The sequence below is a fragment of the Liolophura sinensis genome, chromosome 1, assembly GCF_032854445.1.
Source record: "Liolophura sinensis isolate JHLJ2023 chromosome 1, CUHK_Ljap_v2, whole genome shotgun sequence".
Lineage (NCBI taxonomy): Eukaryota > Metazoa > Mollusca > Polyplacophora > Chitonida > Chitonidae > Liolophura > Liolophura sinensis.
The window spans coordinates 63,979,946-64,096,485 of NC_088295.1; the positions used below are offsets into that span (position 1 = coordinate 63,979,946).

At 38.7% G+C, this 116,540-nt stretch overlaps 3 protein-coding genes across 3 annotated transcripts; 1 reads left to right on the top strand and 2 right to left on the bottom strand.

Moving 5' to 3' along the window:
• Nucleotides 1-429: 429 nt before the first annotated feature.
• Nucleotides 430-23,455, top strand: LOC135463212 (uncharacterized). Its single transcript, XM_064740525.1, has 12 exons — nucleotides 430-2,049; nucleotides 3,210-3,299; nucleotides 3,747-3,793; nucleotides 4,099-4,169; nucleotides 5,002-5,080; nucleotides 6,280-6,379; nucleotides 7,289-7,420; nucleotides 8,268-8,390; nucleotides 9,512-9,626; nucleotides 11,445-11,607; nucleotides 20,876-21,026; nucleotides 22,831-23,455. The coding sequence occupies exons 1-12, from the start codon at nucleotides 430-432 to the stop codon at nucleotides 22,972-22,974; spliced, it is 2,835 nt and encodes a 944-aa protein (XP_064596595.1). The 3' UTR covers nucleotides 22,975-23,455.
• Nucleotides 23,456-25,259: 1,804 nt separating this feature from the next.
• Nucleotides 25,260-49,257, bottom strand: LOC135472786 (tyrosine 3-monooxygenase-like). The gene is made up of 11 exons (XM_064752457.1): nucleotides 49,119-49,257; nucleotides 40,476-40,724; nucleotides 37,979-38,159; nucleotides 36,491-36,579; nucleotides 35,447-35,514; nucleotides 35,013-35,063; nucleotides 34,588-34,733; nucleotides 32,165-32,300; nucleotides 30,805-30,931; nucleotides 27,573-27,802; nucleotides 25,260-27,087 (listed from the first exon to the last, which is right to left on the bottom strand). The coding sequence occupies exons 1-11, from the start codon at nucleotides 49,182-49,184 to the stop codon at nucleotides 26,910-26,912; spliced, it is 1,521 nt and encodes a 506-aa protein (XP_064608527.1). The 5' UTR covers nucleotides 49,185-49,257; the 3' UTR covers nucleotides 25,260-26,909.
• Nucleotides 49,258-59,122: 9,865 nt separating this feature from the next.
• Nucleotides 59,123-111,202, bottom strand: LOC135463222 (neuropilin-1-like). The gene is made up of 9 exons (XM_064740531.1): nucleotides 111,049-111,202; nucleotides 75,828-75,978; nucleotides 73,344-73,521; nucleotides 67,363-67,553; nucleotides 65,956-66,144; nucleotides 64,373-64,511; nucleotides 63,277-63,353; nucleotides 62,325-62,480; nucleotides 59,123-61,565 (listed from the first exon to the last, which is right to left on the bottom strand). The coding sequence occupies exons 2-9, from the start codon at nucleotides 75,889-75,891 to the stop codon at nucleotides 61,054-61,056; spliced, it is 1,506 nt and encodes a 501-aa protein (XP_064596601.1). The 5' UTR covers nucleotides 75,892-75,978; nucleotides 111,049-111,202; the 3' UTR covers nucleotides 59,123-61,053.
• Between the last annotated feature and the right edge of the window lie 5,338 nt (nucleotides 111,203-116,540).

The window sequence follows — 116,540 nt, forward strand, 5'->3', positions numbered from 1 at the left end:
CTCGCCACAAGAAGCTGAAGTATCCATCAAAATTTCCTATATGACACAATTAGTGCAGAGGACGCACGGAAAATAGGTGCTATTGTAATTTTTAAAAATTATATCGATATTAATAAACTGCCTTCCTTCTTGGAGTTTCAGGGTATAGGGTAAACAACGATGAAATAAATATATAATTATATGATGATATAAAATGCGAATTTATATGGACATATTGTTGAACTGCTACTTACATGCATCCTTCTTTCATTTGAACTCTCACAGGCTGCCAACTGAATATATCAGGCTTTGTATATTATGTTACCTGTCTGAAACCTCTGTTTCGCAAGAGCGTAGCATTTATGCGAACGTCCAAGAATTCAGTGCTTCGATAAAGCAATAAATGATTCTGATTTCTGTTGATTTCTTCTTGACCAGTAAAAGATCATAATGGAAAAAGCTGAGGAGTACAAAAACGTATTGCAAGATCTGGCAGAATCCTGTTACTGGCACAAACTTTCCGCCAGCTGTCAGCAAGCTGAGTCACTTTATGTTTTAAAGAACAGTTCCGGCTTAGACGATTATTTGGACTTACTGGCAGAGAAGGATGAGATTTTGCTTGATCATAGTGGAGACCATGGACCATGGTGTGGTGATGAACGTTTATATAGTACAATGCCTGCCTGCATCGATGAAATCCCCGTAAGTTCCACACCAGGGGCAATTCCAAATTTGACCCTGGTGGAAGACACTGCGAAGGTTCAAACCCAGTTTGCTGAGGATAGTCGAAAACCAGAAAGTCTTACTTTTTCTGCTCGTGATTTAGAAAGTTTTCTGCAAGACGACAGTCAAGAAGAGATGACCTCGTCTAGTATTGAGGCGTCATTGAAAGATTCTTCTCCCATGTCTGAAGCACAAGAAATCGAAGTCGATATGATCAACGAAGAAATCCGAAAAGAAAGTCATATCGAGGAAAATCTTCCAGCTGTTCCTGTGGACGGCAGTGGGAGCTGTGTCCCAAAAGGCGTATCAAATCCTTCCGTCGTGATGGAGGACAGCCAAGTTTACTCTGAAAACTTTCAAGCTTTAGAAGAGAACTACAATCTTTTGAACTGGTCCATGTCTTGTTCTGAAGCCGAAACTTTGTATCATGAGCACGAAGCATCATCAGTGCTGTCATCATTTCAGACGTCAGTCGGAACGAATGGTTTTGATCATACTACCGACATTCTTCTCAATTCTGACAGAGAGGAAACAGCCGTGTTATTAGCTTTAAAAGCAGATTACTCTCTGATAAAGGTGACTTTGCTTAACGTTCCTGTTCAACTTGATGGTATCGTACACAACAACTACGCGGGTCATTTGGAGTGTGTCAAAGATTTACTATCAGAACAGATAGGAGCTGACCAGAAGGCAGATGTAACTGCGTTGACATTTGAAACTGAAGACGCTTTTGAAAATATGTCCGAGGCACCAGGACCGGATACTGTTGAAGTATCAGTAGGTGTCTCAGAGAGTGCCCACGGGTGTACGTCTTCACGGCTCAGTGACCTGAGAGATGACGCCAGTTCAAACGGATCAGCGGGGTTCCTTTGGACGGCTGAGGATCAAGACGATTGGGAGTCATGGTCGTCTGATGCCAGCGTAAAATCCTTTGATGTCCCTTTGCCGCTGGGCGGCTTCGTTGGCGTCACTGGCATGCGTGGCGCGCGCAAAAAGAAAAACGGACAATGTGCAGACAAAGAATTGCAAACAGAAAATGAAACAGTTCACGAAGAAACTCAAACGGAATTTTTCACTGCTGACGAGGTGATTCAAACGGAAAATGAAACCTTGCACCAAGATGTGCAAACAGAAGGCGAAATCGTCCAATGTTGCCAATGTGGCGTTTACTCATTTCTTCCTCTTGGCGAACAGTTTGTGATTCGTCTGAAGGAAGAAATGAGTCAGAGGTTGAGTCTAGAGAACCTGATTCGAATTGTGGAGAAAGATGCCTGGAATGTGCGACAAGAACTGATGGACGAGCGGGAAGGCGTTGTCAGCCTGCAGGCCGAGGCAGCGGATCTCAAGGTTAGCTCCCCTTGATCACTGTATACAATTACATGTTCAGGATACTAAACTGATACCCGCTCTCTGAAAGTGGGCCTAATGATGATTAAAACTTTGAAGTAAATCATGAAAGTAATGTACTTTTGATAATGCGGGTATAACTACGATTTATGCATTTACATGGACAGTCAGCATAAAACCCTCACTGAGGTAAATTAACTAGAGGTCGTATTTCACCGGCTTCGTGTAACAATTTGCCAGCTATCATGCTGTTGTCACTGCTCTGGTTATATTGTCTATGTTGTACGTCTTTGAATGTATTTAGGCACCGAACATTTGTAATTTATTTATCACTTAACACCATACTCAATAATTTTCACTGAAATATATATACTGTGACGGCTAGTTTTATGAATAGAGAAATTGGCCATGTGGAACAGTGCTGTTTAGTATGTAGAGCCAGGGTCAGCTATGTATGTGGTCGAGAAGGTAGATTTCACTTATCTGTCCAACTCCAGCCTGTCCTAATATTTGGTATGCGTCAGGGCCACTTTCACAAAGATGTCGTACTCGTGCGATATGACACATATAGGACAATGGTACGATAATGATGATGTACAAAATATTGTACGACTAATATATGATAAATTAATGTCGTACGCCGCTTTGTGAAACTGAGCCTAGGCCATCCGGCCTGTAGAAATATCTAACACCGCATCGGTAAAGCATATTTTACCACTAATCCATCCAAGTCCTCAACGAAAAGTCCAGTTGGAAGAAATTTACCTTGCCGGAGGTTCAAATGGAGTCCATGGACTAAACCGGTACCTTTGGCAAGTTAGTGGCCAACTTCCCCACCTGTGACATACACATGTGCTTATCATATTTGTGGAAGACAAATGATCTTCAGGGAAAAAAACATAATAACAACGGAGAAATCCACAAATACCCAGTCTTAAAAATCTCGCGTCGTGCTTTCTAGTGATTGTAAGACAAGACTCTTAGTCAATCTGCCACCACCCGACAATTTAAGTTGGACAACTATAGATGTTATTCCTCGTCCACGTCATTAGTTTGTTCCCTCGCGCATGCTACAGTTGTTCACTGAATTTGCTTCTTTTATTAGCATATATGTAGATAACGCGTCCTGAATGATGTTATGCACGTTTTATATGAAACAGGGAAAGGTATCTCACGCCGAACATGTGAGTGCCGAACTGAAGAGTAGAAACGACGAGTTGGAAACAAGTTTGGAAGGCGCAAGGAACATGGTAAGGGGAGCCTGATGACCTCTGTTATTAGCAAGGTCAAGAACATCGTATGAAGAGAAAGTTCCCTTGTTAATTGATATTTGCATTGCATGTGGGGATTTGTTTATTCGCCTTAAAGAAGCTATACTGGGAATTTGGTCACATTAATTTTTTTTCTATTTACCAAGAATAGCTCAAATTATTTCTTTTCAGAAAATATCAGACTCGTACCTGTCCATATCTAGGGTTAAAATGATGATGAAGTTTGAAAAAGTTACAAAGCCACTCGCTTTATAAACTTGGCGAAGTTTATTAAGAACGGTAAAACTTACGCAGTCCAGGTTGATATTTTGTGAACCATAACTAGCTACTGAAAATTATCCAGTAACGCTTTTTAAATTAAACCTTGATGGACATTTTAAACATTATATTGGCTATAGTTACACTAACACTCTGTCATGTTCACAGATTAATAGATTGGAACAGCAGATGTCAAACACTTCGTATTTTAACAGGTAAGGTGCATATTAATAACGTCCATGTGCGTAAACTTTAGCAGCCGTGAGAATTTCTTTGTCCTCTAACTGCATTGGTATAATACAAATTAACTTACACATAGCAATAATTGTTTAATAACATTAATTGTACCTTTGCAGTGACGTTGTTTGTTGTAGTTAGCTTCAAAACGAAGGTATGCTTATAATTTCAAAGCGTATTGTTTTGACAGTACGCTTTGAAATTGGCAGTTATTATTCCAATGTGCTACAGATTTTTTTTTTACCTTGCATTCATACCTTGTTTTTTTTTCTTCATACTTTAGCGGTATAGATTATATGCTAGAGGCAAAGCTGTCACAAGGCCGTGCCGTGGAAGCGTTGGCGAAAGTAAAAGGTAAATGCACACATAGTTTTGCAAAAGGTTATCCGACACATCCATTGCAAGAAGTTATTCATTAACAAACTTAAGCCAGGAAAGATACTCTGGATTCATCTTTTGTCGTTCTAATTCTTCTTAGAAACACTATATAGAGACCCGAATTGTATTCAAGCATAATACAAAACCCACAGACGATTCTTCCCAAACCCATTCAACGATTGAATGAATTATTATGGGCCAGTGCTTGGCGTTGTCTTACACGTTGGCACCAGATGCATATTCTTCAGCGTCTATTTTGAGTGATGCGTATTTAAAAGTTAAGTTGCGACGGACTTCTATCCTACCCCCATTCTATTTTATGTTTCTCCCCTACCCACACACACGGTGCGTCATTGAAATGGTTTTTCAACCTAGTGTTTCGTAGACTCATAATGGGAAACTTTTCGTGACCTTATGTCATCTCATGTCGTTATACCCCGTAAGCTGATGCATGAAACGTACATACTGGGAACAGATCTATTCACGTGATGTAGAAGGTTTAATCAATCAAAATATCAATCAGAGCCTGCCATTTTGTTTCCGTTTTGTCCCATGCTCTTTTAGTCTCGCTTTCAAGATCGGAAATTTGACGCCGTTTTATTTTGGACCTTGTCTGGTTGCGATTTAACCATTCTGTTTTCGGAGGTATTCGAACCTTCCAGATTTGATTGAAGAAATTTTCGGCAAGCAAATGGTCTGTACCCTTTGGATGGATTTAGCTATTTCGATGGCTCTTTCACTTCCGGTCTTCCTGGTAGTCTTCCACAAAGCCTAATTAACTTCAATAATCTATTTATTTATTTTCCAGTGCTACAGAACGAACTACTCCATTCCCAGTCAGAAGTCAACAAATTGCTAGAACATATCAGCGCCCTGACCAAAGAAAAGTTAGTTACTTTCTTAGTAAGATTTCTGTTTTTGTTTAATTCCAATTCTATAGATATATACTCCAAGAGAAATGTGGAAACAAAAAACAAAAAAACGATCCGCTTCAGGGAAACGTCACAAAGTGGCTTCGTCTAATGCCATAAAATGTCTCCGTTAAATGCCACAATTTACCTCGGTGGCGAATATACGTCTGTTTCCAAAATAGCACTCCAGGAAGATAATGATCCTAAGGAACGTCTCCGTGACTACATCCGCGCAAGTTGTCTGGGCAGCGAGACGAGCCACTTAACTCTGCGGTAAGCAATTCAAACACGGCAAGCCTACAACACAGGCACGGTAACTCACCGGACTCTTCCTTGAAGTAATATGTATATATTTCGTCTATTGGTCGAAAGTAATTTGCTTATTTTTACTCCGAGCCAGAACTTTATTGGCAGATTATTCATTTCAGATCATGACGTAACGAAGATTGTGCTCATGGTAAATAACTGATTGTCAGTGAAATTATTAAAGGCAACTGCGCATGCACATGACTTGATTAAGAATACGCCTGTTTTTGTTTTTAAACGAAACAGATTATCACCTTAGGAAAGATTATTGACACATGAATAAACCAGAGTGGTGGTGTTTTCGTAGTTGGATTGACGTGTTTCCGTAAACTAGACCTCACAACTCGGAAATCTCGCTTGATTTTCTCTCTCTGGGCATGCCCGACAGCTGCAGACATATGTATAATGTGAACAGTTGAGTCATCTCCTGTCGAAGGGGTCCACAACATATTCTGGTTTAAGGGGTTCGTGGTCAAACAATGGCCCTTTCGAGACACATTTAAGTTTTCATTTTTAGTAGTGGAACCACGGTCGAGATTACTGAACATCTTGCGCTCTTTGGAATTGGAGCCATTCCTTTCACATATGGCGTGATCAGACGACTTCGAGAACGTATGACTAAAATTATTCTTGCGTAGATTTTATGAATTTTACTCTAAGGAGTCGCATACTGTGTAAAGGTCACGGTATGAAAACACGAAATGAGCACTAACTCTCGCATGATTATATAAAATGGAACCGTATTTACTGAATTAAATATCGCATTCTTAATTTTTCAAAGCGAGCCTTTTTGTCTTAAAAGAATTATGGCACAAGATGGCGATTAACCACACTACAGTGTATATCTCGGATTTCTTTTCTTTGCCTAGGAATGAAATGGTCTCTAACTCCGTCCATCAAGAGCTACAGCAGATAGCGGATGAAAGAGTCAAGGACGCTGAACTCAGAGCTTTGCAGTTGGAAAATGAGGTGATATAATAATTTCACGTTTGATTGTGATTTTCGGTCAGATAGTGATAGAACCGAATGAACCATAGTGTGTCTGCTTTTATATGAACCTTTTCCATACTGATGTCTATTTGGAATCACATATGGTCAGTCTTTTAAAAGGTAAAGGCGCTATGACATGTAGTGGATTTTCAGTCTTTAGCTCCATAAGTTTATATATATATTTGTGTGGGGTACACAACTTATATAACAGCGGTCGGGTTTATAGATGGAGGAAGCCGGAGTGTTTAGAGTGCGCCACCGCCCATCATCATGTACCTGACAAACCTTCTGATTTAAAGCCCAAGTTGAGTCAACCAAAGCTGGATTCAAACTATGGCCGTATTGACCAGCAACCGATTTGCTGCGAGGAGAGCAATGCTTTAACCGAATTAAATAGCAAGCTCCCCTTTATATTATTCAGTTGTAAATTCTAACTCTTAAGCTGCATGAATCACGAAGATAACGACTGAATTTATCTTATGGTAGTTATTGGCGTTATTTACCGCAACCGTAATTTCATGCGCTTGAGAATATTTCCCTATGTACAAAGCTCATGACCAATAGGGTTAGGAGATATACAGTATATATGTATTGGTGGGTAGCAACTTCACATAAATGCCCCCTGAGAATGCGAGGTTCTCTGTTGACGTTATAGCAACTGAAGTAAAAAAGCTGTTACTTGCATCCCGCGGGAGAGTAAAACGTCAGAAAACGTGTGAATGATCTGGCGGCTTTATGGTTCTTGTTAGTAGAACCAGTCGTACAACTCATGTTCTTTTGTCTTTGAAATCTAGAAAAGGCTTCTGAAAATCGCGAAGTGCCCACTTCTTTCACGGCTTCCTGGCTTTTAGATTGGGAATTAAAGGCTATCATCTCTTAACTTTACAGGTGTTTGCACTGAAGGAAGAAAACAAACAACTTAAGTCTTTGTCCTCATCGACTGAAAAGACGGCTTCTCTGATGTCCTCTACAACGCCATACAAGTTCATGTTTAATGAACAAATGGACCCTTATAAAGAGGTACTTCAATCACTTCATCTGTGATCACTTGGTCGATTCCGATCCATTACATAAAACGTTACCACAAGGATCAACCGGCCGATGAAAGATATATACCTTAATATTGTGTAGATAGGTCTGCCCTTGTCTGCTACGTGAATTGGAACCAATTAAACCAAATCCGTCTTCATTATTCCCTTGTTTTGTCTGGAGGCTACATATGGTCAGTGCAAAAGTTATTGGCCGAAATAGTAAAGGTAGGCTACATTGCGTGCTTATTCACTTTGAATAAGTCGTGTTACAGTTCGGAGAGGTCCAGAATTTCTACAATGGAGATATGAAAGGTCACTTTATTGTTTACCTTTTCAGTTCACTGTTGTATCACTTTCAGACTTTTTGTTGGTGGTGGTTGGGGGGGGGGAGGGAGGGGGGAATGTATATAGTTGCATTGCATGAGAGGAATTTGCCAATTGTACATGCTATTCGTGAATTTGTTATTCCCAGTTTCAGAAAATACGTAAACTGATACGTTGGTCCATTGAGATAAGTGATTTGGAAGTTGTTGAACAGAAGCTAGCTTTTCTTCCTCCCTGTAGAAAGAGAACGATCCCTCGAGCCTGAGTATGCACTTTTGTTGACGGTTAGGGTTACTGGTCGTGTTAATCTACCCTAAAAGGAAAGAAAAAATGTCACCACTGATCGACGTTCCGCAAAACTGCAGTCTTGCTATCTGTCTGATTTCACATGAGGTATAAGGATCTTCATGGTTTCATTGTCACTTAATGAAAATTTAGGCCTTATTTATTCACTCATCGTAGTTTTCATTCCATTTATGTGTCTGATTAAGGTGTTCTTGTTTCACCTGTAGATTCTGGCACTCAGAGAGGAAATGCTTCATCTGAAAACCAAATCCTTGGCGTATTCTTCTTATCCTGCCTTAGATTTTACGTACGGATCTGCATATCAAGCGGGTGGAGACTATACATTGAACGTAAGTTTTTGTTAAATATCCTTTTTATGATTTATTTATATATTTATTTGATTGGGGTCAAGAATTTTGGATTTATTCAGTTTGTGGGCGGAGGAAAACGAAGTGCTCGAACTAAACGACGCTCTTCGCCAGTCATCTGACAAACCTGTTGATTTAAAACCGCAGCCAAACAAGGGAAAGCTGGATTCGACCTTGAATCCTCGGAGAAACCTTCTTTGTGTGTTCTTGTTGGTATGACCGCCGTTGTCCATCGCTCGGACCAATCTGTTCGGAATCCCTAGAACTATTCGGCCGAACTTTACCAAATTAGATTTGAATCCAAATTGCATGGGCCTCTATACAGCAAGTGATCTCTGTTAAGGGTATATCAGTCCTTGTAGTTGAACGTACGCCCATATTAGCACACCAACCCTGTCCAGAACCACTGAGCCAAATTTAATCGAACTTTTCTGGAATGAGTCTTAACAAATTACTTGTTATGTTTGTCAGCGAGTGTGTTTACATATCAGGCTTTGCTTGAAGGTTATGTACATGACGCTACAGAAATTATTTGGCATGTTTGTTAACGAGTGCGTTTACATATCATTACTATTAAGCTGTTGCAATATAAGTGAAATCACAAGACTAATGTTCTAAGAATAACAGGATTAAGAACATAACAAAAGTAGGAGTTTGTGTTTTGGCTCACATTGTTTACTAGCATTGACGGTTCTCTCCCCACATATGCTCTCCCAATGTAATGATAGCTGTGTTTAGCAGAATGCGTCAAATACGTTTTTATTGCATTTATTTAATTCAAGGTCGTATATAAGAATATTTTACATATGCGAATGTGGTCAAGTTGGAGGGGAGTAGAAACCAAGGCCATTCGTTTTGTAACTGACAAATCTCCCAACTTAAACCGCAGCCAATACAGCGAGAACTGGACTCCAACAAGAGACCGCATTGGTCAAGGGTTTGTAGCGAGACTGGCCTTTCAAATATTTTTTCAAGTGGCTTTCAAGCCTTATAGTTCGAACCCGTGAGAGCACATTTGTGGTGATGAAAAAGGTATCGAAACCCGTTAACGTGTAGAAAATTGTTCAAAATTCCTTAATATTTCATGTTTTTGTTTTCATCAGTCTCCAGCTGATCCAGTACTCCCGGAAGTGGGCTCAGTTGGGACTCCTGACACTGTTCAATGGGAGAGAGCTGCTTACTTGTCACCAGAAAAGTTCACAGGAGGACCACTCATCGGTAAGAAGCCAGATTTGCAAACATTTACCGTCTTTCAGTGTACTGAACAAGGCAGTTTTGCCACTTTCTTCAGACACTGGTGTTTTTGGTGTATGTTGAGGGTTTATTCGTTGTGTGCTGAAACGTGGAGGGAAAAGGTCTCTGTATCGTGTGTAGAGGTTGCGGGAGCTTACTGGCCAACGGGCTAAGTATCATTTCTCAGGTCATACACGGCCTTGGACAAGGAATTTGTACATTTCCAGGTCTCACTGTTTGCGGGGCATTAGTGACCAGTAACCCAGCTCGTATGGCCGTGTTGTTCGTGGAAGATCACTTGTCTTCCACCGTTATGGTGTGCATATCTGTTCGTCTCACGTGGGGAAGTTTGGTAGTAATTTGCCTAAGGTAGGTGGTTTACCCCGAGCACTCATTTTTTTGTGGCGTTTTAAATCTGTAGGCTTGTCCGATATCGTTCACCTATGTATGTATAAATCGTCGTGAAGTATAGCTGATGTTTATTGTAAGCCAGTTTGGTGCTTTACACTGATTATGACTTTTTGAATCACTTTTAACAACCATTGAAGAATTTGGTTAAATCTCACGTGCTATTTTGGATGGGGACCTGCTCTTTGAAAATGATCCGTGTTTTTCTGCTTTGTTGAACCACTTTATTTGTTTATTGAATCAGGTAAAGCTGGTAAACAATAAATTACTGGTAATTGGTTGTTTAAAGATGACTATATAGACTTTTTGAATCACTTTTAACATCCCTTGATGAATTTGGTTAAATCTCACGTGCTATTTTGGACGGGGACCATATAATTAGGCATTTACGATAAAGTCGCCTGTTCTTTGAAAATGATCCGTGTTTTTCTGCTTTGTTGAACCACTTTATTTGTTTATTGAATCAGGTTAAGCTGGTAAACAATAAATCCCTGGTGATTGGTTGTTTAAAAATGACTGGTGTCTGACCCACACGGAAGCCCATTTAATGCTTGCGGATCAGCGAAATATACAGTTGCCACAACACTATACTTAACCTACTTGGGCTTCAAAAGGCATCATGTCAATCATTTGGACAAATAAAAGTACAAAGATAAATCACAAGTCTGTAAGCGATGACTTAAAATGAGCATGTTTGATGATCGGTTTACGCTAATTTACGTTTACCTTTACACACCGTATACACAACCTGCCACTTGGGAGGTTTCGAGCTGGATCTTTTTTTATCGCTAACGGTAAAACGGTTTTACTATATCTTGTGATCTAGCTGTTAGGCAACCATTTTTTAATTAATTTACTATAATATGGCTGGGCGTGTGAAGAAAAGTTTTCACAAGAAGTGATTTAGAGTAGACGAACGATGGAGGAAATTGAACAGTTGAATGTTTTAGATGCAAATCGACATTATACCTTAACTTCATTAAATGAATGAATGTTAATGAAACCCGCTACAAATGTCATATTTTTCTTTACCGCCTTATTTTAATGCGTGAAACACCAATTGATGCTCGTCCATAGTAATGTCCACAAAATGTCATACGTAAACAAATTAGTCAAAAACCTCCAAAAGTAAACGAAGCCTAGAAGCTATAAAATTGCCTGACTACAACCTTCAGGATCGGAAATAAATTGAGATTTACACTTCCCGCGATCGGGTTCTTGCTCGAAGACAATTAGCGTCGAGTGATACAATGACTTGCAAGTACCCCATTCACTCTCTGAATTGATGAATATTTTCAGATGGTTTATATGGTGTAGTCCGGAAAGCAAACATTGCTGTCACTGAAACAAATTACCAGTGTTTTCTTACATTACACCTGAGGTCCTATTTTGCAGCGACGGGTTCAGATTCAGGGGACAGTGATTGGAGTGATGAAGACGAAGACAGCGTGATGTCAACTGACGTCATAAGAAACCAATCGGACATGACGTCTACCCTTTTTCACACTTCCGCAGAAGGTGATTTGTATTCTGGACTGACAACCCACGCAGGAGATCGGTATGTTGGTCAGTATGTTGATCGGTTAACTATTGCAGAGGTTGTTATTATAGATGGTAAACCGACACGGTCCTTTATTTCCTGGGAGAATAATAATCACTAAATGACCCAGGGAAGTGCAATGATATATGTTAAGATTGTTTGCTTTGGGCATACGAGTAAGATAGTAGTGTAGCGATACTACCGTCCCTTCAGCTGGTGGTGTAGATGACTGTGTGAACAGTGTACAACAGCTCTGATCGGATCACCACATGGAATAGGTCGATCTAGTTGGCATTCCCCTGAGGCGTCCCTTAAATGGTTTCTCTTATTGACACTCTAATAGACGAGATAGACAATACCTAATAGACGAAACCTCTCTCATAGCCCTCGCTGGACGAAGGATCTTAGGGACCGATCAGTATTTATTAAGAGAAGGTGGGGTATTACCCAGTTTTTCCCTTCCTCAACAGAAAGTCAAGACGTTTTCTTTATAGACTTTTTACATAGTACTAGATTGTTTCATCACCATAAAAGGGAGTTCATGTTACACTTTTCAATGATAATCAAATGAAATAATAATATTCATAAACAGGAATTGTCAAAGATGAGTACGTGTTTGTTGTCTTCAAACGCATGTATTAACTGGTTGCTGTAGAACAGTTTTTTGTCCAATACTCCAATTGTACTCCCGGTAATGACGTCCCTGCCATGTAGTGGAGACGGAGAGAGGGTAGGGAGAGAGGGCTGCGGGGAAATATTTCTGTTTATGTGTGTCCCCTCCCCTTGATAAACATTGCTCGATCCATTAGGGTCTTGCCGTTAAGGGCTCTAGCCGTTGACTAATAAGTCAGCGTTATAAGTGCCAAAGTTTGGGAGGTGCGAAGTCGTATGTTTTTTTCCCCCGAGTTTTGTCCTGGTTTCAGACTACCAGAAAAAATATCGTTCGAGTCAATTATTCTTGCGTATGACCTAAAACATCAACCAAATAAAAAGAAACTTTCCTCTCCATGGAATGACAAGGATTACATTTTTTTCCCCCACACTTCGGTTTCATTAATCCACTTGCAATGTTTGAGAAGGATTTTTTATGTAGGGAAAAAACAGTCGTTGCGTTACATTTGGCACTTTGGGAATAAGGCTAATACCATATGGTCAAAAGCAGTTCGATTTTCCTTGGTCCTGAAAGTGGTAAAGAAACCATTACAATTCCTCCAACCCTTTGAAAAAAAAAGAAAGTTGTAATCAAATTCGAACAGTGACGATATTGCTGATATCTGACATTTTCTGGTCCTTAACTTCAAAAGCACCGGCATGCGACCGCTTTTTCCGTGAATGCCCTGACAGTCCTCAATCTAGTGCATTGTAACAACAACGACAAACAACATTAAGAGCAGTCGTTAAATAATCTACTGAAAGCTGTTTCCCAGGTTGTAACGATAAAAACCTGTAAAACAACAGTCGTGAAATGTTCTGTTTAACACTGGTTATCACGATAATAGCTTGTAAGTAGGATTGTTAAATGTTGTGTTCAAAACTGATACCCTGCTTGTAGGAAATAAATTGTGTATCCACACAGTTTCCAAATACCATAGAAATGATTCTCCCAAAACGCATGTAACGTGCATGGTTAGCTGTTTTCTTCAGCGTGTAATTGTGTGGGAACTTGGCTTCGTACTTGAGTCATCGTGCGATCTAGCTAGCTGTTTATTGATTTAATGCATGTATATCGATGGGTATTTCCTTGGGTACTACTTTTGGTCTATTAATGTAACAAACTTAACTTTTATGACCATTCTAGCGTTATTAAGTAGTACTTGTGGAAGTAGGGACATCAGCCGTGGAAAATTAAAATGGAAATGCAAAAAAAAAAATGCAGTAATTTATGACGTTAATATTGTCCAGTGGTGAGTCACGCCCAAGTACACTGATGAATGAACTTGGGGGTCTGCTACAAAAACTGTAACAGCCTAAGGGCGTACGCGGGCCAAGGATGTCAGAAGGCGGAGTAACCGGAGCATTAGGATAAAGACTGTCACATTCTCTAAAGTAGTTCGTTATGAGGTATTTAAGTTTCGTAATACATTCCTCAGGAATGAACTAAATGCGTTTGGATGATCATACCAATGGGTTTTGGTAGGTCTGCGCTTGTACATACTCCCTAAAACAGTTCTTTTACACGGTTTTAGAGTTTGATATATCCTTCCACGGGAAGGAAGCAATGCGGTTTGAGTGTTCCACGCTTCTGGTCGTACATAATCCCTAAAGCAATTCTTTATACGGTTTTAAAGTTTCATGTGGCTGTCATTGGAATGTTGTTTCGTACCAGTGGGCCTTACCAATGGACTTCTGCTCTGATACAGTCTGCTAAAGTATTTGTTTGTATGTTCCTTGTGTCCCTTTTCAGGAATGAATATGCTGTATCAGAGGATCTTGGCGATTACACGATTATTCTTCATCAGGAGCTAAAATCAGCTGTGTCGAATGATCTTTAGATATGTCTATATTGCATGAGTTCAAGTCTGTGCATGTTAGCATATCTTCAGTAAAGCAAAAGTATTAGTGATATTAACTAGAAATCAGTGCGATATAAAGACAAGCTTTAACGGATTTCTCAGCTGTAATGTTTCATAGTACATCTTCACTAAAGTTGTACAGGATAACCTCATTTACAGTTATACATAAAAGCTAGTGTATCTTCTCCGAATGTAACGTCACACCAAACAACATATGTGAAAAACCACGAAAAAGTACGAGTATGTGTTTTGTCTGCGATTTGTTTTTGTCTGACCACATAGTTACAAAAAGCTACGTCCTTGTCATGGTTATTCAGATATTTGCCGACGTACCCTCAAGGGACTTGGCTTGATGGTTGGACGATTATTTCAATATGTTCCCACAGACGCTGGGGCAGGCCAGTGGCGTGAGTAAACATGTTTGACTCTTATGCGGTTATTGGTTGGCGTTGTTCGATTCTCCTGTAAACGGTTATGTACTGTCGGTGTATTCCCGTGAGAATGCCAAGCCACGGTCGTTGTCGTCCACAATTTTACAACTTATAAACCATGGAATTCCGTGGCACAAGTTAAGGTTTTACTATAGCCCATTGCATGGACGTTTTTCCCCTGGAGACTCGTTGCTTGCTTGCACTGTAAGGGGCAGCGTTATCACGGCGAAAATAAATTGCCTACGGCGTTTTGATCGGTAAGAGCAAATGCTCTCTAAAATTACCGATTTAAGTTAAACAAACGCTCTAATGTGGATTTATCAGTCTGAAATTGACAATAAACGGTATGTTGTATAGAATTCATGTAGTATGTTAATGGTACATTACTAAAATGCTTACTCTCAGTATCTGTAAGAGATTTGTGTGGCCTGAAAACAAAATTGTAGCCATCAGTTCTAATACTAGCATACGAAACTTTTTCTGGGTCAAGATAACCCTGCATTTTCTGCCCATGAAGATATTCCATATGAACATGGAATGGTAGGAATCTAGTATACAGCACTCAGACCTTCCCCAAATTGCTTTGCTGAAATGACAAGAGAGTTTGTCACCGGAAGTACTATTCAGACAAACTCTATATAATCAGCCTCTGAAGAAAATCCCGTTATACAGTTAGCGATTTGGCTTATACGTGTATATACAAGTTGTGTCTGGTGTTTCAAAAGGAATGAGGCGTGGAATGGATCATTTCCACATTTTGCTGTCGGTTTTGAAATTGGATTTCTGTTTTTGACACTGGAGAACTATGTTTTATTGTAAACGTCAGACAAACCGCCACTTACCCCTCTAGTCACGTTAGGACGTTTTGTTGACTTCAGGCGTCTATTGACACCTCCTTAGAAAACATATGTGATTTTCACTGATAAGCATCACTAGGGATGGGACAGAGTAAAGGGGGATCTGTATTTACCTCACAGTCCACGCAACGGAAAAGCAAATTGTAACTGCAGTAAATATTCAGTTGGGGGCGATCATCTTTAGTGACAAAACACAAGAGTACCGGTGGATTTATATTCCTCGAATGCTCGCGACATTCGGGCATACTCATTACCGGTATCACAGTCGTAACTGTAGTGCAGGAGAAATATAATCTCACTTCGACGCCAGAGTCAACATTACTCACAACATCTCATTACGACTTCAGAGTCAATATTACTCATAACATCCCACTACGACACAGGAGTCGACATTACTCACAACATCCCACTACGACACAAGAGTCGACATTACTCACAACATCTGACTCTGACACCAAGGTAAAGAGTACTCACAACATTTCACCACGACACCACAGTCGACATTACTCACGACATCTCACTACGACACCAGAGTCGACATTACTCACAACATCTCTCAACGAAGCCAGCGTCAACATTATTCACAACGACGCCAGAGTGAACATCACTCGCAACATTTCACTACATCAGGATCAAAATCATTCACAACATCTCACCTCGACTTCAGATTACACATTCCACACCCCACCTTTGTCACCAGGGTTAACATTACTAACAACATCTCACTAGGACACGAGTCGACGTTACTAACAACATCTCTCAACGACGCTAGAGTCAACATCACTCACAACATCCCATTACGAGGCCAGTGTCAACATTACTCACAACGACGCCAGTCAACATCACTCACATAATCTCACTACGACGCCAGAGTAACATTACTCACAACATCCCACTGCGTCGCCAGTCAACATTACTCACAACATTTGACTACGAGCCCAGTCGACATTCCCACATCACAGTACGCGCTAGAGTCGACATCACTCTCAACATCTCACTACGACATCAGAATCAACATCTTTCACAACATTTAACTACGACGCCAGAGTTAATATTACTCACAGTATCTCATTGCGACATCAGTCAACATTATTCACAACATCTCACTACATCTCACTACATCAAAGTCAGCATTATTCACATTTCACCACAACACCAGAGTCAACATTACTCACAACATCTCACTACGACGCCAGAGTCAACATTATTCACAACATCTCACCACAGCGTCAGAGTCAGCATTATTTACAACATCTCGCTACATCAGAGAGCATTATTCACATTTCACCACAACACCAGAGTCAACATTACTCACAACACCCTCATTACGACGCCAGAGTCCTAAATACCTAAAGAAGAGTGAAGACTGGGAAGTATCACCAACATGAAAAGGGTCTGCACATTTTGAGACTTGATAGCTTTAGTTGCAATACAAATTATGTACTCTATAATCCGTTGACGGTCAGCATTAATCAGATATTAATCAGAATACAGCCGGAAAATCATGCAATTTCCACATATTATTGGGCTCTTGATTTCGATCCACGCAATCTATGGAGTCGGCTAAGGTAATAACGCAAGGCAATTTCAGTTGACCGTTACAATTTTTTTTGTGATGACTGCTATAGTCCCCGGCTGTGATGATTACTTCTGCGCATGCACCGGACTGTTTAGATAATCCCTGGCTGGGATTAATACGTATAAATGGTCGACAATAAATGCGCAGTGTTTGCTCAATTATCGACTCCTGATTGACTGCTAAAAAGTAAATTGATACAGCAAATAGTTGGTGTAATCGCTTTGTGGACCTCTCTCTTTAAGAGTGATTAATGTTGGTGGTATTGGAGGGCTTACTTCATAGGATGCAAGGCAAAGCCCATTCCCAGCCTGATGATATTTGATTAATTGATTAAATTCCGACTGGTGCTGAAATATTTAAGCAGCTACATGTTGACCAAAAGTGAAATAAGTGATCAGTGAATTTTGAAATTTAAGTGTATATACCAAAGCGTTCTATATCCATTGTTTCGTTTTATTTTACCACGTTTTGTGGTGTTGTTGGATCCCGTTAGTAATGGTGAAAGAGGTGTGAGTGCTTGAATTTTACCAAAATCAGTATCTGGTTAAGTGGTCCGTGCTTAAGAGGCCCATGTTGGAAAATAGGAAGTCTGGGGTAAAAGATAGGATGTCCGACCGACCAGTCGACAGCCAGGCAGAATTATAAGGCTTCTTAATCGCTGCTGAAAAAGTCTGACTAGTCTTTGTTACGCATGTAAAATATCACCAGTATTTGCTTCCTGTGTTCTCTTGATCCAGCGACCATCTTATATAGAGTAACCAAACTGGACTGGGAATCCAGACACTTTCTCCGTTAGTTGAAGTCGACGCCGGTAGCTTGAAGCTTATATGTATGTTAACTCCATATCAGCCTATACCCCAGGCTGTTAGTTATATAAACACAACTGATCACATTAATTACGAAAGACAATTGCCAGTAAAGTTTCTTATCCGACATGGTAAACCCAATGGTAAACAATTGATGGTTACATTGATCATTTAGCTGGAATCAGATAAGTGCATTAGTGCCAATATATGAGTAACAATGGACAATTTCTGTGCAGCCTTATTTCTGTAGTATTTCCAGCACCGGTGTTTCCTATCCCCGGGCTAAGGCATGTGTATGGTGAGGGTAACAAAGAACACGTCACACGACAATCAATATACACTGCAGTCACCAGCCCGCTGCTGAGCTTTACTGCAGTACGCTCCCGCAGAGCGTGAAAGAATCATAAAATTAAACAGACATAAATAGCCCTTTTCGCTGCAGTTGCTCTCATCACTTGGCCATAAACCACAACTGCTATTAAGCTTGATGCGAATCTCATTGGGCGCTTTACAGTTAATAAAATGGCCGTTTCTTTGATCTGTTTATGTCGATATGTTTCGTCTTTATAGTGGAAGTGGCGTTGGGTCTGAATACTGGGGCAGCTGGCAAAGTGTTGGACGGAATGCGCTCGTTGGTAATTCGTAACCTTGTGAGACTATGTTTTGACCACTTTACTAGTCCAAACGCTTGACACGATTGAGTAATTTTATACACACATTTCTTTGTCAAGCATATATTGCACGAGACCATTTACCTTAAAATGTGGCAGTTTCATGTGGATACTATCTAGAACATAAGTTAAATCAATTTAAGACTGTTTTAAGTTATTTTTGACTTGTTAGCTTTATTTTTCGATAAAAGTTAGAAATATTTTCCCTTAGAAATTTGTGTGAAGGTTGGTTTTTGGAAACTGTTATTCTACATCTCAAATGATTCTTAAGCTGTCAGTCGTCCTGTCTAGTCATCTGAGTAGCCAAAAAGATCAAATTCTGTGTCCGGTCGCTTTGAATGATGACATTCCACCAGCAGTTTTATGGTATCGTTATATTTATTCTACTCAAAGTGTAGTAGGAAAACCACACCACGATACAAGCTGAGAAGAACGTCCGCTACTCCAAAACTTGTCATGGCGTCTTTCAGAAAACAGGTCGTCATGCTTGAGTTCAAACGTTTAACCGGATATAAAGGCATATGGAGGTTTATCTTGAGCATAAAAGGCGTTTATATCCCGAAAGCATTAATCTTTAATTTGCCTAAGAGCACCGCATTTTTGGTGAACAATGGAGATGTGGTATGTGCTCTGAAGAGACATGAATTAGCTGGGAAGCAAGCTTGTTTACACTGATAAGTAACGATGCCAATACGCACTACTGCTGGAATCCTAGGAGCCTTTCAATCTTTAAATATGTTTAGCAGACTTAGGCTTTCATATTATGCCACCCGAAGATGTCAATAAATAAGTGAGCTCTAATACAGAATAAAAAAGTCACTGGATTGTCGACCTCCTTATGGACAAAATACATGACTTGTGCTGACTTTTAACAAAAAACTTTTAAAAGGACCCAAATTGTTCAATACATTTAACTCTCGAATTGTTTTTGTTGGACGGCGACAACTACATTATAGAGGCGCGTAACTGTAGAGTGGTGAAGTTGTGTTTTTAAAATTTGGACGAGTGAAACGCTTCACGGAAATGAATCTGGATTCGCTTTCATCCCGATTTACTTAACCTAGACCTGAATGTCTCAGTTAATTCTTCAGGCGTCCTCAGCCGTTCTCGAAACGTCCTGTCATCCGGGACGAGACAGGTCCTTGATCAACGACCTTTAACGTCCAACCTTTCCGAGCCACCCACGATTCCAGCCAAAAGCCTTTCAGTGTTGTCCTGGAGCCTTGTATTGATTGTGTGCGGCGGGTCCGTCCACTGCTAATGAGGTCCTATCTTTAGCAAACACGGCTAACCGTTGGTACACATTACAGCGACCGTGTTACTCGTGTGTAGTTATTAAACACTAGAAAGTACTGGAGGGCACTGACTGGTTCCGATGACCGTACCAAAACTCATGGGACATGATATACCCTGTGATAATTAGTAACTGTTAACGGGGTTGTAATAGCTGGCTTTAAATAAATCACAAACGGTCAACGTTTCTTATGCTCCACATTCATGGCCGAAAGTGCTGTTTTATAGAGAACGTTAAAAAGTATGCCAGTCCCATGTATTTTGATTTATTTGAGGCGTTATAGCCAGTGCAGAGTTATTAATTGGTAACTTTGCACTTAAACCTGTCATGGAAGTCATCCCTGTTTCCTCTGTCTTTGTATGGGAATTGTTCCGTCCCAGGTGCACATTTATTTGTTGTATATGATCAAATTGATATCGCAGACAAAAGGTTTCGGAAGAGTAGTTGTGCAGTTCTGTAGGCTAATAAATATCAAAGACTCCAAAGGACTTACTTTTTTTTGGGTCTGGAGAATTTATGGATTGTCGTGCTTAAGTTTTTTGTGTGTTGCCATCAGTGAATGTAGTGCTTTGACCGTACTGATAAAGGAATCAAGCCTGATAAAGAATAAGCGATTTTTTAATATGAAAGAAAGGAATATGTCTTTTGTGTGCCATTGATTGTTTTTGTATTAAATTTTGATCGGAAATTTAAATCAGGTTGTTAAAATGTTAGACAAGATATTCTGGAAATTTCTTGTATGATATCCTTCTAAATCAGAAGGAAACATTGACACACCTGTATGTTTATGAACACAATTGTGATCCCAGTGCCAGTTCACCTTATAGTAAACACAATAATTGCATGTCATACGGGAACGCGCTGTGGGGATGTGTAGCCTTCATAGTTTGATTGATCGATTGATCAGTTGGTAAGTGTTTTACATCGAAGTCAAGAATATTCCACTTATATGACACGGGAGAAACCGCCATAAACAACGACCCTTCGTTATGTTTTCTGCCAACCCCCTAACTGACTTAATGTCGCAGCAAAAGTAGCGAGAACTTTGGCCATTGATCAGCCAGTCGTCTGTATAGAGATTGTATGTTGACGTAAGCTCACCTCTTTTTTTTTTTTTTTTTGACTTTTACTGCAGGTTAAAACCAAGCCTTCCTCCGAAACCACGGGTTCCACCCAAACCGAAACCTATCGCAACCAGTGATAGAGAGTCTATAAGTCACGGCGTGTCTACAGGAATGGCGTTCTTAATGCTGTCGGAGCCGGAAGAAGGCATTTCTTTTGAAGAGGTAAGATGTTTTACCAGATTTTACCAGAAGCACACTAAGATCAAAAAGGCAAAAAGAAGAAAAAATAGTGTACCGAAAGGAATTTTATATGAAGAAATGGTATATGTAAGGGTTGCAACAAAATAAAAACGCTGTGTTACTTTCATGAAACGGCGAAGTATTAAAATGGACGAATACGAAATGATGGTAATTCATGAAACCGTCAATTATTAAAATGTACAAATACGAAATGGTAATTAATGAAACCGCAAATTATTGAAATGGGCGACTACAATTCGAAATGGTGGTAATTCTTACCTTTAAGTGGATGGTTTTGCTAACCATTTCATTTGTGAATGCTATTCACGGTCATTCCTGAAACTAGCAGGTCAAGAGGGATCAGAACGATTGTATATGACTGTAAGCCGAAGAACAACTCTCATTTATAGACACCGAGTTATATTTTTTCATTCTTATAATTAAGCCTATGTCCTTATCCCAAACAAGCTGTAAAGGCGAGATATAAGTGTCGTGGTTTGCAGTTATTATTTTAATCAGGCGCATTCATATTTCCAAGGGGTGAAGAGATTAGACACTCAGCCGTAAAAGGTTGCCTTATCGATTTCTATTATCGACGCATTTCCGATATTTGCTCAGTTTATAGCTTACATATGTCAGGAAATATTGTACGGAATTACATCTAATTTGATGACAATTACAGCTATAACCATTGCAAACATCACCATAGTTAACGTCAGTCTCTCGGAAGCAGACCGTTTACCCAATTCTAATGCTGCTGGCTGTGCAGTATGGTTGCTAGGTTTTGTCAGCCGCACGGGCTGGTCGTCACACCCAGCACATGTGTCTCATCAGGGGTCGGGTTAGTTAAGGCCTGACAACACGACCGAACTATGTGGTCGGATTTCATCCGTCTATCGGTGTTAGCGGGTTCTGCACTATACAGACGTGTGAGGATAATGTGTTCAAGATTTGAGTAGACTGGTATGGTTATACAAGTGTAGGTGTCAGTGTCTGTAACTTAATTCCGCGTAGGTTAATTAGCTCTGTAGGTGACTCAGTACAGACGAAGTTTGTTTTCCGGTGCACAGTTGACAGTATTGAATGCCATGATTTTTAGAATAATATATGTCCAATGCTCACTCATCTTCGTTACATAGAAGTTAGCCAAAATTCACCATCTGGTTTTATGTAGACCAAAACAGGTGTTGAAATTTGGAGTGCATATAATCTTTGGTTAATAAGCTGCGGGAAACTGTGTCAGTTTACATTCATGGTTATGTCAAAATTTAAAATTTCATAAAAAAACACTCTGTTTAAACTTGTGATCTCAAATTAAAGCCTTATGAGTAAGCAAGTTACATGTAACCATCTCCCCTCCAAACGGCGAATGAATTTTGTAAATTTGACTGACGTGTTAACTCTAGATTTACCTATCTGAAAGCATCTGATGTCTATCTGATATACCATATTTGTGTAACAGTAAAACACACCCTACATTCCAAATGGCTTTCCTTGACAGCATGTTATAACAATTGTATTAAATTTGCGGTGTGTAAAATGTGTTAATTTGAACGGATTTCCTTATTTCCAAACTCAAGATGTTTTATTTATAATTCCGTGGTTATGTGAATGGGTGGATCAAGGTTTGCAGATTCCTAGATGAAACCCGGCACATCACCTGACGAGAATCATGACAAACCGCCTGATTCAACCAACGCGATCTGGATTCGACATTCTGGTATAGAATTCAATTGAACTTTACTTCAAATATAGTATTTAATTGAACGTTTGCTCGGTGTTTCAGTCTCCGGTTGCCCCTCAGCTTGGAGTGATCAAGAACCACGTGGTCCTTCAGGCCGTCAACGGCCGGCCAAGTATAGCTCTGTCTACTAATCAGTACACCAATAGATCAACAATCTTTGCTGTGGACTTATTGTGTTCCTATTGAAACTTTTAACGATTGAAATGATCAAATGACCCATTGAAGACGACTGAAGTCCGTGGGTTCCGGTATATTTTAGATTATGGATCATGCATGGTGTGGAAACAAGAATGTATATCTTCTTAATAACAACAGCGTGGTGTTCATATCATTTCTGTAATTCTGTTGGAAAGCAGTATTGGTCGAGCACATTAAGTTTACGTCTATATACAACAGTGTTGTTTATTTTTGTGTAAAAGTGCTGAGCAGGCAGTATTCCCCTCCATTTGTATTGTTATTTCATTAGATTATAGAGATACTTGATAAGTTGTATGTGCAAAACACAAGTAAAAAATTAACTCGTAATATCTCGTATACATTCGTTACACTGTGTATTTATTCCACGCAAATTTGGCAGACCATTGTTGTTAAAAGGTAATGGCAGTATTGTGTATGCGAATAAACAAATGTGTTTATTCGCATGTTTTTTTTCTGTGATAAACAAATAAACCTCAAATGAAAGCTGAATTTTTTATGAAGTCTATCACTAAATCACATGCGGTAGATTGTTCAGGATTGTAGATGTAGTTATCATATCATTTCCCTGTATTGCCTTGTGAGGTTTTTTTTTTTTAGTTCGCAATTTTCACTGACTTGTAATAATTTTTACATTAATTTGACACGTCACACCAAAAATAAATAAATGTGTAATTGAAACTAATGCTAAATGAAAAAATATTTAACTAAAGGTGTCCGCTCTTCAAACATGGAATTCCACTTGGCAGTTTCAGAGAAGCTTGCTAATGAAAAGGCCATTGTCAGTTGGGAACTCGCAAAACGCTTTCAAACTTTCAGCATAGCGGCCCAAAGTTATGCTCTCTTTTCCTCTTACTTGTAGCACGTCACACTTCTGGATGTAGGTGTGCTCTTAAAACACAGGTATAGGACACAAGCACTGTAGAAAACGATGTGCTTTGTGGCTATTTAGTCCTCTTTATGTAGCCCGCCAGTCCTTCATTTTTATAGTAGACGGAAGTTCACCTGACAGATTACGATTGCTTTAAAACAGGTTAAACAAAGCCGCTGATGATTAGATCCATTCAGGTGGCACTTGAAAAGCAGAATCCAGATACTATATTTAGGCGCCCAGGTAAAAGGCTAAGCCAGATGAAAACCTGTGGGCCATTTAACCCTTCCAGTGGCTACATTCCCAAGACTGTGATGTGTCACAAATAAATCTGCGCCTGTCAAACTCGGGTAATCAGGCTTAGTTTGTGGGTGTTAACCGCCCATCTTTCTCCAGCCTTCAACATTATTTTACCATTAAGGTAAACTTACGTCGGACGGTTGACCGATCCAATGCGGGTGATTAAGACAATTCACTAAGCATGAAAGTCTCACAATGTGTATATGAAGTAGCCTTGGACCAATTATCGAGTTTCACATCACCTGAACTGCCAAATCTCACGTCATCTTCTGATGGTTTATGGGCTAAAGTTATGGAAGCCTATAGTCTCCACACGCGACTGATACAGTTTGTGCGCAAACGGTGCATGGAAGACTAGTCCGAACATACACCTGACAATTTTATATTGTGTATATGCCACGAAACTATATTGTGCCAATACGGGAGGAAACTGACGTGAAATTTGAAGCACACAAACCCTTTAATGACAAAAAGATTTAGGTATTTTTTAGTCAATGGGAATGAAAAAAAGGTATTTTGAGAGATACTCCGTTTGCTGCATTGAACGGTTTGTCAGCTCATAGACACTTTAGAATCTTTTTCTGGATCTTGTGTTTGAAGTCGATAACTTACTTTCACAACGACATGGAGTTCATACCGTTTCCAGTAAAATATAGGATGGATGGATTCAACTGGGATGACCTCAAGCTTTTTACATGTGTTGGTTTAACAGTCTTTTCAAAGCAAATGAGTATAATATTTCTCCAACTCCAATTTCTATGCTATAGCTCACCATTGCTATCACATTTGGTAATTTATTGTCCATACCTTGTTTTATCAATGTTTTCATGAAGCGAAGGTTGTCATTCATGCGCTAATTCACTATTGCCTCCATGTCAGAGCGGTTATCGTTCACACACTGTCACGAATGCGTTCATGTCGGAAAATGAAACCGGAAGTTGGGTGCAGTTGTCACTAATTCCTTGCGCTTCGGTGGTATTGTCATTGACGTGTGGTGCAAGCAGATGGGATTTAGTTTCCTTTACGATGAGTACTAAAGATCTTTGAGATCTCCAGGGTTCATTTTCAGTACAATCACACAACAAGATGTTCAGTCACTCACCTGCTTTTATTGCTATTATATGTACACTAAAATCGGTCTTGTTCTGAAGGGAATCACATAGCTTTAACGTACAACCCAATAGGTCTGGTTCATTTGTTCTCATGGCTAATATCATATGATAAGATTGAACAATGAAAACAATAACTGTTTAGAAAACATCTTTAACCCGATAGTCAACAAACTTGTCTCAATCACAAAGTCTTATAGATCTTGAACAAATAACCCTCTCTAATCGATACAGTATAAACAAAACGACTCTTATATTAATGTAAGGGACGAGAACACTTTCATTTCACAAATATACCGCCTGCATTGTGTATAGGTGTTAACTGATGGTGTTTGTCATAAAGTCGACCATCAAAAACCAGGGGGAAACCACCTCTATTTGCCGTATTCCACAAAGACCTCGTGTGTCTCCAGTGAATGCTTAGTAAAGAACCGCATTGTAATAAATGCCGTTCATCAATACCGTATGCCTTTCTCCGCGGAATAGCGCCTCGAGTTCACGCTGGATTGACCATCAGGCAATATGCTACTATTGCGCATTGTAAGAGCAGAAATGAACAGGCACCACAGCCTGGTCTCGAATTACCCAGTGGGATGCCAAGGTTTGTCTTCAAGTTTAATACAAGATTTAAGGGTGACCTTCAGTTTAAATTTGTTCAGAATATCTTTCGGGTCTCAGTCTTTTGGCTCCTATCCGGCTTCAGAATAAATGCATCTAAACGAAGAATCAAAAACGGCACAGACACCTGGGATAACTTTCAATTCATTGTACCGAAGCGCTGGTGCCACCTTCATAAACCTTCTTTGTATTCTTTCTTTATATTCAGTACCCCACGAGGTTTAAAATCATGTGCTCAATCAAGCGCATCCATACTTCCAAAATTGTTAAATGAATACCCCATGGAAGATAAAAGGAACACGTAACAACTACCAGAAACTGTCCATATACACAACAAATGCATATCTATTAGCTTAGCCCGAAAACATCTGATTTTTCCATTTTATTGCTATACATCCCTGCTCTAATTAGCACTAATACAATGCTTCCTTAATCTTTGCAACATTCACAACATATCAGTTACATTTAACTTTGTCATTTCCTTAAAAATACCACTTTACATTTCAGTATAGCACTTTGGAAGTGTTCCTCCAAGATTCTGCCGAATACTGAAAGTCGAGTTAAAGTAGTGAATCGCGTGTGTAAATAAATATAAGAGACAAACGTCCTACACGTATTTCAATGGAGCCTTTTAGGAAAAAGATTTAGACTCGTAAAGAAGATGGGAGACACCTGGGAAACTGTTGGTAACTTTTTACGAAGGGGGTATTCTTTTTTAATGCCGTATGTTTTTTTCTGCGACATTTTTGGAACTATGAGAGTTAAAGTGGAACAGGTATAGGAATTATTTCACACATTATTCATTAAATCTGTGGCACGTATAATTATATTTTAGACTGCCTCCTCTTTAATTATCTCTCGCTTTGTATCTAGTCAAACCGTTCTTTCATCAAACTCCACAATGGAATGATTAAATTCCCAAAACGAGTGCTACACCGATAAAAACCCTTTAAGTCAAAAATAAGAAACCTTAAAGTCAAGAGCAAAAACTAAAGTTTGGCCAGTATACAGTTATCCAAACAGTTCGTTCAAGATTTTACAGATATGGATGTAATCTTTTCCATAGCGCAGCGGAGGTTGTTTAATTCCTGCGTAATGTTATCTGCTACGGACGAGATGACATCCTTGGTTTTCTTGGGCTCTATAGTCTCGGTATACGGATCATAGACAACTTCGTAAGGTCGCTTGATTTTAGCAGCGTATTGCCTGCAAAAACCAAACCATTTCTTTGACACGTAGTCCAAAGCACACCACTTGAATCGAACCAAAGATTTCTGAATTGTTAGTCTAATCAAACAAAAATCGTCTGAAGTATGTGTGGCTCTGCACTAAGAATTTATAAAAATAAAACCTTTGATGAGAATAAAGAAAAAAAAGCTTACCCAAAGATATAAGTGAACAGAGATAATAGTTCACCGCTCTCGTTTTTTGTAACAAAACAAATAGTAACCGACTTTCACAGCAGAGATTCAAACATGAGTAAATTTTTATCAGTTAATTTGCATATTTGGAAACTAAAGTTAACCAAAGTGAAATCTTCTTTGCCTTGCACTAGTAATACTTTGATTCAGATAAACCAGAAAGGGTTTACCCAGCTCTAGCTACATGAATTTTATTGTTATTTATTAGGGCTTAGCACAACTTTGGCAATAATGGGTCTATACCCTGGTGATCTAACCTTCAAAACTTACCTCATCTTAGTTTGCATATCATCGAAAGATTCCACAACGAAGTATATGGGCTGGAAGTCATCATCCGTATATTCCTGAACGGCCGTGGTCTCGGGATCAAAGGGAAGTTTCTTAGGACCATCCCCCAAGGCATGCAGTAGCTCTCCATATGACGACAAGGCTCCGGCCCCATATGCTCTCAAGCCGCCATCTTGTTTCAAGAGCCCGAATTCAACAGTAAACCAATACAACTGCAACAGAACGAAGATAAAGTGGTATACAATCAGAGAATAGTAAACAAGGGGCGAATTCACTAACGAGGAAGTCTTGTCAACAAATTAAACTCACGTTGAAGTTGCTTGGATCTATTCCCTGTGGTTCATATGTACATGAAGCTGAACATCACGTCTTCAGTGACGTATTCCTATTACGTCAAAAATATGTATTGTGGCGTCAATCACGAGACCAATGCAAGAGACAAGCTTGATCCCCATGTTGTCAGTGGACAGGTAATCGTACATCACGCATTTGTGAATTATGAATAGTCTATGGTCTATTTCGTTTAGAGAGTCGCCTATTTTCAGCTGTCTGCAAAATCAGTCATACTCGCTACCAAAACTGCCTTTAATCAGTGACACGTAACAACACAAGCTCTACACATTGATATGTTTGAAGTTCACATTATTGCACGGAAAATAAGGTTAGAGCGCTATTTTCTAATGCATAATGTTAAAGTCCATAAGCTCGATTTCAACGGCAAGAACCCATCGCCCGGAATGACGTCATAATTATTTTAAAAACCAGTGGATTGCTGGCTATTGGGCGGAGTTCAACATGTTTTGACGGAGGGCGACACCAGTGACCTAAACTCCTATCGATTTTACTGTAAGCCCTGTTTCTGACACTACTATGTTTGAAATTGTTTTCACGTTTTAGTATAAAACTAAATACCCTTTCACCTTAATAAATGAATTTAATTTAATTTTAATTTTATCTGTTGTATATTATCTCACGGCACTATGGTTTTAAAGCTAGATGTTAGGAAATTTTGTTATAAAATACAATGTAGTCTATTCGCTGTGTAAGTGTAAATGTGTTACTGCGTGGAGTTACTGCCCACTCCCCAGCATGCTACTTGTTTTTAAATAATTATGACGTCACCCGAGGCAATGAGTGACGTCATCGTTGGTTGGGAGTCGAACTGATTTAACAGACAGCTGCATATAGGTGATTCTCTAAAAGAAATAGACTATAGTCTTTTCTTTGCTCTATGCAGAATACATGTACTTAAATGTATTTTAAAAAATGTAAATTTAGATCTGGTGTTATAACCTAACCTATTTGTTCTTTGTAGATCTGCATTATATATGTGTACTCGCGTAAGTTATCAACGGTGGTTGTTACAGTCTTGTTACGGCAAGTTTTTCCTCACCTGGAATCCCGCTGATGCGACATAATATCTTACACTGATAAGCCGGAACACCTGGGTGTTCAGAAGACTGCGATGTGGATTATTACGTGTCGTGAAGTGCACAAGGAACTTTTAATCGACTCTACCAAAAACATCGCCAAGCTTTCCCGTCAATGTGAAAGAGGTGTCTGTATACGAGCTGTTTAACGCTTGCGATAAAAAAATAAGCCTACTGGGGAGCTCTCAAGAAATAACAACAAAAAAAAAAACTTCGTTTCGAACAATATGTTGCATGATTTCATTATTACGAATCTCAGACGTCTCACTGCCTTGACACCCTCTATCACAGCGCTGTAACCACTCACAATACAATCACGCGATAAGGACGACATATATATCGTGCACCATGCGAGGTACCTTACTGTTTTAAGACACGTTCTTAAGGACACTCAGAATCTTCAGAAAGGAATGTACGAATAAAGCCTACAAGTTATTGTCTCGAAGAAGGCTAATGACTCAGCGGGGAAGGTGAGTAAATTGTTAACGGTATCTTTGATAGATTGCCTGGGTACAGGTACTTTCGCAAGCCTCTCGAACCGATGGGGACATTCTCATTAATTTGATATACCTATGTGGAAACACAAACTGGTCGGGTTCGGCCACGAGTGGTTGGTTACCAGCATCAACAGCCGAACATTTCCATACGGTCAGAGAGTTATAGAGTGTACTCATTACTTAACGGTATGCCTTTGTATCCGCGTGGCATTCTCCAAGGCATGTACACAGCGTGTGGAGCCATTTACATGCTATTAGCTGTCGGAAGTTGCCGATTGATGGAGAGGCTGGTTAATGAATTACGACATCAAGGCATGTCAATGCAGGAAGTGCTCTCCTGGACTCGACCTTGTATTCTGTTATGGACTTCCGGCCGTGGAGATCTCGGTCTTCAATTACCTTTCCACAGTTCCAAAGAGGCTTTTTGTGTACGTCTCGCTACGTCTCCAGCTTTGGTCCATAAAGGACCTGGCCAAAACTATTACATTTTGCCAAACTGAATCGCGTTTGGAAGACATGGGATCTTTAGTCCATTTAATTCCAACCAAGAGCCTCAAACACTTTAAGAAATATTAAGAAAAAAATTTTGATGCTTAGAGTTTTTCTAAGGCTGATTACTATTACGGAATTAAACCTGCCGTTTATTTACACCCCGGCTGTGAACTACATGATTGATTTAGCAGGGTTTCTTTGAAGGCAATGGACTAACACCAACGCATTGTGATTATTAGCTCGACCATTCTTTGCGGTTTGGTTAATAATACATCTTAACACATTTCATTTGTACTGGAAACTGTGAGTGTTTGCGAGAACTTTGTTCTTGTTTTGCACTTTGCTAGTTTTGTTCAAAAACATTCAGCCCCTTCAAACCAAGCCATCCGCTCAAACACCCACGTATAGCATGCACCGCAGAAGGCTTTTTCCTTTAATAGTATTTTTCAGGTCAGCATGTGACGATAAGTCCGATGGAAGACCCTTCACAGACGAGGTCGCAGACTCGAATCCTGCTTTCGCTGGTTCGGTTGTGGCTTTTAGTCGGGATGTTTGATCGATATCTGGTTTACGGTCGATGTTTTATTTCGAGCAGCCCCCCAGTTTATGTTTATACAAGCTTAACCACCCTCGCATAATTAAAAAAATCGTCAGTAACCTATATATATATATATATATATATATATATATATATATATATATATATATATATATATATATATATATATATATATATATATATATATATAGGTAAATTAATGAAGAAGGGTGTTTCAATGAAGGGCGAGTACTCACGGTAGCAATCTTTTCTATATCTTCGTCTGCAGCTCCGAGTGAGGCTAAGCCAATCTCCTGAGAGAACTGCGCAAAGCGGCGGTCAGCTAGCATCGGTACATGTCCCAACAGCTCGTGTATGCAGTCCCTGGGATAGAGACAAGGGTTATCGTTATTCCCAGAACATAATGTATAACAGTTAATTGTCGATTGATTGCTGGTCAGGAATAGTTGACATGAAAGCAGGATAAAAATTATTCTTCATGAACGCTGGAGATTGGTTAAATCTCCATGTATCTTGGTTAACCAATATATGACTCATTTCATTGTTGATCGATTGCCGATGAACTGACTATTGATCAGCAAAGAAGAAGACATTTAAAAAGTATCCGTTCGCAAGCAAACATCCGTGCGCCAGGTCCACTAGGATTAAGTGTTCAGTGATAATACCTTTGGTGAGTTTTGAATACTGCTTCACTGGGATAACGGTAGAAATCCAAATTTAAATACTGAATACAGGCCCTAATACCCAAATGTTGTGAGCACAAAACTGACACATTCACTGAAGTATGTTCCAACTGACATAATATCTCACATCCTTGTTCCTTTCGGGTACATCTGAGTCAGTCAATCAATCATTCAGTCAGTATTATACCGTACACATGACACCGAACCCAGTCACATTGTACTGGCGCCGTGAGAACCACTCTTGCTTCCTTGCTCTAACGTCTCAGTGCTGAGTGACAAACGAGGCAACAAGAAGTACCATTTGTGGTCTGGTTTGTGCATACTTACCATTATAGGCTGTGGTCTGGGTAGTGTATACTTACAGTACTGGGCTGTGGTCTGGTTAGTGTATACTTACGGTTCTAAGCTGTGGTCCTATGGCATCATGTATCATGAGGTAAATTGGCGGGAATTTCGCGACATGCTTACGACAGTCACGAACAAGTTGCGAAACGTTCGGGAAGATTCGCAAATGATTCGTAACTAGTTCATGAAAAGGGCGAATAAGTTAAAAAAAATAGAAATTATTTTTAACTTTATCGTAAGTGCTTTGTAGGTCTATCGTAAATTCGTAACCATGCACAAGTATCTATTCTGTCTTAATGAGCTAATTTTGAGAACCATTACGCCATCATGAGCCTTACTTCCGAAATAATTACGTTTCCTTTACGATTGCAACCGACAGCTTCTCGAATATTTACGAAGCTTTTACGAATGATTACGAACTATTACGAACTATTACGAACTTTTGTCCATTTGGGAAATTTTTGAACTTTTTGAAATTGTCGCCAACACGATTACATTACGACGTCAATTCATCACGGTTCGGCAAAATATTCGTCTACGTGTGAACGGGGCTTTAATCTGTACTTACGGTTCTGGGCTGTGGTCTGGTTTGGAACCGTGGCGAACATATTGTGTACACTGGAACACGCGGAATGCCAGGCTGGCCAGAAAGTCTCGTGCAGAAAGCAACCCTGACACCGGCCGAAGCTGAAACCCTGTCCGCTCTGCAAAAACACAAATCATTCGTATATAGAATTGATGCAAAACCATGCTAGACTTTGAATTCACCAATGTTTACTGTTTAGGTTTACCTTAAGCCACATGCAGAAGGAAATTACCATAGTTGACATAGTGGGTTGCCTAAAATATAAAGTCCAACATTCGCATATCATAACAGGCGTTCCAAGACCCTTTTCAGTACAACACAACACCAGTACCCAAAGCAATGTGTAGGAAATGATGCAAAACTAGCAGATAAAGCTTGTCATCAGTGTTCAATGATGGACGGAAAAGACAGTCGATATTCTAGGCATGCCAACCAGTAGGGGAGTTTCGAGTTCGAACTCTTTTATTGAAGGTAGAAAAAGTCTAACTCTGTCATGCGACCTGTCAGAAATGTCACGCTTCGTCCAGACTACCCAACATCACTCAACTTTTGTTGACTCAACTTGAAGTTCAGCCATATTGAGTAGTCCGTTCAACATCACCCAACACCATCTAGCTTAAATCAAAAATGTGCAAGTGTATTTTTTGTCAACAAGTTGAGTCAGGTTCAGTGAATGTAGCCAGTCAGCGGGCGTGTAGAAATAACGTGTCTGTCTTAAGGCAGGTGATGTGGGCAAAATGGCGGCGCCAAAGCTGAAAGAGAAAAAGTGGTCTCACAATGAGACAGTTTCGTTGATATAGGTATAGGGCAATAAGCGCAGCCGATGAACCCACGATACGATTCTTCCGGCTGCTCGTCATTGTGTCTCAAGCACAGCTCAACACGATTCAGCACACGACAAGAGTGTTGGACAATGTTGATATATATCACTTGTAGTATGGACGGGACACTCAAATTACCTTCACAGCATTCAACTTGCTGTTGAGGCAACAAAAGTTGAACGATGTTAGATAGTCTGGACGGGATTTTAGGCAACTATTTTTGATCACATTCACTATAACATGGGCGTTTAAAAAAGTGGCATGAAAAGTAATTTATGGTGGAGGAATTATAGAGAAGATTGAGAATCTGAATGTTTGTGAACTTGAGAAGTTCCTTAAGGAAAGAGGTGTCATTTGTGCATCTGGAAAAGGCGAGATGGGTGAGCAGTAAATTAATGTCAACAACGGTTGCCTGACACAAAGCCTATCAACTAAGGCTCTGGCTAACATTTTTGACCATTCACCATTGTCAGACACCCTGAAGACTCTGTCCATATTTGCCAACAAGAGTGTTATACTCACTGTACATTTTAAGAAAAAAATGGAACTGCCCGGCATGTCCTACAACTTGACAAAGCACTGCATTTTCTTTGTGCCTGTAGCCGTTGTTATTCATACAATTTTTTTTAATGGCTGCACTCTGTGGGGTGATACATATCAGTGAACATATAATCCAAACTCACTTTTAATTAAAAAACTATTTCTTGAAATGGTTCGCCCCTGTAACATCCGAGGATAAGCAAGGTCAAACGATGAAAATAGCCGTTTTCAGTAAAAAGGAGACGTTTCGTCGCATCATTTACCTAATTATGTATTTTTCCTTACTGAGTCGTTTTTTCTAAATGTTTCAGTTATGCACGTCGGTTTGTATGAAGTTTTCTCATCAATGCACTTAGGTGATTCTTTCAGTTTGTAATCAGGTTATCATCAAATCTAGTTTCTTCAGAACTGTATCTGTTATAACAGATTGGAAATTCAAAGATTTGTGTTTATATATGTAGAGCTGTAATCGTGAAGTAAGGCAACTATCCCCGTAGTATTATCTGGTCCAGAAATAATCCGACAGATGAGCCTTTTGAATACTTCCAGCATATACAAGTCGAAAAGGCAACATTTAATTTCGATTTGATATTATATATATCAATTGAATTTGTTTGTGTGCGATAACTCAGTTATGAAAACAACATATAAAAGGAATTCCGCATGGTACTTTAATATTTAGTATGCGTGATTCAAGAATTGTCTATTCTATGACGACTGTAAGACTAATAGATGGATGAAACAGGCCGCTTACAATTTTGCTCACTTAAAAACCTGGACAGAAGGAATGTTCAAGGATTATAGTAGACTTCAACATAATCCAGGGAACCTTTTTCCACCAAAAAGGTAATTTTGTTCAAAGCAGTGTAGTTTTTTTCATTCCTGCCTTTGGGATGGCGATCTCTGGGCAAACTGGTGACATATGTCTGTTCTGTTATAAGAGAACAATGACTAATCTGGAGTCATCTTTCCGCGGGATATACTACTCAGACCTGCTCAGACCAACGAGGGACTCGATGTCAGATAAGGTAAATATATTCTTACTTCTCATGAAATTGGAGACATCTTGAAGCTGTGGAATACGGTTCTCGCAGTAGCCACATTCTCGTTCTAGAATGTCAAATACGTGCAGATATTCCCTGCACGCATGCGTGGGCAGCAGACGCTTAAGTTGGCTATATACATGACCCCTAAAACGAAAAACAGTTGAATGATAAACGAATTTATAGTTTCCATAGGCAAAAATTAATAACCACTGCTTATAATGTTGTCTGTCTTCAAAAAGAAGAAACTTGGTTCACCATGAATAGGACCAACAGAGGATATGTGCCAGCGTCCCTATTAGCGGTTTAATGTATTACGCAAAGTCACGTACTCATCATTGATTCTCAATTGGCTCTTTTCTTTAATTCACTTCTGAACAAAAAAAAGGTTTGGAGCTGATCTTCTATTAGTTTATAATATCTTACCATGTTTTAATTTCGTCCTCAACATATTCCACTCTTGGAATTTCCTGGCCACTGTATAAGAAAAATAAGCTCGTGTAATCAGATGCCTTGTGAATGACATACCCTGAGGAATCATTTACATGATAAACGGGTCCAGCTCATTTTTTGTGGAAGTAATTTAGTTCTGCTTTGTTATCTCGGTCATTCATTCAGGATGTGATAATATGGGGAGCAATATTAACCATAAACATCGGAAATAATCAAGGATACAATTAAAATATCAGAGCCTGAAATGGTTAGTGTAAATAGTATTTAATTCCCCAGACGAGCTCTGCTTGCCAAGGTACTTAATTTTATAGCCATGCTGACATTCGGTGGAGGTTTATCGGAGATTTTCACTGATTAATGGGTTTTTAAAATGTTTATTCTCAAAAGTTAAGACCGAAAACACTTACTGTCGGTAGTTAAACGCAATGTCGGCGATCTTCTGTCGGCGCTGTCGGTAAACTTTGTCGGCAAATCCCTGGTGAGAGGCGAATGAAGAAAACAATGCGTGAGTAAATAGGCAGAAATATCAGTGCGCTAAAAGCATTGTCAGTAAACATTGGCAAACTGAAAAAATGTCACGATTTGTCGGCATAACCATGTCCGGAAAATGAAGGCAAACCGAGGGCACAGCACGCTATAAGCGTCGGTAAGGATTTCTGTAATAGTTATTGAGGCATATTCTCCAACTCGCATCGATTCCACTAGCAGATATATTGTTTAAAAGGCACTCGTAATAGATCCCATTTATACCACCCATATAACGTATTTTACGATGAATCGCTTGTGGCTGTTGAGCTTTGTTACCATCGTATAAACTGACCACAACCCATAATGTATATATAACAGGCTTTTACGATTCAGGATACTTACACCTACATATATATACTATAGGCCGACGAAGAGAACATTGACGTATACTTGTCACCGCTGCTATTTCAGTTCAAAACAGTTTCCAGCAATGACAATGTGATAGATGGAGTGACGGCTTACCGCCCACGATATATGCAAAACACGCTTTTACGAAAGGTCTGAGAATACTGAGTGACATTATTTACTTTTGCTTCAATGTCATATTTATTCAGTTTCTTCTGCTTTTTCATGGGTTTCGCGTTATTCTAATTTACAACAGAATTAATTAATTGCCGGAATTGAATTTATTCTTGAAAGAAAGTGTGGTTCCTGGGAAATTTTCGCCTCGCTGGGGACGGGATCTCATATAGACTCAAAAATGTCATTGTTCCAGATATTAAGACATTCCGTTTTACATTAAGCTAGTAACTACTAGAATTCTGCATTGTTTAATGGCGTATGTTACCTGGATTATTGGGTTAGGTTTTAAAGTTGAACTCCCAGGATGAGGGATCTCCATTTCATGCCTGGCAGGTTTCTCGGAGGGTCTTATGGAGGAGATTTTATTCTATTATTATTTTATTAGATTAGCGTATACATACCGGGTGGTCATAATCCAGATCAGGTTCAAACTTTGTCACCAAATGGTTACATTTGTCAAGGTCAGCAATGTGTCGGGGAAACCACACGTCTGCAAAGTAAAAAAATGGCCAGGATGACAAAATGTTAAAATAACATGTAACACGACTTGCAACAGAAAATGTACAGCAGATTCACGAGCCTCGCTTCTATCAATAGAGTGAGTGCTTGGGGTTTAACGTCGTACTCAACTTTTTTTTCAGTCATATGACGACGAGCTTCTATCAATATGTATATTTTTTACAAGATATAGTTCTATACCAAGGTATTAGTATTAACTGCTTGAAATATCCCACCCTTATATCTGACTCTCCACTGTCACTGTTCGCGAGGAGACAGTAAGCCTCATGGCACTGGAGGGTTCGTTTGCACAGGCTTACATTTGTTGAAGGCAAGTCGTCTTCCACCATTATGGGGTATACATTTGTACGTCTCATGCACAAGTTATTCGGTAACTAGGAACCCGGTTTTCTCCATACACTAATAGAAATGACTGTCATCGTATGAGTGACCATTAGTCAAATCAAAAAGTACAAATGAACCTAGGATCGATCGGTAAAATTTCTCTTGTAACATATGTGTATGGCACAAATAAGTTCAACCGAGATGTGATAACATAAAGAAAAGAGAATGAAAATTATACTGCACTGCTTGGGCCCGAATTGTATGCAGCGGGAAAGGGTCCCCGTTCATAAAGTACAACTGTGCGTATCGCTGGGAACCAGACGTATGTTTGACATGTGCAATACATCATGCAGCCGTTGCTATCTGGTATGCGGTTACCTCACAGATTCACCGTTATCTGTGTAATGGTTGCGTTTACATCCACAGACGTGTTGCCACATACTTGCAGCGTCGTTGGCTGTTACAGATATTATCATGTCCAAGGACTACAGAGTAGGCGATATCGCTGAGTAAATAACAAGCTCGACAGCCAATACCATAAACACGAAGTCTCCAACAGACTGTTTTGATTATACATGCCCTTGTTTGCCTCTAGGGATTTCTCCGACAAAAGAAGCAGGGGACTGGATGACTGGTCGTGGCTTATCTCACTTATTATGCAATATAAAAAAACAGACCGGTTCATGTTTGCGTAACATATTTATGATTCTTGGCCAATCTCTGATTTAAATCGATGTCTAAAATTTGTTACTTTTGGTACCGGTATCTGAACTTGGGCCTTCGATCCTGAACTTCGGCTTTCGATATAGGATTTACGGGGTAGAATATTTATATGTTTTAGTACGTCACCGTAAGATAGCCTCATTCCACTCTCGCACCAATAGTGCAGTGTGTGAAAACATTGCACATCTTTGAAGCATTATCGTACTATAAACTAAAAGAGCCAGCAGGGTGCTGAGAGGCGTGTTTTTCAAATGCAGTAGTGGGGTTGGCAACGTGAAGATGGCTCAACCATTCTACTGGCACATGCAATGTCTTACACCCACCTTTAGATTCTTCGTCGTTGGCGGTCACCGTAAGGTCCAGTATAGAGGAGCTCTGCTTGAGGGTGTTGGTCAGAACTGTGATGGCATTTTTCTGACCATTACACCGAAGGTATATCTCAAACGCAGCCTCGGACCTAAGAGATGGCCTCGACTCAATGTGACTGATATCTACTTTGGAATTCTGTAATACATAAATTTAGGAATGTGCTGTTCAAGGGTATTCCGATTATTTGTGTATATATACTGGACTTACCATTGCTCTCTTGCAAAAAAAAATGTGCATTTAAAGGATCCATGAAAGTGTACTATCAAAGGAAAAGTATAATTTTACGGAAAATGAAGAAAGATATGCCAAAAAAAAAAAATACAAAAAAGATATTCTTTTTCACTTTTCAGGCATTTTTTATGTAAACTTTCGTCAGTGAACGGGAATATTCCCCATACAAAAAAATAAAAACCAAGCGATTCGTGTATCATTTAGTTAACACGTTTACCAAGCAAACTTCACGAGAAGGCAGGAATAGACTTCACAGCTTGGAATCAAGTCAGTTTGGGCTGGAAAGCTTCCCCATTAATGTAAACTTGACCGAGTTTTGAAAAATACAGCTTGATGCTGTGAACAACCTTTGTTTTTGGATGTGTTTAATATATACTAACTGTAGTTAATCATGCAAATTTAACACTAAATGCAGGTAATATCGAATAAATGAACAGCAGACTAATGCTCGGAATGGTACAAGCAAGAAAAATTACTGACTGTCACGAAGCTGTTAGTAAGCTACATGTGCTTCAATTTAATTTTTTCCCCATCCAATTTGTTTACTTTGGATCGTTTGATTAAAATAAAAGGATGACCGATTAACTTACGAATCTTGAACATCTCCAGAAGTAGTTTATTTGTTTTCTGTTTTGTACTTTATGGTACAAACGATAATTACAAGAACCCACGTGACACCTGTAACTCCATTGTTCACAAACATCGCATTGTCATTCACTCTAACTTTTCAAGAGTTACGCGACCTTTTGTTTCACATTAAACTTTGATAGTGTCAAGTCTGTGAGTTCTGTAGTATTTGCAGGAATGTGACGCGGAGAAAAAGCGTTGAGCAATGATCTGGCGTGACTTAATGGGGCAAAAAGTGAAGCTTTAAGAAGTAATGGAGCGGTGTCAGGGATACATTTATTCCTCGCGAATTGACGGAACCGAGGCTCGAGCCGCAAGCTCGCTGAATAGTTTATCCTTCAAGCCTTTCACAGATAGCAAGAACCGGAAGCTGGTAATGGAGAAAAAATTGATCCACGACTCGGACACGCTACTTTTCGCTTTAAATTCCTCACTAGATTTATCCCAAAATTCCTTTGCAATAGCCACTTTTGATGACTGGGTAGGGTCTCATTAAATACAGTTGCCAGTATTCGGAGAATAAAGCTGAGCGTTTAGAAGACATGCCACGGCACGCCAGCTACAGCGGAGAGGCCCGAAATTCCCCAGCAGACTCAATGGCATTCACTTATTTCAATTGATCGCTAACATAAAAGAAAATTAGCCTGAGTGTCCCTTGTAAACGCGGACAATTTGGCTTCTCTGTACAGGAAATAGAATTCTATTTATCTAAGTAGACTTCCATGTTGTTGACGTAGTGTGGGTAAATCGAAAGTGTTCGCCCTGATGCATATACCTTTGGTTTTTTGGAGTCCGTTAAGCTCTCCAGATTGGCATAACCTGAATCAAAACCACTGCCGAGGCTCATACATGATTTAGTCCATTTCTTGCCTTTGCATAAAAAAATATGGGCAAATAAAAGCTTTTGGAGATTAATTACCGCATTTGTGCTCTCGCTGCAAATTTCGGATGGCAGTTACACTCCAAGAAGGAAAAACAACCGTTTCACTGACTTGGAAGACATTTCGGCATGTCCACTAGCATGAAGCCTTTCCCGAGGCATGTTTCTTTTCTTTTCAGCCAAAGCCCATAAATACAAGATGACTTTGTCGATTCTCTTGTAAATCTCTTAATTATGGCCCATTCAGTCTGAACAAATTATTCCTTCCACAGTCCGTGGAGCGAAACCTCATTGAGAAGGAGTTGCTGCATAGTGGAGTGCTTCGATCGCTTTTTACGGATACTCTAAAAGATCAATGCATCCGTCCGTGTAACAAGTTACCCTATTCGTGAGCGTTTTAAATGTACGCTATATTTTTGTTACATTACTTAAGAAAAAATTATATAAGCTCATTTAACATTCTAAAATTGAAAACATTACGCAAAATGTTTACGAACTACTCCTTTCTTGAACAAAAGCTTTTGTGTATGTCGAATTTCAGTCTTTCAACAACATACGATGTCGTATTTTTTTGTAAGATTTAGCCTGGCGTCAGCCCTCTATATAGAAACTTGTCATGCTAACATCATGTTTGGGAGAGTGCTTTGTAAACGACTGTACATCATTTGAGATTTTTGTAAGGGTAGCAAATCGCACATAAAATATATAATTACCTCAAAAGTCTTCAGTATACGAGATAACGATCCCAAGCCATCACGGAGAACCAAAACGAGGCAGATCTTCTGAGCCGCTTCCTTGTCCGGTACAGAGTGAGCCTCGCCATTGGACGAGAACACTTCATCCTCTTCTGTGATGGAGTCTCCTCGACTCAGAGTCTTCTCTCGTTTCTCGAACTCCGCGTTCGTCACCGTATCAAACTTGGCGTCTTCGATTAAACTCTTACGTCGCCAAGAGCTTTTTGTCTGAAATAAGAAAGTATCACAAGTTCAGACAAAAGTTAAAGATGAGAATCTTACAAAACTGAAACCAGAACAAAGTAAACGGATCTGTGACCTGATGTCTCCACGTAAAGAGCACAGACGGACTCAAGAACATGGCCTTATACCAGGGTGAATAGCTGAAGAATAGCGAAGAATCCTCTGTCTGACATCAGATATACATAAGAAGGATCAGTGAAGCTTATCAAGGGTTCAACTCACGCTCAATTGCCATCTTTTTCAATAACGATGTTTGAGCTCCAAGACTGGTATATACAAAAGCGCGTATAATATGAAAGATTACAAATGCAGGACAGTAAAACCAGAGCAGAGGCGACAATACAATATAGTGGGTAAATGGTAACGCTCAAAACAGGTGAAATCCGAACACTTGTTAGTTTACTTCAGTTACAGTTTTATTCTGACTGTTTATGTAAATATTTAAATAGTGGCAACTTATACGCCCCCTTGCACCATGGCTTAAGGTAAGATTAGGGAAAATGTGATGCTAATTGCATTTTATTAGACGTCATTGGTCCAGCATTTCATAATATGCTGCGTTGTCATGTTTATTAAACAATCCCACGAAAACAATACAAAGGGCCAGTATGAACTAAACTAATAAAACACTGAAATATCTTCACATTTTAGTAGTATCTTCACAGGCAATGGTCAGCTATCGTTACGGAAATTTTGAATAGATACATTGTAGCAGGCACAATAACTGGTTATATACGGACACCATTGTCATGGATTTTCTCTGTACATATATGTGGACTTCTTCGGGTGACCTAATGGTTAAAGCGTCCGCCTCGAAGTCGAGGTTCTAACTCGGGTCGGGCTATACTTCGCTTGGCCCTTAGCACTGAGAGGTTAGAGCAAGGAAACAGGACTTGTTGGTCCGATGTGAAAATAATGTGACAAGGTAGGATGTCATGTCTAATGTCTTCGGCAAGATACACACACGTGATGGACAATCTGGAATGGTGACTATTCTGTCAGTCTGTCAGAAACGCCTGAAGAGCTTACCTGAAAATAGTAACGGTTCTGAACTAACAGTGTAGAAATTTATTTTTGGTTTTCAAACCAATACGTTTACAGTAAAGTCTTTTCGAGAGCTCCTTCATACTCTGTTCAACATCCTATAGATCATTATAGAAAATGAAATGGTGTGACTTTCGATTCACGGTTAAGAGACTAAACCTTTCGACAGGTGTGTACAATAAATTGTATCGAATTCAAATGGCTCTGAACTTGGTCCGCTTGGTTAGTGTTGTTGTGTTTTTTTTTTTGTTTTTTTTTTTGTTGTTTTTTTACAATCATTTTGGAACAACTATTGTGCAATTGCAGAAAATTCAGGTGTCAACTGTGTGTGGATACTTAAAACTCTAAACGTCTCACTGAAGAACTAGACGCTCTAATACACTTGGGATTTCTCCACTCTCTACACTATTATTCCTCACACGAATTAAATAAATAGAATTTTATCACTAAGTACTTTGGTGTTTAATTAAACCTCTCACTGCTATTTTGACGCCAGAGGCACCAAAGTCTTCTTCAGTTCCACTACATACAAGGGTTACCATTCATGGGATGTTTCGATGTTCATTGAGTTGCATGAATTTCTCATAAATAACACCTGTGAAAATGGGAGAAACCATATATCAACAGTCTATAGGTATTCCGATGGGTACAAATTGTGGAACCCTTTTGGCCGACCTATACCTGTTCTCATATGAATACGACGATATGCAGAAACTATACAGGAATAATCATCACCAAGCCCAATCTTTCTCATTCACTAAGCTGTATATTGACGATGTGCTAGCTTTAAACTCACACACTCTCCAGGTGGTGCATCTTATCTGAACCTATATTTGTACAAATCTGTGTTCGTAAACAGACATTCGTATATCAGCCGTCAACAAATAAGGACGTCACGGGTCAATGATCGCAAGGCCAATTCCCAATACAATGTTTAACACAAACTACGAAAGAACGCAGAATACCTGATTTCACCGAGTCGCCTAGAACATACCATGCGTCTTTCCCACATCAATGAAAACTGTTGACTTTTTTTCTTTGCAAGGTTCTGCTCTAGTTTCGTACTTAGTTATTTGGTGGTTTGTGTTATACGCCGTTTTGGGAATTGGCCTTGGGATTATTGACCTGGAACGTCCTTATTGGTTGACGGCTCGTATACGAATGTTTGGACGCATAGGTCCAGTTAATTTGTACAATTGCCCGCCGTCATCATTTGCCTGCCGTCAGCATGTAAGGATCCATTATTACTCTAAGCTCACGGTGCATAAACCTGACAAGATAAATGAAAAGTTTCCTCGCAAACTAAAGGCCTGGTACTCCCAGACATTAATAATGAAGTGCGGGCGGTTGATCAGTGAGATAGAAGTAGGCCTTCATGATCTCTTCTCAACATCTATCAAAATATTCAACTGCAGGAATTAGGAGATATCGATGCTCAACTTTTTCATATTGGCTTTACTCTGCCACATATGTATATGTACACAAGTTATTTATCTTTTAATTACTTCGACAGATGGCCGACCATTTTTAAACAGCCTATATATCTAAGCACACTGTATTGATTATTTCAACTAGCACACTCCGGTCAACATCATTAAGTAGACAATAATTTTTATGGAAAAAAAAGACGACGCAATTTTCTCTTTTATTCTGTAGCCTGTGTTTTCGTATTTATATATACTTGTAATTCATTGAATTACACGTATAAACAGAGCTCGGAGTAAAACGAAAACTCGTGCGAGATTGTCATCATGAGATTGTACATGATAAACCATATATCATCAAAAAATCATTTTATTTATTTATTTGATAGGTTTTTACGCCGTACTCAAGAATATTTCACTTATGGTGGGAGGAAGCCGGGCAGAGCCCTGAGGAAACCCACGACCATCCGCAGGTTGCTGTCAGACCTTACCACTTACCGCGGAGAGGAAAATTCATTTTAATTACCGTTTTGATTACCTAGTGTGATTTTCTCACAACTAAACGTACACTGGATTGTTGATTGGGACTAAAACATGTCTAACAAACATGGGATATTTGGGGTGTGAAACATGGACGGATTTATGGCGAACTCATTTGTTGGCCCCGGCATATGCATAATGCGGGATTGATAGCAAACAAAGATGACAGCCTGTGCTCTCGGAATGTCAGCACAGGCTACATTGGTGTTGGCATAGCGTGGTGCAGAGGATAAAACTCAACCTGAAAACAGGTGGTGTAAATTAGGATGCCGTAATTTATATGTGAGAACGGTTATGAGCAGGTTGCGAAACACAAGGTGTGACCAAACTGTTAGACTATACTGGTAAGAAAGCTGTTTTGGCTCCGGCAGAAGGCTAACATGAGGCATGTAACACCTCAACACAGTCATCAGCATGGCGAATTCTGTCAATAAGTTAAGGTGGCAGAAAATGTTAGGCACTGTAATCTCCAATCTCTGATCATACTGTGATTACTGTGACGCTAAGAGAGTAGTAACTCTTCTGATGGACTCCCCCATTCTCGTGAGAGTACAATATATATATATATATATATAGTGTAAAGGTCTGTTATATGGGCGAATATACACTTATTGTTTCTTTTCTCATTCATGGGAATTTGCAGTGTACATGTGTCCGCATCAGCATTTTGGACGAATAAATATCCCCTATTACCTTATAGTTCGTTTAGCAGACGTTATCCGGGAGCTAAAAAGCATGCACCATCAATGGCATCACTTTTGATCATTATCAAGAGATCATTATCAAATGAACGAATGAATGGTAATGGCTGAACGGCACATCTGCAATGTTTCAGACATATACTGGCGAAAATTATTAGTTCGGATATTTATTTATTTGATTGATACTCCTGAAATTTTCACTGATACCACAGTGGTCATAAATAAGGGTCAATGAAAATGAGGTGCCCAGAGATAACCACAGGTATCTGGTGAGTAAATTATGAACATTTTGAAGTTCATGACACACTTAACTCTATGTAAGTTCACTGTAACGGTCACAATGGCACTGTTGGTGGCTCATTACTATCATGGCCGGAGGACACTTAGTAGGGGCGGGTAGTAGTTCTAACAGTATATGCACCTGCACCATATAATTTCATACTCGGTGAAAACAGAAGGAACATTTGGCAGCTGAATATCCAAACTTTTCTGTTAAGATTAGGATTATGTCTATATAAGCTAATCTGAATTTGTGTACTGTCGTCTAAAATTATGAATGTCATGGTCTTTAGCATTAAATCTCCTATCACCATGCACTGCATGGAAGTCAGTTGTTTCCGTTAAAACATTCCACTTGTGCCTCCACTGATCAAGTTTTATGATACTCATTTGGTGTAACACCAAATATCAACTGCTTCATTTTGACTCAATATACACTGCTTTACTAGGCAACAACATTAAATTTGTAAGATGTTTAATTGATAACAGTGTATGAACGACACTTATATTTTATACGAGGATCAATTGTACAGATGATAATAGACAGCGGAACACGAAGTTGTGGAATATTCTGTAGCAGCCAGGCTTCGTGATGCAGATCTTTTGATGATAGGGATGGGCTATGCGGTCAGGGAGCGGTCTGATTGCTCTTCTGTTGCCCCAAGGCGTGAACTCATGCAGTAAAATCACACCTTGCTTTAACTGGTGGGAACCGCACAGAGAATAACCTGCAGGAATCTTCGTCATGTTGCATGTCTATGACACGTTAACCATGGGCGTTAAACCACGGAATCGCGCATACAAAGGCAATCCTATAAACGACGTGGCGCTGTAAGACAATTATGTATATTTTGTAAAGTTTTTGGAGGTGCGTGATATTACAAGTATCGATAAATCGCTATCAGTTATAGCTTCCATTCGTGTCCTGAATCATACAGGCGATACGATACGCTGGAGAATTGTTTTAAAGCTCCACAAGGAAACAGTAGGAATCAAAGAGAGATATTGTTTCCGATTCTCTTCCTGAAGTGGGTGTATTATGTCACCTCTGTTTTATCTGCTGCACAATGCTGTTAACACATCTGTGATTTATGAACTCTGAAAAGCTATCGTTGCCGCAGAGGTATTGGATTTGCTCTCATGCACGCTTTTCAAAGAGAAAATGAGGCCAAGGGCATGTTATAAAAAGATGAATTGATAGCTCACAGTTTACTGTCATTCAGCTATCTACACAAGTATGGCACATGTAAGTGCAATGACTGAGTAGTTCAAGCCGCAATGACGAAAACATCAGAGTTTTATAAGAGTTAGATATCAAGCGGATATCTCCCAGATGAACTGTTATTGTTATCTATATTGCAAATTATGCCATATACATGGCTCTTGTCGAACATTTACTGTTTTTGCACATTTATTCCTTTTGTTACCATTCGTTCAAACACTTTAAGATCATGCGACTATTCACTGATTCCTTTTCAATCCTATTTCAAACTGTTCTCCTTAAAAGAGTACATGAATTCTTTCCTTGTCTGGTTGGCCTTTAGGGTATATATATAGTTACACTATACCCAGTGCGGAAGAGGTCTGTTTCATACGGCGTTACCTGTGGTGTCTTTGCATAATTCACTGGATCTGTAAATATGACTTCTGCTATTTAAGGTGTCATCGAGGTGTTGTGAAAGAAGCATGCCTCAGTTATCTTTGAAATGAATACTAAACCAGAGAATTAAAGTGAAATTGGGTTTCTTTTTTTAAAAAACTAGATGAAATTATGCATTCTGCACAGAAAACACCCAGTCCGCTGTTTATGTATATCGTCTAACTTGTGTTGGCCTAAAAGCAATGGTTTCAGTGACTGACACTGAAAATTTAGCGACAACCGTATCCGCATCGCTTTGAAACATATGCTTCTGTTTCACCCCTTAAATGCACTCTCCGTGGCTTATGAGCTCTTTTCTTGGCTATGCTAAACAAATGCTCGTTCCTGTATGAAAGGAAAGCGATGTCTGAATGCAGAGTGGGTTGTAGAAGATATTACGCTTTACTGCCATACGGAAAGTATTTGCTGTATATCACCCCACAACCTGTCTAATTTCACTTGTCACAATTCGGTTAGAGATTTAACTGCTCTATACTATATATGGGCTACCACGCATGCGTGCTTCGTTTTCTCACTTGATTCAGTCTAGAGTTCGTAATCCCAATCAGGAATGGAGAAATTTTCGTCAACCTTTTCATAAAACTGCTAATGTATATAACATTTGCTTGTATATCGTTCTGGTATATACATCTATACATTTACCAGTTTCAACCGTTATTATGTGTGGAATCGTAATTAAAGGACACAATTGCCTAACCGGACAGCCACTAAAATTTGCATGTCTGCATTGCAAACACAGCTTGGCATGCAGTTGCTGTTTGGCTGAAGGGATGTGTTATTATGATGTCTTATGTTTAGCTGTGTAGCTAGCATATGTTCTTTTCCTTATGTTAATGGGGGTATAGATCTAATGTCACCGTATCACAAGATGAGATGGTAACTACTGAAATAGGAGTGACGACAATGTGCGGTGGATTTAACACATTTTATGTTTTCCGCATGTCGGAACGTCTGTCATCAACCTGCGGATGGTCGCGGGATTTCCCCCCGACTCTGCCCAGTTTCCTCCCAAGCTAATACTGACCGCCGTCGTATATGTGAAATATTTTTGAGGAGACCAATTCACAAAACAACGTTCAACACAAATCACAAAAGAACTATACGAAAGTATATAAAGTGAGAAATTACTACAGGTTCTTACAAACAGAACCAGTCAACAGCTTTCAATGACGATGGAAAGACGCCAGAAAAGTTCCAGGCGATTGAATGAAATCAGTATCCAAATCGTGTACCGATCACAAATCTGGACTCTGGATATCTGCAGCGGTTTCATTCACGCCAATCTATTTAAGTCTTTAAGTAGTTCTGGGAGAGCAGGTGAGGGATGACTGCGTGGGCAGGGGTGGGACATGTTTAGGTTTAACACTCATCTTATGACGCGCTTTTCAACCATTAATTGTGGAACCATTGATTCGCTTCATTAACTAGTGAATCATTACGAATACTTCATTGATCAGGGTAAGGGCAAAACCGTGTTTGTTCTGCCATTTTAACACTTTGGTAATTTGGTGGTCGATGCGGCCATTCAGACGCAGTCCCGCCCTGATCACCTGTAGAGAATGGGGAAGAAAGGAGGGAGTGGGGTGGTTCGTTACGTAACGAAAGTGATGGTTGCTATTGCACGATGCTCTAAGTGTGCACGTTGAGTAAACCTCTCTTAGAAACTTTTCTTGGAAACTTCTGCTTCATTTATAAAGATTCTTATAAATTTCTTCCTTCTGGATGTTTTAATGCTCTTTTCTGTATCGTAGAATGTGCTTAGAATGATTCGTCGGCCGAAATTTTGAAAGAGGATACACTGAGAACTATGCAGGGTGCTTTTGGCGTGGGAGCAACGTCATATCACCACCGGGAATTTGCCCGATTGGCTTTTTTTGTTTTTTGTTCTATAAAAACTTAATTCATGATTATTACAATTCATAACTTCATCAAAATAATATCAGGAAGGTATATACGAATTCTCTCTTAAGATATGAAAACTAGTTTTGGAATGGCTATAACACCATGAAAGAGGTGCGGTCCTTACAAATGACTTCAGATGCATGCTCTCGATTAACAAGAATTAATTTCTTCCGTATTTGCTTTTTAATTCAGTATGCATGCCTAATTAAAGATAACATAATCACAATATAGAATTCAATGCTTTAAAATGGTATAGTTTTTTTATTGTCTTGTCGTCTTTATGTTCTTCTTTAAGATAAAGTATATAAATTCATGCAATCATACAAAAGATGACGGTGATTAAAGATTACCAACATAATTGTATAATTCAAGCAAGATTAACAACAATAAAGATTCAGATAAAGTACTGGATAAATGATTCATTTGAAGATGGTGGGCAAAATGGTTTCCAATTAAAAACAGCAGTCCAGTCATTATGAAGCGTACAAGCGTACAATTTTCGATAAAGCTGATTGCTTCGTTGAGACTGTGTCTAGAGTTGTTTTTGGAATGGAACATGACGACCAGCTGTTTGAGTCTTTTATAGCTAATTACTTCTAGCAAAAACATTAGGTGCAAAAGAAAAAAAAACGTTAAGTTCATCAGCTTAATCGAGCTGTTGGACAATTAAAATTAATTAGGATCAGCGATTGTTTTGTTGAAGTGATCAAATGACTCACAGCTTTAAAGTAATCAACTTAACCAGAAACTGGCAAACTTTTTTAGGGCCTTTGTACCGTTGACATTTGCACTTCAAAGGAGTCGTAATGAGATTTAATACTTTTCTTACCTCCAAACTGTAACTCTTCTGGAAGGCCAGACGCCTCTTGGCGCTCTCCGTATCAGTGGTCATCATTCACCAGAACAAACTAGCCCAGCCAGCAAATGTAATCCAAAGTGTTGGAAAACCGTCCAGGTAATCGCTCTCAAAATCACCTGATAAAGTTATCTGAGATTAGAGAAGCGAATCCACCCTGAGGCCTCTAATGATGTCTGCACGCGAGCCAATGAAAACCTCTTTCGATTCACGTTTTCGTCTCAACTCAAACTTCAACCAATCGCTTATCAATTATGCAAATTTCTCCCCGTTGCGAGCCGTGTTCTCAGAGAGACACGGCTGTCCATAGGATAATGACGCTGCGCGTAACAACTCTGTGTTCAGTGACAAGCCGGCTACCACTGACATCCACGTTGCCAATGGAAACCATTTTTGTTTGCTTTTGTGCGGACTATAATGGACTCACTCACCAGCCGGATGTTCGCTTACGGGTTTGATGGAGATTGGGAGTGTCCCTATTGAAACAGGCCGTGATCACTAGATCGAGCCAGCTCTATTAGGCGATATTAGATGAATATATATCAGGACCTTTCCATCTGTGTACAGATAACTAACGCCATCTCTTGATTTCTCCTCCCTCCCCCCCTCCTTCAATATTTGGTCATAGGTGTATGTCAAAGTGTTACAGAGCTAACGACATGCTTGTGATGTATTGACTTTAATCGCCCGTGACTTTTCAAAAATTGCCCTTGGCAGTTTTAACCGCATCCCTCTGGCCTTTCTGCACTGGCCACATCGATTTCAATCAAACTGCTCACATACACCTCCAACAATGCCAGGACAATGTCCCTGATTAAATCAATTCGTAATTTCGTTAACTTAATGCCAGCCATACATTTCCCTTGTCTTCGGACAAATACACTTATTACAACACATTATTCAAACACCTGTCATTTTATGATGTGTTACCAACATGACGGAGAATTCTACGGATTATCAAAAAAGGAAACAAAAAAAGAAAATGACCAGTTTACTGGCTCGGGGATACTTTGGCATATTTTAAATTTTTTTTGTATACCACACCTCACTGAAAACACAAAGTATAATAATGTTTTATTCTACTTAAGAGATCACGCGTCATGGGCAGAGGTTGTAGGAAATTTAAGAGATCAGATGTAAAAAATTTTAAACCTAGTGCAAGCTATATCTGACAAGACTAGATGTTTCGTTGGATTATATTGACTGACTGATTCGAGTGGATCACCGTGCTCATGAATAAATTTTTACTTATATGAACAGGTTTATGGGTGAAGCAAGCCGACGTGCCCAGAGTAAACCATTACCTTCACCAGGTATCTGACAAACCGACGTGCCCAGAGTAAATCATCGGCCTTTACCAGGTGCCTGACCATCCGACATGCCCAGAGTAAACCACCGGCCTTCACCAGGCACCTGACAAACCGTCGTGCGAAGGAGAAAACCACAGGCCTTCACCAGGTAACTGACCAACTGGCGTGTCCAGAGTAAACCACGGACCTTCACCAAGGACCTAACAAACTGGCATGCCCAGAGTAAACCATCGGCCTTCACAAGGTACCTGCCAAAGCGACGTGCACAGAGTAAACCATCGGCCTTCACCAGGTACCTGCCAAACTGACGTGCCCAGAGTAAATCATCGGCCTTCATCAGGTATCTAACAAACCGACAGGCCCAGAGGAAACCATTGGCCTTCACCAGGTACCTGACAAACCGTTGTGCGAAGGAGAAAACCACTGACCTTCACCAGTCACCTGAAAAATCTCTTGAAACGGCGAGAGTTGCATTGAAAAACGCGTCCTCGATGGCTTTAATCATCTGAGCCACCGAGGCCACCCTGTAGGAAATACATTAATGTACACCAATATTCCTGGTTGAGCGGTATATAGGTTTGTTAAAACAAGCAGCCTTTCTTCAAATATGTTACGTGTTCAAATCCAGCTCTGGCGGGATCGGCTGAGGCATTTTTGCCAAATGATTGGAGATCTTCCCTGAGCCCAGTTCAGATGTATCTAATCATAAACCGTAACGTGGCAACAAAAGTAAATATTATTAAGAAAATATGTGAATATATGATTATAGGTATCTACAGGCACTGCTTTCAGGGCAAACATAAACTGAACAAGTTTCCCGTGATCTTAAAACATTCTCAATTCGTATAACCTCATTATGCTCGAAAAATATAAAAATCACAACGTTGCAAGTAACACAAATGGAACTGACGCATCCATTCGTATAACATCCTAACTTTGAAAGCCGTGATTTTCGAATCATGTGACTGTTGCTCGGGTGGATTCTCAAAATTAAGATATTTGTGTATAATTTGACATTTTGAGGACAGCAAACTCGAAAAGCAAATAGAGGAATGTTTTTCTGAAAGCCTAGCTGGGAAGAATGAAATACATCTCAGATTTAAATATTCCCGTCCATACAGTGAAAGCCTGAACTGGTCATTTAAACAAGAGGGTATATATACGTTGATTTTTTCCTCATTCATGTTTTCTTCAGTAATCAACATTATTGAAGGAAAGTAACGTTATATGAAAGGACAAAAACAATTATGAAACAAAAATAACATTATGAAACAATAACATTTATGCTTGGAGTCAATGAAACAGTGATTGGGAGAATCAACTAGAGAGTAAGATTTTTGTTAACCAAATGTTAGGTTTTCGCACCGGATGGGGACAAACTCACAACGGCAGGGATCCTACATTACGCATCCTGAATATGTTTACATCTGACATTCGTAAACTACACATCATTTATTTACTGTATGAATTGCTTGTCGGAATTGAAAAATCTTCAAAACCATCCTAGAATGATATATGCTAAACTCAAGATGTTTTATCAAGGGCCTACAGAGTACAGATATCTGTGTTAAAAACAATTCAGCAGAGATCCGATACCGAAAATCTTTCAAAGCTGATACAACTTAGTCACACCAAAAATGCACAGATATTAAAACTTCCAAGCTGTCCAATAAGTACAGCTATCGAACAGAATTTAAATTTTAATCTGATGTACAGATCTGATATTTTTTCAAAAGTGTTAATGAACCATAGTCTCACTTATTTCCTGTCATTAGGAGTTGGCTAACTATACAACCAAAGAGATCCAATGCCTCGGTGAGATGGAATAAATGTTAGTTGATTTCAATCAATAACTGATCAATAATGTAACACTAAACAATGTGACGGCAATATCGATTACTTGTCTCAATTAAACAATGCCCAATCGGCTTTAGTGAACTGGGTTTGGGTCAGATGTAAAGAGAGGGAAGGGGTGCTTGATTTGGGGATTGGAGGCTGAGTGGACAAACAACAACGTCTGTCACCGGGGATCTCTGGGATTCGGCGACAATCAAGAATTTGGTCGAGGCGCCAATGGTGGAGAGCGAAGAATTGGGTAATGGCGGCGGGCATCACGTTCGGGCTAATTGCTGGTTGTGTAGATTGATTAACAGGCATTCCCGGGGAGATCAGACGGGCAGGTGAGCAAACATTACGGCCGAGTCAATCGTGGAGCCCACCCGAGTTTCTCAATAAGTCATCATCTCGACTTGATACACTCCTCTAAGAGCACTCAGCGCTTCTGGGCACCATCGGACAATCGGTTGATGAACAGAAGGTTAAATTTACCAGGCTTCATAGGCATGAAACATTAATGGAAGGTATTACAAGAAACTCTCACTCTAACTGCTTAGCTTGAAAGACCACTTCTCTTAGGTCAATTCACGCCTATAGACACTCCATGGAATGACTTCCTCTAACACAACTGCCCGTTCGCTTTGGTATAGAGATCATGGATATCCTTCTGTGTTGTAACACTCGATATTCGCTATACACCATTGATTATAACCAATCCCCAAAGGACACGGCTAGCAAAACAAGTTATGAAACTAATACCAATAGCTAGCTGGAGAAGGGTGCTAATTCCTCCTTCGAATTGAACTGATTTTATAATCGCATAAACATATTACACAAAAGCATATTGATTACAGAATAACATAGAAACTACCCTTGTAAAGTCGATCTGCGGCTTTCAACAATCTATACGCTCACGCATTTATAGGCCTATATGTACTCTCCCAAAGTCGCCTTTAATGGACACATTTAGAGCTACATCATGTAACCTGGTGTCGTCGCTGAATGAACTTCTGTTATTCGTTTTATGATTGATATTCTTACATTCTCGCCGTGGCTTAATATGACAGCGTATTTAACAAATTTTCCCTATACTTTCAACTAAGCAGGTTTCTTTTTTTTTTGGCAAATACTGTATTCGCATGGTGACAACTGTTTCCTATAACTGCAGCAGCGCTAATCTAGTTTCCATACAAATATCAGCATGTAGATTTCATAAGGTTTTTTTTATAGTTCTTATACAGTTTGACACATGCACTTCAACGTGTTATTCCTCAATTTTTTTTTCGGCAATGTTATGTATACTAGCGGTTTCAGTTCTTAAAGATAACAATCGGAACTGTAATACGTTGTTTTAGGGGACATTTTATCTGGTAACAGATTTTCTACTGTTCTACTTCATGGCATATATTTGTTTAATCTCCACCAAGGATAAGAAGATAGTTGCCATGTGAAGCACCTATATGGCTAACCTTCTTACACCTGCCATTGTGTTGAAATAGTCGAGTGATATCCAGGGCAAAACACATTAATGTGTCCATATCTCTACAAGAACTGAGCGATACGCACGCTTGCTTCTTGACGTTTTTAGGCATATTTGTATAAAGTGTACACAGAGAAGAGGTTGTTAGAATCCACGTCAGGTGTGATGCTTCCGGTCGAAACACGCATAACAATTTAGCTCCCTCTTGTAATAAAGGGCGTATATACACATGGACATGTGTTGGTTTGTACATTGTAATTATATTGGTTGTTTTGCTAATACCAGGAAATATAGCCAAATTTCATGTCATACATCTACACTTTGTAATGCGGGATAACAGTCTGGAGGCTATGCTATTCACAGGGAAAGGATTTGGTTGTGAAAAAACACCAATCTATTTCCATTACCTTCACAAATAGAAAACTGCATGATGGTACTCGATGGTGTTTGTGACGTTTCGTCTATAACGCAGTGTTCAGGTCTACGAAGAATTTAAGTTTACTTCAACTGAAATCTCCACTATAAAAGTGGAAATGACAGGACATAAGGACGTTTTTATAAGGTACAAATATTAGACTTGGCCAGGTATCGCTGATATAAATCTGAAAAGTTTAAATAGAAATTTTTAGTTCAACTAATTTCTGCATGTCTTTATTGTTCTAGCTATATAAGCCTATGCGTTGACATTAGTAATACCGGTACTTGAAGGGCTCTATATAGGGGAGTCGGGGGAGGGTGTGTGTGTGCTGGTTTCCTCTTGAGTCGTACGTTGGAAGATCTTCCAGCAACCTGCGGATGGTCGTGGGTTTCTCACCACAATGTTGATCACCGTACATCATCCTATCGTAGTATAAGTGAAATTTTCTTGAAAACATCGTTCAAATAAGTAAATCCAATTCACTACACCATATAAGTATAAATGTATGTAGAAGGAAGAAGTTAAAAACCTAAAGCTTCAGTTTTCTTTTCAATTGTTCTCCTCATTGTTTGTCGCAGATGACAGCAAGTAAATAATATAACCTACACATAAAACGTGACCAGACCAAAAAATGAATTTTAAGTCCTACATAATCTTTCCGGTTATGTTTCATCAGTTGTCTTGAAAATTGCTTGTATGATCTCCAAACTTCGGCAAGACAAACGAATGTTACATCTGACATGATATGTATTTACTCGATTGGTGTTTTAAGCCGCACACAAGAATATTTCACTTATACGACGGCAGCCAGGAAAGCAGGCAGAGCCGGGGGGCACCCACGACGATCCGCAGATTGCTGGAAGACCTTCCCACGTAGGGCAGGAGAGGAAGCCAGCATGGGCTGGACTTGAAATCATAGCGACCGCATTGGCGAGAGGTTCCTGGGTCAATGCGCCGCGCTGGCGTGCTATGTACCTCGGCCACGGAGACCCTCTGACATATGTTACAAATGCAGTAGGGTCAGACGACATGCAGTGAAGTGGCCTTCCTACTTGGCCTCTCATCCTGCACGATGTTGATTAATTTAACATTTGATCGGTGTTTAACACCCTATACTAAAAATGTTTACTTACCACGGAGGTCAGGTTTATCTGGGTGAGGAAACTATAGTGCTCAGAATAAACCACCAACCTTTGGCATGTTTCTGACGAGCTACATGTAACGGATACAGATTGATATACATACCATATTGGTGACAAATGGTCTTTAACAATTATTTGACACTGCAAACAGCTACAAGGGCTTCGTTGATCGCTTATTGTCACCGATCACTGACGAGCAGTGTACCGGTGTGAGAGTCAGGAATCTTTAAACTTCCTGTAGGCCTACATGGGCAAGATTAACCCCAACCCTCGTTTGCCGTAGTGATTCTTTACTATGATTGATATACCAGTTGGGTACTATATTCAACATGTGTAAGTTGCTCCCCTTCAAAATATCAAACAGATGATATTCAGATTGTAATTCTCATATTAATGTTGTATGATGCCGAATCATATTAGAACTATATAGGCTATAACATGGGCAACCTTCGAAACATCGATGCTTTGTAAAAAAAACAAAGACTAAAAAAGCTAGTTCAGACGAATACGCCACAAAAATCCGTTTTGACACCAAGATTTTTGCACACTATTAGGTCTTTCACGGAAAAATAGCCTATAGACTACATAGGCCTACACATCAATACGTTAACAAACAATAACTCATATCCATCCCCCTCCATAGGCCAACATGCCTAAATTCACTCTTTACACTATTAATAAACCGGGTAGTTACGGTAATTCTCTCTCCGGCTTTTGTGGCTACCTTTTCCTGTGAGCGTATCATGGATGTCGCCTGGACACTGTTGGAAAGTTTAACGACACGATTTTTAATTGGAATATCCAACGACTTCGGCTTGAGAAATAATGTACAACTGATGCAGACGATACCTGCGTATACGTCACACTCACTGACTGTCACCGTGACATCACAGGGGGTACCGGTTCCAACCGGACGGCATGTCGCGTGCTAATATTGACGTATTCAGAGCCACGTACGGCAACTCACAATGCATCTCAGGAGCGCAATTGGTAATCGATTAGACTATCGAACTTAAAATCTACGAGAAATACAAGAACCTTTGAGAAAAAGTCATAACGAGGAAATTAAGGTGATTTTACGGCCGATTGGCGAGTGAGTCGCGCAAATATAGCCGTATATATAATTCCTCGTGAATGTCAAACGGATCATTTAACATTCTCGATCGACTACACATAGAACTATTTAATTCTGCGCTTCCCAGTCTTCCAAACCAAATAGCAAATAATGCAATGGCTTTTTGGAAATGGTAGAGGTGGCTTGTTACAAAGAGAGTTAACGAGTATGGCTGAGTTTCGCAATGGTTAATTGAAGTCTCCAAAGAGGGGGAATTAATAACGAAATAACTTAATGAAGGATTTATAACATGATATTCACAGCGAATGAATGCAGACAGGTCCATTGTAGAGCGTCCATAAATCTACAATGCTCCCATCAGAAAAATCTACTATATTTGCTTAGCCGCAGATTGAAAATAAAATTGGCAGACAAAATATATGGCTTGGTGGGACATTTTCAGCAAAAGTCAGTGTCGGTATTTATCCACTCCCAAGAGGAGTAGGCCTACCCTATATAGGTTTCTATACAACAGCGTTTTTGTTTTTCCTCATTTACACCTATCACATAAAGTCTTTTGTCTCTTTATGAAATACAGGTAGTCGTAAGTATAAATGTAGACCCTTTAGCATAAAGAGGTATCTTTTTACCACCACGGTGTCGGCTATTTATGTAGGCCTATGTCATTGCTTCATCGAAAGTCCACCTCGGGCACACACGATGGATTACACATTTCTTCCACTCGGACTTTCTCCTCAGCCCGGAATGGGTAGACCCTTCTGAGTTTTTAGCTCAAATTAAATCACCTCCATTAAAATCGCCTTATAGTACAGTTGGGGTTTAAATTTGAAAGGAGTTTGTCTTCTCACTTCCAAATAGGCCTACTCGGGATGATAGGATTCTGCAATTTCTGCAGTCATTGAGCTACGGTAGCACTCTGACCATTTGGCCACACAGGTCCCATATATATCCACCTTCGCTTGATTTAAAGGAAACCACAGATATTGTAAATTATCCTTACTGGAACAGCTATATACAGAAGTGGTCTGCACGTGTACATATTTCGCCTCGTAACATTTGTTAGGTCCTATATGCTATGTGACGACAATAATCGTCAACGAAAAGAAAAAAAATATGCCAGGATAAAATGACCTTATCTTGCCAGGTACAAAATAAGCCTCCTGAGAAAGTACCATTTGACAAAAACAAACGATTCCACTGCTAAGACAGACAGTGGGATGATAAAAAAGGAACTACTTTGCACACCAGATAATTTTGTTATTTTTAGCACTTCTAAGCTAAATCCTGAACATTAAAAAATAATGTATACAAATACAAAGTAGAAAAAAGATCTTATGCCTGTTCAGCTATTGCGCATTTGTAACCTGCAAACTATGTCTTCTAGTCGTGAGATCCACACAAATATTTGTGTAACGGATAGAGCTATCAAGATTTAAAAAAAAAAAAATGAAACGTTTTAGTATTATATTAACCCAGCTCGGCTTGGGATTGAATCTATTCTGCCACACCTCGTATGGAGTGTTGAACTCTGTACTTCTGTACTGGTTTACAAACATTCTGGATTTATTTCAATAACGTCATGAAAATTTCAGAATAAGCCTCTGAATCGATGTTTGTGATAAGTGGGAATGAAGTTACAGGCCTTCATGGTTAGACGAATACATCATATGTATACTGGAAGATTGAAAAATGGTAAATCCAGGGGCGATAACCACCTCATCCCACATTACTACCAAGAATTCCCTCCCTTGTTTCAGTGCTCCACAGAAAATTATTATCTTTGCTCGGGTCTGTATTTCTCTACAATCTGTACAGTGGAGACGCTTTTCATTAAACAAAACTATGTCAACAGTCCCTTTACTTTAAAGTAAAAAAAATAAAAATAAAAAATAAAAGACGAGTGGAGCCAATTATGCTCTGAGGTACAAGTGAACTTGCTTTCCTTCAAATATTTGCTCACTGTACCATATTCATCAAGATATAATATTTAAGAAGTAAAATATTTTTTATTGTCCCGGTACCTTTTCTGTTTTGGGTAAAGTTTGCTTCCTGTTTTGGTTTATTCCACACATATCTAAAAGGTGAAATTACTGTAACAGGAAGAACAGTAAGACACCCCACTTTCAGAAAACTGCGTGACACTGTGCAAATCAGTCTTGCCTGAAGCAATGATACAAAGAGAGACAAATGCTCAGCTTTAAATTTAAACTAGGCTCTATTCACTGAATTTTTGACGCATCATACATTACAGCTGTTATAGTGACCCTAGGAACTTCATGTTTGACAGGTAGTCCAACTTGATAACTCCTGGCACAAAGTAGACGCTAGATGAATAAAAGCTAGGAGTGAGCTGGCGTGTGCTTTATATATTTATTAGATTGCTCTTATATTTATTCGATTGCTCTTCTGTAATGTAGAAGATTTCACTTCTATAATAGCTATATGGGTGGAAGAAACCTGGGCTAACAAGTGGCCTTTCCCACATAGACAGACTTATACATGTCAATTATTATTAGCAAAGATAATGCTCAAAGGATCAAGAACATTTCACTTACACAACGACGGCCAGCATTATGGTGAGAGGAAACCAGGAAGAGCCTGCGAGAAACCCACTGTCTTTTCCACTTGGTCAGTGACAGCCAGCTCTGATTTAAATTTATCTTGTGCAACAAAACAACAAAAAACACAGAATATATTGAGATAAAAACATACCGGTATTGCCTTTATTGCAGCCCTATAATGAGCTGTACAGCATTTTACTGTACATTTACAGATATCCAGAAATGTAACTGAGATGTTATTACCTGTACTTCTAGTTACGATAGCATAAAAAAATGGAAATTTTGAAAGATTTTTGAGTCGAAATTTCTCGAATTGGAATGTGGTCGAGTTTTCAGCACAACAGCGTGATGTTCCTTTAGAGGCTACAGTTTACACCTTCCCCTCCCATGTAAACTATCAGCACATATACATTCATGTAATTTACTAAACAAAGCATCAGCGGTAAATTTATACATAATATTCTACAATATCAATGTACTAAGGAATGACTAAGTGCCATATTATAGGAATGTATATATTCTAATACAACACTATAACATACTATAAAATATCTCTTCAAACACATCAAATTAACAACTCACAACTTGTGTTAAAATGATCTTCAATTTCTCTACAAGTCTACAAAACAATTTTATCACAAAATATCACCTCAGATTACTTTCTCTGAATCCCGGGGAGTACTGAGGTTCATATGTAAGGGGTAGAACCTAAACTATATTTCTGTTTGTAAAATTCTTCCATTCAGCAGAGCGTATGATTATGTGTGGAAAAGTTTCTATGAATAAAATGCAACTTAATGCAACAAACAGCACTGATGACTTTTGGAGTCATAAAACATTCAAAATTGTACAAAAAAAAATTTCATCAAGTTGTGAGAAAAATGAAAGGATGACTAACAATTAAATTATATAGCGTATCATACAAACAGAACTAGTACATGTAACTTTGTTGTAAATATTTGTTCACAATCAAAATTTTGTGTTCGAGCCAGAGGCAACATTTCACTTTAGTCAAATTAATAATGTTTATTTAATATTTATTTGACTGGTGTTTCACGTGCCATACTAAAGAATTTTTCCATTATGCTACAGCGGTAAGTTTTATGGGTGGGTGAAACTGGAATGACCAAAATAAATCATGGCCTATTGCCAAGTAGTGTACTTAACAAAATATACTGGATTTTGATTTGATATGATTGCTGTTCTACCCCATACTCAAGAATATTTCACTTATACGATGTCAAGCAGGATTAAGGTGGGGGGCAAAACTGGACAGAGCCCGGGAAAAACCCAAGGTTGAAGACATGCCTTTCCCCGTATGGCCAAAGAAGAGGTGAGCATGAGCTGGACCCACAGCTACCGCACTGGTTAGAGGTTCCTGGGGTCATTGCGCCGCGCTGGCGTGCAACCCACCTTGGCCACGGAGGCCCCAAAATATACTGGAAACAACAGCTGAACCAGTGCCAGTCTCCATCCCCATTGGTCAAAGGTAAATCGGCTGTCTGGATATTTAAATTGCAGTTTATTAATTTTGTCTCCATTTTGATCAAGATAACATATTAACAGATGTACAACATAAATAGAGATGTTTTGCAGTGTGTCACAGATCACTGTGGCAATGTTACTAAAAATTCACAAAGTGACACAGAGGGAAACAGTTTGCAGTCTGCACGTCACAATCAGCAAGTGCTGTCAATTTCACCAGAATGCATTGTGATGTGATCATATATACATAAAAATGTCAGTTTGGCTATTACTGTGACAATGTGCACCTATCAATGTGAAGTGGGTGTACCTAGGCAGGGAATCATGTAAACAGAGTGGGCATATTTCTCTCTGTTTATATATCTTTGATATTAACTATAAACTAGCACAAATCATCTGTACAGATCATTCAGCCTGCATGATAGGGTTAGATGAACATGTACAGGGTATTACACCCCATATCAATTCAGTTACACCAGCTCAAAATATTTCCATGAAGCACACAAAAAGAAGAATTTAGGTTCAAAAACACTTCCCATTGGTAGCAAATCCTTGAAAATTTTGTCCAAACATAAAAACTCAGTGAAGGTCAGCACCATTTTCAAATCTCAGCAATGATAACTGATCGACCTCCGTCATCCGTGTACGTCTGTTTCATCAGATGATAGGAAGGTCGCTTCATGGCCTGAAGGGGAACAAACTCTACAGTCTTCGTACGGCCATCACTTCGCTTCAGGCTACTTGGACTGGGGTACTCACTACCACATGTTGTCTCACTGCTGTTTGGTAAATCCCAAGTTACTCCCCTTCTGTGCTCTCGAGTTACCTCCCTTTGCCGCTCCAAAGTAGTCTCGCTTGGGTAGTCCCTGGATGCCTCCCCATCAATAAAAGAGGTGTGTAAAATCTTTGAGCAGTGTCTTTGCGCTGATGGACTGTGCTGCAGTCGCTCTATGTCGTGGGGTATTGGGGGAGGGGGAGGTAACACTCCTTGTAACGTCACAGACTGTTTCACTTTTCGCTTTTTGTAATAATAAAATGTCAAACTGGCTATGAGTGTTAAAACAAAAAGAGGCGCTAGTACAGAAATACAGATGATGGCAATGTCTCTTCCACCTAGAAAATAAAATAAATGAGTTATGAGGTCATCACACTTAACTCTTCTATGAAAGCATGTAGCTGGAATTAATTCCTGGCTATCATTTGTATTTGATTCACGCATGTAAGGTGAAGGCAGAAATTTGAATTCAACACCTTTATGTCTATTTTTTTCAGTCAGACAATGACATGAATATAGTGAAGAATATTATTCATATGTTTAAAGAAATCAACTCTTGTTTCTTAAAACAAAATCTCTTCAGCCCTTGAAAAAATATTTGATTCTCAAAAATCTTTTATTATTCTATTTAAATTTATTTATTTATTTAATTCATTGGTGTAATATTCTACAATTTTCCACAGTACTATGTAGTCCAGTTCATAGGTTGAGGAAACCAGAGTGCCCTGACTAAAACAGTGTCCTTCATCAGGTAGACTACCTCTTGACAGTTAACAGAGTCTGCAACCTCACTGATCAGGGGAGATAAGCCATGGCCAGAGATAAGCTTTGACTGAATGAGTGAAACTATAAATCTCACAATTTCAGCAGCAAACAAAAATACATAGAACAGTATGAAAAGCGCACCAAGTAAAGAAACCTTTTGAGATGAACTTCCCAGTTAGGATTTTGGCAGCTTCAGCAAGCCTACCTTTAAAATAAAACAATATTATTTTTGTTTTGGCTTATCAGAGACAGAACCCATGCTTTAAGAGCACATGTATGGCCCTTGTTAACTTTTCTTTCCAAACACTATGAACGATTATGGCAATACCTACACATGTTTTCATCACTATGATCAGAAGGCCCACAGTTGGGGATGCTATTACAACGGAGGTCGTCATGGATACAGAACCTTAGGTGAGGGTTACAGACACCCCGATCAGCATCTGCACAGTAATCACGCTGACCACACAAGTGACCTTGACAATGACCTACAATCAGAGAACCGTAGTATACTTCATTTGTTCATTCATATCATTGGGGTGCAATTTTTTTTACACTAAAAATGAACATATTTCACTTATGAGTTTAATGGGTGAAGAAAACAAGTGCCAACAAGGCCAGGGAATCATGTGACCACCTAAATGATCACCTAATGTCTATGAACACTGAATATAGACAGTATATATACACTGTATTATATATATATATATATATATATATATATATATATTATATATATATATATATATATATATATATACAAATATATAAATCTTTGAATGTTCACAAACTAGCCCATCCAAGAGTTCAGCAGAGTTGATATGGACCATGTGTCAGAGGTTATTCTAATATTAAAGTGACAATGCTAATTATGTTAAATGATTATCACAAAATTATTCAGTATACATGTCCATTACAGGTAAATCAACCAAGTATATTCATCCTTAAACACTGATCTTATTTTGCCTCTGTCTGTGTATCCATCAGTGTCGTTGTCCGTCACATTTTTTGAAAAACAGTTCATTGCACTGAAATGAAGCTTGTACATGGCTTCGCCATAAAAAGTTACTATTCAAGTTCAAGGTTCAGGCCATTTTGTTCCTTTTCAAAAAGTTCTGTTATTTCTCACTTTGGTTGGAGATTTTGACGAAGTTACATGTACATGTATTATCACAATTAAAACTGTTACGGGATAGGTTTTACAAAAGCAAATACTTTTAGAATGCTTTAACTTTAATTCGATCAGCAACCACACATGCGTATAGGTACATGTAGCAAACCTACCATCTTCAGCCAAAGTCACCTGTGTCCAGATTAGTTTAAAACTGTTCCTTTGATGACCCTCATCATCAGACACAAACCTTTAACGATAAAAAAAGCCTATTACAAAAGCATAAAAACAAATAACTTATTCACCAGTGAAGAGATACATGTGCATGATAATCTCATTAGTGAAAAGGGACAAAAACACAGGTACTAATGTTAATGTTTCAGCTGTGCTTTATAGATTCACCAGCGAGAATGTAAAAGTTAAACTGACTGAAACAAACATGGCGCAAATCGTACATAACAAATATTACCCTGCGGATGACATCATTGTGTGCAACATCACAAATTGCTGTGAAATGGTCTTATACACTGAGCAGGTGAAAAAGAAATATGAGCTATAATTATAATAATATTAAGGTATTTAGATCAACAACCTTTGCAATCAATTGCAAGGTCTAGTTTTGACTTACATGAGGGCTATCATTTTACTGTAACCTTAAATGTACATATAGACAATGCTATATTAAATGATCAGTGTAAGCAGTCACTGTATTTTCCTATTAATTTCTAGATTTTGCCAAAACGTGTGTCTTTTGTCTTATTTGTGTTTGAAGTACAAGTAGCTATTAAACTGTTGTTGCCGTGATCAAAAGCAAGCGTCACTGTAGCACCATCACACATGATACCTCTTGATCACCACCTCAGCTATAGGCGTCATCTACACTGAGAATTATCCGGCCATTTCAAAACTAATAATACTGAGCTGTCATAAACTTGGTGAAACCTTTTGAAAACTTTTGAGAAATCAACACTTAACAGTGTTTTTTTTTAAATTTTAAAGAATGATACACATGTAGATGATGCCAAACATTTATTTTTGGATCTAATGTATCAAAACTGGGAGCAACTAAGAACACAATTCTATCAGAATGTGAAATTCTTTGGTAGTTTTTAAGACAAAAATCCCTTTGTTGAAGCTGCTCCTGTTCAACAAACTGAATTCTACCAGCAAACAATTCCCAGGTCAGCTGATTCAAACTTATACCTTATGTTACATGTACATTGTAGTTTGCAAGAGCTGCACCAAAATTGTTGGCACTTCCTGCATTACCTGATGACAAGTCTAGAAGACTTGGACAAGAACTCTCGATCTGACGTTAGCTGACCGCACACCTGGTCGTCTGGGAGACTCACAGGGGTGGGGAAACCATTATACAGTTCTACACGACTACCCACACATTTTCCACCACCTGTGAGAGATGAGAGGGAGCACAGCACATAAGACAATGTAATCATCAGGCAGATTCACATCTCACACCATTTTGTAGATTAGTGTAAATCAGCGATAAGTTGACATTTGATGGAAACTAAATGTGAACAGCTCATAATGATAACTACAGTACCCTCCAAACAGAATAAAACTAAATGTGAACAGCTCATAATGATAACTACAGTACCCTCCAAACAGAATCAAAACTAAATGTGAACAGCTCATGATGATTACTACAGTACCCTACAAAACAGAATCAAAACTAAATGTGAACAGCTCATAATGATAACTACAGTACCCTCCAAACAGAACAAAACTAAATGTGAACAGCTCATAATGATAACTACAGTACCCTCCAAACAGAATCAAAACTAAATGTGAACAGCTCATGATGATTACTACAGTACCCTCCAAACAGAATAAAACTAAATGTGAACAGCTCATAATGATAACTACAGTACCCTCCAAACAGAACAAAACTAAATGTGAACAGCTCATAATGATAACTACAGTACCCTCCAAACAGAATCAAAACTAAATGTGAACAGCTCATGATGATTACTACAGTACCCTACAAACAGAATCAAAACTAAATGTGAACAGCTCATAATGATAACTACAGTACCCTCCAAGCAGAATAAAACTAAATGTGAACAGCTCATAATGATAGCTACAGTACCTTCCAAACAGAATCAAAACTAAATGTGAACAGCTCATGATAATTACTACAGTACCCTCCAAACAGAATCAAAACTAAATGTGAACAGCTCATGATGATTACTACAGTACTTTCCAAACAGAATCAAAACTAAATGTGAACAGCTCATAATGATAGCTACAGTACCTTCCAAACAGAATCAAAACTAAATGTGAACAGCTCATGATGATTACTACAGTACCGTCCAAACAGAATCAAAACTAAATGTGAACAGCTCATGATGATTACTACAGTACCCTCCAAACAGAATCAAAACTAAATGTGAACAGCTCATGATGATTACTACAGTACCCTCCAAACAGAACAAAACTAAATGTGAACAGCTCATGATGATTACTACAGTACCCTCCAAACAGAACAAAACTAAATGTGAACAGCTCATAATGATAACTACAGTACCCTTCAAACAGAATCAAAACTAAATGTGAACAGCTCATGATGATAACTACAGTACCTTCCAAACAGAATCAAAAGAACATTTTACTTCAATGAATGACAACAGTAGGGCCTGCAGTATGACGTATCATTTCTTATTAGTGATAATGTTTATTAATAAATTCATTTTTAAGAAAATTATTTTCAGAAAACAGCTAGGTGTATGAGTTGTCACTATATTTCTCAGTAATTCATTATCAATTCTTCATGAACAAGATTATATTTCAGTAATAAAATGACATTTTTTGATAATTTGACAAGAATGTCCTACTTTTGTAACCCAGATCTGCATCAACAAAATGCAGCAGAAGGTGGGTATCTTTGTCCCTTTTTAGTAAATAAACACACTCCACTGGTCCCTTGTGATGTGCATTGAGAACAGGGGAGGTAATTGCTCCTGACACTCCGTCCAGTTGACTGGGACCACAGCCTCTCTCTGTAGACTTAAAGGGAAGCCAGGCTGTAAGCAATGCAAACAAAGAATGAGTGATTATGGCTTGATATTACTTCTGCAATACCCTAAGCACATCGTGGCCATACAGGAAGAGACTCCAGTGTCATATAATGCAAGCAAACGCAAAATGATTAACCTGTTTATTTATTCATTTGAACCCCTGACTACATTTGTACTTGCAGTAAAGATTATGTGTGCTGCTACAACAAGACTGCATCACTGCATTAAAGCTTCTATGTTTATCATCATTTGCAAATTACTGTTGCCAAATGACAGCACTACAAAGCCTTTTCATCTGGTTTATTTATAAGCATGCATCAGAGGCATCATACTTGAGACATTATAGGCCTAAAATATGATGAGCATCATATGCACTGACGAGGGGTCAACCTCAGTTTAATTAGACCTGAAAACTTTTCTGCCCAATGTCAGTACATGTACCTGTAATACCACCTAAGGGAAACCAAACAAACTTTATAGTCAGTGACATTTTCTCTCTCAAATGTGCACTTAAAATCCACCTATGGTGGATTATATTTGGGGTCAAAATTTGGAGACTCACCCCCCCCCCCCCCACCACAACAGAAAGCCTCGCTTAACTTAAATTTTAAAAAGTCCGCTCATATGTTCATTTCTAGAAAATGTAGAGCAGTTCGGTATAATTTAACTTGCCAACCTCTATTTATCATACGTGACAAGTGAATGGATTATATGTGTATATCTGTTGTGTCTGCAAGTTGAAAATCGTTGACAAAAATAAAACTATGTAAGTAAACACTTCATGTGTTTTGTTATGCAAAAAAAAAAAAAGAAAATTAAAATCACAATAATTAAAAAGAAATAAAGCAGAAAAGAACAGGTCTTTTAAAAGCAGAGTTGCTCAATATGGATTCTCAGCACAATTAATACAGGGCCTTTCTACGCTATAGCATCCATCATGACAGAAATCCCTTGCACTTGAATTGAATTCAACACTACAGCTAACGAGAGTGAAATGACCATTAGAAATCTAACCAGGGCCTTTGGCCGCTGGGCCTGGCCAGGTCCTTGCCTGACACAGTGGCTGACCTTCACAATAGAGAGCTCTTCATCATTTAGACTCAGACAGCTCTCCAAGCTGAAGATCTGAGCAGCCTCACACGATGGTTATCCTTCTGTTAACTACTGCCGTTACAAATGACCATCAAACAAATCATGAAAGGCAGGGGGGATGGGGTCACTCACTATCTCCCAGGAATTCGTAGTTGCCTAGAAAGCCTTTCATACTCTTGGTGTAGTCGGAGATGAACTGGACTTCAAGTTTGGGATGAAGGGAGACAACTGGGTCAGGGGGAGAGCTGCCGCAGAATTGCCCCAGTAACATCTTCTCGTCCCGGTTGTCCAGGCTGTAAACGTTGATGTGGTCATAGACACAGCTGTAATACAATGGAAAAGTATAGAAAAGTTGTTAGCAAGAAGTGTTAGATCACACAAGAGATGAGTAAGAAGAATGAATGATTATGGCTTAACGCCACATCGGCAATATCTCAGCCATATGGTGGCGAGAGATGAGCAAGAGTAGTAAAGTGAGAATAGGGGCATATGTAGCCACACAGTATGCATGTACAGTATACACGAATTTTGAAAAAAACATGTGGAACCACAGAATGTTTTTGTTTATTATATCCATTTGTTTGCTTGAGATGCACTGTCACTTTAAACATTATTTCCAAAAGTGTCTCTTTGTAGCAGACCAGCCTCAATGACCCCCATACTTATTGCACTAGCTGCCTCACTTGAATGGTGTATGCCAAAGACACCTCGCTTGAATGGTGTATGCCAGAGACACCTCACTTGAATGCTATATGCCAAAGATGCTTCACTTGAATGCAACAAGCAAAAGATGCCTCACTTGAATGCTATAAGCCAAAGACGCTTCACTTGAATGCTATAAGCCAAAGACGCCTAACTTGAATGTTATAAGCCAAAGGCACCTCACTTGAATGCTATATGCCAAAGACACCTCGCTTGAATGATATATGCCAGACACCTCACTTGAATGCTATGTACGAAAGACGCTTCACTTGAATGCTAAAGGCCAAAGATGTCTCACTTGAATGCTATATGCCAAAGATGCTTCACTTGAATGCAACAAGCAAAAGACGCCTCACTAGAATGCTATAAGCCAAAGATGCTTCACTTGAATGCTATAAGCCAAACACGCCTCACTTGAATGCTATATGTCAAAGATGCTTCACTTGAATGCTATAAGCCAAAGACGCTTCACTTGAATGCTATGAGCCAAAGACGCTTCACTTGAATGTTATAAGCCAAAGGCACCTCACTTGAATGCTATATGCCAAAGACATCTGACTTGAATGCTATAAGAAAAATCTGACTCACTTGAATGCTATATGCCATAAGTGCCTCATGCAGTCTGATATCTCATTTTTATATGCAAAAACTATATGTAACCTTAACTCAAGTTTAAGGGCAAGTGATATCGATTGATATCCAAGCCTTACAGGCAACAAAGATACCCTATCATATCTCAATCTTAAAGGCACTACACATATCACTTCCATATGTAAATCTTTCCAAATTTAACAGGAAATAAAGATACATTCTCATATTTCAATCAAACAGGCTATAAAACTCTTACAACTCTAAAAATTAGTTACATTCAGTGGAAATACACTCAGCTCTATTTATCCTAGAAACAATGAATGGCTAGTGTAAGTACAGGCAAAACTCCAGGCAAAGAAGAACAGGTTTGTACCAAATATGGCCTTCCCTTGTAGAACCAAATGGAAGGAAAAGTTGGTCGATAACCCATCAGTTTGTTTGCAGTAATAAACTGTCAAGAACCAACTGGTTACTGACTAGTGCTTCCATGTCACATGATAACTATCTGTTCCAGACTGTACCTGACTCCTTACCAAATGGTCAGAGCATGGTCAGTTTTGTTTTGAATTTTACCACTAGGAGGAAACCACCAACATTTGGCATGTTACTGACAAACTTTCCCACATGTGATGCAGAGATACACACACCCTTGGAGACAAGTGGTCTCCACACAAGCAACAACAACAATATACTGTCACCATGGCCCCAACAAGCAGTGGGAGCTGGAGACTCAAATTCCCAGTCCAAAGCCTTGCTTAAACCTACACTTTTTGTGTCCTAGCTCCTGAAGGGTAGGCAACTCTAAATGCCCAGCCCATGACCTGCTCCTTATCAGTGGTAACATGCATACATAGTACTGGGACTATTAATATAAATACCCCAATTTTTATGATAATACTTTCACATTTACAGAAACCAAAATGAAGATTAAATCACTGACAACACCATCAAAGATCTGGGTATTTATTCCATTACCAGAGTATAAACTTCTACTGGTGATGGCAAGAATTAATTTATTTATTTGATTTGATTACTATCATAATCCAACATGTTTGACTATCATGTGACAGCAGTCAGGATTATGAGTCTGAGATTCTGAGATTCTGAGATTATGAGTGTAAACTACTGTTACCAGGCAACACGCAAACCATCTGACTTAAAACTGCGAAAGAACCAGAGAGACCAGGGTTTGTCTACATGACCTCAATGGCTGATGGCATTATACACTGTATTAGAAGTACATGTGCCACATCTTATTTAATGTAAGTTCCACTGGTGCAGGACTTTCAATATGACAGATTACTCAATGTAAGTTCCAGTGCTACAGGACTTTCAATATGACAGTTTACTCAATGTAAATTCCAGTGCAGCAGGACTTTCAATGTGACAGCTTACTCAATGTAAGTTCCAGTGCAGCAGGGCTTTCAATGTGACAGCTTACTCAATGTAAGTTCCAGTGCTGCAGGACTTTCAATATGACAGTTTACTCAATGTAAATTCCAGTGCAGCAGGACTTTCAATGTGACAGCTTACTCAATGTAAGTTCCAGTGCAGCAGGGCTTTCAATGTGACAGCTTACTCAATGTAAGTTCCAGTGCTGCAGGACTTTCAATATGACAGCTTACTCAATGTAAATTCCAATGCAACAGGACTTTCAATATGACAGCTTACTCAATGTAAATTCCAATGCAGCAGGACTTTCAATATGACAGCTTACTCAATGTAAATTCCAATGCGGCAGGACTTTCAATATGACAGCTTATTCAATGTATAAAGTTCCAGTGCTGCTGGACTTTTACAATATGAACTACTTCACATGTGGAATTTACACCTTTGTTTTCTTCATCAAATGGCTGAAGTGTCATAAAGCTTCAAGCCAAACCTGCATATGCATTTTTTTTCATCATCCAGTAAAAAGATCATGGTATTTAACGAGAAAACTGCACAAACCTGTGGGCCACTTTGGGAATAACATGTAATACAAGTCTCATTACTATACATGCACATGCATCTGGTTAATCCACCAATATATATTAATCTGACAATTCCCAGTAGTTTTAGAAAATCATCCACATGGCAATATTCATAAATGAATGCATAAATACTTTATGAATATGGATGTCTGGAGTGCTGAGGGATTTCTTTGCATCTCCAATGAGCAATTTTTCACTCTTTGCGCTTCTGTTTCTACTCCGTAAGAGTGTGGTGGTTAAATGTGCCAGTCCACTTAGATAATGCTGCATAATGCTTCAACCATCAGTGTCGCTATTTACCCAAAGGACACCTCCGAACATGTCGTTCTGTGATAAATCCGGTACTCTGGGCTGATTAAATCACAAGCTGAACTAACTGGGAAGAATACAAACTATACTTTTAATAATTTATGCAAATGGACTGTTTGTACATGGCTTATGATGTCCACGTGTATGTTTGGTTCGTTTTGCTGCTTTAATTTTTTCCCCTTTGCCTGCCAAGGTTTGAACAGCTACAATTCCAACCACGCTTCCCAGCTGCTACAATTCTAGGACCTACACTGTACTCCCATACTCAGACAGTAACAGTGCAAAAATCACCAACTCTTCACTTCCCAGGCTTCAATGACTGCAAATTTAAACACTTTTCGATATTCATCACAGTTCAGGTTCCATCCACATTACTAGCAAATGCCATTTGTTCTCTCTGCATTATCTTGCAGGTTAAGTTAAAGTTTAAAAATACCAATAACTTATCTGCTCCTAAACATCATTTCTGTGATATTCCTCTAAATTTTTTCTGAGTTGGTTTATTTCAAACTAGCACAAATCATTTTCCTGCACAGTACAGTAATCACTTTACTCTACTCATCACACAGATCTCCATCAACAAAGGCATATACAGTATTAATCCTTCCAAATTATCATGGTTAGTGGACACATGCACAAAAAGGAGAATACACAGAGCTGTGTGGGTCATAACAGTATAGTTCTTAATGACAACTGTGTACTACTAAGCGCATCACAAATAAAAAGTTCAAGATGGCATCTCCGGGGGTACTGTGAGGCTCACAACTGCACAAATCAAGACGGCATCTCTGGGGTACTTTGTGGGCCACCAAATGCACAGTTCAATGAGGCATCTCTGTGAAAAAATTCAGAGGAACTCTGGGGTACTTTGTGGGTCACAACTGCACAGATCAAGATAGCACCTCTGGGGTACTGTGTGGGTCACAACTGCACAGATCAAGATAGCACCTCTGGGGTACTGTGTGGGTCACAACTGCACAGATCAAGATAGCACCTCTGGGGTACTGTGTGGGTCACAACTGCACAGATCAAGATGGCAACTCTGGGGTACTGTGTGGGTCACACAAATGCACAGTTCGAGATGGTAACTGCGCACTACTGGGCGGGTCACAAATTCACAGTTCAAGAGTTAACTGTGGGGTACTGTGTGGATCACAACTGCAAAGTTCACGGTGGCAACTCTGGAGTACTGTGTGGATCACAACTACACAGATCAAGATGGCAACTGTGGAGTACTGTAGTTCTGAAATCAGTTGGCCATGTTCCCAGACAGGCTTCCACAAAAACCGCTATGAATGGTTACATTCACTAATCAAAACAGCAGCACACCACAAAAATACATGTAGATTTCCCTTGATACTAAAGTAATTCTGAATTCATATCACTTCATTATCCATGAATAATAAACATTATATTACCATGAACCATTAATTACCAAAAATTTAACAGACGTGTCCACTGGGACACCATTAAAACTTTGCAAGCTGCCATTTTTGAAGCATGTGACTGCATTGCTAGGGTAGACTCCTTAAGATCATTTTTTTCACAACAGTTGTTATTAGTTGCTCCTGTGCACTTTGAATAGAACAATTAAAGACAAGACGATGATCACCATTTTAACTGTATACATGTCCTTGGTTTTAATCCACATGTTGTATCAATGTATCCTTTTCCAGATAATGCCGCAAGCATTTGACTTGATTCAAAAATGGGGCTAGCATTGTCTGGCTGCCGTCTATGAACCAGCTGCATGCGTGGCCATCATCACATTGTATTCTCTTTATTATGCACAAATAACTGTTACATACAGATTTGAAGTGTCAAAGACAAACACGCACACCTGAAAAGACCCGAGTTCCAGATACGTGAACAAGTATAGATCTGTCTAAAAACTAATAGAAGTCTGTCTAAAAACTAAGAGAAGTCTGTCTAAGAGAAGAAGGAAAAAGGTCACAGACCTTGGACCAAAACTGTTCACGGTGCATGCTGACCAAATTATTAAGTTCATAACCACAGTGCCCATACACAATGATATTTTGCATCCACTGACAGTGAGATGATAAACTTTCCACAAAATGCTTCAATGTACATGTACTTCCATGCTTTTCTCAATACCTTTTCTGGAACCCTTATCTAGTGTTACTTTGAGGTCATATCATTGTTTCACATGTGCATGTTTAGATTTATTAAACAGAATAATGTTGGGTGTATCCAGATAAAAACACAAGTCACAGGTCAATTTCTGCACCAGCATTATACTGGACTAAAAACCTTTGTGCCACAGATGTGTTTAAAACATTCTTCAACCTTTTCACATCTTTGCAAGGTGTTTACTCTGAAGACATTATTCTGTGTAGATTGATACAATTATACTTTTTCTGAAGCCCTGAAATTGGCCAATCCAACCAATGTGGTTGGTAGCTATGTAACTATGCAATATGTATCAACAGCAGGAATTACTGTCATTTCATTAATCATGGAGTCTGTCACTCCTGAGTTTCCTTTATTCCCAATTCTACTGACAAATGTTCACCTTACCCTGTATCTGGATTCGTTTCCTCTAGCTCAAAGAAAGAGAAGCTGATCTGGACTCGACCATTGTCGGCTGCCTGGAATACGTAGTGACAGTTCGCTAGTTCTGGGTACGGTGCTGGGAAGTTTGGTGAAGAGAAAGTGCCTTTGGTACCACTGCGATAATCCACCGTAAAATCACACCCTGTAAAACAAGTTCTAAAAATGCTAAAGCTGCATTCACATGGTGCATTTTATAAACATTGTAGAGCTCAATTCAATGAAATCACATGAAATAAATCATTGTGCCGAATTTCTCAAAGTAAATGAATATTTAACTACATTGTACTTCATTTTGTAACGCTGAATTTCACTGTGTGGAAGTTCCATAAAATTATAGCTTTCTTGATAGTTTGCAACCAGAAAGTAAACACTGCGCTTTTTTTCTTCACATATGCAGTTAATTATTTTCTCTTTGAAACTTTTTTCCATTTTATACCTCTTTTTCTTTATTCAATTGACATGACTAACACTGTGCTCATAAGTTTTTCACATAAATGATGGAGGTCAAGATCAAAGACAGAATGTTTGGAATGACCCTTGCAAATGGCCATTAACCCCTGACCAAGCCACTGACCTTCGCTTGGTACCTGACAAACCTCCTGACTATATATAAAGAATGTGAGGTATATTTTATCGTTCTTAAAAGCCCCTCTATTTTGTGCATGTTTTTCATCAGCGGAAGAACCAGCTTAGCCTCCTCAATTCAGGCTCTCCTCCCGACAACGTTGTTTTGACAGCTATCACCCCTGACGTCATCACAGCAGCTAATTTATTAGGAATTAGGGCCTTAGGAAACCTGCAGATTAAAACCATTTTTATGCTCCGAGAAGAAATTTGAGACCCTTTTTGCACTTTTATATGTCAGGCTGCATCACATAACGGTACTCCATAAAGAGAAAAAAAAACAAACAAGCTTTTAATATATTATTCTTTAAAGCAGGAAGCCTACATTTAGCTGCACTGATAGAGACCTGTCAGTCATTATTTTCATTTTAGCTAAAACAAATGCAAAACATCATAAATATTACCTTAGAGAAGTTGTAAAATACATTTAGAAAATGAACAAAGAAGAATTAACTGTAACACAATGTAATTGTTTTAAATAACAGAAAGTCACACAATTTTCTGCCACAAAATGCCAAATGTACCAAAAATTAATCAGTCTGAACCTCAATCAATCAATCAATAAATCAATCAGGTAATATCAATGTCTGCCAAGCTGATTGATTCTGTGTAGGGTATATGAACTACGGCTCTATCCACTTCAGTGAGTTTGTGTTTACTGGCATACTATGACCAGTTTCAGTTATTATGCTGAACAAGCTAGGTCCAGTTTGAAAGGACCTTTAATCCACAAACCACATATAAATTATTAGTAAATCTATGATTAAGTTTGACAGAAAATAATGATGTTATCTTGATCAGTTTTGGGAGTACATGTACTAGTATCATGTAATATACATTTCCATTTCTGTATGAACCGTATTCGGAAATGTTCTTTTTTAAATTTAAAACCTCTACACTTTAAAAAAAAAAAAAAAGTACTAATTTGATCAGTTATGAGATCTGGTCATGAACAGATGTGGTTCACAAATTTAGGGTCATGCTGCTATTAAATCATGTTCACAAAGCGAAAACTTTTTGTGACAAACACATTGCAAATGGAGGATATGGCGCCAGCAAAACCAATTTCTGTCATATACAGGCCAGGATTACATCTGGAAAGATGATTTAGTACGAAGAGTTTGCGAAATGCTGCGTCTGTGATGGGTTTTATCGGGTGAGGAAACAAAGCCCCTTGATTCCAGTTTTTCATCACTTTATGAAGCTAGTGATATGGAAATAATTTGAATATTTGAAAGGTGTCCAACTTGAGAAGCATTGTGGATGAGGGTGAATGACCAAGGGCCACGGTGGAAAAAGGCAGGGGGCTCATCTCATCCCATTATCCACACATGCGGGATGTAGGACAAGGGCTTAACAAAGATCCTCCTGCAATAAGAGCACAACCGTCTTGTTTGGTAAAAGCAAATAAATCCATTCCTGTGTTCGGTGAACCAATCAATAAGAAGGAATCTTGCAAGCCCTGATCACACAAACCTTGGACTTACCAAACGCCTTGAGCACGAGATAAAGTGTCTTCAAGTCTGCCCTCACTTCTCTAACGCAAACACTCTTTGGAAGCCACTCTGATATGGACATATTTTCAAACCCTATCAGCAACACATGTGGACGTACTTATCCACAATTCAGCGCTACCCAAAAGTCACACTGAACAGCCTAACCTTGTTATCCCTAGTCATGGCTAAAATTCAATCATTTTAATATTCACGGCAAACATGAGCTAGAAGGACAGCGCAAACAGGGACTGCTGTCTGGCTACAAATATAATTTTCAAGCTGTGGGCATGTTTAATGGCAGTGGTTTGCGTAATGCTAACAGTCTCACCTGATTCAATGGAGGTCACCATCGCAAGACAGATGATAATCAGTATCCATGGCGATGCTGTCATGGTCACGTCCCAGCCTGCCTCACACTTCCTCTCATCCTGGGCGAGCTTACACCGACTTCACAAACCAGCACAAAAATATCTGTAACGCTGAAATCGGATGGTAATAAATGGCTTTGGAGAAACCCCTGACAAACAAACTTCAAAGCTGTTTGAAGGCAAATTAAGGCAACCCAAGTTAAAGAGTACACGTCGGGTGGTATAGCTACCAACACAAATTTGTGTACATAAAAAGCTTTGAAAAGCTAAATATGGAAAACCTCACCTCTCTGTCTCTTTGAGAGTGTAATCTAAGCTGTCTTAAACAAATGAAGTATCTGTCCTCAAGTCACTGGAGCCAGGGTTAAATATACACACAGACAAACAGGAAAACAATGGCACATGTGTGAGGGTGGAAAGGAATTAGCTGACGATAAAAAATCCCACGTTGATCGACCTTATGCTCTTTTGAGGTTTAACAAGGAAACTCAGTAGAATATCACACAGAGGGAGGGTACATGATTACTAAGTGGATGGACAGAATGAACCTATAAGAGTACATAAGCTGTTGATGTGAGTAACATACAAATACTCCGTCAAACGTGCTGTTGGTAAAATGTGGGCAGACCCCGATCACTTCAAACTCAGGCGATTAAATTTCCTATCATAATGATGACAACTGGAAATGAAATGTTGGCAGATCATTAGTCTGCCGTGACAGTTGTCAAGGTTTGATTCACCACAGCGTTCAATACTCAATTAACTCCACTGTCATATCCTACTACTTCATCATTATGGCAGCAAGTACTGCTCTCACTGGCAGGGGTATTTTAATCTGAAGACAATCTTCCACACAAGAAAATTATACCGCTTAAAGGACATGCGATGTATTTATTTCTTTGATTGGTGTTTTACGCCGTACTCAAGAATATTTCACTTATATGACTGCTGCCAGCATTATGGTGGGTGGAAACCTGGCAGAGCCCGGGGGAAACCCACGACCATCTGCAGGTTGCTGCCAGGCCTTCCCAGGTACAGCCCGAGAGTAAACCAGCATAAGTTGGACTTGAATTCACAGCGACTGCATTGGTGAAAGGACATGCGATGTAGTTTATATACATACACAGGCCAGTAAAAATAGTTCACATTTTCATTAAAACTGTTTCAAACCCTGCCATAACAATATTGAAATAATAATGAAAATATAAGTAACTCAGATACACATACACATATGTTTGGTTCTTCAACCCTGTTTTCAGTATGCTTTATAATGCTTGGATGGCTAACCTAGCAAAACTGAAACCAATTCAAAAACTTACTGGAAGATACATGCAAATTTTACCACAAGCAAACTTTGCAGAAATATTCAGAATCGCTCTTTGTGATGCCATCTGTCATTACAAATTATGGGAAGAGATACCATATCAAAAGCAAACTTGATATAGACAGAACAAGCTGAAACAGTGTAATTACAGTCATGTTTATGGGTGAAAGAAACCAGATTGAACCATTTTCACTGGCTGGGTACCTGAAAAACCTCCTGAATTAAAGCTACATGTACAGTTTCAGGTCATATAATCTACCTCCATCTGTTGGGGCCCAGTTCCCAATACTCTATTTCATAATTTACAGCCACGAATAATCCAATTCTTCAATTATGCACACCTCTCTTTTATTGTTTAAACAGTAGGCGTAAAGTGCAATATGAGAAGTGAAGGTATGTGTGTTTGATTTGGCTATTACACTTTAATATGCATTTAAGTTTTTATTCAAGGTATATATGACCCAGGTTTACAGTATTTGAAAATCACAGCCCCCTATTACACTTTTTCCCCCCTAAATTATACCGTTTTGCATTACAGTTTTCCCAATTGTGTGCACACTGGCCCTTTCTCCAAATTAGTGAACTATGCAATGAGCTAAACCAGAGAGATTCAAACTTGCGATGTACCCCAGTGGTCAGGAATGCACTGCTGGGGTGAAAACAAACCAACTGAACAAGTGATGAAGGGACCCAAACCAATATACGTCCCTTACAGTACTCAGGGCATTTACCTACAAAATACCCCACCGATTGTTTACCAGACTTCAGATTTCTCTCTGGTACAAAATTACTCCAAGGCTTAGTCCAGGAAAACATGATGGTTACTGAACCAGACAGTATACCCCATGTGATGACATATAAAAATCAAGGTACCTATTTCCAAGTGGAGATTGGTCAATTTAGCACATGAAAAAGACATTTCACTGATACCTAATCCATTGGCCCTAAAGCGTATGTCCTAGATAATGGCTGTGTATACATGGCTTAGGGTTGCCAACATAAAAACTTGTCAGCCAGATCACTTCCAAGGCCTTGTTCGCTTTCTGCGTTTAAATCTGAAAAGGGCAGTTCCTCCTGCACTGCCAGAAAGTAATTGAGCCGTAAGTGGGAAGCAATCCATTCACCCCATCTTCTGCCAGATCTCAGTTCAATATCAATGCAAATCCATAAACTACATCAAACACATTGAGGGAAGTCAAAACGTAAAGAGCAAATTGGTAACAAGGACAGCAAAGCAAACATAATAATCTAATGCAATGATGATTGAGTCAAACAGGGGACTAGCTGTTTTGCTCGAAGAGGGAGACGTTACCTCATGTCCACAGACAATGGGGACAAAGATTGGATTGGAAGCCCAGTGTAATGGAATGCTTACTGGAAATGACATACGAGTCTGTAAACCATAAGTCATGCTTCAAACCTGTGATTTCTTAGAGCTTGGCCTACCATTACAGCCACTGATGTAAAATGTAGGCTTTGACACAGACACAGAAATTATCTGTGAAAAAAAAAGTCTACGCAGTTCTGTTCAAAAGAGAAGCAATCCATTGTACATGTATAGCTTTTATGTTTCCACAGTAGATCCCAGACTCTGTGCTGGAGCTATCCTGAGCTACATGTAGTTAGCTAAAATCAATCAAGGGTGTTCAGTTTTTATTGGGTTCTTGTCTCCATATGGGTCTACCTGACTGTAAGGAGAAAATCAGCAATTACAGTTACACACGAATAAAAATAACCAGTTTTTTTTTTTAGGTAGCAGAAGCAAAAGGACAAATTACCATATTCCGACAGAAATTAATGTGATCTTCATGCTAGGACTATAAACTGATGCAATCAATACAGGCTGTTTGGCTTTATACTCTACTTGTACACCCTTGACACTTGCACCCTCAACCTGTACACGTCCACATCCACATAATCCACCTGGATCCATCCACGGCAGTCTCCAGAGAGAGATTGGCCGCAGTGTTCAGCTGTCAAGAAAAGCGGCGACCACATCGTGCAATGATGTAGAAAAACTATTAATATTACCCAAAGTTATTTACCAAAGGCGTCATGATTTCTGTTTGGCGCACTTGATATTAGCTGTTTTATTTGTACAATATCCCGCACATGAAATCCTCCAACACATAAAGACAAAGCAAAAGACGGGACTGAACATGAGCTGGAGATTATCAGAGCTTCGCCTAACAAAGGGCAGAACGATTGACTCAGCCTGACAACTGAGTCTGCAGTTTTTTATTTGCTCAGCATCATTTAGGATTGTTGTCACAGAATGCACTTTCACTTGTTAAGCCAGCTGTAAGCTGCTGACAATATTTCATTTACTTATTTTACTGGTATTTTACATCTTATGTTCATAATACACATAGTTTTACTCACACATTAGTAATCACATTTGTAGGAAGAAAGAACTGAGTTGAGCCCATAAAAAACAATTGCTATCCCTTGGAGCTTGAATCGGGACACCCACAAAAAAGTCTAAGAAAAGTAGACATACTGAAAAGCGCTCTGCCGGATTTGGAGACATGCATTTTATATTAATCACAAGAGGTGAACAGCCAAAATTTCACTCATGACCTCTGAAAGGAGGTCAAAGGACACTGCCATTGAATCCTGCCTAATCGGGTAGGGATGACCCCTACAATAAAGTTTCACTGCTTTTGTCTCAGTATAATTTCTAAGATATATATTGTTAACATGCCAAATATTAAATCTGACCAAAGAAGGTATGTCAAAAGATCAATTACTTGAGCTGACCACAATGAAAATACAGGCTAGGGGCTAGAACTAGTGACTCTTGCCTCAGGACACGGGTCATTTGCGCCAACAACACTCTTAAAATAGGAAATATATTTCCCTAAGAAATCCCTGTGTCATGTTTAATTGAAATTTTGGAGATAATATGCTACCAACCCAAACATGAATTGTAACCACAAGAAAGTAAGTCAAAGGTTAGTCAAATATTTTTTGACAATATTCATTTCGACAGGTTTCCTGATGATCCAAGCGTGGCAAATCAAGTTAACCCCAATTTTATATTGACACATGAATCCGTTCTCAAGATATTAGGGTATCGGACGGACAGACGTACATGACCATGACAACAGCCTTCACAGCTAAGGTAATAAGAAATCAATGATTATCAACCCGTACACTCCCCTACTCACTGATAGTGCATCACTTCCAGATAGGTTGTGTTCACGTATATCATACAGTTCATAATAGGCCAGGCAAATTATACCATCTAAACATTATCAACAGAACATAAATCTATGGAAAATCAAAACCTTGCAGAAAAAAACTTCACAGTGCACAGTTCTCCATACACTTTGCACAAATAAGAAAAGTTTCAGAATAGCAAATGCTACATGAGCAAAATGTGATAAAAGCCTCGTAAAGTAGGTTTTACTGTTAAAACATTCCACAAAAAATGTATGATTTCTCAAAGCAGCTCGAATGTTCTTGCAGAAGTACATGTAACTGCAGCCATACCAGACCTAAAAAAAACCCCATACATACATGTATCAATCATTCTGGTATCACAAAAAGGACAATTTCTCAAAATATCCCACACATGGGATACCTTTTTACCACACTGTATAGTCACCTGAGTTAGAGCTGGGCTTACCATTAATTGTTCACAATGAACATCTTTACATAAACAGTTTTCCCATAACACACCATAACACAAAGGCAGGAATGAACAAAACACTACAAATCTTCTAATAGAAGATTTTTATAATAATAAAGCCATATTAGTCAAATTAATGATATGAAAATGGCTGCTAACTTTGCCAATATAATCAGATTAAAACGTGACAGGAATAAAATCATCACTTACAGGTGTGTGTACAAGTATATAAAACATGAAGTACAAACACATATCAGCCAAACATTCGTGCCTGGTTTAATACATTTGATGCTTTTTTACAGAACAATGCTGCATTATTCATTCCTTTCTTACATAATGTTCCTGGAAACTCACAGTCTCCCACTGCCACAATTCCTTACAATAAGTCACTTGATGCTCTTACTTCACTATAGCCAGGATGTCTCATGCTGTTTGCAAACGTACATGACAGAAGAACATCGCAGCGTTCCTGAAGCGTATCAAAATGAATCAATACACAGGAATGGCATATAGACTCATCCAGAGGCAAGTTCCTTATCATGTTTCAACAGATTTACATATAAAGTCACATGCATTCTTGGTAATGGGGGATTGGGGCGTACGGAGGTGTGCGACTCCCAACCATGCAACCACTTACACAAGTTGTCTGCTCAAGCCTGGTCTTGGACTGTGATGGAATTTTAGAATTTTTGTCCTTCTTGTTTGTGCTGGTAATCTTACATGCATGTTTGTAAAACACCTTGTCTTTCATTTCTATTATGACATGGGAGTGTGTACATCACATGTGTTTAGCTTGCCAAAGGTCAGTGGTTTTTTCCACAGGCATTCCTGTTTCCTCTACTTACATGTACAGAATGGACCACCACCGTATATAAAGTAAAAATAATTGAGCATTGTGATAAACAGGTCTGAAATATATTGTAAATATTTTGTGTAACAGAGAGTGATTGATCGTAGACATGAAAGCTGAATGTAGATCAACACATCATGGTTACTGAAAATTGGACAACAAAATCATAAACTATGTCGTAACTCTAAACAAAAGTCAATACAATGATAGACATATATGCTGAGGCTTACCAATATTATTGCTTAAGTGTCCAAATTTGACAGATTCTTCTGACCATATTCATGTACAGGTAAATAAACCTGCTTCCTGATTTCATGTTCATTATGATACATTCACATATAACATTTCACCACTGAAAGCAATAAAATATTTAGCAGTTTGCGCATATGTAACATATGTATAAGCCCTATATATCCATCAATACAAAAGAGCATGAACAAATGTGCACAAAAATCCATGAATACAAGTACATTTACAGGTATTCACAAACAAAAATCTATTTATCTATGCATTAAAACACACACCTTGTGTACATACAAGCACATTTGTCAAAACATGAGAAGTATGTTCAGAATGTGTGTGTCAAATAATCTGTAACGCAGATTCCCAAATTACCGCCCTAATGGAATGTGATTTAATAAGAGTTTGAGCTCTTGTAGCTACAGTGTTGTCTGCATTGCCATCTGCCCAGCCTAAGCAGTTGGCTGGCATTTGTCCTCATGACTTAGATCAAGAGCAGCTATGCTAATCTTGCAAATGTTTTAGAGGGCTTTGTCAAATCTGACAAACCACTTTCTCTGATGAGTATCTAACGGCTATCCAAGTGTTGAGGCACATTGTAATAAAATTAAACAACAGATTACAAGCAGCGACAGAGAAAAATGAAAAAAAGAGATAGGTCCGTGTGACATGGAACTACCACATGCCTGTTTCCAGTCTGTGATGTACACACCAAAATCATATCCTTTATTGTTTTGTGAAAATCTGCACCAAATGGTAGCTTGAAAAGTCACCATCTGGGAAATGGATGAACAGGAACTCTAATATGTTAGCGAATTAAATTTTCTCACATATTTTGCAGAAGCAATGATATTGTACATATTCAACAATTGTTGCCTTTAATTCTCCAAATGCCTTCTACATTAAATTAACAAAATAAAACATGAACAATGCCCAGCTTCAAAACAATACATCACTACATTTTACAGAGTTGAAAAGACCTTTCATAAAGACCCAAAAGCCAAATAACATGTTTTCATCATATTTTCCCAAACTGAACCATGTCAGAGGGCATTTATGTCCTATCAAAACATGGAGGGATATGCCCAACACTTGTTCCTTGACACCACTAGACAATCACCAATGCTGGAATATTTTAACCATATACACATCTTATCCAAAGATATGTTTATGGTCCACTCAGAACCATTTTGCTTGCACTAAAGAATTCCAGATCTCTATTAAATGTACTACATGTATCTGACCATTAAAAGCTTTACATAATATTTATGCATTTGACACGTCATACAGTACATAATCTCTTTTCTCCTCTTGACATGTATGTTATATACAGTTTTCCATGTTTCATATCTACAGCTGTATTTGTTTATCAATACATTCTCCCACTGTGCTTATAGAAGACAAAATCATTATCATCATAATCATCAAATGCTCAGACTACTAGGACCGACTCAAAGACGATGAATTAAAGAGGATTGCCGGCAACAGATGGGACATTGTACATCTCTCAATGAGCGGTCCAGGCAGTACCATCTGGTCACCATCAGATACCACTGATGAGGTCACCTGCTGAACTGATGGCGAATCACCATGATAACATCATTCACCAAACTGAATTGAGAGATCACAAACCTGTTCCAGACTGGTGTCACCACTGAATATTCATAAGCCTGACCAAGAATTCACTTAAAGCAGGCAGCGCAATGTCAGTCTGCGCTGAAAGGTGCTTGAAATGAAGATCTAGTCTGCTCCAGCATGTTCCTTGATAATGTCTCTTCAATTACATACTGAATGTCTACAAAGTTCTGAGGTAGAAATCTACCCTGTCATGAAGATGAGACTGATGGAAAATTCCTTATGTTTATAAAGCTGCCTTCAGCTTTATAGTACTTCCTGAAAAGCACTGCCACCATCATTGAATAGTGTTCATGCAAACAAGAGTGAAGTGTCATCAGACAAAAATGCTTAAATACAAATTACACATATCAGTTTTCAGCTTCATTTGAATTTCTTGACATCATTTTCACAAAAGTTCATAAGAGAAGAATTAACATACATCAAAAGTTTCTGGCTGTCAAAACTTCTTTCAAATGAAACGAGAGACGCTTCCACAGAAAACAAGCTTACAGTTACCTTCAAATCATGCAATGTACGTACAACCCATCCATTTTATAATCTACTAAAAAAAAGCCTGTCTGGAACTGATACTCCAATCACATTACGCATATGAGTTTTTTTTGACAAAAGCTATGGATGAGATTGAACAAGGGAGTATAAACACACAGTGGGTGAGAGTCCCAATTCTGCTACCAGACAGTGATGATAGGTTTTCCTATCTCATGTGAACTGTTAAAGCCTGCTCCACACTGCCATTTAAATGGAACTGATGCCATCAAGGGCTGACCAATGATTTAACGCGTCTTTTGGGGTCACAACAGAGCTCTTAAGGCGTATCATCGATCTTTCACCTTTTCTGGTTCCTGCATAACAGTTATGAAAAGAAATCTGTCTATCAGTCAGGCTGATGGGTGGCTTGCCTTAAATGTCCACCCCAATGGTATGGGCTGACCACCAGCAATCCATTAAGTCATCTTTGGAATGGCCTGGAGATAACACATGGGCCACTGGAGAGCAGGCTTTATGACCCAACACTGCGAGAAACTTTGTTAAAATGCCAACAGGGAAGAAAGACTCAGCCAGACTTGTCCTTTCAAGGTAGACTTTTAACACAATGGCAATGGCTTTAAGCCGATGTTTCTGTTGCTGGAATCTTAATGGCACCGCTGGTATATTTGTGACTGTAACCTTCAATCAACATAACCTACAAGTCTTGAGATCCGAACAGCCTTCACTCATGTGACCTTCAAATCTGATGTTTGAAAAAGTGCATTTGTGGCTCAAGACCTGCTAAATGAATTCAAATGCTTCTAATAATCAACACAGCATAATATTAATTCAACTAGAAATATTTCTCTTCCAATTCTAAAGTCAACCAGATTTTTTTTTTTACATCAGAAAGACCATCAGCTCAATTGACAAATCAAAAAACAGACACATGCACTGCAAAAGGTCATCAGTTCTGAAGTCAATAGTAAATATTCTTCAAACCTAAGTTGTTTCAGTTTAGTCCTGAATTCCACATACTGAACAGATGTTTTATTGCCTGCTACAGTACTAATGAATGAATGGATTGACAGACAACCAGTGCATGTCAGATGCTGAATTGCAAATGAGAAACATTTTTAAGACAAAACCATGAATCCACACGAAACATGAACAGTGTACATATATTAACTCATGATGCCATTCATACATATCTGTTTGCTTTGACAAAATTCTGCTCATGGAAAAGTCCAGAGAACTGGAAGCGTAAATCAGGTAATTTATTAAAGGACAAAAAGTCTAATGCAGGAGATTTCAAGGGCTTCATGTACAACACAAACTTTATTCAGTGTCTTCATAACATAACCATATAAAATAGTATCAAGTTTTTAACATCCAAGTCCAAAAACATCAATGATAAAAAAGACAGACCAGCAGGCTGGTGTTTCCTGAGAACTACCAGTATTAGACTTGACAAAGACCTTCAGCCTTTGATAAATTACCATGTTGGTCAAAACCATCAGTCCACAATTAAGAGGAGAATATAATAAATTTACATGAATAGCTGGCAACTGATCCAAACACACGTGTAATTTAAATTGTTAAGATAATTATACTTCAAAATTACTTTAATCTCTGTTTAAATTGAACAAAATTTAGACAGATTTCTTTACAAGTCTGCTTATCACCTTTGCAGTTTATTAACCATGGTTTAGAGGAAACAAGGGAATTAATGCGAAATGTCCTTATCAGTCACTCAAGAGGACCAAAGTTTGTCACGATTTGTCTGTAGGACTGGATGACAAATAATTGCATATTCAATGGACTAACCTTTAACAATGCTGGATAATGCCGTTTCGTCGGTTTGTGATAATTAATCTTGTGTAATTGTCAAGGTCTTTGGTTAGTCGGAGATTACAACAAAAGATAGTCCATTGAAAGCGACAAGGCCAAGGTGACAACAGGCTAGAGGCCACAAGAAACGAAGAGTTCCAGTCGGAAGGGAGAGAATTCAATCAATCAACATCAGAGGGTATTAAACGTGTGAATTGCCAGGAAACGTTGAGCCTCGACCCCACGTGAGCTTTGATCAAGCATAGCGGTAAACTTTTATCGATCTTTTCTCCTGAAGTCAACCCAAGAGTAGGGTCTTCTATATTCCACGAGCTTGATGAGACTTGGGGATGATTTAGCTGAAAATAATGTCGGCCTAGGTAATGGCTTGCTGTTTTTAAGATCCTGTAAAATTCTCTGCAAGAATCGATCTTTAAGACTTTTTACTCACTTAAAGTATGACAGCCAGGCAATATGGCCACATTGTCTATCCAAATATTGATATACATTCAATCCGAAATTGGCAAGGAATTGATCAGAATTACACAACAGTATTGGTATCTTCCTATCTCCAGAACAGGAAAAATAATATTGGCCTCTTTTATTACTGATTAGAATAATTCAGAAAAAGACTACTTGGACGGATGCCTCGAAAGCTGAAATGGTGTTCTTCATTTTCTTTGATGTGTTGGACGACTCAAGATATATATAATATAATACTGGGCCTCAAGGAACTATGGGCAATTACTGGTGTACCCCGAGAGTGACAAACAGAAATGTGGGAGATACATTTAATGATGAATTGTTTGCTTCATACAATCCTGCCATTCAATGCCCTCCCGCAATGCTGAAGTCAATTATTTTGATGCATGAGTCTGCAGGAGTTATTAGATCTGCCTAACGCAGTGAAAAGAAGCAACACCAGCGAACGCAATTTACTTGTACAGAGTGACTTAATCTGTGTGCTGTATCCAATTGTAACTGCAGTGTTGTAAATGCCTTAAAAACTACTAGCCACAATTCCATAAAAAGTGCAACCATTTAACTTGTTATTTCTCTTCATTTTGCATAAAATTAACAAATTAAAAAGAATTGTTTTTTCCTCCTGTTCAACATTCGTAAGTTAAGAAGGATTTAAATATTGATAAATTATTCATAAGGCTGATACAAATAGACACTATGAAAACAACTTATTAAAGATATTTGAGTTCATGGCAAATACAAAAATCATGTCTGCATGCTTATACAATTTCGCCAAATAACACGGAAATGTGTGAAAGGATCCACTCAGTGTGTACCGTTGAGAACTGTTTTCTGAATGGATAGATTCATGCACCCTTCAGTCTATCTTATCTGGCTCCAGAAAAGCTGTGATAATTGCTTCACTGCTTGGTAATTGGAAAGTATGCAGCGTTTTTACCAGCTATAACTGAGGGCCACAAAGCTCCGAGTCCTCGGTTGAGAACAAATCCCAGCATGCTCTCTTTGCTTTTCAACTGCGTGGACCACTGACAAATCAGTTCTTCCCCCCCCCCCCCCCCCCACCCCCACAACCCATGTGGAGGCCGAGCTGCCTTCTCCTGATGAGGATATGCTATGTACTGGGCCAGACTTAAGGCATCTAACGATCAATAGGTACACGGAAGAAACTCTCACTGCTATGTAGTCTCACCTCAGTCTTTTGCACAAATATGAACTGACCAATTTGTCTGGAAGGGTGACATTACCAACCATGGCATTTCTCAGATTATAGTTTGTGGATAGCTAGGCTGTCAGTCACATAAAAACAGATACACGTATCTTCACAGATTTAAGTCTGTTTGACTACATGATACTTTCAACAAAGTGGTTGGGCCTACGTACATCGTGCACCTACAGTTGGTAGCATTAAAGCACTTATCTCATTATAAATAACAATCGAAAGATGATTCCTTTGATACTAATGTATCATATACTCACAAAGCTAATCTTTTCTTTGATCAACATGATCTGCATCAGCATATTAACAAACCTTAATCTTATTGAACGTTTAAGCTTCGTGGTTCTAGCTGAAGCTGACTATACATGTACATGTAGGTGTGGTGAGTTAAAAATGACGTAAAATTTTGCCCATGACCATGTTGCACATTTTGATTAAGTTTGACAGTTCTGTTGATCTTACAAAGGCGTACTGAGGTTTGTTTGGAAAGCATGATGATAACTTGCTGCAAAAAAATGTTTCAGCATCAACAGTAATATTTGTCTGCCTCCTAAAATACATGTTTTGGGACACAATTTTAGGACATTTCCTGAAGTGTTTCTTCTTCCCAACATACTTAGTTTTGTGTGTGCGTTTTCTAACCAGATAACCCACAAAATATCAAAACTTTAATACATAATTTTCAGAGCTGTCTGAGCGTGTACACCTTTAAAAACAAGAAGGTACGGTTTATACACAATACCATCAAAGCTGAATGTAGATAACCATGAGGGAACACTTGCTGAATTGCTCCACATACACTGTAGGTCTGTGCCTGTTCTGTTGACAAGAAACAAAAAGAAAACGGGTTGGTGCGGTATTCAGACACTTCCAAAAGACTGATATTCTCTGGTAACTCGCTGGTAGCTTTAAAATAGGTTGATTCTCTGGAACATGTGTCTTTTACTTACACATGGCTGTGCTGTGAACACAGATTACACATTATTTGAAAACTGAGGATTTTCAGTCAATTCTTCGATCTGTAATGATGTCTGAACTTACACAATTAGAAACAATGATGTTAATATATGGCTACATGTAAATAAATCATCAATTAGAACTGAATACTCATCCAACAGGTACAAGCACAATCCGCACAATGTAAAACGTAGAACAATTCATCCAATCACAAAAGCCTACACAGTACCAACATAGGAATTATAAGAAAAAATTGATCAACCTTGATTACTCAAAGGGATGAAGTAGATGTAACCATGAAATGAACATTACATAATACAGCCTATCTCTTCTCAGCAATATTAATGTGCATCCAAATGGACATATACATGTATTAAAGATGCCTTTATGAACTTCCAGTTCACAGAATCAATATCTGACATTTTCCCCGAAGCAACAGTGTTGAACACTGGAATATGCGTGCAAAAAGTAAGTAGAAACCTTTGGGACAAACTGGAAACACAATTTCTTCAGGAGACAAATAATGGCTTTTATTTTCCGAGGATGGGCACTCTGATGGTATCTCCCTGAAAACATAGTTTCCTGTTAACCAGTGGTTCCTTGCCCCAGGCACTGGTCATCCAGGAAAAGGTTCTCTTTAGGTTGCATAGTCTGAGCTACAAGGAAAATTCCCTCTACCTTGTCAGACCGTATATACACAGACTGTCAAAAAATTTCACCATAACAACCCCCACCATCCTCTCCACCACTAACCTCACACCCAAGCAATGAAATGAACATTTATTATTATTGGTCATTACAGTTAATTAAGACCACCTAGCAACCTAGAACTATGGCCTGCTTGCACTTGACTGATTTAGATAATCTCAAATCATGAGGTGCCATTATTCTTGGTAGGGCAGATGTTCTCCCTTGCTATCACGTTTTCCAGTGCAGTAGTGACTGGAAGTGTTGATGCTTCGACAGTTAACTTCACCATAAAGAACTTTACCTTTATCTTGGGTCTGACATTCCAATAGTCATGGAGATTCATTAAAGTTTTACCTGAATAGTTGGCAATGATAAAGAAATGACCCATAAAAGCCCAGCTTAATCCAGGCTGTAAATTGGCTGTAAAAAGAGCTGGCCCGTCGACTGACTCGTAAGAATGTTCAGCTCTGCAGGTTTCTCATCATTCTGTCTGATCATGTTACATTGACTGACCTCCCATCAAGACAGCCAAGACTGATCTTTACAATGAGTGAACCAAGTCAAGGATATCACAATTATATCAGCAGCTAAAATTTTTTTTAATTTCCATTCTCAGAGAAACATTACACACAAAAAGCCTTGTGACAGGAAATCCTTCTCACTTTTTTCATACAATAATCTGTTTGATGTATTTGTCTTTGTCATCTTCAGAAATAGCCATTTTTCTTAAACATTTACTCTATCCAGACATCAATATTTACCATTTTTAGGAACATACTTGCATATCTATGTAGATCATAACGAAGGAAAACTGTGACATGTACTTGGTATTGTAAATGTACTGCTTGTCTATACATTATTAAAAAGTCAATTGCTCACCTTTATTCAACCTTGCCAATACAAATGGATCTTCTATGCGCTGTTGGTGTGCAAAACATACATTGTAGCATGAGGATTATTGCGTGGCAAATTAAACTTTACAACTTCATTTTGTATGTATTTTTTAAAAAATAGATAAGGATCATCACTGGCTCAGTTTTATAAAGTGATGGTTTCACTGCAGACAACTCTTAACCAATATATCACATACTGGAATCTTACCTTTGGCTGAATTAGTTGTGAATTGGCTAAGATAGCTGCTAGATGCCCCCTGGTACAAGACAGGATTCCTAAAACCACCAAAAGAGCTGGATTTTCAGAGCTTCTCACGAAAGGCAACTATTTGACAATGAAAGGATCAATTTGATTTTGTGTGGACACAGGCTTAGAAGGGTAGTGCAAGCCTGTTCTATCCAAACAAATGCTGCAAGAAGTACAAACTCTGACCCTCGCTCTATTAGCAAAAAGGAATAAAATTCAAAAGACTTCCGCTGTTCAATAAAACATGACTCTGGAACTTTATGCCCAAACATGAGAGCAGTTGTCTTTAAAGGGCTACAAATTTTAATCATATGCATGACCATGGTGTGCTGTTAGCAAAAGAAAAAGAAAAAAAAGAAACAGACATAAAGAGATAAACATTCAAGATCTTAAATAACAAAAAACTTACATAACAATGCTAAATTGGGATCAATGATCACTATACAAAGAATGAGTAATTCTGCATGATAATGCATGTATTTACAATGTCAATGAATTTGCAAATGAAATATTCCAGAAAAATTTCTTTTAAACATATACATAGTATTAGGGGTTAATATTTAAAAGTACTGTAAATTTTTTCAACCACTAAAAGCACTTTCTTCAGTGGAATTTATGCAAACAATTATTATCAAAATGATGCCAAAATTGATTTGTTTGCATCATTAAAGATTCAAGCTGTATAAAACTGCGCAAATTATTTCTATACACCCCTAGTTTTCTCAGAATGCTTTAAAATATTGGTTGGAGAGGCTGTTGAAAAGGTTGAAGACTTAAAGTAAGTTTTTCACAAATATTTAATTAGCTCACTTTTGCTTTATCCCAAAATCCTGTAACACAATATATAACCAAGATTTCATTAAGGGTGGTACGGTATAATCCAAGTTTTCAGAAACCTTTATTTATTCTATTTAAACATCATAAAAATTAAACAGAGATTTGTCAAAATTTAAGCCGCTTTAAGCTATTTTAATACAATAATCATTTCACCTTCAGTGAAACAATTTCTAGGTCATTTGGAGAAATCCAAAAATGAATTTGTATGTGTATGTATATCACTATTAAAACATGAGACGATCAGACTAAGGATTATTTAAATATGGCCGAGAACAAAGGCCATATAATTCCATGCTCCTTGATACATTCATTAGAAATATATTGTAACTTGGCTATATGGCCGTTACTGCGGTAAAACATCTTCCACATCTTCTTACACCACCAACAGACTGCCACCTGGCCATATATCGGTAATGCCAGTACAATGCCACATGTTCTTATGTATACTATCAATATTGCCACTCGGCCATATACTGGTAACATACCAGTACAATTCCACATGTTCTTTAATATATACCCTCTATAGTGTCAGTTGGCCATATACTGTAATGCCAGTGCCATTCCACATGTTCTTTAATACATACACTCTATAATGTCAGTTGGCCATATACTGTAATGCCAGCACAATTCCACATGTCCTTTAATGTATACACTATACTGTCAGTTGGCCATATACTGAGACTGAGACTGAGTCTGACTTTCTGAAGTAGGACAACTGAAAATGTCTTTTCCAATTTTGACAATTTGAAAGGACCTTCACAGAAAGAACAACAGAAAATGACTTGACACACAATTTTGACAACAAAACCTAACTTTTCCAGTTCTGACAAGTATGGAAACGGACTTCTGTGATTTTATGAGCAGAGAATTGGCCGGTACAGAATTGAGTAAAACTGACCATATTTCATGGAATACGTGATATTTGAGACATGCTATGGTAATCAGGGGGAAACAGTATATGATGGAGAATGTCCAAACTTACCAGTGAAATATGGCCACTTGATTACTCTCGAACAATACAAATGGTGACCCGTCTCATGGCAGACAGAATTCGGTAGTCCAACACTGACTTATTCGGGATCAATGGCTCTTTGATACCAAGGACCTTGTGGCTGATACGTTGCCAACAGAGAACTGTCACTCTAGCGGCACGAGTCTGATGCTACAGACTGTACGTATCACCTTCACATGACTGCCTTTACTCTTCCAGCCTTGTAGAAAAATTGATATCCCGCACCCAGTTATGAAAGCACTGGACCCATAATGGTGTCTATCTAACACGACCAATAACGATATTTCCAAAAGCAACAGCTGCTCTAGACCTGAAGCTACTCTAATATCACGCTCAATTTCCTGGAATGTTTTGTTAACGCCAGAATATGCATGATCGCTCTTATACTCTCTAGGCACAGCGAAGGGCCCTTACATCGTACCTGGCAAAGATACTCTGTAGCCAATGAGCTCGAACAGCCTTACCATTGACCTGGTTCCTAATTGATTACAGAACATACAGGAACATCTGCACAACATGCCCACTTAATGGTTGAGCAATGGAAGAAATCACTAAAGTCTGACAGACGAGTGCAGTCCACAATTAACAAATGAGAAAAAGGTGTCAAAAACCGCAGGAACTGCGTGATCGGTTCTGGGATCAGGTGTTACTTGTTTCTGGGCTGCATAATCAGACTTACAATCATGCTGTTAAACAGTTGCTGACTAATCTATATTCTTGACTTTATCAAGGAACATACATTCTAGAATAGCCTTCAGGTTAACAAAGCTGCATTGTAATAATAAATAGATTTCAGACATACATAAAACTGCAGGATTGAATTAAAGCAATATCCAACTAAAATACCGAACAATTAGATATATTACCTATACCATTTCTGTAGCTTTAGATGTCCTCATACCAGATTGCATGGTGCTGTATGAGAATTTGTGCAAATTCTCTTTGTCTGTTTAGTGTTTTGCACATTGATCCTACTTGTCAAATAAACTAGGGACACACAAAAATGTTTACTGGGCACAATTTTGTTGTATACAATGTGCAGGAAACCAATCCAAAACTGGTATGCAACTGCAGACAAAAACACAGGTTAAGAGACATACTATAATCATAAACCTTGCATGTTCAAGAATTTGAATACATAACCTGCAACTTCATACGTACACAGTGTATTCATTATCCTTAAAACTTTAAAATCTTAATCATTCAAACAACTGATTTCTTCCCATCCAAATGCTTCTGAACAACCAACAGATGTATTACAATTTTGAGACTTTTAAGTTGGTTGATTGGCTGTTTTATGAAATCAAGAAAATCCAAAACTGACTAAAGATTTGCATCGTTTCTCAATGGTATACAAAACTATGCATGAACCTAACAAAAGACAACATGTTCAAATGACTCATAATTACTGGTACATATATACAATGAAAACAGATGAAATTGTATGCCAAATCAAGTGTACTTTGTCTAAGCTAGGCCAATGAGGGTCGATTCGATGCAATTCAAATGGTGACGCAGACAACACACAGACTCTCTGACATATTTTAAACATGTTTATATCTAATTCAAAGCCTACAGTCAACATGCTGCTTGTAGCGATCTGCTGGACTGTTGCCAAGCCTGCATTCTTTCTGTCTCAGTTGGATGTTTCTTTAACATTGCAATCAGATAGTTCTATGATCCACAAATCACGCTGATAATGAAATAAGGGTTACGAGAAACCCTGGGAAGATTGCTGACTAATTTGTCAGAAAATGATGGCATCTACTATAGAAAGCATGAAGTAAGAGAACAGATATTACCAAGCATACATCACATTTGTACTAGATAATTAAATGGAAAAAATCTAACTGGCACGTCTACAGGTTGATGAACAAAAAGGTTAAACTTAGTCCAGGTCAGATCTGTTGCTGCTTTAAGTTAGGAAGTTTGTCAGGTCCCTGCAGGCAAAGGGTGGTGACTTCCTCCAGGCAATCCGTTTTTCTCCACCCATTAACCCAACTGCCTGAATCTGTACAGCACACATAAAAAAATTTTCAGTATGGCATTTAACACCAAAATAAATGTCAGGTCCAAAATATATGTGACCAATAAGTCGAACATGTGACTTCAGGTTTGTATGTATAAGTTGCCATCAAAATTAAAATACTTCAGAACTTCAGGACAAAATTGCTCAGTTTAAAGATACATGTACCCTTTATGGCTATGTTAGTTATCAGCAAGCAGCATCATGTATATATATATATATATATATATATATATATATATATACACACACACACACATATATATAAACTTACAATGTACTTGGCAGTGGTTGAAAGATTCTGCTGTGACTTTGGCAGTTTGCCAACTCCAGGCATGGTCATTATCATGTGATAAATGGTGACTTGAAAACGAGAAAGCCACAAAGTAAAAAGCATTCTTTCTTGTTGAAGTTTCACATCCTACAAACTGGTCCGCAGATCGGAACAGCTGTACTGAGTTCACTTTTGCCAGAACAGAATGTTTGAGGTCGATCTTGTGAGATACATGTAGTTTAGCTGTTTCATCACACAGCAGAACAGTATTGCATCTCTCAACTATATCCCAACATATACCTCAGGAACAATGAAGTCATTTCTATGCTGCCCTAGTGTAATTACTCAGCTTTTGTATAAAATGTGTGACCACTACTTGCTGGACTGATGATAATATGGTGTCACAATACCAATCCAATCTTAGATAATTCTGGCATCTAGAAAACAGAAAAGTAAAGAGCATAAATAATTCAATATATTGATTTACTTATATCGACTTGGTATTAAAAATTGTTTATTTCTGCAGTTTGCATTCATGAATCTGATACTGGTCCCCATAAATCTTGAAAATGTTCATTGGTTTTGTCATTATAAGAACAACTCAAATCGATATACTGGACCTTTATCCTTACAAAACAATTCAAGGCAATAATAACTGATTTCACATTCTACACCACCTCCCATAAATATCAACTCCTCTACAAAGAAATCATCGGCGCCTTTACACTTGTAACTGGAATTATGGGCACTATAAAACTGACAGTAAGCCATGTATTAAGTTGTATCCATCCCAAAGGACACATAAAATGTTCTAATTACTGCATGACAACCAATGGTTTACCCATTTTCTCTTCACATAAGTTCCTAAAATCTTCCATGCTTGTAACAGAATATCACAAAAAGTATTTGAAAATCAGACATGTTTAATACTATATGGAATGAATGAATGACCATCAGAATACTACATGGAGCTAAATTAGTATATTAAATGTTATAAATTTGAAGGCTTTCATTGTTTCAGTCCTATTTTGATTTTTGCTTACATCAGCATTCCATCTTGACCTACACCAAACTACTGCTATCAACTTCTTCATGTCAAATATGCCATAACACTGCTGTTAGAAATGGTGTCATACTGAGAGCAAACCTGATAGTGATTGTGAAAGGTAGTTAGTGGGCGCAGGTATGCATTGGGTGGCACCCACAGCTCAAGAGACATGCCAGAAGTAACTGGGGCTGCCTTCTTGGCGGTATAGTCCCGGTAATTACTCTCATAATCATAACCCTTCAACGACTGTGTGATACTCCTGGACCTCACAACACGGTTCCACAACAATTACTTTCACTCTGACATGGAGACCACGGGACAGAAGAGCCGATATAATTTGCACCAAATGATAGTAGCAATTTGCCCGGGCCCCTCGTAGCTAATTTTCACTTATTGAAACGTGCAACATCGGTAAGCCTGCCACTGCTTCATCGAACTGTGAGATGTGTTTAATTTGTCTCATTGAAGATCTCAACCACTGGAAAGATGATTCATTTGCTTGTAGGCTGAGACTCCAAGCTGGATAAGTGCTGTTAATACACTGAGCCTGGATCACCCATGTTTACTGGCAGTGTACTAAATCTGCTATCTACATATTCTCTCAATGTTAACAGATGCACTGCTATGAATATTATTCCACTGAGACACTACATAAAATGGAGGACGAGACTGACATACACAGGTATCATCAATGAGTCATGGATGAAGGTAATATTAGTTAGATCTGAGAACTATAAAGTTATAATATAGTTATAAAGTAAACATAACATGCATATTAAACAACACCAACAAAATTTGGCATAGCAACTCTCTCAACACGTAGCTGTTTTTCAGATCAGGCAATTTTAGAGAGAGAAAAACAGGAGAAATTTCAAATATGAACAAGAGAAAAATCTGGTTTAATTGACTTCCTAAAAGGCACATTCTGTAATCATATTCTCATGAGCCAATTTTCCAGCCTTTGAAGTGGAAATTGCATCATCACCATCCATAAAACATTGGCAAAATATCAAACCATGACTGTACAACTACAGCTAGTGCACTTCTGCAGATGTGTCATATTGAACTGAAGGAGCGTTGGTCACAGCGGACATATTCTATTAACAAGAACACTAATGTCAACAGAAAGCTAGCAGACGATTAAAGTTCTGAGAGTTTTCTGGACTGTGCACAAAATAATTCCATATCAGATGATTGGTTAAAAAAGAACAGCTATTTCATAGATTTTCAAACACTCTCAGGAGTATTATGTAATTTCTCTGACATTCACCAAAAGATCAAGGTGAATTAGAGATCAGCCACTAGCAACTGTTCCTCCAAATTGAGAAAATATGGACCAATCCTCATTAAAATTGCCCTTTGATTTACGAGGAACTTGATTGTAGTCGTATGAGCCATGCTTTCTGAAAGAAAAGGCCAAAGGATGAGCCTTATAATATCCTCCAAAAAACAAACGAAAAAGAAAAGACGTTCGAATTTTCAATCCCAGAATGTAAAAGTTGTTTAGCTACTTGCTTGTTTGAAACAGCAGGCTGTGACACTAACTGTGGGGAGCCACTAGCCTTTGCCCTCTTTTACGTCCACGTGGCTTCAGGGCTGTATGTGGCTCTACTTTGAAGCCTGTAGCGCGAACATTAACAAAATTTAAATTGGCATTCTTTGTGTTATGAATCGCTGTTTCATATTCAATACAATTCAGGCCAGACTGCATGGATCCTCGTGTTGCAGCCAGCATTGCTTGACTTGGCTATAAAAATTTATAGCAGACTTCGAATCCGTGCCAGATTCTCAACAAATACTACCATAATTCCACTGATGTTCAATTTGTGTCAAGACAAACCAGACGGGAGCACGCTTAGGTCATCTACGAGGCCGGTATGTGAGCGAAAATTGGTCAACGTAGCGCCCAGTTGCTACACTGTACACACTTGACAAGGCATTCTTATGGACACAACGTCTTGGTCTATAAGTACGACATTTCGATGTAATGACTAACATCGTTATCAAGTGAATGACATCAAAACATTAATGGGTTTAAATATAACAAGTAGAGAAATAAGTGCCAACAACAGAACAAAATTCACTTTATAACGATGTCAGCAACAACATCGAAACGTCGTGTTGATAAACCGAGAAGTGGTATATCCATAACAATGCCTTGTCCAGTGTACTTCCATCCCAACTTCTAAATGCCACTCACAGAAGTTGTACAGGCTTCTCCAGGATCTAATACAACTCCAGTAGCCTAGCTTTCAAAGTATTTGTTGTAAAACTGTTACATGATTTCCAGGGGGCTAATTAAGATGTGTACACGTAAGGGTAATACTAGATTAGGTCATACGATGGCTTCTGGAAAAGCACACAGCGGGTAGGCCTAATGCATTCGGCAATGCTTTACAGGGCTTGTCAACACATAATCCCAGAAGGTCTTACCGAAAGTCTTACCGGCATGACTTCACCTGGCCAGGGCTACCACGTCGACAAGACAGGCAGAAGGTCCAACTTCAATTTATCTTTTTTAAACTGAACTAGGTGACGTAAGATTTTTTAAAAAGCAGTTTACAGACTGACATAGCATAAATATTGTGTCTAGGGAACATTTAGTGTGAAAATAAAGTCATTGGGGATCTCCTTTATTATGTCAAGGTGCAAATTTCCGTACATTTAAACAGACTATTTGTTTCTGTAGTATCTAGATCTCTTCATAACCTCACTGCTTAGCCTATAAACAAACAATAAAGTTGTTTGCTCATAATTAAAGGAAAAGAAAATTTAAATATCAAACAAATACCATTGAAAACAGTATGCACTTCCTCGCAGGTGCAAAAATTCTAATATGTACCTCAAGCTGATAAACTATAAATAAAGTCAGCGCCAAAATCTGCTGTGGGCGACTCCATTTTGTCTAAGAACTAGTCCTGAAGTCTTCTGTGTTAGGCGGAGAATTGCCGTCGGAAACCTCCGAAGCGCAGTTCATACATTTCCGGTAGAACTCTTCTTCCAAGAAGGTAGCGAACAATACAGTTCGTTTTTCGCTTGAGGATCGTGAAACCGAAATGATGGGCGTAGGTTCCGAGTTTACACGAGCAAGCGGGCAGTTTTAACGACTCTCATTAGCTGAGAGGCAACACACCCCCAGCATAAATTACAGGGTGTTAAAGATGGAGGACGCAATGGATTCAGCGATTTATGCCAGCTTTGCAGTTTTCACACGTTGTATGGCAAGGAAAATTTGCAAAATTATGCAGCAGGCACCACCAGATAGAAAAAAATATGCTCTTTTCAGCCCATATTGTCAGGATTTTAAGTTTTCTTCTCCTTTAATCAACACAGTATTCAATTGACACATAACTTTGATGCAATATATCTACATGCATGTGCACACTGTATATCCACCAAATAATGTAACTCCTATCATCTAACAATATTCCATGTGAGTACAAAGCCTAAAGGTGTACACCAAATAATTAACATCTATTTTTCAGATACCACTCTGTGACCATCATGCCAGCTGCACAACAAAATACTGATATTTTAGAGGCTGACAAGTAACACTGTATAATTTTTAAAGGGAAGGATGTTGCACATCTAAGGTAACTGTCACCAGCACAAGGTAACCTGCGGCTAAATTAATTGGTGCATATAGCATCAAACAAAATGGCTTTATAAAGTCTTTTTTCATGTTTGCATTTTATTTGCCTATGATTCCAGACTGGTTATATACACAGTCACCGTATAGATTCTTCACTGCCAATGCAGACGTGTTGCTAGGATACAACTGAAGTGTCTGCGAAAGTACATCTAGGGTTCATACCAATTAATAAATGGGCAAATTTTGGCACGGCTCCCATACAAGAGGTCATTCTACTATACATTTCTTTCCCCTTAAAGGTATAGCAATAATTTTCCATCCACATGTGTTGTATTCACACATGTGATGTCAGGGACCTGCAGATCTCATGAAGGACAAACTGATATTAAGGGATTCAACTGTTGTAACCAATCAATGAGGAAATCTTTTCAAGTCATCTTTTTGCATTTTTTGTTTTTGGGGTTTGCCAGTCATTTCCTTGATCCTATACAAATAAAGGTCAAACTACTATATCACTCCATGGAACTAAAATCAGTTTTGAGCCACAGAATGGTTAATTGGTATTTTTTCTTTCCCATCAAAGATACACGTAAGACACAAACACCTGGGTTAATAAAAACAATTAAGGCTTCGATTTCAGAATAAACTAGAGTGTTTTAGAGTACAAATTCCAAGTTTAGATGATCGTTGTTTCATGTGAAATGATGAACATCATGCAGTCCTGTAATTAAGACAAGAACAACTAAGACATTAATGATAATTGGGCTTTGACTCCAGTATATGGTCAAAATATTTAACTACCCAGACTTGCAATGGAGAATATCAACAGACCATTTCCATATGTACTTATCTGATGTAGCAGAGGGTAAAATGCTCATAATGTTCCAGCTAACAGTTTAGGTCATAACCACAAAACAATGTAACAATGTAACAATGTAACAATGTAAAAGGCACATGCTGTATTACAGTTCCAAGGCCCATATGCTGTGACCATATATCCATCAAGAAAGCACATACTGCATCAGTATGATCTGTTCAAGGTAACAATAAAAGACCAGATTACACTGTCTGATAGAAAACTAGATCCACAAACCACAATAACTGTCAAGAAAAGTCAAAAGTTCCCAACACTCCAGGGCTTATAAATGCCACAACAGAGACAAGATAATCCTTTGTAAGTTTGCCTGTCTCCTATACCCTGCATGTCCGACATTAATCTCTACACAAAGCCTCCTATGTACAGTGTATACACTTCAGGGATGACATTTGTACAACATAAGCCTTCACTCTAAGCCACACTAGAAGCAAGATTCAGGCATGAAAAAGCTCAATTTAGATATCAGAAATCTATTCAGATTCCAGTAGTGTGTCTTCATTTAAATCTTGCAACTCTTTTTGGTTTTCCTAATTTGATTAGTGTTTAATGCCATATACTCAGGAATTTTTCATTTATACAGTGAAGATCACTTATCAGATTGCCTTGAATAAACCACCTACATCTGGCAAGTTAAAGACTTGTAACCTTTCTCACATGTCGCAAACAGACTTGTGTACCTATTAGATGGAAGACAAGTGGTCTTCAACGAACAATACAATGGTGTGTACCATTTCTATAAACAATCAACAAAGACCTTCATATCACATGATCATCACTAGTCTGCTAACAAATGGAAAATAATAACATCACAAGATCTTGTGTAAGACAGAAAAATTTCAGGGCAGAAAATCGGATTACACAGGGCTAGGCTAAGATACACTTTTTATATTATGATTGGATCCATTTGCTTGTGTGCAGATGTTTTTAGCCAAAAGAAAGAAAATTCAAAATCACCCGAGAGACAGTAGCATCTAAAGACATGATTGGTATTAATGTTTTATGGGCTTAATGGCATGTCTACAACAATTTGACAAGGGGAAGAGGGACTGCCAACAGGGCACACAACATGTAACTCATAACTTTACAGGATGACTCGCATGTATACTAGAACATCCTGCTATTTGCAGATACCTACAGACAATGCCATGAGTCGAGACAGACAATTATTGTGTATAAAATGATGGAATCCTGCAAAGATTTATGCGCTATTTTCTTGAATACTTAAAGAGTTCCTGCAATTCCACGAGAAGCTAGACGCAATTTTCAGAATGTATGAAGGAAGCCTTGAGGAACAGACCTGACACCAAGGATCAAAAGATTTTGCTGAGGCCACATGTCACCGATGGATAACATGTCCTTGTATAATGTAATGTAAAGAAGATAGATCCATTTTGTCTCTTTACGATCGTCAAAGATCTGAACAAGAAAAATTGTGCAGACACACTGAAAGCAGTGACGTATGTGCATTTGAAACCTGCACACCCTGACCCACAACAAGTAGAACCTTTGTGTACCATCCTCAACAACATGGGGACCCTGCATGGTCTAGTTGTTGTAGTGTGCTAGTGCAGTATATTGACCTAAAAGCATTTCACCAAGGCTCTGAGTTCAAGTCCGGCTCATGCTGGATTCTCTCCGCTCACATGCGGGAAGGTCTACCAGGAACCTCTCCAGAGTTTCTTCAGTGCTCTGATCAGGTTACTCCCACTACACTGCTGGTTGCAACCGTATAAGTGAAATATTCTTGAGTACAGTGCAAAACACCAATTGAATAAATAAATAAATAAATAAATCGACGACAACATCAACAACATCAATGCTGTTTTCCCGCAGCACAAACGGAAATGTTAATACTTTGCAAACTACTTAAGAAATCAATCCACTTCGATCAATTCAACATATTTTTTTTTAAATTCAAAGGCTTATGGAGTTGCACAGCCTGTTAAATGCCCTGTTCGACTCTCATTTAGAGTAGGCCTACCCACCAGGCACTGTCCCTAAAGATTACCCTGCCAAGCCACAAACTCACAACTGTGAGTACGCTTGCAGCAACACCATTCAAACACGGATGTCCTTCATCCCCTGAAGGTAGACTCAGGGAACTATGTGTTACTTATCTTTATGTACTTGTGTGTGGATATCCACTTAGTGTTCTACAATAAGCCTACTGGAATAGCACAGGTACACCACTAACAGGCCACTTGCTCACTACTGGGTGACCTATATTTAGCACCTGCATGACTAAAAGTGTACATATGTGCATGAATGTGTAAGATAACATGTCAGATCTCAGATCAAAATGGTTTTTAAGACACAGGAGAAGGTCCTGATTATGATTTTCACAAACAGTTTTAATTTAAATTAAAAAAGGGGGCCTTACTACCAGTTATAAACAAACAAATTAAATCACTAAATAAAGCGGTGAGAACAACAGGAAAGTTGAGTAATATGCCATTTATAGTCTATTTCTTTTAGAGAGTCCCATATAATTACTATATTCAGCTGTCTGTAAAATCAGTCATACCAAAATTGCCTTTAGCCAGTGTCATGTAACAAGCCAAGCCCTATACACAGATACATTGGTCGTCCATGTTAGAAATTGCAGTTAGAATACTTTTTCTAATTCATAATGTTAAACTCCATAAGCTTAGTTTCAACACCAGGGACTCATTGCCTTGGGTGACGTCATAATTATTCAAAAACAAGTTGCATGCTGGACAGTGGGCATGGAGAGTATTTTGTTTTACAATGGCTGCAACTACATGCGGTTAGAACAAGTTCAATGCAATAACACAGCCTACACTGCTGTCTTCGCGAATTACTAGATCGCTTTAAATTCCTAATATCCAGCTCTAAAACTATACTGCTGTGAGATCATATACTACAAGAGATAAAGATAAATTTATTGATTAAGGTTACATTATATTAAAACATGCGAGCGATTTTTAATATGGCAGTATCAGAAACAGGGTTTACAGTAAAGTCGATAGCAGTTCAGATAACTGGTGTCACCCTTCTTCAAAACATGTTGAACTCTGCCCAATACCCAGTATGCCACTGTTTTTTAAATAATTATGACGTCACCCTATGCAACTGGTTCTTGCCGTCGAAACCAAGCTTATAAACTTTAACATTATGAATTAGAAAAAGTGTTCTAACTTCATTTCCCTAACAAGAATATGAACTTCAAACATATCCATGGGTAGAGCTTGTGTTGTTACCTGTCACTGATTCAGATGGCAATTCTCTTAGCCAGTTTGATTAATCTTACTGACATCTGAATGTAGGCAACTGTAAAAGAAATAGACTATAAAATGAAAGTGCAAAATATTTTTCTTACTGCAGTTTTAATGTGAGGCCTTCAATTACAGGGATGTCATGAAAAAGCTTCTTCTTGTGAATAATGGTTTTCGACAGATTTATTATTTGACATCAAGAAGTTAGTAGATAGTCGTAAATAACTTTGCCTTTTTCCTGCTAGCTATAACTATAACAAGGGTTCCACTACAATTTAGCATCAAACCGTAACCCAAGGCTAACCACGCAGCATTAACCGCCCCCATTACTTCCGGCCTGGATGGCCAGCTCCGGCATTTCACAGCTCCAGTGTCTTTTGAGGTTCCGCTTTTTGTTGCTGAAAGTATAAAGATTAATCTGAGAAGAAAATCTCTACTATCTCTACAAAATGATGTCTGTATTTTGTTTAGTTGCCAGTGTTTTTTTTTTTTTTTTTTTTTGTATCAGTACTGATGAAGGATGAGCGGTGGTTGTTAAGAGGCATTTGTTAAGCCAGACATCAGACGTGAATGAGTGTGAAGCTGAATATCGAAGACCACTGATCCAAAGCCACGGCTGAGTTTGCTTTAACCTGATTTCACGACTCAAATAGTCGAGGGAATTCAATTTGGTGTTCTGGCTCGCAAAGAAAGGGGATTTCAAAACAGTGTGCCGTACAGGCTTAGGTTTAAAGCTTTAAAACTGATAAGATTCCACTCTACCCAAAAAGTCATCATTAGCAGGAGGCTTTCTTGACAGATAACTATCACAAAACGGAATGGCTTAAAAACGGGCAATGAAGCAGAAACAGGAGAAATTTATCGGCCACGTCATTACAAATTTGGAGGAGTGCGCTTTGTCCTGCAGGCAGTTGTCACAAACTTGTTCATAAGTTCATGCCGTCATGAGCACAGCACACAGCCTCCAGGCGCAATGCCATCTTTAGTTTCATCAGATCACAAAAACGTGAAAAGCGGCAACCTAGATGTGTGGCGGAGCATAGAAAGCCACAGGAAACAAAGCCCAGCCAACATGAACGGTAACGGCAATTGTTTATCATCTGTTCATCAGATTTCACCCAAACACAATTATGAGCGGCATGAGCTATTGGCTTGTCAAACTCCATTTTAACGTTATCAAACAGAGGCTGGCAAATCGACTTCCCCGCGTAATTGCTCCTCATATACCAAACGAGGAAAAAGTTGTTGCTTAAATGAACCCTATGAAAAAGGGTTGAAGGCCAATGAATATTTCGACTCATCTAAGTTTTTTGACAAGTACGTCAAAATGAGTTGAAACCAAATCAATACAGAAACCCTCCTCGCTAACAACACAGTCCAATTAGCAGTTCTCATCCATGAAATGTTTTCTATTATCATGTTATTTGTTAAACAAACATATTGCATAATAACCAACGGTTCAAATAATTGTACGTGCAAAGAAAAAATCACTTTCCGATCTATTCAACTGGAAATGCAAGGAACTTTGCGAGATATCAATCAAATTCAATGCCTATTTTTCCAGCTATAAGACAAGGTGAATCACATTGCCTCTTCAATATATGCTCTGAAGAACCATATGTACCATAATACATTGCACATATACATTATCTATTTTGACAGGTGTTTATGTGTTTATTATGTGTTTTATTAATGCCGTGCTCAAGAATTTTTTTAATTAATGATCTTATGGGTGGAGCAAATTGAATCAACCTAGATCAAAAATTCTGTTCTCAGCGAGGCTTGAACATATCAAAGCAAATGTGTCTTGAAGTGAAAGATAGCACCTGATTAATGTTCATGTCCACTGAAAGACTACCATCATAAACTGGCATTAAATATTTTATTAGATATTTATCAACCTAGTAAAAGCTTAGTGAAAGTTTGTGTTGACAATGTTTAAGCACGCCTCCATTAACGAGAGCAAGGTGAGGTCATCTTTAGTGAGCGTGCTTACGGTGTAACCTTGTACTTAACAATTTTTCCTCAGGACGAAGGAGTCCTAAGGGTGCATGTAAGTGTGATGTTCCTCCTTGTTGCAGGAGGGATTTCCACCGCTCTTTTATCTAGCGCTGCTTCACTGAGACTACTTACTGAACGAGCCATTATACTGATACGGATCAATCAGTCACTGTAGTATCCCCTTAATGCTGAACGCCAAGCGAGGAAGTAACAACTTCCTATTTTAAAGTCATAGGTGTGACTCGACCCAGGATTGACCCCGGATCTTCCGCTGCCGAAGCGGATGCTCTACCAGCTGTACGGTATGTCATCTTTATTCTAGCTCTCTCACGTTGAAGGTATTTTGTGTATAACAGTCTAAGCAGTAGCCTACGGCAGATAAAAGTTGTGGATTTCTGCGATGAAGGCCCAAATGTTAAATGTAGTTTTCTTGGAAAATGGACATAATGGAAGAATATTTCAGTGCCTGAACTGTTGATACAGTAGGCCTACTATATCATTTACAAGGAACTCCAGCAACCCTGTTTAAATAGCCTAGCTGCAGATGCATGGCCAGGGTATTCTTGGTTCAAGTCATAGCCTCCGGAGGGGTTGCGCTGGTGATGTTAACCCTATTAAATGTTTTCAAAATTACTATAGGTTTGTTGTACAACTATATTCAGGCTCAATTCTGAAACAAATGGGAACAAATCTAAGCTTGAACACAGTGTTTCAATAAGTTTACTGTATTTTATAAAAGAATACAGCAAGAAAAAAAAAACATCCCTTGTATGTAAGAAAGATGAAGGAACAAAATTTAAATTCTGTAATAAGTTGTAATAAATTCAGAGAACAAAAATAATATTATAAGTTTTAATTAATTTTAAGCGTTGACTGGTGAGACGCCATCTTCTCATTCCAATAAGCCTTGCACTAAATTTTGCACTGACTCTGATAGTTGTTATTTAGAAACTGCTGATTAAGCGACCAAAAAACTGTATTTAGGCAGATGACTGCAGTTTGGGGCGAGATGGTATGCAACCGTCTCTCACAATTTGTGATACCGTTGTTGAATATTGCACGGCTTGTAAATCAACTAATTTTGCGCCTGTGGTGGTAATTCATAATTGATACAGACCTGCCCCACAACACTTTGTGAAATGGTCCTTTGGCTACATGAAACTAAATCATTGTAAACGATCTAAAAATTATGTCTTATGCCGTAGTTCTGTGTTATCATATGTCACTTCGTGGAGTGAATGGGTAAAGACTACATCAAAGCTTAGGCCGCGCAATCTACATGTGTTTCATACAAGGGTTAATTGTAATAAAGGTCCACCTTATTAATAAAGAAATTTATTAATTTCTAATTTTCTTTAAACCACTTTATATAAAGAACACAAATTGCATTACTACCTAACAACATTACCTAAGTTCAATATACCAGCACCATCCAGACTGAATGATTACTAAAACTCACCTAAAGAGACTTACTTTTATGACTTCTCATTCCAGAAAGTTCTGGGATTGACAGAACTTTAAAAGAATTGATTAGTCACCATGAAGTCAAGTTCAGCTTCAAAGAGTGCAGTCAAATGGGCGTGACAGAGAGACGTGGCATAAAATGGCTGCCCCAGCCATGATTTCTGGTTTTATTGACCAATTCCATGAGTGGATGTAACAGTAAAGGCTTGTTAAAGGATGAAAGTATGATTCAGGTGAACCTAATACTAACTTCCTGGCTGTTCCAATCGAATTGAATTCATATATTGGCCTTTTCCAACAGACTTTGTCATAAAAGATAAACAGTTTAAAGAGACCAGAATTTCTTACATTTACCAGTATACCGAATACAAGTATGTGTTCTCTCAAATTACGAGATAGCAGAAATTAACACTTTTTGATGACCAGGATATTATGTCACTAGATTTTCATATAACTACCGATCAAACAACACTTATCCAACATCTAGGACATCTTTCCTCTGAATTTAGCTCTCATGGCAGCCCTCTACAGGCAGCTAGTATTTATGTAAAACCTACATGTATTCAGTTAGCCTTTATTATACCTCAATACTTGAACTCAAATCATTACAGCAGAGATGACTGTGGACAAGTGGTTGAAGTGCATCTCTTAAAGTATAGGTTCAAATAAGGACAGAAAATTGTTCATTCCACTGCGCTCCCTGTTCATTGGGACTTGTTGACAATATTTATTTGATTGTATATTTATTTTGACTGAGAAAGGAAGAGGAAGCTGGCATGAGTTGCAAATGAACTCGCCACCTCATTTGTTATAGGTTCCTGGGTCATTGTGCCATGCTGGTGTGCTAACCACCTCAGCCAAGAAGGGCCCCCGTTCGTGACAATAATTGGTTGGCGAATCTTGGGCTGAGAACCACTTGTCTTCTGCCAATATGGTGTGTATGAGACATGCAGGGAAAGTTTGCCTGTAATTCCTCAAAGGTCGGTGGTTTGCTTCAATAATAAAAAGGTACTTCTTAACTATGTGGTGGTGCTCTGTTTGACATATAGTACCAGATTAAACCACTAACACCTCTTAACAATGAACCTTAACTCATGACACCCCAACACATAACCATGACACTCAATACCAGAACAAACCATTTACACCTCTTAACAACGACCCCTAACTCATGACACCCCTGACACATAACAATGACGCTCAATATCGGATCAAACCATTTACACCTCTTAAAAATGATCCCTAACTCAGGACACCACTGACAACTAACCATGACACCTTATGCCAGATCTAACCATTTTATACACCCCTTGACAATGACACTAACCCATGACACCACTGACACATAACCATGACCCTCAATACCAGATCATACCATTTACAACTCTTAACCACTGCCTTAACTCATGACACCACTGACATGTAAGCATGACACTCAAAACCAGATCAAACCATTTACCCTTCCTATGACCCCAAACTCATGATACCAATGACACATAACCATGACCCTCAATACCAGATCAAACCACTTACACCTATTAACAATGACCCCCAAACTCATGACACCACCGACATGTAACAATGACCCTCAATACCAGGTCAAACAATTTACACCTATTAACAATGACCCCCAAACTCATGACACCACCGACATGTAACAATGACCCTCAATACCAGATCAAACCATTTACACCTATTAACAATGACCCCCTAACTCATGACACCACTGACAAGTAACCTGATCAAACCATTTACACCTATTAACAATGACCCCCTAACTCATGACAACACTGACAAGTAACCTGATCAAACCATTTACACCTATTAACAATGACCCCCTAACTCATGACAACACTGACAAGTAACCTGATCAAACCATTTACACCTATTAACAATGACCCTTTAACTCATGACAACACTGACAAGTAACCTGATCAAACCATTTACACCTATTAACAATGACCCTTTAACTCATGACAACACTGACAAGTAACCTGATCAAACCATTTACACCTATTAACAATGACCCCCTAACTCATGACACCACTGGCAAGTAACCTGATCAAACCATTTACACCTATTAACAATGACCCCCTAACTCATGACACCACTGATTCATTCATTATCACCCTCATTACTAAGCCAGGTCAACTAACACCCAATAACCACAGCACAATTGCAGCCATACAAAGAATATTAAAACTGATTCTTACTGATATGATACAAATACCAAAAATACCAGGTACCAAATATCAGTAACTCATAATTTACTACCATGCATCAAGGTGAAAGTATGGACAAAACAGCCAATTAAAGACATACAAATTCAGTTCTCAGTCATAATGACATGAAAATGGAAAAACTTTTAGCTGTAATTGTCTCACAAAAATTGGCATTACCAAAAACTCAACGTAATACAACCATCTGTCTTCATTATGCTCTCACCATGTGCAGATGCAATGCTGCAATAGAACGACAAAACTATTTTCATCCAACCACTGGATTCTAATGTAGTGAGCTCCCTCATTGGCCATTTCCTTTTAACTCCCCAAAATGGAGGGGGGAAAAAGAAGAAAAAAATTGGAAGGGATGATCTGCTGCTGAATGATGTAGTTGGAATGTTAAAAAAGCTTCTGTACCCAGCTGCTCAACATGGAACCAAATTGACAGACCAATTTAGATAAAAGTGCCAAATCCTTTTTTCAAAGCATTGGACTGGATCTAGCATTATTAAAATCAACAGACCTACAGAAAGCATTAGAATAAGTTGCAAGGCTTGAGTAAATAATCAACATGCTTTTAAGGAAAAAAATTATTATTCGAACTAAAACATTTGACAACAGCTTTGTCCTGGAAGTATAAATGGAAGCAGAAATGGCATGAAACTTTTGTTTTGCACCCTTGTTTTACACCCTTGTTTTAGTTTTACTTAGGTTTGAACTATGCTTGTACATTAACTTTTCTATGAACATTATTTCCTTCATTTCACCAAATTTCCTTTTCAGCAGTACGTATGGTTTTAATATGATCTGATTTATACTGCTGCCTAACCGAAATGCCATATCAAAGACATGCGAAACAACCACTCTGGAATATTGATTTCTCAATGTAAACCTCTTAATAATAGTATGAACATTCAGATTTATAGTTAAAAGAGAACAAAAACGTTCATAGTTTTATCAAAATTGGAATGAATGGCCCCAGACTTAAATAATGATCTGTCACTTTTCTGTGTGAAACCATGCACTAAAGTGCAATTCAGATTAATGAACCATTTTTTGACAGAACAAAAGACAGACAGACAGATGAGGGGTAAGCGTATAGTCTCTCTTGCGTAATGGTAGGGGGCTAATAACACTTCACCCTGTAATGTTTATACTCACACAATGACACTGGGCTTTTTCTTATATGCCTTTCTCCATGGTGGAGTAAACTGAATGTGTTACAGAGATAACAGAACAGATTCACATCATAATATGGCTAACACTGCAATGGCTCTCTCTTTCAGAATTTAATATAAAATCAATACGTTTCTCGCTAATAAATAGCTGTTCAGGTATCTACGGAAGCATTTAGCACACTTGAGATTGAGAGGGTCCAGGTGACATTATCATATGCCAATAATGATTAACACAGATCAATGATTACTAGACTAAGAGGTTTCCTGTGACACTAACATGGAATTATTAACATTAAGGTACATGCAATATAAAAAAAAATGATCTAAAAATATCAACTGAAAAGAGGGGAAACTTATGTGTACATCAAAAAGTAACGAAACTGCAATCATTCCTTATCAACTAAAAGGCAACAAGTTACAAAACCTGAATGGGAATATGAGATAGCACTACACTGTACAACATACATGCCAATATTCTAACGATAATGTCTGTACTTGTCTTAAAAATTAGCATGAAAAAGTGAAATTTAGAGGCAAATAAACATCACCAAATCTTACTTTTGGTGCTGAAAATGTAATTTAGGCAGTAGCATATCATCCTACATGTGCCTTTCAAAACAACCTTAAAACATCTCTCTAACATGAACACAACTCTCAGACAGAATAAGTAAATTATTCAAGGTGGAATTCTAGTTCAAATACAGTATGTATCTTCAATCTCTCCATAGGAATACTTGGAGGATACCAGAATGAGATGGACTGACCTTAAGATGAGACACCAAGAGATTCCTATTCTGCCGAATGGATATCTAAAATTATCTGGATAATTAAATTCTTTGCAGCAAAAACCAGGGAGGAATAATTAGCCATTGCTGTCAGTGAAGACAGACACATACTTCATGAGCTGTGAATTAACAGTCCTAGCGGAGACACTTATCACCTACCTCAAGGGATTCTGGGACGGCTTCCGCGCTGTTGGACCAAAACTCATCAAGGCTTTTTCAAAACCAAAGTCAGCTTTACGGAGGCCAAGATACGTCGGAGCGGTGGCTTGGGCAGGGCTCTAACGGGACAGTCTGTGTGTCAAAAGGAAATGGTTCAGTTGTCTTGGCATAGTTCTTCACGGACGGGCAGAGGCTGATATAAACTCAGCAGGAGGTCCATATTGGCTTTGGTTCGCGTAAATCCCTTGATGGTCCTAAATCCCGTTCCACAGAGCTATCAGTGTACGGTACGAGAAAGCTGATCTGTGGGACAAGGCATGCACATCACTACAGCCACGCGGTGGGTAGCTCCTACCAGAGCTCTGGCACTTGGCAGGCCCCTCGTTCAACCGGCTGTAACCCTCCCTTCTACAGACGTATTGATTCAAAGCCGCTTATGGCCGCCGTCAACGGAGTGCAATTGGTGCCATCAGCATCAAATAGATCATCAGCTTCTTTTTTTTCCCTTTGCATGTGGACATAACAAATAGGGCAGGAAAATGAACAGAGAAGACAAAAAATAGAAAGCGGACCTGCACTCTCCTGTGTTGTGCCAACAAATGCAATATCGAAATTTCATAAGCAAGTTGTGGTTCTCTAATGGTGAAGAGGGGATGATTCGCACACATTTAAGTTATAAAAAATATCTTTATACCCATGCCTGTTTTTATTATACAACATCTCCATCTACTGCCAAAACCATTATCCTGCATAAATGGATCATGAATAATTCATAGGAGGTTACACTGAATTGATCTGGTTTGATTACAAATCTCAGGTGTACATTTCAACCGACATTTGTTGCTGCCAGTGTCTACAATTACTCATGAAAGACAGTTCCACTTTAAAACTAACGAGGACTAAGAATGCATGAAAATCTTCTGCAATTGTAATGCTTTACGCCTGCAATAAATATAGTGCTTCGTGACAAACTACAAATAGCCAATTTTACTCATAAAAATATTCATTTCAACGAGCCCATCAAATCATGTATAAACCCTCTTGTCTTGAATGGTTACCAATTCAAATCACAATCCATCAAAAACAACTGAACAAAAACAAACATAACCATAGCTATGGTGGGGTGTTTATGGGTTAAGTCCACAAGGCAAACTTTTTACATCACAAATTTGTGATTATGGTGAAGCAAATAACTGAATATTATTTGTCCAAGCTGAGTGATAAACGATCATAATGAATATGATGTGTGACCTAATGAAATGCAACTACAATGTGGACTGACAGAACAACTTGATAAATTGCCAGTCTAAACTGACAGATGACCTTTCCTAGCTGCAATCCCAACAAATGCTTCATCGTAACTGACTTGTGACAAGATTCAACCTTCAACTGTGCTTACAGAGCAACTTAACTCATAACAACGTAACATTCTTTTTATTTTTCTTGAACAACGGCCAAGAGATTTAAGTTTGCCTTTTAGATGAAATCATCAAAAGATACATACAGTAATCACCTATCACTTCAAGGAATTTTCTAGCAAATTGATCACCTTTCAGTTAATGAAATATGATGTGAAATTCATTTTGTGTGATTATAACAGTAAATCCCATAATTTCAAACAATTTTTAACAACTGTTCACCCAAGTGTACTAAAGTTCCTACAACAGGGCAATCAGTTGAGAAAAAATTCATGGAATCACAGGTGATTTGCTGAGTGTACTTTAGTCATGTTGACAGTAGCTATTTGATTGTGTAAAAATAAGGTCAAGGTATCACTTACACTGGCTAGAAAACATTAAAGACATAAACATGTAGCTAGTTCTGAAAGAAAATCGATTTTTTAAAGAGAAAAACTCAAGGACTCCCAGAACATAATGAACAATACAGTTCAAAATGCCTGAATCCTAATTTAGCCAGATCTTTGGGGTTTACTTATATGTTACACCATACAATACGACAAGTTATTAAGGAATTACTTTCAACCCAAATAAGGGGCCTTTGTTACCTGGTTGTTAGCATGCCAGTTCAGCACAATGACCCAGGAGCCTCTCACATATGCCATAGTGGTGAGTTTGTCCAGGTCATGTTGACTTCCCCTCCAGTAAAACATGGGGAGGTCTCTCAGCAACCTGTGGATGGTTGTAAGCTTCCACCAGGCTCTGACCAGTTTCCTTTCGACGTATAAGTGAAATATTCTTCAGTACAGCGTAAAACACCAATCAAATAAATAAATAAATAAATAAATAAATAAATAAATAAATAAATCAACCCAAATAATATCAAGAAGCGTATTTCAAATGTAAGACTTGAAGAGAGGCCTCTGTAGCTCAGTTGGTTAGCACACTAGTGCAGCGTCATGACCCAGGAGACTCTCAAGCCCAGTTCATGCTGGCTTCCTCTCTGGCCGGGAAGGTTTTCAGCAATCTGCGGATGGTCGTGGGTTTCCCCTGGGCCCTGCCCGGTTTCCTCCCACCATAATGCTGGCTGCCAACGTATAAGTGAAATATTTTTGAGTACGGCTTAAAACACCAATCAAATAAATAAATAAATCAAATGCAACAGAAACAAACTGACAAAAAGCTGGTGTGGTGTACTGTTTCTAGTCCCTGGTTAACAGCAATCATAGAGCTTTTTGAACAGTCTTATAGTAGTTAAATGCCAATATCTTTCAGCAACACGACAGGCAAGTCTGCTGATCAGATGTGAACAAGTTCATCAGTAACTTGACAAAGACTGGTGAAGTCCAGGTCTGTCCATTCATAAAACAGACCACTATCATATACGCAAATAATTATGGAGTTAAATAACAAAGATGAAATCAAACATATCAGTTTGTCTTACCTGCCTGTAAGATGCAATCACCATATGAATGCGATGTAAGAACTGGAATATGCAAGTCCTCCCTGATGGAATGCCTCCCTTCTCCAAACCTGTCCATTGTTTTCCCTGCAAAAATATATGACATCTAATTAAATTAAGTTATAATCATTTCAATAAAATTTACAGATTATTTTTTGCTGTGTTGTATATAAGCTTTATTGCAAACGCTGGCAGTATTTGGAACTAGTATTCAACAGAAAACAAAGTGTAAGGGACAGACTGAAATTAATATACGTCTGGTGAATACCATGTGCATTAATACATCGGGTTTCCAGAGGGTTTGATGTGGCAACATTACACATATACTGCAATACCAAGCTTCTGTTCTGTTCAAAGATACAAAAGACAATGTATCTTTGAATGAAGAGGGATTGTTTATGAATGCATGTATGTTGTTCAAATTGTCCAACAATATAAAGCTTCACACAACCTTCAGTCCACTCCATAGCAAAGTGTCTTCAACAGCTCTCGTGCTGAAACCGAAAGTTATCTCCCTTATGTGAGCTATCAAAATCAACACACTTATCTCCCTTGATCTATATTACAATACGGGCCACAGACCCCCATTAGTTTTCCATAAGCGACAATGTTAACGTTTAGTTCTGTAGCTCAGTCCCAAACATTCCGTGGCCAATAAGCTTTAGTGCATACCTGGCCCTGCCTGTGAGAAAGAAGCCATAAAAATCTTGACACAGGTTGACCGTCAAAATCTGGACCTTTCTATGCCGGCAGCTGGGAGGGGTGCCTAGCAACCGCCAAGGGGACGTCACCGCAGACTCATCACCACCTGTCTCCTTGTGTCCTCTCGCCCAGAATTTCAAACTTTCATCATTAAAACTCATACCTGCCCAAAGCTTAGACAATTTCCATCATTTTGATACCAAGCTGTACCTGTACAGCAAAAACGGCAGGCTGGCAGCAAAAAAAGACTTCACACCCTAAAATACACAGAACTACAATCGTCTGTGTCCTATCACACCAGCCAACTTTTTCAAACTCAATAATTTTTCCACCACGTAATTCCTACTACCTCTAAACCTCACACACAAAGTTAGGGTTTGATACATGCAAAAACTTTTGGGTAGGAGGAATTTAACTTGGGGTACCCTTATCTTGGAAATGTGTCTGTTTGTCCGTTCTCAAGCACGAAGTTCAAAGCTCTGTAATGCACATACCGTTCAAAATATCTCAACCAGGTCAAATGTTTTGGAAAGCTGGCATGTATATCTGTGAGAAAAATGAAAAAAATCCAATGACCAGGTATTTTACATTTTCCAATAACAAACATTTAGAAAACGGAAGTTGTAATGGGGGTCTGTGTCCATACTGGCACATTTTCTGCTCCTGCTTTTCCCAATTCTTTTTTTCACAAAACACATACGTCAGAGCTGAGGTATACAAAATGACAGTTCCTGGAAGAACCAGACGTGGTTAAACCTTCTACATGAATAATTCACTATTTGGAATAGAGACAAAATTATTCTTCAAACAGTTATTGCAAACTTCAACTTTTTCACTTTTGTTGGTGGCTAATATACACATTATTCCTACAGAATGTTTCTGGCATACTTTAATCCATGTAAATATCTACTGAGAAAAAACAAATAAGAGACTATAAGAGACTAAGATACAATCAAAACCATATACGTTAGATTTTTTATTATGATAATTACCCATAAACGCATGTTTCAGCTCTTACAAAGCAACTTGATTGTGCTGATGTATGTAGAGGCTTGATCAGATATAAAGTTAAATCATTTCAAAACTTATTTGTAAACTTAAAGATGTTTCAGCATCTTATTACCTTTTCAGGCAGGCTTTGGGTAGCTGTAGTTGTCATTTAGGGACCTTATGTTTACTTCAGAAAAGCTACATGTCAGCAGTCAGTCTCTCTTACATGAAAATAACCATTAGCCTGCTAAACTGACCAAATACTGTCCCATATGGTTATGAAGGTGCAATTCCTTGAGCTCTTGGCAGTTCTAAATTTTAAGGCATGCAGCAATAAAAGAACTATGAATATATTATTTAACACTACATCTGACGCGTGTATTCTTCAAAAGATAAAAGTTGTTTCATGATGGTCACTACAATGTATTTATTTTATTGGTGTTTTATGCCGTACTCAAGAATATACGCTTTCACTTATACGCTGGTGATCAGCATTATGGTGTGAGGAAACCAGACAGAGCCCGTGAGAAACCCAATACCATATGCATGTAGAGCAGACCTTCCCACATATGGCTGGAGAGGAAGCCAGCATGAGCCAGACTTGAACTCACAGCTACTGCATTGCTGAGAGGCTCCTGGGTTTTTGCTTATATATGCTTGGCCGTCAGTTTTAAGGGTGATGGTGTCTTTCGAGAATGACATCATGTTCAATTGAGGCAGCACCATAAATATGCCAGCACTGAGACCTTCTGCGAGACACCCACCGGTATGTTACTGCAACATCATTCGTAATCACAGTGGCGGTGACAAGTTTGATATTTGGATTGCAGAGAGGAGTGAGCATATTGTCTGTAAACAAACCACAATCCATAGACTGGTTGATTAGGCTATCCATTTTGGGATGTCGCCGTATTTATCAAACACCAGGAAAGATCACCCCT

Bases quoted from the DNA above. Each gene is read 5' to 3' on its own strand.
- LOC135463222 (XM_064740531.1), bottom strand. From the start codon at position 75,891: ATGACAGCATCGCCATGGATACTGATTATCATCTGTCTTGCGATGGTG. The intron at 67,554-73,343 runs GTAAGGTGAACA...ATTGTATTACAG, and splicing joins GAAACGAATCCAGATACAGG to CTGTGTCTATGACCACATCA. The intron at 66,145-67,362 runs GTGAGTGACCCC...CATTGCTTACAG, and splicing joins CTACGAATTCCTGGGAGATA to CCTGGCTTCCCTTTAAGTCT.
- LOC135472786 (XM_064752457.1), bottom strand. From the start codon at position 49,184: ATGATGACCACTGATACGGAGAGCGCCAAGAGGCGTCTGGCCTTCCAG. The intron at 35,515-36,490 runs GTATGTATACGC...GCCTCTCACCAG, and splicing joins ATCTGGATTATGACCACCCG to GGATTTGCCGACAAAGTTTA. The intron at 27,088-27,572 runs GTAAGTTTTGAA...TGGTTTTTGCAG, and splicing joins GATATGCAAACTAAGATGAG to GCAATACGCTGCTAAAATCA.
- LOC135463212 (XM_064740525.1), top strand. From the start codon at position 430: ATGGAAAAAGCTGAGGAGTACAAAAACGTATTGCAAGATCTGGCAGAA. The intron at 4,170-5,001 runs GTAAATGCACAC...TTTATTTTCCAG, and splicing joins AGCGTTGGCGAAAGTAAAAG to TGCTACAGAACGAACTACTC. The intron at 11,608-20,875 runs GTATGTTGGTCA...CTTTTACTGCAG, and splicing joins ACAACCCACGCAGGAGATCG to GTTAAAACCAAGCCTTCCTC.